The sequence below is a fragment of the Equus przewalskii genome, chromosome X, assembly GCF_037783145.1.
Source record: "Equus przewalskii isolate Varuska chromosome X, EquPr2, whole genome shotgun sequence".
Taxonomy (NCBI): Eukaryota; Metazoa; Chordata; class Mammalia; order Perissodactyla; family Equidae; genus Equus; species Equus przewalskii.
Window position 1 is genome coordinate 57165069 of NC_091863.1, and position 113992 is coordinate 57279060.

The following is a 113992-nucleotide window of genomic DNA, read 5'->3' on the forward strand; positions in this document are numbered from 1 at the left end:
CTTCTGATATTTTGTAATTGTCCCACAGTTCTTGGATATTGTGTTTGTCTTTTTCTTTGCATTTATGTTTTGGGAGTTTCTGTTGACATTTCTTCAAGTTCACTGATTCTTTGGCCATGTACATTGTATTGATGAACCTGTCAAAGGCATTCTTCATTTCTGTCACAGTGTTTTTGTTTTTGTTTTTTTTTTATAATATTTTTTCTTTTTTTAAAGATTTTATTTTTTCCTTTTTCTCCCCAAAGCCCCCCGGTACATAGTTGTATATTCTTCGTTGTGGGTCCTTCTAGTTGTGGCATGTGGGACGCTGCCTCAGCGTGGTCTGATGAGCAGTGCCATGTCCGCACCCAGGATTCGAACCGACGAAACACTGGGCCGCCTGCAGCAGAGCGCGCGAACTTAACCACTCGGCCACGGGGCCAGCCCCTCTGTCACAGTGTTTTTGATTAGTATTTCCTTTTGATTCTGATTTATGGTTTTAATCTCTTTGCTTACATTATCCATCTGTTATTACATGTTGTCCACTTTTTCTATTAGAGCCCTTAGCATATTAATTCTGGTTGTTTTAAATTCCCTACCTGATAATTCCAACATTCCTGCCATATCTGTGTCTGGTTCTGATGCTTGCTCTGTTTCTTCAAATTATGTTGTCTTTTAATATACCACGTAATTTTTTGTCAAAAGCCAGAAATGATGTACTCTGTAAAAGTAACTGAAGTAACCAGGCCTTTAGTGTGAGCTTTTATGTTTATCTGGCTGGGGTTAGGCTGTGTACTGTTTGCTATAGCTGTAGCTGTCAGAGGCTAAAATTTCTTTAGTGTAGTTGGTTTTGCTCCCCCTGTTGTACAAGAGCATTTTGGTATGGTGGTAAGGTGTGTGGTGGAGGGTGGGGGTAATGAAATGTCCTATAATCCTGTGATTAATTCTCAGGCTTTTAGTGAGCCTCTGCCCCTGGTCTGTGACCTTCACAAGTGCCTGTCAGGTTTTCCCTCCTTTGGTGGGACAGAAATGCTATGGGGGTCTGGAGTTTGTTATTTCCCTTACACCACATGGAAGGCTAGAGCAGGCTGGAGTTGGGTATTTCTCTTCCCCTGGACCACTTAGGCTTTTGTAAAACCCTAGTCAGTTATGCTCTGGTAAAATTTTCTTTTGAAGATCAGCCTTGTTAAGAACAGAATGCCCCGGGATTATTTAAAAATAGCTACTGTCCCCCTCTACCGACTGGAAGCAGGAGGGGACTTTTCTCTGATCTTCACTGTAAGAATCCTGGAGGTAAACTCACAAAAGTGTGGGTGTTTCCCTAAGACTACATCCCCTAGTGATTTTCACTCTCAAGCTAGTCCACATTGAGCTTCAACCCTTCTCCAATTACAGTTTCTCTTTTTACCCCAACACTGATTCCTGTGGGTTTTGCTCTTGGTCTTCTAATCTGATAATTGTGGTTCTTTGTATCTGCCAGTCTTTCTCATTTCAGGGGCAGTGATTTACTCTGTGACCTCAGTTCTCTGCTGGATCTAAGAAGAATTGTTGATTTTTAATTCAGTTTTTTTGTTTTTGTTAGGATAAGAGTCATGACTTGCAAGCTCCTTACATACTATACTGAAAACCAGAAGTCAAGCTTAGGACTTTATATCAGGCAAAACTTAATTTCAAGCATAAAGGATACATGGAAACTGTTATGAACTTGCAAGAAATCAGGGAATGTTTTTGCCTTGAACCACTCCTGAGGAATTGACTAGAGAATGAACTTCAGAAAAATAAAATGACTAGAGAAACATTGACATAATGACTGTGGTGATCAACATACCTGTAGCACTATGACTAAAGGAGGCCAGAAAGGCAGAGAGAATTGTATGTAATGGATATATGCCACTATGTAGATAAAGTGTAATTGAAATATGGGGGTTGGTTCAAGTTGTGGGCAAAATGAAGTAAATATACTCCACAATGTCTATTCCAGTGAATGCAGTTATAAAACTTAGATAGAATGCATTGAAAAGCTTTTTGAGGCCTTAAAAAAGTAAATAGCAGTTGAATTTGGAAAGAAGAACAGAATTTGAAGTAGCATGGACCTAGTTATGAGTTTACCAGTTACCACTCAGGTATCTCCTGCCTGGATTCAGTGCTGCCTGAAACCCGGAAATGAGCAACAGAATAGATAGAGAGAACTCCAAGAGAAGCCCTCTAATTCTGGCATGTGAAGAAAAGGGAATCTTCTAATTCTTAGAGAGAGTGAGAGGAAATTCCCTGTTTATTTTTTTTCTCTGTCATGTCCCAGGACCCAAGCAATGCCCTGATGGCAGAGCAAGTGGCAGCAACAGCTGTGGCAATGGGGGCTCTATAGAAGCCTTAAACTCTGAGAGAGAGGCCAGCCCAGTGGCACAGCGCTTAAGTGCGCATGTTCTGCTTCGGCTGCCCAGGATTTGCTGGTTTGCATCCCGGGTGCAGACACGGCACCACTTGGCAAGCCATGCTGTGGCAGGCATCCCACATATAAAGTAGAGGAAGATAGGTATGGATGTTAGCTCAGGGCCAGTCTTCCTCAGCAAAAAAGAGGAGGATTTGCAGTAGATGTTAGCTCAGGGCTAATCTTCCTCAAAAAAAATAAAATAAAATAAATAAAAAAACTCTGAGAGAGAGAAATCTGTGGAGCTGTGGTCCCAAGATGGTTGGTATATTAGATCTCTATTGCTATGTAACAAATTACTATAAACTTATCAGCTTAAAACAATACCCATTTATTATTTCATAGTTGGGTAGGTCAGAAGTCCAGGCAGACTAAATTTATTTCTCTGCTCAGGGTATCACAAGGTTGAAATTAAAATGTTGGCTGGGCTGGGCTCTTGTTTGGAAGTTCTGGGAAAGAATCTTCTTCTAGGGTCATACAGGCTGTTGGCAGAATTCAGTTCTTATAGCTGTAGGACTGAAGTCTCTGTTTCCTTGCTAGATGTTAGCTGGGGGTCACTCTCAGCTCCTTAGGGCCACTGGTATTCCTTTTCATGTAGACTTCTGAATCTTCAAAGCCAGCAATGGTGCATCAAGGTCTCATGCATAACATCTCTCTAATTTCCTATTCTGCTGCATTTCTCTGAATTCCTTTTCTGCCACCAATTGGAGAACAATCTATGCTTTTAAAGAATAATCTAATTACAATGGCCTCACCTGGATAACTTAGGATAATCTTACTATCTTAAGGTCAACTGTGCAATATAACAACATAATCATGAGAGTGATATCATATTTACAGACAAAGGAAATTAGGGTGAGACATGTTTGGGAGAACATGTTAGAAATTCTGCTTACCACAGTGAGGTAAGCACCCATTGTTTTTTCTCTCTGTCAACCTGTTGCTTGGTTCCATTCATGGGTACAGTCAAAGGATGTGTAGGACATGTTGGGGTAAATAAGGCCCCATTTTTTGACCATAGGACTGAAAAAAAAAAAAAGAGACACAAGAAACCAGAAAGTATTAGGAAGATTGCAAAGAGGAAGCAGGTCAGAAAAGTGATCCCCAAAAGTTCACCATGAATTCTTGGGTTCACCCCTGAGGTACCCATATGTGGATTTCACCTAAATACCATAGACTTTGATAGCCTATCTATGAAATAGAATAGTGTCCAGGTCCTAGACAAGCCACCATATAGCACACACGAATGACATATGTAAACAGCACAGCAAAGTCTCTGCTAACTGAACTGATATTGCCCAGAGAAGTTAGATTGTAACTTGAAGCCTGAATTTAACTATTTTGGACTATCTGCTTAAACAAAAGTGTATACATTTCACATGGAATTTTAAAAAAGAGCTAGTGTCCTATAAGTTACTATGTAAAATATCCATAATACACTACAAAATTACTCAGACTATGAAGAACTTGGAAGATCTCAACTTATATGGGAAAAGACAATCAAGTGATGCTAAAGCTGAGATTACATAGATGTTGGGATAATCTGAAAACTAATTCAAAGTAGCTATGTATACTTGAAATTTTCTAAGAGAATAGAACTTAAGTGTTGTCACCACACACACAAAAGAAAAAATGACATGATCTCAGCTAGAGAAGCTATCCCTAAGCTAGTGGGCTGGGAGGGATTCAGGTGGTTGGTGTCAGTGAATGCAAATACTTGTGGGTGAAAGCTGGTGAAATCTGCAGGGAGTCTGTGGTGGCTGTGCTTGTCATAGTTTCTTCAATGGCAAGAGCTGCTGGGTTTGTCTGCAGAGCAGGTCACTGGGAACCTCAATCACTCCCACTACACGGCTGCTATTGGTAGCCCCTACTTTTCTTCATGAATTCTAGCTATCTCTATACATCTCAGATTTGCTGGGTTCTGGGTGGGGTGAAACTGAAGCAGGCTTTTGTGTTTCCCCAAAAGGCTGGGAAAGGTGGTTGTTCACATCACTCTTCCTTTCCCTGTGAGAGGAACTCTTTCTAGCTGGGGAATTCCCTCTTGGCACTAAGCAATGCCAGCTTGGGGGATGATGCAGGCAAAATGAAGCTGACTTTTTTTTCCTTTTTTGGAGTTATTCTCTAGTTTTTTGTTCTGCTGTCTTGCTGGTTTCTTAAGTGGACTCCAGAACACTGCCAGGGCTGTTTGTTCATAGAGAGCTGTCTGTTGATCTTTGTGGGGAGAATGGAACCTACTCTGCCATCTTGATGATGTCACTCAAATTCTCTCAACATTTATTTATCTACAAAAGTCTTTATTTTGTCTTCATTTTTGAAAGACAATTTTGTTGGATACAAGAGTTTTGGTTGACAGTTTTATTCTTTCTGCACTTTGAATATGATGTCCCAGTGCCTTCTGGCCTTCATTGTTTCTGATGAGAAGTCAGTTGTTAATCTTATTTGAATTTCCTTGTAGGTGATGAGTCATTTGCTCTTGTTGCTTTCAATATTTTATCTTTGTCTTGGTTTTCAGCACATTTACTATGATGTATCTGTGTATAGATCCCTATCTTATTTGGAGTTTGTTGAGATTCTTGCATATGAACATTATTTTTTTCATCAAATTTGTGACATTTCATCTATGTCTTCAAATGTTTTTCTGCTCTTTTCTATTTTTTGTCTCCTTCTGGTATTTCTGTTAATGTGTGTTGATGTGATTAAAGTTTTGCCACATTTCTCTGAGGCTCTCTTGATTTTTTTAAATTCTATTTTCTCTTCGTCATTTAGATTGTATAAATTTTATTGATCTATCTTTGAGTTTGCTGACTCTTTGTTCTGCCACTTGAAATCTCTATTGATATTCTCTATTTGATGAGACATTGTCTTTATACCTTCCTTTATTTCTTTAAGCATAGTTTCCTGTAGTTTCTTAAATTTCTTTGAACTACTGGTTACTTTGAAGTCATTGTTAAATATGACATCTGGTCCCTCTCACAGGCAGTTTTGTTATGTACTTTGTTTCCTGTTTATGGGTCACATGTTCTTGTTTATTTGGATTTCTCAATTTTTTATTTCAGCAGATTTTATCAATGAATAAATCCAGAGGAACTGGGTGGCTACGAGAGGTGGGGTGGTTTATCACAGAGGCAATAAGTTCATCTTCTTAGAATGAAAATCAGAAGGACCATGGAACTTATTTCTTTTTATTTATTTATTTACTTATTTTTATTGTAGTAACATTGGTTTATATTATATAAATCTTAGGTGTACATCATTATATTTCAATTTCTGTGTAGATTACATCATGTTCACCATCCAAGGACTAATTACCATCATCACCACACACATGCTGTGTCACCCCTTTCACCCTTCTTCCTCGCACCTTCCCCTCTGGTAACCACCAGATTGGTAACCAATCTTGTCTCTATGTGTTTGTTTGTTGTCCTTATCTTCTACTTATGAGTGAGATCATACAGTATTTGACATTCTCCCTCTGACTTATTTTGCTAAGCATAATACACTCAAGGTCGATCCATGTTGTCACAAATGGCCAGATATCATCATTCCTTATGGCTGAGTAGTATTTCATTGTGTATATATACCACATCTTCTTTACCCATTCATCCCTTGATGGGCATCTAGGTTGCTTTCAAGTCTTGGCTATTGTGACTAATGCTGCAAGGAACATAGGGGTGCATAAGTCTCTTTGAATTGCTGATTTCAAGTTCTTTGGATAAATACCCAGTAGTAGGAAAGCTGAGTCATATCGTATTTCTATTTTATTTTGAGAAATCTCCATACTGTTTTCCATAGTGGCTGCACCAGTTTGTGCTCCCACCAGCAGTGTACGAGGGTTCCCTTTTTTCCACATCCTCTCCAACATTTGCTTCCTGTCTTGTTAATTATAGCCATTCTGATAGGAGTGAGGGGATACCTCATTGTAGTTTTTATTTGCATTTCCCTGATAGTTAATGATGTTGAACATCCTTTCATGTGCCTGTTGGCCATCTGCATGTCTTCCTTGGAGAAATGTCTGTTCAGATCTTTTGCCCATTTTTTAACTGGCTTGTTAAGTTTTTTGTTTTGAGATGTATGAGTTCTTTGCATATTTTGGATATTAACTCCTTATCAGACATATGGTTTGCAAATGTCTTCTCCCAATTGTTAGGTTGTCTTTCACTTTGTTGATAGTTTCCTTTGCTGTGCAGAAGCTTTTTAGTTTGATGTAGTCCCATTTGTTTATTTTTTCTATTGTTTCCCTTGCCTGGTCAGACATGATACTTGAAAATATGCTAAGACCAATGTTGAAGAGCATACTGCTTATGTTTTCTTCTGGAAGTTTCATGGTTTCAGGTCTTACATTCAAGTCTTTAATGCATTTTGAGTTAATTTTTGTGTATGGTGTAAGATAATGGTCTACTTTCCTTCTTTTACATGTGGCTGTCCAGTTTTCCCAACACCATTTATTGAAGAGACTTTCCTTTCTCCACTGTATGTTCTTGGCATCCTTGTCAAAAATTAGCTGTCCATTAATGTGTGGGTTTATCTCTGGGCTCTTGATTCTGTTCCAGTGATCTGTGTGTCTATTTTTATGCCAGTATCATGCTGTTTTGGTTACTATGGCTTTGTAGTATATTTTGAAATCAGTGAGTGTGATACCTCCAGCTTTGTTCTTTTTTCTCAGGATTCCTTTGGCTATTCAGGGGTCTTTTGTTGTTCCACATAAATTTTAGGATTCTTTGTTCTACTTCTTTGAAAAATGTTGTTGGAGCTTTGATAGGGATTCCACTGAATCTGTAGATAGCCTTAGGAAGTATGGACATTTTAACTGTTAATTTTTCCCGTCCAAGAGCATGAACTATCTTTCCATTTCTGTGTTTTATTCAATTTCTTTCAATGTCTTATAGGTTTCAGTGTACAGATCTTTCACCTCTTTGGTTAAGTTTATTCCTAGGTATTCTATTCTTTTTGTTGCAATTGTAAATGGGAGTGTATTCTTGATTTCTCTTTCTGCTACTTCATTGTTAGAGTATAGAAATGCAACTTATTTTTGTTTGTTGATTATTTATCAGAACAAACAGTAACAATAAACCAATATGGATATCTCATAATTTTTTGTTGAAAACTAGATATTTTAAGTAATATGTTGAACACTTGATTCTAACCCCAGTCCTCTCCAAGACTCGTTTTCATTGGTCTTTGCTGTTGTTATTGTTTGTTTTGTGGCTAGGCTGTTTTACTGAAGTCTGTTTCCTTATAACGGGAAGCTTTTGCTATTGTCCTTCAGAGGGCAAAGCCTTGAGCATGTGCATAGTCACCTTGGGATCACAGAGGTTTTAGCAATGCTCTCTTTGACTATCTCTTTCTCTGACCACTCTTTTAAGCTGTCTGTTTCACATATTACTATATTTCACCTTTTAGGCTCCACTAATTACCAGCTGACTGCTATGTTTTCAACAATGCTCTGAGGCATAAATTGCTCAGCAGTCTGGTCCAATTAAATTCATGAAGGGATGGTTTTTGAAGCCAGTCTTTGTAGTTTGTTCGACCTCCAGGAGGGCTTTTTAGCCGTATCTTTCCCTGGTTCTCTCTGGTGAACTAGCTGGCCTATGGTATAGCCTCTTTCTCTTAACTGAGAGGAACTAATGGTTTCAAGAGTCCCCTTAGACTTGAACTTGCCACACTGTTTCAAATAGTCATTTGCTTTGGGTAGAGCTTTGGAGCTCACTTTTTTAATGAACGGCCTCTGTCTCTGGGAAAAACTCTCAGAAAACCTATGGATACTGGGTGGAGTGACAGTCTCTTGACTTCTAGGTTTTTTTCTCTCCATGTGTGGAACCTTTGTCCTATGAGAAAGCTGGGGCAAGGAGAAGTCAGGGTCCCAGTAGTCTAAGTCTGGCACATCTGGAGTAGAATCTCCATCCTATCAATAGGGACTGGGTGAAGGAAAGGAGCCCTTGGACTCTAGGCTGCACTAACCAGGAATTTAGTCTTTTCAACTTGAAATTGGCAAGGACAAGAAATACCAGCAGACTGCCATTCCAGGTGAGATGTGATAAGCCTTGATTGGAAACTATACACAGACCTTATATGCTTTAAAAAATTTATTTAAAATAGATCATACACCTAAATGTAAAGTGCAAAACTATAAAACTTCTTGAACATAACATACAAGAAAATCTAAAAGACCTTGGGTTTGACAATGGCTCTTTAGATACAACACCAAAAGCATGATCCATGAAAGAAAGAAGAGACAAATGGGACTTCATTAAAATTAAATTTCTGCTCTGCAAAAGATGCTGTCAAGAGAATGAGAAGAGCCACAGACTGGGAGAAAATATTTGCAAGAGATATACCAATAAAGAACTTTTATCCAAAATATACAAGAACTCTTAAAACTCAATAAAAAAATGAACAATCTGATTTTAAAATGGGCAAAAATCTGAATAGACATCTCACCATAGAAGATATACATATGGAAAATAAGCATATGAAAAGATGCTCAATATCATATGTCATTAGGGAATTGCAAGTTAAAACAACAACGAGGTACCACTGCACATCTGTTAGTGTGGCTAAAAATTTAAATACTGACAACATCAGATGCCATCAAGAAGATGGAGCAGGAGAAACTCTCATTCATTGCTGGTGTGAATGCACAATGGTACACTTTGGAAAACAGTTTGGCAGTTTCTTAGAAAACTAAACATATTTACAGTATCATTCAGCAATTTCATTTCTAGGTATTTATCCAAATGAGTGAAAGCTTATGATCACAGAAAAACCTACACATGAATGTTTATAGCAGTTTTATTAATAATGGCCCATAATTGAAGGCAATAATTTTTTATTAGACACCCTTTATAAAGATGTCCTTTAATAGGTGAGTGGATAAATTGCGGTTCAACCATAAAATGGAACATTATTCCGGGATAAAAAGAAATGAGTTATCAAGCCATGAGAGACATGGATGAAATTTCACATTGCTAAGTGAGAGAAGCCAGTCTGTTTACTTTATGAATTAGGATACAGTTTATCTTGGCAAACATTCCATGTGCAATCACAAGGAGTATTAATTCTACTGCTGCTGTGTATAGTATTCTACAAATATGTTAACGACAAGTTGAATGTAGTGTTGTTTAGATTTATTATTAACGTTCTAGCTAATCATTCTATTAATTCTTAAAAGTATTGAAATCTCCAAATATAATACCGGACTTGCCTGTTTCTCCTTGTAGTTCTAGCTATTTTTGCTTCAAGTTTTGTTATATCTTCTTGGTAAATTGCCATCTTTAACCTGAGAATATTGCTTCTTCTGAAAGCTACTTTTTGATATTAATATAGCCATTCCACCTTTCTTTTGATTAGTGTTTGCATAATATAACATCTATGTATTTTTATTTAAAGTCAGTTTCTGGTAGAAAGCATATATAGTTGGGTCTTGAAGAAGATTTGAATGACTTAAATTAGCATAATATTTTATGTGACTATTCAAGCTTTCTATTTTTTTCTTGAGTTAGTTTTAAGTTACACTTTTCGAGGAATTTGTCTATTTCCTCTTAAATTTTCAATCCTTTTGGCATAAATTAATAATATTCCCTAATCTCTAGGGTTTTTGTTCCCTCCTTCTTTCATATTACTTCAATGTATCTTTTCTTTTTATCTTGAAGAAACTGTCAAATGTTTATTAGTTTTGTAAAAGAAACAAACATGGGATTTTATTGATCTTTCTTGTGTCTTTGTTTTCTATTTCATAAACTGATGCTTTTACCTTTAACACTTCCTTCCTTCTACTGTCTTTTGACTTTTCCTGTTGTTCCTACTATACTCTTAGCTTGGAGACTTAGCTCATTAATTTTCATCCCCTCTTCTTTTCTAAGATAACTATTTAAGGATATAAACTTTCCTCAAAGCATAATTTCACCATGTTTCACAGGTTTTTTATATGTAGTATTTTCATTATTATTAAATTTTAAGTATTTTAAGATGCCTCTCATTTCTTCTTTGATCCACAAGATATTTAGAAATGTGTTTTAAATTAGGAAATATATGTAGATGTTTTATTTACCTTCTTTATTAATATATAACTTAATTGCAGTGTGGTAAGACAACATGGATCCTATGATACCAATAATTTAAATTAGTAAATAATTTGTGATGGTCTAATGCAGAATCAATTCTCATAACTGTTCCAAGTGTGCTTTCAAATGAGTTATGCTTTTGGTAATTTTTTGAAGCAGAAGCATATATATTTCAATTTCTATTTGGTGAGGCTTATATGTTGTGTTGTTTAAATCTTCTGTATGCTGTTGACTTGTATATGTGATTTCTCAATAACTGAAAAGAACTGTTGAATTCTCTCACTCACTTGGTGGATTTTTCAACTTCTCCATAGACTTCTATCAATTAATGTTTTATCATCTTTGAGGCTATTTTTAAGTGTATATGTAATATTATGTACCATTTTCATGGAAATGATATCCCAACACCTTTGCCATTATCCTATTGGTTAGAAGCAAGACACAAATCCTGCCTACATTTAAGGGGAGAAGATTACACAGTATAAGGATCACAATGGATCTTTCTTTTAGATCTACCCCTAGAGTCATAATAAATATTTGTTATTATTAAATATCTCTGGGATAATATAAGTAGCTAAGAACATTTCAACTCCATTTATACCCATCCCAACTTATATTGTTATATATTTGAAAAAGCGGACTTCATCAAATTAAAAGACACTGTTAATAGAATGACAAGCCACAGACTGAGAGAACCCATTTCAAAAAAATCTGACAAAGGACTTGTATCAAGAATATGTAAGGAAATCTAAACACTCAACAATAAGAAAAGGAAGAACCCAATAAAAAAGAGGGCAAAAGATTTGAATAGATTACTCAACAAAGAAGATATTCAGATGGCAAATAAGCATAAGAAAAGATGCTCAAACTCATCTACCATTAGAGAATTGCAAACTAAAACCAGAATGAAATATCACTACACGCCTAGTTGAATGGCTAACATTTAAACAAAATTATGGTAACACCAAGTGCTGATGAAGATGTGGAGCAACTGGAACTCATTTATTTGTGGTGGGAATGCAAAGTGATAGAGAAACTTTGGAAAAGTTTGGCACTCATTCCCACTCCTAGGCATTGACCTTCTAGAAATGAACATTTAGGTTAACTCAAAACCAGTATCTGAAAGTTTATAGCAACTTTATTCATAATCACCAAAACTGGAAACATGTCACATGTTCATCAATTAGTGAATGGATAAAAAATTGTGCTACATCCATACAATGAAGTACAATAAAAAGGAATAAACTATTGACTGACATAACAAATGACATGGATGAATCTTAAATGCATATTACTAAGTGGAAGAAGCCAGACCAAAAGGTCTACATATTGCATGATTCCATTAATATGTTCCAGAAAAGGCAAAACCATAGGGATAAAGAACATATCAGTGGTTTCCAGGGGTTGGGAATGGGGAAAGGGGCTTACAACAAAAAGAGCAAACGAGAGGAATTATTAGTGATAAAACTGTTCTGTATGGTACTGGAGTGGCAGAATACATGACTCTATATTTGTCAAAACCCATAGAACTATACACCATAAGAGTGAATTTTACTGTATGTAAATTAGAAATAAAAATCTCTAAACCAACAAACGTATATTTCTCTCGAATGAGCAGATTTTTAAAAGGTCATGTTTTGATGAATGTGTGGAGAAATACGCACATGTATACACCACTGATGGGAATGTAATTTGTACAACTATATTGAAGACAATTCAACAACCTTCCAGGTACCCTAATAATGCTCTCATCATTCAAACTCAGTAATTCTAATTCTAGAAATTTACTCTAAAGAAATCATTAGAGATGCACATAAAGATTAACGTACATTGATGTTCATTACTTCAATTTTATAGGCAAAACTGGTAATATCCAAAATGTCCAGCAGCATGGGATCATCTAAATAAATTGTTAGATCCATATGAAATACTATGGGAGAGCTAATACTGTGTTTTCAAAGAATGCCAATGACATGGAAATATGCTTATTTATTTTCAAATGAACAAAGTTGAAGAACAACATGATATGATGCCAATTTTGTTTTTATATTGTGTTATATGCATTTTTTCTAAAAGTGAAAAAGGAAACACTCTAATTTTATGAGTTACTATTTCCTGGGTTATAAGATTATAGGTATTCTTTACTTTGTAATCTATACCTTTCACTATTTTTTTTTTTTAACAATCAGCAATTACTTTTATCATCAAGGAAAAAAACCTGTTCTTTATTTTGAAAAAACAAACAAGCCCAGCCCAATCCAGCCAAGCCCATGATCTTTTCAGTTGCTATCTTCACTCAGAAGGCTACTGTTGTCCCCTGGATGCTTGTTGTCCTCTTGCTCCTTCAGGTACTGGACTCATTGCAGATGAACACCTGTCAAAGTGAGAGAGATTGGGAGCATCTCTCCAAGAGCACAAAACCTCTAAGTTAAACTGGCCTAGTCAGCCACAGGCTGATACTGGTACCAATCTCCATGACCCATGTAGAGAACAGATGTCTTTGAAAACTATAATACCCATGTTACAAAGTTGAACATTTCCCCTCTTCTAAATCTCTTCTATGAAAGAATCCTTTATTATCCTTCTCCAAAGCAGCTCTTCCTTTTCTTTTAGATATTCCATCATGCTCTGAGGAATGACAACAGCTAGAATCATTGACCTTTCATTGTACTGTTTCCTTACGCCATATCTGGTGTTTGGGGTTGCCTGTAGCCATTCTGCTTACTGCCTCTGGCCCAGCCAGCCTATTAAAAACAAAAAAACTGAGCTGTTTGATACTACTTGTCCTACCTCCTCTGTCCTCACCCCCTTTAACACCCTGTCACTGAACCAGAGTTGTTCTAAGTTGCAAACCTTGTACTGGGATGTTTTTCAAGGGTCAACAAAAATCTCCACAAATGCAGCCCTACCTGAGAAGAGTGGTTGGCAGTGACTCTTACAAGTAGCAACACAAGCAGTGCAGTGCAACAACTTATCTTCCATCCACCTTAAAAAATTATAGGTTTATGAAGCGAGTCTCACTGACTCCTCCACTGAAGTAAAGGATTTTATGACCCCCCCCCCTCACTTTTCTCCCTCGTCCATTCCTAAGGGCAGTAAGGAGTTCACTCCTATTTTCACTCACAAACACCAGGGATCTCAGGTTTGCTTCCTTCATTCAGGTAGGCTTCTAGGTCCAATATCCACTAAAATGTCAAGCATTTGTTATTCCATTATGAGATTTCATAGCCTTCCTCTCTTTCCTCTCTGCCCTCCACTCCTTCTCTCTCCTTATATGGAGAGAGAAAGATAGGTGTCACTTGCAACACTCACTGAGGCTTCATTCACTCATTCACAATAAGGTTCCTCCCAGATGTGGGCTGTCACAGACATGGCCTGGGGTAAGGAAAGGAAAAAACACCTGATGAAACCTATCAGGGTGGGGCAGGAAATGAAAACTGGTTAGTGAGAGCAAGGAGTGCACTAGAAGGACTCTGAAGAAAGGAGACAAAGCTCAGGATAAGGCACCAGAAGGTGTGACGAAGGGTGTCATGAGGAATCACCTTAGGAATGTATTTGAAAGGCACAAGACTTCCCACTTCCCCCATGCCCTATTCTGCCCATCCTCAAGAGAGACAAAAAGTAACCAAGACTCCTGATACTGTTACTATTAACCCATAAGATTTCTGTCCTTAAGACAAATGGATAAAGAAGATGTGGTATAGATATACAATGGACTACTACTCAGCTGCAAAACAGAACAAAATCATTCCATTTGCAATAACATGGATGGACCTTGAGGGAATTATGTTAAGTGAAATAAGCCAGATAGACCTTGACTCCACTCATATGAGGAATTTAAAATTATGGACTAAGAACAGTTTAGTGGATACCAGGGGAAAGGTGGGGTGGGGGGTGGGCACAGAGGGTGAAGTGGTGCACCTACAACACGAATGACAAACATTAATGTACAACTGAAATTTCACAAGATTGTAACCTATCATTAACTCAATAAAAAAAAAAAAGATTTCTGTCCTTATATATCATAAATCCTAAGACAAGTCCTAACCTCTGATGACTAAGTCAGAAGGGGGGTTGGGTTGGGGCAGCACTCTTACTGGTTATTTCATAATCAGTTGAGACATCAGGGATAAATCCTGGGGCTAGAGTCCATAGGGTTGCTGGCCTTGGCTACAGCTTCTCCAGTGGCTGCCATTAGATCAGGTAAGAGTAGGTATCAGGCTAATTAACATGAGTATTGCCCAATTGCAGAGGTAACTACGACAAATTCAACCCCAACCTTAGCATTCATGGCTCTCTGGGTCTTAAGAGATGGGAAGAAGGAGGTTCTAATAAAAGAGAGTGACTTCCAATGACATATACATGGGCCAGAAAAGTACCAGTGGAAGGAGAAAGTCATGGCTTTTGCTTGCTTCCATCAGTGATATTCATGCGGCTGAAGGAAAAAGAAAGAATATGAGCACAGGGGGTTACTTTCAAGTCAATTCACTGCCTTCCTTCCATGAAGCTGGGTTCCTTTGTTGCTGAAACCTAAACTCATCTCTGGTAGCCTGTATTCCAGCATTGGAGACCCAGCAATTTTCGACTGTTGGACACCTAACAGGGCAAGAATTATGCCATATTTTAGGGATTTTTTTTTTTGCTGTGAACATGGAACACTTTATGGGAAGTAATAGTTCGTATACATACATACAGTACAACTTCTGAAAAAAGAAAGGAGCTGAGAGGGCTAAGCATGAGATTGAAAAGAGCAACCTGTGGTCTGGAGAGTCTCAAGAAAGTGATCCCTCTGTTGAGTCATGCTTTGTGATGCTGAGATGAAAAGAGGCTGCAGTCATCCTCTGCTTCTTTCCTTTTCTTCTCCCTCACATGAAGTCTTCTACCAGCTCCTCCTGAGGAATAAATATAAAGCAGCCCCCACAGGAGGGGTTGGGATGTCTGAGGGCCTGATCACTTAACACGGTGGCTCTAAACCTTTACTGGAATATTGACTCATTTGAAGACATAACAGAAGAAAAATGACTATATGCAATGTCAGAGGGCTCACAGAGACTCTCTTCTAAATTTTACCTTCCGAGTTCAAGGGCCATCTCTCCACATCAATTTCCAGCCCTCCTTCCCAACAGCACAGGAAGCATCTACAATATGGCCAGTAAATTGGATGTATCCTGACCCTAGAATGGCTGACCAGTCTGGTGCTCTTTCAAAGACTTGGAGATGGCCACAGGATTCCATCAGTGCTAAGGGCCAGCAGCTCCCCTAGCTGTCCTTGCCTGGCATTGCTGCTCATTCTCTCACACCTGAAATGTGACAGACCCAAAAGGGATAAATGGATAGCACATAGCAAGGTGCCAGGCTAGAGCAAACACTCAATAAAGGAGGGAATCATTTCAGCTGGGCTTTCTGCCAGCCAACACCTCAGTGCAATGTACAAACTATAGTTTTTGTATCTCCTAATAATCCCCACCACTACTCTGAGGCTCATACTATCCCACTACATCCTCTTCTCTTGCATCTGCACAGCTGCCATGACCAACCTCCAGATCATTCCTCACTGAAGCCTATCGTACCTGGCCCAGTGTTCATTACCAGCCCAGCATTTGCTGTAATCCTGGGTCACCTCAATATCCATGTAAATGACCATCTGACATCCCAGGTTCCCAGGCATCTTGACCATTCCAGTTTTGAAATCTTAACATTCCCAAATTCACTCTCTGATTACAGGTCTCATCCTGTTTTCCAACTACTCAACACCCATCTTGATCGCACTAAGGCCTCTTTTTATTCACAGACTCTGGGCTCACTTCCAACTTTCTTCCATATAATCTGGATTCTCAAATCCATTTCTGTGTAATTCCTCTCTTGTTAGCTGCCCACTCCTCAATCAAGCTAAGTTACAGGCGACCAAATGTTACTTGTGACAATGGCCCAAGATCACTTCATATTTTCCTGAGTTTCTAATCAAGTTTCAAACTAGATTCTCATGATAAGCTCTCCTGTTAATGGCCCCACTCCAGCCTTTTGGCCCGGATATTCCTGAGAGACTCTGGTTTGTCTTCATAATCCTGTCCCTGGTCAGCTTCCTCTCCATCATCTACCTCTACAATTACAAATCTTCAACACTCTTATCAAGTACTCTCTCTTAACTCCTATCCCTATCTCTATGCTCCAATGAAGAGGTAATTCCTTTCATCTAAGGCTAATCCTCCACTCACGTTCTAGAGCCACAGGTTTCACCTTCCCACCTCTACCTGCATCATCTTCCAGGATCTCATTTCATCTATCATCTCTCTCTCCCACATCTATAATGACTCCCTTCTCAGTTCTTCCTGCCCCACAGTCTGCAAGTATACTCAATTTTCTCTCATATTAAAAGGGAACTTATCTGATTCATTGTAGGGCCCTGATGGAATGGTTAACTTGTATTTTAGTTGTCACATCTTCTGATGGAAAGAAGCTTTCTCATGGAGCAATAATGATTAATCACACTAAATAAGAAAAAGGAAATATGAGCCTTTTGAGTGATAAACAGAAAGTGGAGGCCTACCTGTCAATGTAGTAAGGGAATATAGCTGAAGTAAAGTTGAAAGGGGAAAACTGTGAATACCAGCCACAGCAGCAAACCCGAGACAGTGAGGATGAAGTTTTGACCAATGATCACTCTGGTCCTACCCAAGGAGCAACTGGCAGCAATTGTAGCAGCAGCAGCAGCCATGCAACATCTACAAGTAGCCAAGACTAAACTGCAGGCGTAGAGACAGAGTATTTCATGGAAAACACAACATTAAATGACATATACGTAGCACTTGTGCTGCTACTCCCCCTTCTCCCACCCTCAGCAAACATCACTAATTAGTTATAACCCTCTTTCACACTGAGCTGAGACCTAGCTTCAGAATCCTTTTTATAAGACATAATCAAGGCAGGCACTATTAATCAATTGGAGATGGTGTTTGAGATGAAATATATTTGCTATCCTTGCACTACACAGAAAAGTCCTCAGCAAAAGAATTAGAAGATAGGAGTAAGCTTCAGGAGGGAGCATACTGAAGACAGCTTGTTCGTTGTAGGCAACTGGCGGGGACAAGCTGAGCTCATGGAGATCACAGAGCAGGCGCCCAATTAATGTCTGTTGATGATTCATTTTTTCATTCAACAAACATTTAATGAGGCCTACAATGTGCACTGGATTAGGTACTGTGAATACAAAGATGAATAAGGCACCATCCTTGCCCGTAAGGAATTTAGAGTCTGGTAGACGAGAGCCATAGACACGGACAATGATAATACAACCTGATAAGTGCTAGGACACTTAGCAGGTTGTATTATATCCATCCGAGTAGCATTTCTTCAGAAGAGCACAACTCCAGGTTGCTGTTGGATCCATGATGTCCTCCCAGCCACCAGGGCCTGCTGTTGTTTCTGTCATGCGGTGAGTGTCCCAAGAACTAACAATGATAGCTGTAATTTAGAGTGCTTCTAACATACACTTTACAAACATCCTCATGGAAACTCTGAAAATTAATTATCATATTAGATGAGGAAAGTGAGGTTCAATGAGGTTAAGTAACATGCCTTAGATCACACAGCTTAAGCAGTTGAGTCAGGTTTCAAATCCAGTTTTGACCAACTCAAAAGCATTTTTCTACGTTTTTAGGATAACCTTTATTCAGGTGTGACACAACTTTTCACAGCTTTCTATTTGGAAATAAGAGCAAAGGCAACAGATTAGTGACCAGGGCATGGACAAAATTCATCTGGTTTCCCAACCTATTTGGCAAAGAAAAAAAAGAAAGGCAGAGAAGTGAATTCACACTAGCATACCACTGAAAATCCTGAGATCAGTTAGTTTTTCTTTCTTTCTCAAGCTCCAACATCCTCATTGATGATGTAAAAGCACTTCTAGTTTACTATCTCCTTTTAATCCCTGTCATGGTCAATATCATTATCAGTAGCAACTATAGGTGATACAGCATTTAGCATAGTCCAGACCTGTTCTAAGCAATTTATGTAATCCCATTAAATCCTTACACGCCACGCCCCCCACTGCCCCTGCCAATCATTGCAAAAAGATACTATTCCTATTTTACATAAGAGGAAACAAAGTCCCAGAGAGGTGAAAAACCATGCTCAAGACCACACTGGCAAATGGGAGAGCAGATCTGAGCTCAGGGTATCTAGTCCCAAGGCCCAAACTCTCCCAATCTTTCTCCCTACTGCCCTCCAGGATGGCTAGTTACATAAGGTTCACAGAAAATACATAAGGTCAACTTAGAAATAATCTCCCATTAATCAGTCTAGTCAAAGAAAGCCATTTTCTGAATTCCCAGGGTCACTACTCTGAATCTTAAGTGAAGAATTTCCCAAAGAACATTGTGTTTATGTTGCTTTGAGAAAAGAGAAAATAAACAATGGATATGTTTAGATTTTTAATTACTGAATATATTTTTTACTTGGAGCCGTAACCATAGACATTTTTAAACCCCTAAGTAAAATAAAGCAGTTGAGACAATAACAACTAAGGCCATTTCTTCCCTGAGTGGGTTTCAGGTATAAAAGCCTCCACATTTGGAAAAAATACGTTGGGAGACATGACAGTGAGAGCAGGCCTGCTACTGAGGAAGACCAGGAATTTAGTAGTACTATAAGAGGTCTGCAGCTATTCAGACGTCTTCCTGAGAATCAACATTTCTTAAACAGCTGCCACCCAAAAATAAACTTGCAAAATCTGTGCAGCCAAGCCCTGGCCAAGAAGGAACCAACAGCAACACCCATTTAAAGAACAAAAGAGGATCTTTCATCAAGGCCAGGGTGGGGTACGGGGAGGCACATTTGCCGAAGTCTGAAAGCCTTGATTTTTCCCTCTCCACTACCTTAATTTTCACGTTCTATTATTTCTGTTTTTATAACCTCTTATTTAAGAGGTTATCTCCTCTTCTCTACTCCCACTCCTTCTGGCCTTTGATCATTGATCATCTTAACTACTACGGTATCCTTCTAACTGATCTCCCTGTCTAGATTTGAGAATCTTCCAGAACAGATTCCACACTAGTGCGAGAGACCATCAAAAGCATCCCCTTCTTAAAACACTCAAAATGAGATCCAAACTTCACGGCATAGTATATAAGGATCTATTCCCAGTCTACATTTCCAAGCTAATTTCATGAACTACTTGTAGCTCCAATTCAACATTCTGTCTCCAATGTCCATGCTTTTGCTTAGAAAGTCTTTCCCTTTGTTTTCTGCCTAGTCAAACTTTAAGATCAACATAAGTAAGTTCCTCCAACCTCTGGCATCTCCAGACTCAATCAAATGATTTTACTTCTGAACCCCATAGTGCCTGGTACATACCTCCATTGTAGCGCATACCATACTGTTGTAATTATCTGTGTACATGTCGAACTCTCTCACTAGACTGAGAACTCCTTGAGGGCAGGAACTGTGTCTAATTCGTCTCCATATTCCCATCACCCAGCACAGTGCCTGGCAGCTCAAAAGGCAGCACAGAGAAGAAGCTGAAGGTGCAGGAGAGAGAACAATAAAGCAATATTTTTGAGTCGGGGCACAACAAAAATATGCTGAATGAGTTGAAGCTGTAGAAAAACATATTTCAGCTCAATATTGCAGAGGTCTTGAAAGAAGAAACAAGCTGACGCTGGAAGGAGTTTCCCATCACTAAATGCAGCTACTCAGAGGCTAAAAGACCATTTGTTGGATATATTATAAAAGGACTTGAATTAGGGTCAACTTAAAATAAGCTGTTTTGGATATGAGACTGTTTTTTACTTTTCTGGTGAGGAAGACTGTCGCTTAGCGAACATCTGTGCCAATCTTCCTCTATTTTGTACGTGGGAGGCCACCTCAGCATGGCTTGATAAGCAGTGATAGGTCCACCCTGGGATCTGAACCTGAGAACCCTGGGTCAAGGAAACAGAGCGTGAACTTAACCACTACACCACTGGGCCAGCCCCAATATGAGACTTTTAAGGTCTTTCCATCTTTGAGGTTCTAAATCTACAACCTATGCTATAATGTGCTAAAAAGATAGCCATCACTCTGAGCCTGTCACACTCATGAGCAAATGGTGGCTCCCAGAGTTGTGGGCAAGAGCTGAGGTCCCATTGCCATCCATACTAGACTGATAACAAACTTATAATATAACCCATTCTCCAGAGGCCTGCTTCCCAGGCCTGAGCCTGGAGCAGGAAATACTTTAAACGCTTTCAAAGACTCCAAGGACCTCATTACCCACTATCTTCCACAGCCTGCTACCTGAAGCCTTAAATTTTACCTATAAAATAGACACACAGAATCTGTTCTTTCAATTTCACCAGATTTTCATAAGGATAAGAAATAAAACCATGTTTCTGAAAGCCTTCTAAATGATAAAGTGCTACACAAATTTAAGGAATTACTATTGCAAATTAAAGTACATGGGAGGAGAGAGATAAACTAAGTATGCTCTGCCATTAATTAGATGAGTTACTCTAGCAAACTTATTCTACCTCTCTAGGATGTCTCAGAGGGTTGTGGTGACGATTAAATGGGAACATGTGAAATACGCACACAACAAAAAGCAGTTTTATTTGACCTGATTGAGACAGAATCTCAAGAATAAATGTGACCTTTAGGGGCCGGCTCCGTGGCCGGGTGGTTAAGTTCGCGCGCTCCTCTGCGGCAGCCCAGGGTTCGGATCCTGGGCGTGGACATGGCACCGCTCGTCAGGCCACGTTGAGGCGGCATCCCCCATCCCACAACTAGAAGGACCTGCAACTAAGATATACAACTGTGTACAGGGGGGGTTGGGGAGATAAAGCAGAAAAAAAAAAAAAAAAGATTGGCAACAGTTGTTAGCCCAGGTGCCAATCTTTAAAAAAAAAAAAAGTGACCTTCAAGTACATGTAATCCAACCTCTCGTTCCATGCAGGGAGATCCTCAAATTCCATGCCAAAGTGGTCATACAAGCCACCAGGTATCACTTCTGAGTATTTTCATCTTCGGATAGTTCTTAAATCTGCTTCTTTATTAACTAGAACTGCCTTCAAAAGCAGCAAAAAACAACTATCTCCGACTTCATAAGAGATCTGAAAACAGAACATCAAACCTTCCATTTTGGAGGAGTTGTCTCCCACAATCTAAACAGCTCTAATTCCTATGATGCTTCTCATAGGATCTAAGTTCAAATCCCTCTCTGTATCCTGAACGTTCTCTTCTAGCTCTATCTCAGAGAGTTGCTCTTAAAATTGAAAAATCACCAAGTGGAACAGGATTCTTACCTCTCTGATTCTAAGCTTCTGTAGTAAGAACAAAAAGCTAGCTCTGTATTAGAGGGGTTGAAGGTCTTCAATGGGTACATATCCTGTGAACAATGAGCAATGAGTCCCCAGAAGCTTGCAGGATGGAGGAAGCACTTCTAAATGGGAAAGGGGAGGATCAAAGGGATGCTGACAGCACTAAAAATAAATGGCTTACTACGTAATTTCTCTAATATTAGCAATCACCTCTGTACTCACACTAAACAGGGATATGGAACATTATAAATAATGCAGGCTCCTAGGACCATCTGGAAGAAATGGTAATATCATATCCAAAAACTGGATTTTATATAACCTTCTATACTGAAGTCTAGTCCATGCAGATGACATCTTCTGTACTTTCCCCACCAGAATCTCAGTTCCTAAAACATTTGCCTATTTCTTTCAGAAACTATGAAAAAAATATTGAAGAAAATAAGTAGGATACAAACACACACACACATACACAAATACTGAAGACCTGAATAAAAGGAGAAACATACCACATTCATATGTATGAGAAGATTATAAAGATGACAGCTCTCCAAAAATTAATCTATACATTCAATGCCATTCCAATTGCAATTCCAATGGTATTTGTGGTGAGAACTTGACAAGTAGTTTCTAAAGGTCTCCTGGAAGAATAAGTACATGAAAATAAAGAAGTTTAAAAGAAAAAAAAAAGAATGACAGATTTATCTGACCAAAGTTGTTATTAAAAACTAGGCATGTAGGAAAGGACAGCACCCACATTGTCTAATTACAATGCAAAATCACATATATATATATATATATATATATATATATATATATGTAGTTCAAACCAAAAACCTCAATATGAAGCATCACAATAAATAACTACTGGGTCAAAAAAACAAATGTAAATTATAATCAACCATATTTAGCAAACAACAAGACAACAACACTACTTATGAGATTCAGCCAATACAATATATAGCCTTAAGTTCTCTTATAAGACAATGATAAAGAATAACTCTCAATAAACATAACAAACGTAATGAGTGTCAAACAGAGAAGAGAAGGAGACAGAAAGAATATGTGAATAAATAATGGCCCAAAACTTGCCAAATTCGATGAAAAAATATTAATCTATACATGCAAGAAGATCAATGTATGCCAAAAAGGATAAAATCAAAGACATTCAAATCTAGACTCATGATAATCAAACTGTCAAATTGACATCAGAATCTTGAATGCAGCAAGAGAAAAACAACTCATCATGTACAATGGATCATCAATAAGTCAAAGCTGACTTCTCATCATAAACCATAAAGACCAGAAAACAGTGAGATGGTATATTCAAACTACTAAAGGAAAAAGAACATCAACTGAGAATTCTGTATCCAGCAAAACTATCCTTGATAAATGGAGAAACGACATTCTCAGATAAACAAAAATTAAAAGAACTCAGTGCTAGCAGACACGCGCTACAAAAGATACAAAATGGAGCCCTTTAGGCAGAAATAAAAAGACACTAGACGATAACTTGTATACATGAAAAATAAAGAGCACCAGTAAAAGTAACTGCATAAATAAATATAAAGGACAGAAAAAATCTCTTTTTATTTGTAACACTTTTCTTCTCATTTCTTACTTTAAAACAGTAGCATAAAAGAATAACTAGAGAATTGTGTTGATGTGCTTACACTGTACACAGATGTAATTTATACAAGAAAAACAGTGGGAAGGAAACAAAGATATACTGGAGCAAATTTTGTACACAATTGATATTAAGTTCATATTAATTTGAAATCAATTATTTTAAGGTAAGGCGTTAATTGAAATACCAGAACCACCATGAAAAGAATAACTCAAAACAATATAGTAAAAGAAACAAGGAAATTAAAATGGTACTAGAAAATGTTTAACAAAAAAAAAGGTAGTAATAGAGGAAGAAAGGAATAAAAAGACATAAGACACATGGAAAACAAACGGCAAAACAACAGACATCAGTCCTACCTTACCAGTAATTACATTAAACATAAATAACAAATAATCCATCAAAAGGCAGAGTTTGGCAAAACAGATTTAAAAAATACAATCTACCTATATGCTATCTACAAGACATATATTCTAGATTCAAAGACACAAAAAGTTTGTAAGTAAAGGATGGAAAAAGACATACCAAGCAAACAGTAAACAAAAGGCAACTGGGGTAGCTATACAAATAAGAAATAGAATTAAGAAAAGATTGTTACTAGAGATAAATAAGGATATTTTATTATAATCAAAGGATCAATCCATCAAGAAAATATTAAGAGCTGTAAATATATATGCACCCAACAAGTCCACCAAAAATAAGAAAAAATGGCAGAAAGAGAAAAAAATAGATAATTCAGCAATAATACAGTGATGCACCACTTAGCGATGGGGCTATGTTCTGAGAAATGCGTTGTTAGGTGATTTCATCGATGTACAAACATCATAGAGTGTACTTACACAAAACCAGATGATATAGTCTCCTACAAACCTAAGCTATACAGAACTAATCTATTGGGACCACCATTGTATATGTGGTCCACCATAGACCAAAACCTCATTATGTGGTGCATGACTATAGTTGGAGACATTATGCTACACTTTCAATAACAGAACAACTAGGCACAAGATCAATAAGGAAATAGAAGATGAACAACTCTATAAAACCACTTGACCTATTAAACATCTATAGCAACTGCAGAAAAACAACTATAGAATACATATTCTCAAATGCACATGGAACATTTTCCAGGATAGATCATATGCTAAGACACAAAACAAGTTTCAATAAACATAAAGAATTGAAATCATAAAGTATGTTCTCCTATAATGAAATGAAATTAGAAATCAGTAATGATGAAATCTGGGAAATTCGCAAATATGTGGAAATTAAACAACAAACTCCTAAATAACCAACAGGTCAAAAAAGAAATCACAAAGAGAATTAGAAAATACTTTGAATGAAAATGTAAACAGAACATATAAAATTTAGGGGATGCAACAAAAATGGTGCTTAGAAGGAGAATTGTAGCTGCAACTGTCTACATTAAAAATGAAGATCTCAAATCAATAAGCAAAATATCTACCCTAAGAAATTTGAAAAAGAGCAAACTAAACCCAAATGAATCAGGAAGAAGGAAATAATACAAGCTAGGATGGAAATGAGTGAAAGAAAGAATAGAAAAAAATAGAGAAAATCAAGGAAACTAAACTAGTTGTTTTGAAACAATCAAAAAAGAATAGACAAACCTGTAGCTAGACTGACCCAAGAAAAAAAGAGAAAACTCAAAGAAATATGACCAGGAATAAGAGAGGGGACACTATTATTAACCCTACAGGAACAAAAGGAATTACAAGGGAATACTATCAAAAAATGTATGCCACTTAGATATCTTGGATGAAATGGATACTTTACTAGAAAGACACAAACAATCAAATCTGACTCAAGAAGAAAAATCTGAATAGACATATAAAAACAAATTTAATAATTAATCTACAAAATTCCCACCAAGAAAAAGCCCATGAACAGATGATTTCAATGGTGATTCTGTGAAATGTTTAAAGAAGAATTAACACCAATCCTTCACATAATGTTCCAAAAAATATTAGAGGAGGAAATGCTTTCCAACTCATTCTATGAGGACAGTATTAGCCTGATACCAAAACCAAAGATTGAAACAAGAAAACAACAGAGCAAGCTACATTATGAATATAGATGCAAAAATCTCCAATAAAACAATATAAACCAAATCCAGAAACAAATATAAAGAATTATACAACATAACCAAATGGGATTTATCTCAGCAAAGTTGGTTTAATATCTGAAAATCAATGAATTTAATACACCATATTTACAGAATAAAGATTAAACCTCATGATCATATCAACAAATGTAGAAAAATCATTTGACTAATTTCATGCCAACCATTCATGATAGAAAAACAAAAAGCCCTCAACAAATTAGGAACAGAGGGGAACTTTCCACACTTGAAATACAGCACCTATAAAAATTGTACAGCCAACATTGTAATTAATGGTCAAAAACTAAATGTATTTTCCTGAAGACCAGAAACAAGACAAAGAAAACTGCTCTTGCCAATACTGTAAAGGAGATTTTAGCCAGGCTACTTAGGCAGGAAAAAGAAATAAAAATCAATGAGTTTGGAAAGAAAGATGTACAATGATCTGTAATAATAGGGGATATAATCTTATACATAAAAATCCTAAGTAATCCACCAAAAAAACACCCAAATATTAAAACTACTGGAACAAAAAGAAGCAATCTAATGAGTTGTGAAAGGTTGGAAGATACAAGATCAACAGAAAAATAATTTTATTCCTATACACTAGCAATGAATCAAAAATGAAATTGAGAACAATTCTATTTTCAATATCATGAGAAACAGTAAAATACTTGAAATAAATTTTTTAGAAGAAGTACAAGACTTTTTACACTGAAAATTACAAAACAATGTTGAAGGAAATTAAAGAAGACTGAATGGGAAGACAGTCCATGTTAATGGACTGGGAAAATTAATAGTTAAGTGTCAATACTCCACAAAATGATCTACAGATTAAATGTGATCCCTACCAAAATTCCCGATCTTTTTCATGGCAATTAACAAAATGATCCTAAAATTCATATGGAAATTTAAGGGTCTCAGAATAGCCAAAACAATGATGAAAAATAACCAAGTTGGAGGATTCTAGATTTCAAAATTTACTACAATACACACACACTTATTACTACAAAACTTACACACAAAATTTACTACAATACTACCACACAGTCCAAACATAAGGTATAGAGATAAATGAAATAGAATTTAAAGTCTAAAAATAAAACTCCTGCATTTAGAATCAATGAATATTCAATACGAGTGTCAAGATAATTCAATAGGAAGTAATCTTTTCAACAAATGGTGTTGGGACAACTGAAAATCTACCTGAAAAGGATAAAGTTGATCCTTTTATCTCACACCACATACAAAAAGAAATGCCAAACGGATCAGACCTCAATGTAAAAGCAACAACTTAGGTTAGATAATGGTTTCTTTATTACACCAAAATCAAAAGTGACAAAAGGAAAAAAACAGATAAACTGGATTTCAGCAATATTAAAAATGTCTGTGCTGTAAACAATGCCATCAAAAAAGTGAAAAAGCACACAGAATGGAAGAAAGTATTTGCAAATCACATATCCAATAAAGGTCTATTATCCAGTTATATAAAAAACTCTCACAACAAAATGACAAAAAGACATATAAGCCCAATTCTAATGAACAAAGGATATGAATAGATATTTCTCCAAAGAAATACAAATGGCCAGTAAGCATATGAAAAGTTGCTTGACAGAAATACTAGTCAAAACCACAATGAGATACTTCACATCTACTAAAATGGCTAATATAAAAGACAAAAAATAACAAGTGAGAATGGGGTTAAATTGAAATCTTCATACGTTGTTGGTGAGGACATAAAATGGTGCAGCCACTTTCGTAAAGTTTGTCAATTACTCAAAACATTAAAGAGTTGTCATATTACAAAGCATTTCCAATGAGAAGCGTACACCCAAGGAAATGAAAATATGTCCACATGAAAACTTGTACACGAATGTTTATAGCACCACTCTTCATAATGGACAAAAGGTGGAAACCTAAATATCCTTCAACTGATGAATGGATAAACAAAATGAGATTAATCCATAAAGTAGAATATTATTCAGCCATAAAAGGAATGAAGTACTATATATTATAGTATGGATATACCACCCAAACATGCTAAGGGAAAGAAGCCAGACACAAAGGTCACATATTGTACCATTCATAAGAATGTCCAGAATAGACAAACACTGACTAGTGGTTTCCACGGTTGGCGTAAGGGGGAAATGAGGATTGATTGCTAGTGTGTGTGGGACTTCTTTCTGGGGTGATGAAAATGTTTTACAGTAAGACAGTAATTACAGTTGTACAACTCTGTGAATTATACTAAAAACCACTGAACTTTAAAAGTGAACTTGATAGTATATGAATTAAATCACAATTGTTAAATAACAGTTGTTATTTTTTAAAAGAGAACTAACTTACCTTATTTAGAGTCACACTGATTAGCAGGGTTGCTAAGATAGGTGTTCTTGCTATAAAGCATTTAATCTTATTATAGAATTGAGATAACACTTGTTAGCTATAAATCCATTGATAGGTTGCCCCCACATAATGGTTACCAGCATCTTGGCCATGAGTGAAGGTAAAATATTTGTACCAGCAAACTACCCATTATGTGTAGGTGTGACACATAAACATGTAAACAAAGGTAAGAGATAAAGGAATACCACAAGGAGATTAGCCCTACCACTGGCGTATGTTCATCTACTAGGAGATGGAAGTTTTCCAGTGACATCATTAAGTCCAAAGATGATCCTATAATACAGTTGGGCTAAATAAGGATCTAGCAGAGAAGCAGAAGAGGTAAGACTCTGCAATGAACAGCCATGAAAGAGCCTCAAAAACAGAAAGTAGGTACATTTGACCACAGGTAGTGAAAAATCTTAGAACCACATCTACACTACAGAGGGACTGCCTAGCCAACAACTAGACAAAATATAATTTTATTAACAGATAGGAAAATATGACAACTCATTACCAATACAAGGCAGTGAAAAGCCAAAATTTTCGTAATGGTAGAAAAAGTCTAAGATCTACAAAATACATTTGAATCACCTTGGTAACTATGGTGTAGACTAATACTATTCAACAACAGCAAGAGAGAAGCAATGACAACTCACCATGATAAAATTATGGGATACACTTTTTTTTGGTGAGGAAGATTGGCTCTGAGCTAACACCTGTGCCAATCTTCCTCTATTTTGCACGTGGGACACCACCAGAGCATCGCCTGATGAATGGTGTGTAGGTCTGTGCCCGGGATCAAAACCCACGAACCCCAGGCCACCAAAGTGGAGCACACAAACTCAACCACTACACCACTGGGCCGGCCAACCCCTGAGATACACTTTTTGATCAAGTGATTAAGTCAACATGGGCAGTATAACAAATCATGGACCTATGGTTTCATAATATGGCAAGCAACAGTACCTTCAGAACCACTCAACCCATGGTTGGCAGATCCTAATACCTAATGTTCTGCTAATAGATGAAATTCCACGGAGTCAACTAGAGGGGCGATAGAAGGTTTAAATGGTTAATACCATTAGAATATAATCAATCTAAACAGCAACACTGAACTAAAAGTAAACAACGAACAGTTACGCACGTAAAGCAATATAATGTGCTGAGCAACCCAGGTGACAACACTCAAGTGGACCACCTAAAAAAGTTTTGCCATGAAAAGAAAAAATTAAAACCAAAAGTGAGATGCAGCTCAAAGTACTGTTAAGCAAGCAATATGGTTGCTTGAGAATATCAGCAAAATTAAAACACCACTTGTCACCGCATCGTAAGTATGGACAGTAGATAATTTAAAAAAATTAGAAAATAGGGCACAACTATAGCAATAGTCTATTAACACATTCTACGCTTTTTAGTACCCAGGTCAGCTTATCTTAGGGCACGCGCTTACTGGAGCAATACTACATTTAACAAAAATCAGCTGAAGTTATTGCAACAAAAGTATATAAAATAACAATACTTAGAAATTTTGGAATAGTACGTTGAGCCTTTAACAATATACTCCCTCAGACATTTTTCATATATGAAGTAACACACTCCTGTGAGATTGACTGTTTTTAGGAGAAACACGATCTTTGGTACTTGATGTAAATAAGTCACCTGTACAGTTTTAATTTGGTAGTGAAATTTTTAAATTGCTAGTGATAAACCAGATTGATGAAGCTAATAGGCAGGGATATCAAATTGTACATCGGCACTACACTACACGCAAACATCAGTTTATGAGCCAGAACCCGTAACAGGACAATATCAAGACATTAAACAAGCACCCTTGAAATTTTTCAAATGTATTTTTTGGCTCACTAGCAGTCATCAGGTTACTGCAATAATATTCTATCAGAACCAAATTTGTGATGCAAGCAATGCAACATCATTCCAAAGGGGCAATGCGTTGTGGACTAATGCGGTACTACAGAATATCAGGAAGATTATTCTTTGTGTCCACAAGGCGGCAACAAACCTTAAAATACTTCCTCACAATGAAAGACAAAAAAAATCTCCAGAAATTTGGGGTCAGAAGCCTAAAATTACAGGACAGTAGCCACTATAATATACGTAATAACTAAACCGACCTCCTTTAAAAATGCCAGTCACCTCAGTGAATGTGGAGATAAAATTAACATTAGAAGCAAATAATCAGCTTTTATCAAAACAAACATTTTTGGTTCTTTAGTAAGATCAGATTGTAACCTTGCTGTTTCCTCTGACCAAATTTCTGGTAAGAGTGGTAACAGAGAGAAAAGGCATCATATTTAGAGTAAACTGAGTAATGCAAGGTGTCCACTGTTTGCTTTTTGTCCACTAAACTGCAATCTGGAGGAACTTTTCTTGGAGTTTTTAAGAGTGAAAACCCCACTCTTACGCTACTGAGGACCTACAGTAACTGGCAAGACTAGTTTACATATCACATAACCAAAGTGAGGTATAAACAAGGAAAGCATACTACCAACCACCTATACCTAAACCTACAACAGCTGAGAATCACAATGCCTTGAAGAACCTTATATTATTGTTGTCTTCCTACCACTGGAGCATCAAATTGGGAGTAATAATCCCTAAAGGGAAATATGCAACCCACACCACTAACCGAAAATTAAGTACTAGTGAATTTCCACAATCACTGCTTATTGTCCACAGGAATGCACAAAACTTAGAGGTACACTGTGAATGGATAAGACACTACACATACCAGTAAATAGCCTTATTAATACCTTTAACAACTGAAAAACACAAACTATTGGCCTTGAAAATCCTACCAGAGTACCATTAAAATTATTTAAATGTCTAGTAACAAAAGACGATCAAAAGTCCTACAATATATTAGTGACTCAGAATGGAGGGATCAGACGGTAATGCTACTGGAAAATTGGGGAGCAATTTCTATGTACTTATTTTGAAAGGGTGCTGCCATGTGGACAAATGAGGTACTACATAAAAGCTATTGTGATGGTTATCTTGTGTTCACAACTCAGTGTCAAATTCCTACCAATCTCAGTATTTCTGTTTATGTACCAGAAGAGTTAAAATGCACTGCAAGAGCCGGCCCAGTGGTGCAGTGGTTAAGTCCGTGCACTCTGCTTCAGGGGCCAGGGGTTCACAGGTTCAGATCCTGGGTGCGGACCTACACACTGCTCATCAAGCCATGCTGTGGCGGCATCCCACATACAAAATAGAGGAAGACTGGCACAGATGTTAGCTTAGGGACAATCTTCCTCAAGAAAAAAAATATAAATAAACAGGAAGATTGGCAACAGTTAGCTCAGAGCCAATCTTCCTCACCAAGAAAAAAGAAAATTGCACCACAGATGGCACTAATTTCCTAATTCATGTGAACTGCAAATCAATAAATTCCCAAAGGGCGATGATGCATGTACCGATTTGGTAACATACGATTTTGGATCAGCTCCAATTTGTCTGCAGTTCAGTAACAAATCTGAGAAGGCTCAATACATTCCAACCTATGAAAACTCCAGACTATTATACATAGAGCTAATAAGCAGTGGCACTAAAGATGAAACAATGGTCATAAGACAATATTGGAGCCAGGAGAATCAGGCATACATTTATGACTAAATTTACCTATATACTTTGACCCGTCAAAGGTCCTTCAAAACCAAACTTAGATTGCAAACTCTGCACTTGGTGAACAGCGACGCCATGTGGACAAACTTAGAACAAAATTACCAAATAATTACCTGAAACAGCGCCAAATCTAAAATTTAGAAATATGCCAGGATAAACACTACCAATACAGGGGAGGGAAGTGTTGTAAAACTACTTGCAAATGGCAGTGGTGATAAATACGTTCATGAAACATTCAGGATAAAAGCATATATATCCCTAAATTTAATGTAAAATTGTTACTCCATCAAATGCCTTTACTACTAAATTGCTGGTATCCAATGCTTCAAGTAGTGCATTATTAGGACTTTTCTACTAATTCATCTAATAAAGGATGACGCCATGGGAACAAATGAAATACTACACAAGATCCGTGGTAATGGATCTTTTTCTCCAACACAGCACCAAAGTTGGTTAAGACACGTGAAAGATATGATGGGCAGTGGGATCCTACTGAACGTTGCCAAAAGTGCACATGCAAATGACTCCCCCAAAATACTCCAGTCCCTAAGGATTTGCAAATAAATTACACCGAATTTTATTTTTAAAACCTTAAAAAAAGAATCAAGAATCAAGGGATCATAATGAAAATGCAATTGGAAAATATCAAGAAGTTGGCATGTAACGTCACCTCTAAAGGGGCAACGCAGAGTAGACAATTGGAAAATTCCATAAATCCGTAGTTATTTGTAAGCCACTAGGCAGCATCAATAAAAGGTAGGTGACCAAAATTCTAAGCATGACATTAGTAACAAGACAATGTGAAGACATAAATACGGACTAGTACAGCTATCGAGGTTTGCAGTATGTGTTCTATTGCCAGATCAAATTTCCCACAGAAAATTGGTATTTGATAGCAAATGGCTACTTTATCACACTACAGATTTGTCAGTGGCTCAGGATTTCAAAAATGGGTGCCAAATCTGTAATTTTATTGGGTAGCTGATTGTACTGCCTATTTGTACAGAATGGAAATAACTAGGAAATAGCTGGATTTCTACGTGAAATTAAACATTGCATCTAAAAACATAGTGCAACTAGTGTTATCACTGCGTATGTGTATATGTGAGCATGAATAGATAGTTCCTTCAAAGGCCCTTAAGATGTATTTTTTTTGTTGTTAGTAAAACTTTAATAGGTCCAAACTTTGGAACAGAGAGCTCTGCACCAGAGATTTCCAAAAGACAAAGCCATGCAATTACATACGAAAGATTTCCTTGCTTCTCATTTGTCCATAGAGAAACCAAAACTGGAAATTCATTACAACCATACGCATGGAAAAATCATCCATTTGCTGAGTTTAGCTGCCATTTGAGTGTCAAATCTTATCTGAAGAACGAACTAAGCTAGAAAAACAGAGTAGAGCCATGTCTAAGATGTTTATCCTCCCCATTTCAGGACAGCAGGTCTCCAGCAGTGCCTGTCAGCAACGCAACAACAAAGCAGTGTCTACAGGAGCGTACTTAAGAGGGGCAGATGGACAATCAGAAGGCATCAACACACTTTAAAGAAACCAAATACTCCAAAGGCATTTATTGAAAAACTGCTAAGAAGGCTTAGCTGCACTAATGTATGGTATTGTCTGTAACATTAACTCTATGAAAATTTAAGCAATATGTCCTAGGCAGCAGAATGCTTGAAAGGAATAGTAACAGCTACTAATAGTAATAGACATGAACCAGGAAAATACAACCCAGCCCATCAAGGGATAGTTGAGAACCACAGCATTTAGAAGAACCCGAGCTGGGTAAGACAAACAAGTGCTAGCGCTATACTAACACAGCTTCTTGTCCACTTGCAGGGAAACTATCCTTAAAACCAACGGGTGGAGATTATATTGTAAATATATGGTTCCCAAAGAGCAGGGGCACCACACGTGACAAAACTATATCAGAACATTTTCAAATAGCAAATACATTGACGACAGGCACTAATACTAATTAGGCATTAAAGAATTTCACTACCTAAAAGATTGTGGCGTATTTGTTGATAGTGATGGCAAGCTCCCATCTGAATTTTGCCTCCTAGTTCACTTTAGGGTACACTTTATCAATGTTGTCATTAGGCAATCGACTTCTTAGTATTGGGCTGCTTGATGGAAGGTACTCCACAATGTGCTGAGAGGTCCTCGAAAGGGCCTTTGTATGGATGGTGTCTAGGACAGACCACAGGGAGACATATGTGTCTCTAGTTCACGAGCTCTAGTGCAAGGTGGGGGGAGAGGGGGAGCAAGGAAAGTGAACTAACCTTAACTTCCAAGGATGAGAAATCTTCTGTGCCAAGAAATCTTCTGTACTGTAGCATGAGGCTCCTTCGAATCACTGTAACAGCCACGCAGGAAGTGTATTCATGAAATTCATGAATCCCACCCATACTCCAAGGACATGGTAAAAAGTATTTATTCCTCCCCTCTTGTGGAAAGTTTGCCAGTTTGTAGTTCCCCACATAAAACCAGATGCTTTTCACTTAAAAATGTCATTTTTTTGTGCTGGAGTCTGAAACTGACAATTCAGAAGATGGTTTTATTCCCACCTCTGCCAGTATGTCACTTTTACAGCTTAAAATAAACCAAATCTTTCCTTTCTTGGCCACTTTTAACATGTGATTGATGGTGAGATGTGAACCAGAAAGGGCAAAGGAAGTCTTCAGGGCCCTTTTAAAAACTAAGCACCTCATCCAAAGGACAGATAACTCAATATAGGGTACTGAATACAAGGTACAGTGGCCTTTCTGGCTGGCAGTGATCAAAGATTACCTTTATCAATGTTTGTGGGTATCACACAGCTCTTTGGGCTAAGTGTACCACAAACAAAAGGCATCAGGCTCATTCCTCCTCCCGATGAAAGCAAGGGGTAGTCTTTCTTTTCTTCATGGCAAACCTGTCCTGGGTTACCCTTGAGGTCAATGTCTACAATCATCCTTCTGGCTACAAACCATCTCACTACACCCTTTACCAGAAGCTCTAGTCCTAACATAAGGCATGGGATTTCTTCAGTCTTTTATTTTGGAGTCTCATCCAAGACCTCCTAACTCTAGAGCACATGCCGCACTGCTGCACTTAGTTAAAAGGCAACAGGGCAGTGAGTCCCCAAGATGAACACCAAGAGTTCAGCACAGCAGAATCTGTCTGGACAGCTTTCTGGTCCTGATAAGCAGAAGCCAGTGAAAAGTACAGCTAAGCCAGAGACATCCCATCCCAAAGGACAGCTGGTATTTCACCAACACATATGATAGGAGACCCTTCAGGGGACCCAGGATCTTGCCTATATGGCATACTATTCCGTGGGGAACAAATGTTCGGTGTTGGTTCCTATCGTCTTATAGAGGCATTCTCATCTTCAAAGAAATCTGGCTTCCTGTATTAGGTGAACATAGTTCCAATATTAACTAAAATTTCTCAAAAAATTAACTTCTCTTAACCTTATCCTCAAGTGTAAAACATGGAAACTAAGAAGCACTTAAAGTCAAGTTACTGAAACAGATGGACTACAATCTAATGTTTGTAGTTATATTTATTACTTAAATGTCCTGTACTTACCAGACAGTAAGATTCTTTGAGGCATGTGAAATCCACAAAAAATCTTTTAAGACCTTAACACACCCTAATCCCCACTGCAGTCCCTCCCCCGTCAACCCTCAAATTGAACACAGCGGTAGGTACTCAGGAAACACTGGTAAGACACAGGCTGGTCCATCAATCCCATAAGGTATGAGAAGCCAGGGAAAGGGTGGAGAGGTCACTTAGATATAATAATGGAGGCATCTCAAGTTAGGACTTCTATATAAATACGATGGTCCATGAACTCAATTTTCAACATACTGAGTAGTCTGGGAGTGAAACAGAGAAATGGCAAAGGACTATTTTTCAAAGTCATTGCTAATAACTACAGTGCCTGCTGACAGGGCTGGGTAATAGAGCTGCAGCCAGCCCCGAATTTGGGGGTACTTGTTAGATGACAAAAATCTGTGTCCCCTGATTCCTACAGGATAAGCACCCTTCCCTCCACGAGGTCCCAAACACCTTCTCTGTTGCTCTCCATCAGTCTGACACCACATCCCCATACCACAAGAAACTACCCTTCCCCACTGCTTTGGTGGCCTAAATGACAGCCAGGAGTGGTCCCTCTCCCAGTGCTTGAACTCATCCAGAGCACACACAATCGCCGACCCTCAAAATACACAGAATCAGAGGCAGCATTAAGGGGACACAGGTGGGGCTGCGCCTTGCCCAGGAGATGGGGTGATGTGAAGAAGGCTGCTGAGACGACATTTCTTCTTGGACTGAGGCTTGATTTCTTCGAAATACTATGCAGTCTTTTCTTCCTTGAAACAGATTCCAAATGGATCCTCCATCCCTTTCCCTCTTGTCCCAAGCCCTCAGGGCCCACATTCCCTACTCAGTAACTCTCAAACAGAATTCCTAATAGCATCAACCTGTATGACAGGAAATGTTGAGCAGCTATCCAAAATCCCACACCTACCCCCTATTTCCCTCTTGTTTTTTTAATACATGAGAAGCCAAGACTCTAAAACCCCTAAATTATCAAAAGCAAAAGTACTGGAAGGGCTCATGTGGTTTGCTTGGGATTTCAATCTAGCCCGAGGAAAGCTGGACAAGTTGCCCCACATCCAACTGCAGATCTCAGTGTTCACACGTAAAAACTGATGGGGCCTAAGGCAATTATCTATCCAATTCTAATACTCTATAGAATATGGACTTGTATTCCTTCTCTCAAACCACACACTCCTTACCTTCAGGCTAGGGAGGGGTACTGTCTAACCCAGAACAGCTCTGGTGGTAGCAGTGGCCTCAAAGGACTTGGATCAATTTCAACCATCTTCTGAGATGCACCAGTTCTTCTGAAGCTGCAGCAGGATATCGAATATGGGAAAGTCTAATTATGCCAAATGAGCCCTTGTCCTACCACCCTGCTCCTTGGAGCTGTAAGGCACCTCCCAGATTCCGCCAAAAGCTAACTTACAACCGGTTTGGTGTGAGGGGACATTGGGCATCCAGTGGCTGGGTAAATGTAAGTGATTATAGTTCCTGGTACTTGGCATTCCTCAGGGCCAGGGTGAGACAAGGTGACTTTCTGGACAGATTAACCTAATTCATAGGCACTGTGAAATGACAGATTACTGGAGATGTGGTGCGAGGCTAAAGACAAATGGAGGAAACCTACAAAGGGCTCCCTAAATCACTCTACTCACCTTCTCAGTAGGTCAGCTCAAAAATTCCTGCTGTTGTAAACAATTCACTTACTTAACAGCCAAGCTGCTATTAAACTACAGCTGAGTCACTTGGGGGTAAAGCCTCACAGGCAGAAGCAGGAAGGCAAGGCACAGAACACAAGCCAGCGTCTAAAAACAGAAGCCTTCAACAAGTAAGCCCACCACACTCAACCACCAGTTAAGAGATAAAAGAAGTCTTCAAATGAGACAGGTGAAAGGATGGACATAGACACCAAGGGACATATAAGTCATTCTTAAAAGACTCCATAAAACTCCTCAGTTGTCTAATTCCAGACATGGACCCCAAAAAGCCAGCACAAGAAGCACCTTGAGCCATCTACAAACTATAGCTCAGTCACTGACACTCCCAAGATCCCAGGAAACCATGGTCCCCACTCCCAACACACTTATATTCATTCCAAAGATAAATGACCCCACACACTCACTCCCATCAATTTGCTGAGAATTTTATGAGGATTTCTTTATTGTATAAGTCTACCAGCTTTTCTAGGCAGGTGGTTAAACTCTAAATATGAAGGATTTGAGAAGGAGGAGGTGAGAAGGAAGATTATTTAAAAAAAATAAAAACAAAAAGAGTATTAGACTCAAAGTAGATAGATGAAAGGGGGCAAGATGGGATAATAACTGCATGTGTCAGGCAAAGGAGAATAAAACAGGAATATATAAGGGGCCTTACATGTAAGGAAGGGGCTAAGAGTGTGGACCCTGCAGTACGATCACCTGGGTACAAATCCCTGCTCTGCAAATGACTTGCTGTGTGACTTTTGACAAGTCACGTAGACTGTCTAAGCTGCTTCAATCTTCCCACCTGTAAAATGTGGACAATAATACTCACAGCACCTAAAGGAAAGGGTTACTGTCAGCACTAACTGCTTTAACATATGAACAGGGCGTGACACACAGTAACTCTCCAATAAATGTTAGCTGCTTCTGAATCTGAGGTCCAGCAATCTGGGCCTATTGGTCACTGTGCTTTGTTGTTTCAGCCCTGATAGAGGGATGCTATTCTCATAGGGCCACGTTGCCAGGTAAGAAACTGGATTCAGTATTGTGCCAGGTATAAGGACTTATGCACACTACAACTGAAGTGACTCGCGCATACATGAATTAAGTGCATTTAACTTAAACCTGAAAAAACTTAAGGAGCTAGAAATTCAGAAACTTCAAGACCAAGTCAAGGCGGAGAGCCAATAAACAGCAAAAAAATGCTTCCCAATTCCAAAGGAGTCCCTAGAAAAGGAGCAAAGCCTGATTTTCAAAAAGGTTGCAGTCAACACTGGAGATGCAGGTGGGACACCCAAAGCCCACTCCCTCCGACCCTGTCAAAGCAGGTCTCTGTCAGGGCAGCGAGCGCTAACAGCCCCAACCACTGCTGCAGGAGTAGCTCTGAAGAACAGATGCTGCTCAGTTCTCCCTCTGTGCACAGCCATTTTCTTTCCTATTAAAAAAATACATATATTTAGAAAAAAACTGTCCTGTTAGGGGAGGCTAACTGCACTTCAGTTGAATCGAATGCTTAACTGCTGAGGAACCACACATATGCCCCAGAGAAATATATAAGTGATTACGGGTCATCTGCTGCCAGGCAAGTATTGGAAAATTTTCGTATGTGTGAAGGTCAGCCATGCTTTTCTTCCTTTGACATGTATGAGTTAAATGAATCCTAAACAATGCAAAGCTTTCCTTGGAATGTAAAATGCCATGAATTGAGCCTTCAAATTTAAACTGCAACTTAAAAGCATTCTGATTTTGTTAAAATTATTTTCTTCCCAATTCACACTTTGATTATCTGCACAATGTAGATGACATTAACACCAATTATAATTAACTCATTAGAGGATGCAGGGAAGAGAATATCTGTAAGGCTCATGGTAGATAATAATTAATAGGAACACAGATATAAGACAGTCAGTCGTGGCACAGTAAAGCTATGTTATTAATGAGTTTTCTTTAAAATCAACCAATTGGACAATGCATTACAGTTTAGAACTTATTCTATAGTTTATATGAATACAATTTTTCCCCTCTTACAGAGACAGTCCTCTTCCCAGCAACATTACGGCCTATGTGATGGAATGATTCCCCACCTGACTTAACTCTACAATCATCAGTGGATGAGATTGGAAGTCAAACAGAGGCTGAAGACCTGAAGGCAGCAGGGCCTTAATTTCCAAAGCTGAACCTGGAAAGAAACATCTGTGGCAAGAGTTGACTTGGTGGCAGGTTGGCTCCCAGGAATCTCTCTGCCCCGGAAGCCAGAGAAAGGTACCAAAAGGCAGTTCTCTACTTGGGAAGCCAATGCAGTACTTTGGAACAAGTCTCATTCTAAAGGGCTTCTTCCACGGAGTGTGGTTAAGTTGCAAAAACATGTGTATAACAAGGTTGTTAGGATGGAGACATCACAAGAGGAAATACCAGTGAGGTGAAGGGTAATTAGGAAAGTCCAAAGATGACACTATAGTATCCTGAGGCAATTAAGAGCTTAGGCTCGTGCATCATAACAGATGGGTTCAATAAGGGAGTCTACAATTTATTGGCTGGCCGTTCTTGGGTGAGTTCTGAACTTCTATTGGTTTGATAACCTGTCTTTGAAACAAAATAAAAACAATACTAACATCAGAGTTGGTGAGATTATTATATCAAGTATAAGCGATTAAAACAATTCTACGTTTAGCGATCTCTAAAACGAAACAACCTTGGGAGGAAATGGCCTTTATTAAAAGTCATTTCTGTACAGCTCGTTGTGTCTGCCATGTTTGAAAACCATGAAGACGAGGGTCCCATCCAGGTGTTCTACTGGAAAGGCATCCCCATTCATCCTGACACACCTATCCTATAAAGTCTTCTGACTGTTTCTACTTTGCTGGTCCAGCATTCAAATTTTTTTTAAAAAAAGCAATTCTTAAAAAGTTCCTGATCTTCCTAGGAACACAGTCACCACTGGACATTGAAAAGGACCTCATTTATACCTCCAACTACAGCATCATTTATAAAGATAATTAGAGCCTACAGAGCAGAGACCCTGGGGCTGAATTGCTTGACTCACTCTGTGACATTTGGGGGCAATGGTACTGAGTGTAACTGACCTCAAATACCCCATCTAAAAAAAATAGGGGATAATATTAGAATTTACTTCCTGAGCACTAAAACTGAGTTAATGCTCACGCAGAACAGTGTGTAACACTTACTATATGCTCAGTTAATGTGAACTATTGTTATCAAAAGTTATAAAAAAAGGAATATTGTATAAAACAGACTGCTGTCTGCAATAGAACAAACAGGTAAGGGATGATTAAGAGGTATTTAAATGAGGAGGAATAGTTGTATTTGGTAGAAAAGTGCTGGGAAAACAGATTTAACGGGTAAAATAATCTTGCAACCGTTGAAAGTATATCATTTGGTGACAGAGAAAGTAACAGAGCCATTTCATAACATAGGGCTGAAAGAGGAAGGCTAAGAATGGTGAGTAACAGCTGGGCACAGGAAGATCATGTTTGTCAGACGTGAGAATGAACTAAGTGTGAAGAGGTATAGGGATATATAAACAATACCTGCATCTTAAATGTGGGTCTAATTACTTTACACTTGACTTTGATCATCAATTAATCAAGAGATGCAAAACAGACAAAAAACAATAATTGGGTCTCTAACAAGTTTATAATAAATCATCAGGGAGATATACCTACAAAGATATTTCCATAAGTATATCTAATTTTATGTTCTAATTTTATTTTTTAAAACTTAAAATAATCCTAATGTTTAAAAAAGAGGTAAATGTTATACAAAATAATCATGGTCCAAATGAGAGATTTGTATGCATTCATATTTAATGATAGGAAAATGTTCCTGTTAACTTAAGAGCCATCTAAAAATATTACCAATATACATACACATACTAGAAAGAAATGTACCCAAAATCTGAGTGGTTTGTTCTTTTTTTAACTGTGCTATACTTTATTTCAAATTTTTTACAATGAATACCTATGCCTTTTATAATGTTTTTATACATTGTATAATGGGGGAAGAAAACAATTCTTTGAGTGATAGGTATCAATTTGAACTTATTCCTCCCTAGAGAAACTGACTAAAGGCCCTCAGAAAATACGAAGGGAATAGGAAGGAAAAAATGAAAAAGAACAGATGTTCAGGAAGCGGATAATAATTCTACACAACATCCTATGACCTACATTAAAAACAATAGCTAAAAGAGTATTTTTTAAATCACAGAGAACTATATACCCAATTAGTGTTATTGTTTAATTTTAACCTAGGAGAATAGACAGTGATGCCAAAGGTATTGCATCTAGAATAAGAAAACATTTTTGTTAATTTTTGGGTAGCTTTATGCTATTAATATGGATGCCTCATAATTCCAGTGACCAAAGTTTTATCTTAATACTCCAGAGCCAATTTAAAGATTTTTATTGCAAGAGGTAAATAATTCTCTATAGTACAGTTTACTCTGACCAACTCAATTAGCTTAATAAAAGAGGAAACAATTAACCAAAAACATTACATGCATGTTCTAGATCAGTGCTATCTATTAGATAGCGGATAAACAAAATGTGGTATATAAACAAATATATGTGGTATATAAACAAAATGTGGCATATACATACAATGGAACATCATTTGGTCACAAAAAAAAATAAAATGCAGTTCTGGCACATGCAACAACACTGATGAACCTTGAAGATAATGCTAAGCACAACAAGCCATACACAAAAGGACAAATAGTGTATTGCTCCAATTACATGAGGTACCTAGAATAGGCAAATTCACAGAGAAGAGACTGAAAGTAGATTAGACGTTACCAGGGCCTGGGGAGAGGGAGAATGTGACAAATGTACTAATCTAAGTACAATTATATTTTTATAATTATATAAGTACAATGTATTACTACAAATGTAGTAATATAAGATGTTAATAGGGGAACCTGAGTGTGGGGTATATGAGAACTCTGTAAATTTTATGTAAATCTAAAACTGTACTAAAAACAAAGTTTACTTAAAAAAATTAATGAACAGAATGGCATACACCCCCAAAAAACTTTACTCTAAAAATAGGTTACCACACATTTAGATGTTTCTATGTGCTGAAAATTAGATTTATTACAAATTCAATAAAGCAAATTGAATCAAGCTTATAATATCCTTGTGAAATGCCTGGTATGCAAGGAAAATTTTGGAAAACGTGTTTTGTGATATAGGGCTAAAATACAGGTTAAACAGTCCAGAATCTTGTATATTTCGAGGAAAAGTACTTAAGCAACCATAAAATGGTTAAATAATAACACTGTGGTATACATTAAAACATTTTTGGATGGGAAATTTGGGAAGAATGCTAATAAATAAAAACTTCATATTTTTTACCAACTTTGCAAGGATACCATATAGAAATACTCATACAACAACACATGGATCAAGTTTTCACTGCACCATTATTTTTGAAAGGGACAACCAAAAGCCTTATTAATAAGTAAACTGTGAAATAAATTATAGTATCCATGAATTTTTATTTCAAACTAAGTGCCAAGTATTCTGATGAATATAGTCCAGAGTCATGTGTTCAACGCTAAAACTGATGATTTTTAGAACATAAAATTGAATGACTTATATATGACAAAGGGCCCTACTATTTGAGCCATGCAAAGACATATGGCAAAGGCAGAGGATTCTCTATGAATATGACTGTCATGAAATATCCCATATAAGTTACTTATTGCTCAACCAAGAACACAGGTAATGTGCAGCAACAGGCATGCAAAAAAGCATAGATCATGAAACATTACCTAGTACTGTTCCTGATATAGCTCTTCTATGTTACATGCACTCTGTTTAAAATCACCCTGCATTATTAATTTTAAGATGTATATTTTTCTGTTATAAAGACCATATACGTATATATCATGTGACATCATTATGGGACACTTGGCAGAAAAAAATATAACAGCAGCTGGCAAAATCAAAACTATGGGTAAAATTGACATAAAATACAATAATGAAAAAATTCAATATGGAGACTACTCTAGTAAATTGTTAAAGCAGAGTAGTCAAGAGCCATAATGAATAGTCACTGATGCAAATATTATGCAGAACCAAGAAACGTAGAGTATACAAAATGGCATCACATAAATGAATCTAAATGTGGACAGGCAGCAAGTGGGCATAGCAAACAGTAACATTTATAATATTCACACAATCAAAATAATTCCATACTGTCACAGGAAAAGACAGTTAATGACACAAACCAGTGAGTCCAGAAGCAGACTCAAATAAATTATGAGAATTTAATATTTGACAGATGTAATTTTAAATGAGGGAGCAAAAGATGGATTTTCAAGAAATAGTACTAGACAACTGGCTAGCCCTTTAAAATCAAATGTGAGATCATTATATGACTATGACATCAAAATAAGATCCAAATGGATCAATGATTTTAATTGAATTATAAAAGTGCTATAAAGAAGTATGACTTGCAGAGTCGCTCATGAGGATGCGATGTGGTTTTTTTTTTGGGCCTAAAATGTGGTGAATTATATTCACAGATTCCCTAAAACTGAACCATCCTTGCAAGGTTGGCATGAACACCTCTTGCTTGTCTACTAATCATGAATTTGCTCCTAGATTCTTCTCACCAAGTTTATATTCAGGCTATTTGCTTATATATCACTATCAGAGATTGGTCTACAAATTTATTTTTCAGTTAGTCTATTGTTTCTACAATATGCCGACTTTATAACAAGACTATTGACTTATACATGCAGAGACTATCTCTGAAAGGTTACACATGAAATTAGTAATAGTACTTGTATCTGGGAAGAAGGAAGCCTGAGGACTAAGAAATTAGGGGTGGGAAGAAAACTTCACCTAGATCAACTTTAGTACAAATTGAATTTTGTACTATTTACCATTTGCATATATTATTGTTTTTGAGAAAACTATTATAATCTGTGAACGACAGTAGAACTGGAACATTTTCAAAGGGCAATCTAGCAACCTAATGAATCAAATTATTAAATGTACAAACTCTTTACTCATAAATCATAAAGAATTACTAGTGCAAGTACCCAAAAACAACTGTGCAAGATACATAAAAATATAAACGAATGTTGCTCAACATCACTGATCATCAGGGAAGTGCAAATCAAAACTACACTAAGATATCACCTTACACCCATTCGAATGGCTATAATCACCAAGACAAAAAATAACAAATGTTGGAGAGGTTGTGGAGAAAAGGGAACCCTCATACACTGCTGGTGGGAATCCAAACTGGTTCAGCCACTGTGGAAAACAGTATAGAGATTTCTCAAAAAACTAAAAATAGAAATACCATATGACCCAGCCATCCCACTACTGGCTATCTACCCAAAGAACTTGAAATCAGCAATTCAAAGAGACTTATGCATCCCTATGTTCAGTGCAGCATTATTCACAATAGTCAAGACACGGAAGCAACCTAAGTGCTCATCAACTGACTGGATAAAGAAGATACGGTGTGATACCATGGAATACTACTCAGCCATAAAAAATGACAAAACCGTCCCATTCACAACAACATGGATGGACCTTGAGGGTATGATGTTAACTGAAATAAGCCAGATAGAGAAAGCCAGATATGATTTCAGTCATATGTGGAATATAAACAAACACATGGACAAAGAGAACTATTTAGTGGTTACCAGGGGGAAGGGGAGTGGGGGGTGGGCACAAAGGGTGAAAGGGCACACCTATAAGGTGACTGGCAAATAATATGTACAACTGAAATTTCACAATGTTGTAAACTATCATAACCTCAATAAAAAAATATATAAATGAATGTGAAATACACTGTTTGCATTTAGGGGATGATACATATGTATCATATACATATTGGTATTACATTCATACCAATGTTTATTCAACGTTTAATGAGCATCTACTATGTGCCAGGCAGTTCTAAGATTTGGAAGCACAACATTCTAAAAGGACAAAAATCCTTTGTCTACAAAGACACAAATCCTTGTACATACCAGCAAGGAGCTTACATATCATCATCAGCAACCAAATTGCCACTAGGCTGCCAATCAATCAGGGTTATAGGAAAATATACTAACGCAAGACGGCAGGCCACTTTACATTATTCCAACATAAGCTGAGTCCCAAAAGTGTTAATGCTTAGTGGACTCCTACAAATTCTAAACCTCCACGAGTCTGGTAGAAATTCATTGGTTTTAAGAGGTACACATAATCTGTTCAAAGTGGCTATGTCTATATCCTACATTACATTACAGCAATGTAATTTCAGACCCAGGGTGCAATGCTTATATAATATGATACACTGATTGTATGATCCCAGGGACTAACAGACATATTGTGTAGTCTGAACTAGAAAATAATCGATCCAAAAGTATCAAATTACCAATTATAGATCAGTCACTAAAATTACTACAAGATATACTGACCCCTTGACTTCACTATATTTGGTTTAATGTCAGAGGGACCATTCTGAGAAAAACGAACCCCCAAGCAGAATTTAAGTCAGACACTTTATATTACTTCAACAGATTTTTAAGTTTCTACAAAATGAAAATAATCTGGAAATTACTCCAGGCTGCCTATCATGATTCCAAGAGAAAGGAATGGATGATGATCAACCTAAAATAAAAATGGACAAAATTTTATCTAGGGACATCATGAAAAAGGCTGCATTTATGACTGACATGATTAGCGACCTAAAAGTACAGTAATTTTAGCAGGAACACCTAATGGACAAAATTAGGTCCCTTGGAACCTCTAATAATTGGAATTTATATTATTTGGTGGTAATATATATATAGTGGTAAGTGCACTGTCACAATACCAACAGTCATTCAGAAAACAAGATCTCCCAATGTAAGCCCAGGTACCTGGCCTCAAAGTGGGGTTCTGCCTTAGTGTACAACTCAGGTGATAAAATTCCCTTGAGGTCCAATGTTGCAAAGTCCTCTTCTCCCTTCCTATCTTGGCTTCATATCACCTATACTGTTAGGTAACCATCCTATGTACCCTGTACTTAACTCTATTATACTTCTCCTAGCTTATTGATCTCCCTGAGAAAATCTAGAAACTACTGCATGCATAACTATATGTCCAGCGTCCATGGCACAGGAGGCATTTAAATTATATAAGTTGAATAAAAACCTAATCAAAAGGAATAAATGAGCGAGCATGGCTATGATTATTTAAAAAAAAAAAACTTATATTACAACAGAGTTTAAAGACCAGTGTGTAAAAGAAATCAACAGATAAGTGAACACAATATACCTTAGAAATATACAAAACATTACAGTAAAAATGAGGGACCGGCCCCGTGGTTAAGTTCGCACGCTCTGCTTCGGTGGCCCAGGGTTTTGCTGGTTCAGATTCCAGGCACGGACACGGCACTGCTCATCAGGCCATGTTGAGGCAGCATCCCACATAGCACAACCAGAGGCACTCACAACTAGGAGATACAACTATGTACTGGGGGGATTTGGGGAGAAAAAGCGATGAAAAAAAAAAAAAGATTGGCAACAGTTGTTAGCTCAGTTGCCAATCTTAAAAAAAAAAATTAAAGGTGTATCTTGTCACTGGAACCTTCCAAACATATCAATTCTGCTACCCCTCCAAAAGGAAATTATACATAGAAAATTCTTGCTCTCATCCCTGGATGCACCTGCCCCATTCCCCTAGCACCTACAGATAATCATTTTTATATAAATCTCAGTGTTACTTTTTTTACCATATGTGAACATGTATATTTCACTTTTTCACTTAACAATGTATCATCGCAGAGACTGCTTCCTCGTTCATTTTTACAGCAACCTAGTATCCCCTTATGTGAATGTACCAGTTTGTCCAGTCCCACACTAATGGGCTCCTGGATTGTTTCCAATCTTTTGCTATTATAAAACACTCTGCAACGTGACATATGCAATTTGTTTCACATATTTCTAGAAGAGGGATCACTAGATCAAAGAATAAAGGCAACTATAATTCTGATAAATATCTCCAAAGTGTCCTCCATAAGTATACTATTTTCCACTCTAACAAACATTCTGTAAATGCCAGTTTTTGCATAGTCTTTCCAACAAAGTTGCCAACTATTAACTTCCTATAGTTTTATTTTTCATTTCTCTTATAAATGAGCTTGAACTCATAAATTCTTTCATAGGTTTAAGTGTCATTTGTTTTTCTGTGAAGTGTCTGTTCATGCCCATTGCTCATTTTAAACTACAATCTTGATTTCATTTAGAAGCTTTTTATATATTAATGGAGATTAGCACTTACTAATATGTGTTGCAAATATTTTTTCCAAATTTCTCATTTTTGTTTTGACTTCTTTTTCTTTGGATTTACAGTGCTTTTTGACATGAAATATTTTATTTATGAAACTGCATTTATGAATCTTATTTTATGGCTTCTATATTTGAAGACACAGATAAAGGTGCATTTACAAATCAGTGGGCAAATGATTGATTAATTAAGAAATGGAATAATTAAACAATTGAGAGAAAAAAGTAAATCCTTTTCACTTAAAAAAACATTACGGATTAAAAGACTGGAAGAATAAGAAAAAATACATAAGCAAATATTTTGATTTGATCTCAGGATTTAGAATTTCTTTCTAAAAGTAAATCCAAAGTTAAACATTTATTTAAATACATTAAACTCAAATTTTATGTCATGACATTTATCAATCTTTTATATTAAGAATTTTGCTTTTGGTATTAGGAAAAGGACTGATATCCTTAACATTTTAAGCACTCAGAAATATTTTAATCTTGTTCTAGAAGCGCTTTCCATTGTAATAAGCCTGTCTTCCCTTTAGGCTTCTGAGCCTAAGACTACTACTCTCAATTTCCAACTGCCACCTGACTAGCCTGAGAAAGAGCCAGTAAGGATGACAGGCTGACACTTCATAAGCACTCAAGTTTTAAATATGCATAACCAAGTAAGAACTAGAACTGGATCTCTAAGAATTCATGAGGAAGCAGAAACTATGAGGAAGCAGAAGCTCTAGGGTAGAGAAGGACACAGAAAGTCAAAAGGAGGAAAGAGGAAAACAATCAGAGGCAAAGTGATGATAGAGCAGAAATGCAGAGCAAACAAGGCCAATAAAAGAAACAGTGTTTCTCCAGATGTCTCCAATTCCTGATGGCTTTCTAGTTTCCATCCCAGAGGCATAGTCACTCACCCACGTCCAGTATTTTCTCATTAAGCATCTTTGCTGCAGACATCTTTGCTGCAAACATTCTCACTGCATAACTAATTGGACGTAAGGCAATTTTGCCTTAAAAAGAAAAATAACAGAAAATAAAAGAAAGACATTAAAAAGGACACAATGAAGCATGTAGTACATATCTGGACTACATTTAAATGTTCCATCACATGCCCACTCCTTATATTTCACTAAATCATCTAAGCCAGATTTTGTGCCAAATACCAGAATTCTGTCCACATCATGTTTGATGAGGATTATTTTAGGCTGGTTAATTTTAAAAGTGCAGATGAGAAGCAGACTCCCAGGACTGGAATTTGCTTGCCCTTTGATGAGAGACATTTGCATTTGTAAAGGAAGGCAGGATGGCCTTATCTCTGGAAACTCTTAATGGAGAAGGCAAGAACTTAAGTTGGTTACTGTCTGGCAACCTCATGTAACTGATTTAGAGTGGTGGCTTCTGGCCTTTACTTAATCCGATTTGATTCTTATCTAAAAGTTATGGGATCACCCAATAGCCAGACCCCACCTGCACATTTTAACTTTTTTTTCATATTCTTTCCTTTGTCTTGTAAAGAGATAACTCACATACCTATGCCTTAAAATTAGCCCTACCCTCAGCTCATTTTTGCATCAGCAGCTCTGACTGCCCATGGGTCCTGCCCCCATGCTATTCCACACTATTCTCTAAATAAGAGCACTACCGCCAGATCTTGAGTCCAAGAAATCTTTCTTTTCACTCCTCGGCTCACTGACCCTGCATCAATGTTCTCCACTATCAAATAGCAAAAACTTTTTACCATTTTCAAGAAAAATACTCATCAAGAATCATGTAATCATTTTTGGCGGGAGGGGGATAGGAGGAGGAGCTTGATTCTTTTGCCTCCAACTTCTAATATTACATGATCAATTTGGTAAAGACAGTATTAGAGAACAAGCCGTTGTATCTAAATTTTAAGCTAAAGAATTGATAATTAATGCTTTTGAAGACTGCTGTGAATGACAAGCCACCTCTTTCATATTTGCCTTTTGGTTTTGATAGGTGGGGATGACAGTGCCCACTGAAAGATCTGCAAACTGCTATGTTATCATTTTCCAGTAGAATATGCAATCTGGCCTTACACTCTCTTATTTCACACCTCCAGTAAGTTTTATCACCATATTTTCTAGTTGAAACCAAACTGTCAACCAGTTATTTCATCTTCTACGGCAAAATTGCCTCACAGCCAATTAGTTATATGGTGAAAATGCTCGTGGCAAAGATGTCTGCAGCAAAGATGGTTACAGCAGAAGTACCTAGAACCCCACTCATCAGTTCCTTTGGTGGGTTTCCAATAAAATCCCTATGTCCCTTACTGCTCCTCATCTCTTGTAGCCTTGCAAATTACCACCTCCTCATTGGATCTATCATTTGCGCTCCTCATAACAAGAACCTTACAAAACCAGAGGCAAAATATTAAAATGTATAATATAATAAACCTGGTCTTTATCCCCTGTTGGAGCACAGAGCTCCAAAAAGCCTGAGTGAAGGGAGTGTTCTTTTGTTATTCATAAGAAGCCCCTTTTGACCACACCTGACTTTATGCTAACAAGATGACTCAAGGTGGGCTCTCAGGTACTTACCAGAAACAGGGGATGGCCATACCAGAAAGACCAAGCATATGATTAGAAGGTTGGAACTTTCATTCCCAGCCCCTAGACCTCCAGGGAGAGGAGAGGGGCTGTAGACTGAACTTAAACAAGTGGCCAGTGACATAATAAGACCCCAATAAAACTCTGGACACCCAGAGCCTGAGGAGCTTCCTGGGTGGTGAACACTTTGATGTGCCAGTAGAGTAATGTGTCCTGAGTCTAAGGGGAGACAGCATGGAAGCTCCTTTTTCAGGATCCTCCCAGAGCTTGTCCTATGCATCTCCTTCAGTTGGCTGTTCCTGAGTTGTACCCTTTACAATAAAACTGTAACTGTCAATACAGCGCTTTCGGGAAGTTCTGGAACTAGTTCTAGCAAATTAACAAACCTGAGATAGTCATGGGAATCCCTGAATTTAGCCAGTCAGTCAGAAGTATGGGTGGTCCTAAGACTTGCTGAAGGGAAGGCAGTCTTCAGGAAGACTTTGCCCGTAACTTGTGGGATCTAGCATTAACTCGAGGTGATCAGCATCAGAACTCAACAGAATTGCAGGACAGCCAGGTGACATCAGAGAACTGGTGTCAGAAAAGTATCAATCTCTCATTGTTAACCTACCAACTAACTAAATTATTAGCTTTTCTCCAACATAGTGTATTTTCATTATGAAAAAAAAATAATAAAAGAAACCAAAACATCCCAGAAGAAATAACAATTACTTATGCAAACCTTTCTCAAAAGATACTCAATGTGAACACTTTGGTGTACAGACTTTGATATTTTTAACTTTACCAGGCAAATGCATCAAAGAGGTACAGCAATTCCTTCAATTTCACATAAGGGGGGAAAAAAAAAGTATCACCTGAATCAAATTATGCCCAGATAGCACAATCAATCCGTTTTTAAATCTTGTCAAATGGAGGGGCCAGCACCGTGGCAGAGTGGTTAAGTTTGTGGGCTCCACTGCGGCGGGCCAGGTTTTCGCTGGTTCAAATCCTGGGCGCCGACAGGGCACCGCTCATCTAGGCCATGCTGAGGCAGCATCCCACATGCCACAACTAGAAGGACCCACAACTAAGGATATACAACTATGTACCGGGGGGCTTTGGGGAGAAAAAGGAAAAAAAATAAAATCTTTAAATCTTATCAAATGGAGAGGTCTGTTATTTTAAACTAACTTTCAGTTTTCTAGTTAAATTCAAGCAAAACCATAGAACAAAAATTTAATATTCGGGGGCTGGCCCAGTGGCACAGCAGTTAAGTGTGCACGTCCCGCTTCGGCGGCCCGGGGTCCGCCAGTTCAGATCCCAGGTGCAGACATGGCACCGCTTGGCAAGCCATGCTGAGTTAGGTGTCCCATATATAAAGTAGAGAAAGACGGGCACGCATGTTAGCTCAGAGCCAGTCTTCCTCAAAAAAATAAAAATTTAACATTCGCTTGGACTTCTTTCTTAAAGAATGGTTTAACGTCAATTTCTAAGTTAATGTGTAGGGAAGGAATGCCACCCAAATTTTAATATTAACACACTTCTCTCAGTTAACTATTTGCAACACTATGAGGAGAGAAAAGGAAGCAAAAGAAAAAATTAGTTAATATATCCAAGATTTAAAAAAATACCTTAGAAATAAGCTGTCACTCTTTGACATAACCTAAAAGGCTCCCCAAAGTTTTTTACATGCCCCCAAAAGAAATCATACATTTAAGGTTACTCTTATCAAAGTAGCCCACTTCCTCCCTTAGGCAGAGTCTGAATGTGATCAATTATAGAATGCTCTAATTTTGATCTATTATTATACATTCAACCCACATGCACAGAAAAGAGTTAACATGGCAGGCCTGAGACTATCCTCACAAAGGTCTGCTTGCAAGGTTGGCCTATGGCTGGCATCTGGGAACTTTATTCATAAAGAGTTCCCTACACTGATAGAAAACTTTCCCTAACTGATAAGAGTGGCTCACTGTGCCTGGCTTGGATGTACAAACAACGTGGACCATGCTGAACACCTACTTTCCTTCTGGAAGTCTGGAATTTTGGTACGTGCTAAGCAGAAGGTGCTTATGTGACCAGCCCACAATAAAAACCTTGGCTGTTGAGTCTCTAACAGGCTTCCCTGGCAGAAACATTGCACACATGTTGCGGCATTTTTATTGCTGGAGGATGCACTCAGTGTGACCGCTCATGGGAGGGAGAGAGCATAAGGAAGCCTGCAAAGGGATTTTTCCAGATTCCACCTGTATCTTTTCCCCTTATGCTAATTTTAGAAAGGCAGTGTACCTTTACTACATTGCTATGATAAATCTCAGCTGTGAGTCCAATTATACGCTGAGTCCTATATTCTAAGAACTCCCAACACATCATCTATTTTTTGATATTATGATGTCAGATCATATAGGCAACCTTTATTTTCCTCCAAGTTTCAAAATGCATTTCTACAACCACAATGAAATATAACACATATTGACATTATAACAATTAGATGATTTTGGTTCTAATTCTCCTCACCGTCACACTTTTTTTTTAATCACTGGATTAGAACTGTCAATAAATGAGGTTACATCTACAGAACATAAACTCACAGCTTAGTAACTACTTCCGACTTCAAACAAAATGTCAAGCTGGTTTCTAAGCAAAACAATGCATTTCCCTAGCTAGACAAGTCATTTTTTTTTCTGGAGAGGGTATCTTTCTCCAAAAAAAAAAAAAAAAAAAAGAGTATTTGTTTCCTAAACTTGTTCCTAGCAAGGTATTTTTCTTCTTTAGTGATACAGAAATTCTTTTTAGATATTAAGCTGTTTTGCTCAGTTAAAATATATCATATCCTTGCTTTCAGTTAATGACATTATTACCAAGTTCTGGGCTACTAAAAGCAGGTAGTCATACTTTTCAATTACAAATACTTCATGCAGTTCTCTCTACTTGAATGACTTCAAGGACTGTAAAAATCCTTTGGTGGCCCACTGTAGCTAATTTCCAGCAACCATGACTCGGGAGCAAGACAAAGCACATACACGCTGCTATCTCTAAACTGACTAAAGTAATTCTCTAGGTACAATTAGAAAATGAGGGCGTTTCTCCTAACAAGCTACAACTATTGATTTTATTATCTCTTTTATATTCTCTTCTCTAATACTTCCAAATGCATACTTAGGGCTCAAGCCTGCTGCCAGGAACATGTGGACATCAATCTTCAATAAGCTCTTTTTCATGGGAACAAACCATGCTTCAGGGCCCTGACAGAATTCACTGCAGCTTCTGTAACTAAAACATATGGTGGGTAAGGAAATGATGAGTCAACTGTGCAAAGATAAATTACAAGGGCATTCATCATACTGATACCGACCCTGATATCAGTTTCCCCACATTAAACACAGCATATATGGGGTTAAAACCAAAACACTCATTCCTTGCTTACTCTCTGGCTTCCTGGCTCCAGAATCTGCTATCCTCCATGGAGATAGACACCGTCAAGGACAAGCACCTGGACTACCTCCTGCCGCAAAGAGATACGGGCTGGTGGGAAAGCTGCTGACCAGCAAGGTCACAGGCTTCCTCCTCTCTGCAAGTAGTCTCAAGGCCGAAGACAGGCTGGTGGGAAAGCTCTGACCAGTAAGGCCATATGCTCCCCCTCCCCTACCTAAAACCCCAAATAAAAACCCTTCCTTTTAGCTTTTCGGGGAGTTTGGGATTTGAGCATTAGCTGCCCTCTCTCCTTGCTCAGCGCTGTGCAAAAATAAAATTCGTACTTTCTTCCACCACACCCATTGTCAGAGATTGGCTTGCTGCGCAACGGGTGAGCAAACTCTCTTCAGGTTTGGTAACAATACCTGACATATAATGAGAGATAAATAATCTATAACGTGCCAATTTCTTAATTTACTACAAGAAACATACCCATCAATGTAACCAGAATACTTGTTTCCACAGGAAGAGCATATTCTTTTCCTATTGCCAAATTATAATCATAAAATTGCTTAATCAGCACAGAATCTGAACAAGTGGTCTAATTAGATAAAATACTCAATAACAACAGACAAAGACAGCCCAACATTCAAGAAGTCTATACACCAAGTTTAACAGTGGTTTTAGTTGAATGATGGGATTACAGCTTATCTTGACTGTATTCTTGTGCTACCTGAATTATTCATAATGTAGGGGACCTGGAAATGGCCACCCCAAGATATGTCTCTTTGGCACCAGGATGATTTGAGGCTGATTGCTTTTGATAAACTGGGACAGGGAAGGAGGCTCTGAGGAATGGAACTTGCCCTTTGTTAGCACACATTTACAAAATATTTGTAAGGTAAATCTCTATCTGTAAAAGGTGCCTCCCTCTCTGTACCAGGAAGAAAGGAGATGACCTTCTCTCTAGAAACTCTTAATCAATACCAAAGGCAAGGACTTAAATCTGCATTTTATTGTGCTTGTCTGGTAACCTCCTGCAACTGACTTCCCTCCCCATCCCAATGTTGGCATTTCTTTAAGGATTAAGCATCTTTCCTTAAGCTGGGAACTGACTGCTGCGCTCACCTGTGACCACCCAGCTCAAGACAATAGACTTACCTCCTGCTACTCCCTCCGAGATAGCAGACCACTACCTGCTGTGTCCATCAAGCTCTGCAGAGAGGGCAATCTCGTGACTATTGTAAAAGGGACATTTCAATCACATGTGAAACACCCTGTTTGGGGGTATATAACCACTCTGTGCACCTCACTTCTTCGGTGCCCTTTCTTCCTTTGGGAAGAAAGGCCCTGGGCCATGGTTCCTCATAAAGCTTTGTTTAATTTTCTCTTGCTATTCTGTCTCATGTGAATTTAATTCGTTCTCCGGCCAGACGAACCCACATTTGGGAAGAGGAAATGTCTTCGTCCCCTACAGTTTGGTGCAGTCGGCAGGATAAAATTTCACTGGCTGGACACTGCTTGCTCCTGGACTGCTGCGGCCAAGAGATCCTGGACCCCTGATGAGAGCCGGCAAGAGGTGACAGTTCTTACCACATCAGTCTCCCAGATCTCTGCCAGCAGAGTCCAATGGAAGCAAGAGTGGTGAGTTCTTCTTGCTCTTTTAAATTTAGATTAGCAGGAGAAAATGTAGGTGAGGCTAGCTTTTTGTATTCAGAGACTCTAGGATTTGAGTACTCACTGGTTGTAGATCCTTTTCCTCCCAGAGATAGACTTTTCCTTGTCTCTGTCTTTCTGTTTGTCATAAGATACAGGCATCTCTAGAAGCCTGTTGTCTGGGCCTTTTGTCTTCTTCTATGTCTTGAGAGCTTAGTTTTGTGACCTTTCTGGTCTCCGCCATCGGAGGATGCATGTACTGGCATGCATCTTGGCAGCCAGTCGAGTGGACTGGGCTTCTGGGACACACTCTTTGTCTGGCTGTATAAGCTCTCAGGGAAGTTTGTCATAAGAGATCCCAACTGCTTTCATAAGGGGCCTTTGTCATCTCAACCTTTGTTGCTTGCTGTGCAATGAAGGCCTTTACTTTCTTGGGCTATTTTTGGGAGTGAATTTTCTGGATCTCTTTTGGGGACGCCTCTTTAAGTCCTTGGTTAAGCTTTGGTTGAGTCGCTGTTAAGGTCCTACTCGTTGGGGCTGGCCCCGTGGCCGAGTGGTTAAGTTTGCACACTCCGCTACAGGCGGCCCAGTGTTTCATTGGTTCGAATCCTGGGCACGGACATGGCACTGCTCATCAAATCACGCTGACGCAGTGTTCCACATGCCACAACCAGAAGGACCCACAATGAAGAATACACAACTATGTACTGGGGGGCTTTGGGGAGAAAAAGGAAAAAATAAAATCTTTAAAAAAAAAAAAAAAAAGATCCTACTCGTCAATTCGGCCAGATGATGGATCATTTAAATTCAGAAAACTTCTAAATTGGGGAAAAAATTGTGAGAGCTCTCATAATTTTTATTGGTATTTATGAAAAAAAGCCAAATTAAAAAGGAAACACAGAAAATGATGACTAGGTTTAAACCCTGACTCAGGTTATAATTGAAGTGGTGAAATATAAAGGTCTAAGTGTAGATAAGATTATAAAGGTTGGAATGCTTGAGCTGATTTTCTTTATGAAGAGGTTACATCAACTTTGCCTGAGTATGTTTTAAAATGTCTGGCTGGGAATACTTCCCTATCCAATAATAGAAGACTAAGACCTGTTGGGTCCTGGCCATGGGTCCTGTCGCCATGCTGCAGCTCTTCACTGCCCATGGGCCCTGTCCCCATGCTATTTGAATAGAGCAGCGCTACTTCCAGGCCTTGAGTCCAGGAAGTCTTCCTTTTGACGCCTTGGCTTGCTGAGCCCGCTTGCTTCACCTTATGAGCTAAAGTTCTAGTCTTCCTTGTGCCTTTCTCTTTTTCAAGGATGGACCTAAATTCACTGCTCCATCGGGAACCTTCTCGGACAGCTGTATGAATCCATGTTTGCTGCCCATGGCTACTCTATGGGGCAAATCGTGACATTCAGCCTGAAGAGAATCAGTACCTTAAGCCTGACGGTGATGGAGAATGAATGAATCCATTCCTTCCTGACTCTATCTCTAATAGACAAATTTCACATGGGGGGGGCGACCACTTAAGTCATTAGGATGGTCACCAATCTCCAAGACTCCCGTGACAGGTTTCTTTTCCTAAGGCTGGATTGCTATCCCTCCCTCTGGCACCTGACCACTCTCCGAACTGCGGGAAAGTCTCAAACTCTAACCTTTGGTTGAGTATGGGAACCCCTTCTTGGGAGAATGGCTCCAGGATGCAATTGGGTAGAATGTCCCCCAGACCGGCAGAAAATTCTTCACTGTTTTTGTCTGCTCTTTTATCTTTGGGACAATTCACCTGGCACTTATGACTGCCAGGCATAATAGAGAAGGTGTACAAGGGATGCAATGCACAGGGACGGCCCCATCGCCCCTTGCTATAGGAACCCCACAGGCAGAACCTAGGTTCAGGGGAGATTTTCAAGGTAATGGACCCCTTTCTTTCCTCTCTCTTAAAGTTACAGTGACTATTTTGGGCTCCTTTTGAGCTTTGCAATAGAGAAACAAGGAAATCTTTAAAGCCTCAAAGGCTCCACCCCCGGGAGCCCTCACTCTGGTTTCCGGGCCTGATCACCCCGGAAACCACGTGGGGAGCCCTCTCTTGGCGATCAACTCGTTAAGCATTTTAGGTGGCCTACTGAATTGGTTATGAGGATGGGAGACCTGTGATTTATTCTGTGAACTGTCCTGATGGTGTTGTGTGCCCCGGCACGGGAACTGCTGTGTGACCTCTATCTCAATAACCCTTGGGGGAAAGGCCATGAGGGTGAGGCCTGATCTCTTTTCCTTTCTGTTTGTCACCTCCTCTCATCACCAAGTCAAGGTTAAGTTCAGGCTGGACCTGAGTAGAACCTGGACCTTCTGTACTTAACTCTCAGCCCCAGACACAGGGAGCCCCAGCCCCCAATCAGCTCCAGGCCTTTGCCTCCTGCCTCCCTGCCTCGCCTTGTGCTGGCTCAGGGACTAAGTGCCCAGGCTAAGTGGGATTTGACAAGATCTTATAACTATGTTGATGCCTGCACTCAGGCGCCTTTGCACCCTTTCTCTGGCTGCTGTCAGTCAGACACCAGCTTTACCGCCATGGGGAATGCCTCAACCATCCCCAGAGACTCACCCCTGGGTGCATTTTAACTAGTTGGAAACGCTTTCAGTTGGATAGGTTATGCCCCAGAAACTCCAGCTTGGAGAAAACTTGAGGGGTTTCTCTGTGCCCTTGTGATGTAGTTAGACAGGTAGGTCAATCTAGAATGTCATTTACAACCCAGTAACTTCCAACTGTCCTTGGAAAAACCTTGCAAGACTGGAAATACAGCTCTAGAGGCAGTTCAGATTCCACCCAGTTCCTTTATCTCAAAAAGGATTATCATCTCTCCTCTCCAGGAACTACTATCTAGCCCATCACTAATTCCTAAGACTGAAGAAAAAAAAAAAAGAGGGGAAAGGTCATAAGCATGCCCTTGCCGAGAAAAAAATCTAGCATCTCGAGTGTCTTCTCCACAAATATTAGTAAAAAGGCTCAGAACAAAATTTGGATTCATAACTAGGGAGCTTTGTATTATACCTGATTCATGGCAGTGACTTTTTAAACAATAGCTGTGGAAACTCTGTCTGTGTGTCTATATGTGTATAGTTATATATGTGTGACTTTACTTCCAGATGGTATGGCCAAAACTAAGAGCTCTGTTTAACTGGATTAAAGTAAGCACTTACATAAATTCTAAATGCAATAGAAATTAACCCAATGTCCTTTAAGTTAAGATGATATGGATTAATCTTTGGTTAATGAAAATTTAAGTTTGTTGGTTTGATTAAAATGTTTGGATATGTCCTCGAGAATTAGCAGTGGAGATGCAAACATGCAGCCTGGGTTTATCAGTCAAAGAAGTTCATGTTGTCTGTTAGAAATTTCTCAGCATAATAGCTTTAAATGCTAGCTGTTTGTCTAATGTCTCAAAGTTTTTGTGGGTAATCTAAACATCATTATTGGGAACAAATGATTTAGATAGAAATGAAATAAGAGTTTATAGGTAACATTTTTTAGCAATAATTATAGTTTATAGTATGTGTATTTAAAATAACTTCCAAAATCTTTTTGGTAACTTGAAATTTTGAAGTTTTGCTAGGTTAATTTAAATGATAAAATTCGTTGAGTAACTAGATCATTTCCAAATAAGATATTAGACATTAATTATTAAATGTAAGGTTATCTACTTTTGGCTTCTTATTGCAAAGAGGCTAAAAGCATTTGGGTCTATTAGAAAGTGTGCCTTGTTTTACTGTAAAGTGGCATGTTTCTAGAAATTAGGAAAAGTGTTTAGAATGTTCATATAAAAGTCAGTTCATAATTGCTTAGGTTTTAGTTTTTTACTAGGGTCTGTAAGGGTTAAAAGTTCTAGTTAACATGTAATTAAAGCCACTGGAAATTAATAAGGAAAACGGCTCTGTATTCAAGCAGAGTAAAATGTATGTTTTCAGTAAAGAGGGTATAAAGAATGGAAATATTTTGTTTGATTGGTTAAGAAAGATAAATTTGTCCTAATATACTAGAAAGTAAGAAAGCAAGCATGGGACAAATTCTGAATGTAACAAGAAAGTTGTAGAAGGTTTGTGTAAGAGAAATTTTGAAGAGTTTTGTACCTGGTCAAGTTGGTTAAGATTGAAATGAATCTAACTAATTAAGTAAATGGGTTTTAATATGAAAAAGTAAACTGGTACAAAAATTAGAATTTGGTTTTCTCTCAAAGGATGATTATCCTGAACTTTTTGGCTGGCTCTAAGTCTACCTAAAAGACAGAATCTGTTTTGTTAAAATAATTTATTTTCAGGAAAAAAAAAAAAGGCCTCTCTATTAAGGTTTTTTTTGCTGTTGTCACTTTGGTTAACTATTATGAAGCATTATTTCATTGACCCTTGTTTTACAATGACAAGATCAGCAATCTCTTGATCTTGTTTACTTTAAGTAAGTGTTTTAAAACCTTTTGATATTTTTGACAAGCTTCTCCCTAAAAAAAACAACATTCAAATCCTGAATAAAAGCTTTCTTTTGACCTGGATGAAGGAGGAGGATTTCTCTGGGGATTTTCAGAGGGCCCCTGGGACTTCATAGAGAAATTTGCGCTCTCTTCCAGGTGGAAGATTCTAAACTAATTAGGCTTATTTGGCCTGTTAAATTACATTGGAAGCATTGTCAGATAAAGTGATGATAATCTTTCTTAGTTGGTATTATGTGGATAAATGTTACTGACATAAATGTTCTGAAATTATATAACATTCCTAAAATTCTGATCTGTCCTGGCTATCAGCCATAATTCTAAATATTATTTTAAGGTGTTGTGTATCACAGAAATAGCCAAGTTTCTCTCAATTGTCATTTTTAAGACTTTTGTTATTTACAGTTAGTTGTTTTACTCTGATGCTTTTTGCTTTTGCAAATATGTCTCATCTTCAGAGGGATTCATGGAAAGGACTCTGACACTCTGCAATACAGGTTTCTGATAAACTTTCAGATCGCAGAACTGAACTGGGTAAGAAATTACAGAAATCTAATGGAGAAACTGATGACCCCATAAAACTACTAACAGAAGATTAAGATCAAGAACCGGTTATACAGGACTGAATGAACTGAGGATGATTATAATTTTTGTGACTTTTATTGTTGATTTTTTGATGTTTTGTTTTGTTTTCTCAGATTCAAGAAAATCTTTTTCTCTTATGCTAACTATGACTTATAGCAATTTAGTGAAATTGAGTGAAATTATACCTTTGTGAGCAAAACTGAAACATTTATCTTTTTCTCCCTACCTGATCCCTCGAGAATTTGGAAACTCTTTGTGAGTATGGTTATTCTGTGGCAATATAGTTATTTGCATAAGTTCAGTAAGAATCTGTTCTCCTTATAACAGGATACAATTGGAAACATTGGTTATCTTGCCAAAGCTTTGACTGGAATGTCATATTTGAGAGAAACACACAGACTTGGATATGACAATACTGCCTCTGAGGAATAAGGTTGACTTTGTGGAAATAAGCCACTTGGAAATACAGGCCTGGTACCTTGTTTACAGAGATTCCAGCAATCTTACCTGGTAAGTAAGGAAGCTTGCTTATCTGGCAGGTGCAAGGAACCTCAAAATATTTTGGGGAATCTCAAGAAAGGAGAGAAATCCACCCAAACCTGTAGGTATTGCAGGCAAGGCCTGATGGCACAAATCCTTGGCTTGGCTTTCCTGGCCTTGAGAAGTCTTTAAGGTTCAATCTGAGATTCCTCATAAAAAATTCCAGCAAAGCAGATTTAAGAGCCTATATGATCAATTGCTATTCTTGCTGCACTTATGTAAATAATTGGGCCAAGTTTCTTGAAACTAAACTTATTTTGCAAACCAATTAGTCTTAATTTGGCTATCTTTGGCAAAAATGAGGGTGATTTTAGAGAGAAGAATTATGTTTCAGTGAAAAACTATTTGTGGATGTTGGATCCTAGTTCTGTTAATTGTCTTTGAGGTTTTTTTTTTCTACCTGTGAACTGGACTGGATCCTGAATTCTTCTACTGAAATACCTGGTTACAAATCTCCAAACTAATGTTTTCAATTTTTTTTACCTCATTTTCATTTGGAATCATTGAGAATTGAACATGCTCTTTTTCCTGAAGCCTTGCTAACTAAAGCTGAACAACTTGATAGAAACTTGAGAGATTCCTGTCCGTTGCTGTGTAAGCTGTAAGCCACTCCGAAAGATACCTGAATGCCTGATAACATCATCAGAGATGTTTCAAGCTACAAAAGATGCTTTGACTCTAACATCTAGAAGTCTTCTTGACTGGCTGCCTCCTGGACTCAGGAACTAGTTTATAATTTGCTCCAACCATTAACCTTGTTTTTCTTTTTATTTCCATAGAAATACTTGTTAAATACCTGATTGCTTGTTTCCAAATTATAGGCCTAACTTTGGGAGCCCACCTGCATCATTGCCTTCTAAAATGACTTTAACTGGACTGACCTATTACCAGGACTAAGAAATGTGTTCAGTGAGATGAAACAATCTACCACTCAGCTTCTGGACTGTGAAACTTCTTAAAGTTTCAAAGGCGGGACTGTAGGGGACCTGGAAATGGCCACCCCCAGATATGTCTCTTTGGCACCAGGATGATTTGAGGCTGATTGCTTTTGATAAACTGGGACAGGGAAGGAGGCTCTGAGGAATGGAACTTGCCCTTTGTTAGCACACATTTACATTTGTAAGGTAAATCTCTATCTGCAAAAGGTGCCTCCCTCTCTGTACCAGGAAGAAGAAAGGAGATGACCTTCTCTCTAGAAACTCTTAATCAATACCAAAGGCAAGGACTTAAATCTGCATTTATTGTGCTTGTCTGGTAACCTCCTGTAACTGACTTCCCTCCCCATCCCAATGTTGGCATTTCTTTAAGGATTAAGCATCTTTCCTTAGGCTAGGAACTGACTGCTGTGCTCACCTGTGACCACCCAGCTCAAGACAATAGACTTGCCTCCTGCTACTCCCTCCGAGATAGCAGACCACTACCTGCTGTGTCCATCAAGCTCTGTGCAGAGAGGGCAATCTCGTGACTATTGTAAAAGGGACATTTCAATCACATGTGAAACACCCTGTTTGGGGGTATATAACCACTCTGTGCACCTCACTTCTTCGGTGCCCTTTCTTCCTTTGGGAAGAAAGGCCCCGAGCCATGGTCCTCATAAAGCTTTGTTTAATTTTCTCTTGCTATTCTGTCTCATGTGAATTTAATTCGTTCTCCGGCCAGACGAACCCACATTTGGGAAGAGGAAATGTCTTCGTCCCCTACAATAACAAGCACCTTTTTACTTTATAACCAGGAAAAACAGCACTTCAATTTTGAAATAAGCTAGGAAAAATAACCAGTTACTAAAATTAACAGAAAAAAAATCTAATTAATTGTGGCTCCATATGGCATAAAACACCTAAGGAATAACATAAGAAATACTGGGGATCCACATGATGAAAATTATGATTAGGACATAAAAAGACTTGAATAAATGTCTCTAGAAGGGGAGAAGAAATGTTGCAAACATGTTAATTCTAGCCAAATTAATTTATAAATCAAATGCTATTACAACATCCCCACGTGAATTTTTTTAGATGAAGCAGAATTTTACAAAACAATTCTTAAATTGAAGTTAATGATGAATTGGAGAACAGTAGCTAAGAAAGTATTGAGAAAGAATTAACAAGAAGTTTTATTATTAACAAAGAGGGAATAGACCAGGGGTCAGCAAACTACAGTCAATGGGTCAAATCTGCCTGCAGACATTATGCATTCATTATCTATGGTTGATTCTCACAGTGAATAGTTGCAACAGAGCTATGTGGCCCACAAGCCTAAAGTATTTACCATGCAGACTTTCACAGAAAATGTTTACCAACCTTTGCAATAGACACTTCAATTATGCTGTCATGCCCACAGTGTCTTCTCTAAGGGAATTCATGAAGGCCAAGAGAAGGCAAATTTACAAGGTACTATAATCCATGAGTACAAGTAAGCAGAAGCTAGAAGGTAGAGAAATAAAGGTCTGGCAAGCCAGTTAATAACAAAAGAAGCATGAATAGTGGTCAGGAGCTTTAAAAATACTGATGCCTGGGGCCACTCCAGACCAATTAAATCACAATATCCAGCTCTGGTTTATTTTTAAGGCTTCCCAGTTGATTCTAACGTACAGCTCTGGCAGAGAACCACTGAACTAGCAGGAACACAAATGCAGAGTGGCTGAGTGATGTCAATGATGTAGTACGAGTAATGATCCAAAAATACCTGCCATTAAGGTGCCCAGAGCTGCTGGAATCCAGTTCCCATACTCAATATTGTTCTTATATTTAGATTCCCATTAAATCCCCATCTGCCACATTGCTTCACGTTTACGTATAATGAAACCCTACTAACAAGGTAGGCTGAGTGATTCATTTCTTGAGACCAAAAGAGGCAAGTACAGAAATCTGTATCAGATATGTAATTGCATGAAACAGACCCTCAGCAGAAATAGAAAACATGTGGAATTGTTAGGGTGTGACTGTAGAGTGAAAATTACACACAATCCCCTCCACATGCCAGGATGAAACAGTTTTTAGAAGTTATGTTGTGGTGTAGTCACTAATTATACAATTGCCTTTGTGACTCATACATGCATCTATTTAGGGTGAAGCTTTGAAGCAACTGGTAGTAGTTACAGCAACTTCAAAGAAATAAGCAAAGCAGGGTTTGACGGTTGTTTCTCTTCTGACAATGATGTGGGAATTCTAATATAACTGTGAGGCGCTAGCCCTGGAAAACATGATTTTGTCTCTGCTATAACTAGACATGGTCCTCAGTTACCATTCCAACAGGCATGGAATAACATGGATAAGACCGTAGGTTCCAAAGTTTGAGAACCAGTGGACTAAACACATCAGTTCAGGCTCCTACCAAACATATACCCACTTCCTTCTTCTAAAGACCACTACCCTGTCTACTGTCACAACTGTGGCACAGCCTTTGATGACCAGGTTTTGTTTCACATTATCCAGTATTACATCCTCTCCAATGAGAACAATTAATGGGACCAATCCATACATTGTCAGCAACCTATGACATGTCTAAGCATGAAAAAGTGCTGTACTAACAAAGATAAACTAGGCCAATTAGATTCTGTTTGGCATCTGAGTAGAAACAATGAGAATTAGGTAATCAGCAGTGAAAGCTGAAGCTGAAAGCCTCACTAAAGACAGGGTAATGGCAAAGCCAGTCATGAGGAAGAAAAGCGAGAAAAAACACAGATGATAAGGCAGAATAAAGAGCTAAATCAAGTCAACAGCACAGTGGAAAAGGTCCACCAACTCCACGCACTTAAGTCCCTAGAGCCGCCACAGATGCAGTTCCACGCCACGGTTCTTCCGATTCTTATGAAATCCCTATCTTCCTTACTGTATTTCACTATGTGCATCTATATGATAAATATCAATTTCTTGAGCTAAGCCTCTGTCTTATCTCTTGAAACTAGACATCCTTTATAATTTAGAAAGTAGTATAAGGTTAGGCTACATGAACAGAACTTCAGCAGGAATGTGAAACCCAGACCTGGTTATTACTTGGTGGTGGAGTAGAGAGCAGATGCATCCTACCACTAGCCAGGCTGGAATGTTAAGAGCTTACAGGAATCGTGGCAAAGTTATTGTTGCAGGACCACCCATCCAACGAAGGTAAGTTTTGTTTGCTTTTTTTGTTTTCTTTTAAGATTTTGTTTTTCCTTTTTCTCCCAAAGCCCCCTGGTACATAGTTGTGTATTTTTAGTTGTGGGTCCTTCTAGTTGTGACATGTGGGATGCTGCCCCAGCATGGCTTGATGAGCAGTGCCATGTCCGCTCCCAGGATGCGAACTGGCAAAACCCTGGGTCTCTGAAACGGACTGTGCAAGCTTAACCACTTGGCCACAGGGCCAGCCCCTCAACGAAGGTATGTTTTGGCACAATCAACAACAACGGAAAAAATTCAAGTGGCCAAGGAAGACCAAAGATAGATGGGTGCTTCTGAAATTGGCAGATAAATTTCTAATGGCCCCATGGCATTACTTCAGACTATAGCATCTGGCTGTGACTTGGTTACTCTCCAACATTTCTGCTTAAGTAAGAACTGGAAACATGTAGACAAAAGCATCTTTAGAAATGAATATATGAGATGAGGGGCATATGTGCTTAGTGGTCAAGATGTAGAAATGCAATATGAACACAGCTGAATCAAGTGCTGGCCACAGTACCATCTAAGGTAAATTGTCTCACCCATAGTTCTGGAGAAGAGGCAGTTCTAGATAGCAATGAATTTTAGAATATGACCTGTCCCGTCATCCAAAGCAGAAGGTACCTGGTGTGGGACACACCACTGAAGTGCTGTGTCATTACATGACTCAGAAAGTCAACACCCAAGCAGAGGTGAGTTAAGCCACTGAAATTCTTGCACTGAGGAATAAAGTTTGTGAAATGCAAAAGGAATGAGGCCCACAGCAGAGGGAGTTGAACCTTCAAGGACAGAACTGGGAAACATGAGATACAGCCAAGAACATTGGAGCAATAAGCAAGGTTTAGTGATGAGTAATAAAAAATGTATGAGGAAACAATACATACAAAGCTAGGAGGTAAACTAAAGCTTGAGAAGACAATGAGGAAAGCAAAAAAGCAGAGACAAGGAGGAAAGAAAACACGTGATAGACTACGTGATGTCTATAAGTTAATAATACTGTATTGAATAATGAAAATTTGCTAAGAGAGTAGATTTCTGGTGCTCTCATCACATACAAAAGAAATAACTAGTAAAGAAGTTCATTAGTTTGACATCTGACTATAGTAATTACTCCACTATATATATCAAATCATGTTGTATACCTTAAATATATACAATTTTTATTTAAAAAAATGTTAAAGGTGGCATACCGGATGAATGATACAAACCCCTGTTGCCAACATTCCCAGATCAGTCTTGGAATCATTTCCAATCCTCAAACCATTTTCCTCAGAGAGGAAACAGAACTTTATTTTCTTTATTTTTTTTGTCATTATTCAAATATAGAATTTTCTTTATTTAGACCCTTCCAAGATCCTTACTTACCTTAGAGGCTGGCTATGCATAGCCGTGGGTGGTCCAAATTGCCTGGTTGGCCCAAGAGAAGTCTGTTTCTTGAAAATAAAAGCCTACAATACCAGAAATTGCTAACAGGATTTCATCCACAACTGAAGCTCACCAAGAATGTGAGTTTTCTGAAACTCGTTAGGGTGTCACAGTAGGGAATAAGGAAGTGAGGATCCTGCTGCATATTAGAATAGAATGACAATAACCACTAGTAGTACAGGACAAAGCTGCTAATTAGGCATTTAAAGCCATCAAAGATGATGCTGTGAAGGATCTGGCAACTGTTACAATAGAGCGACTTCGAAGTTTTTCTGTTAATGGCCAGGTAGTGAATATTTTAGACTTTGCAGGCCATATGGTCTCTGTCACAACTACTCTACTTTGCCACTGCAGCATAAAAGCAGCTACAGACAATACAGAAATGAACGTGTGGCTGTGTTCCAATAAAACTGAAACCTGAATTTTGTATAATCTTCACATCATGAAATATTATTTTCCCTTTGACTTTTTTAACCATTAAAAAATGTAAACACCATTCTTCACCCATAGGCTGTAAAAAAAATACAAGCGGTGAGCCACATTTGGCCCATGGGCCACAGTTTTTTGATTTTTGATATATGGAAATAGAAGGTTGCATCAAAGATGGTCATGCAACTGTTTTTTAATTTGAAGATGTTATATTTAATATAACCAGGGATATTCTGATAGCTGTGTTAACTTTTCTGTTTAACAGACTACTCTTGTTCTATTTTTTTTAACCATCTTAACCATTTTTAAGCACAGTTCAGTAGTGTTAAGTATATTCACATTGTTGAGCAACCAATCTCCAGAACTTTTTCATCTTGCAAAACCGAAACTCTATACCCATTAAACAACTCCCCATTTTCCCCCTCCTCCCAGCCCCTGGCAACCACCAGATTTTTAAGAAACACTGCAGGGGCCAAAGAAGACCTGTCTACAGAAGGGATCTAGTCCAAAGGATGCCAGTTTGCTCACAATATTTCATTCAGTGTCTTGGAAAGTTGTTTAACCCACAGTAAGAATTACAATTACCTTGGACCGAAGGCATACTTACAAATAGCTAGAACAAAACCTTCACAAAGTACTTACCCTTTGCCAGATGGAGGCTAGTATTTTTCAATTTTATTTATATCCTATCTTAATCTGTTCTTTCCTAATCTATTCTATTCTAATCTATACAATTCCATTCAAAACTGTGACCTAGTTTTAAACACTACCCAAGGGAAACTGCCAACCTCCGGGCTGAGCTGAATGGGTAGTGCTGTATACCTATGTTTCGTACCGCATGGGAAAACGGTAACTACAAATAAGCAAAATTATGAAGAAGCAGAAGCTATGAGGTTATAAAAGCATGTATAAGCACACTGTGTTGGCCTGCGGCATTTAAAAAAAACATTTAAGCTAAGAGCTCAAAATCAGGCACCTTGTAGAGAGCTGGAAATCCTGTCGATATTGGGCCACATTTCCACTGGGCAACAATCAGCAAGAGCCAAGGGGTAACAGCCTTCTCTTTTGGATGAAAGATGCATGTTCCAGTAGACCAGAATCCCAAACACTCCCTATTATAGCCTCTTAGAAGCAGCAGCCGCTCTTTACCATCACGTTTGCATGCATTTTTATTTTTAGAGAAATCTCTTTTCCAATGACTGTATCCAAAGTAGATACACACACAAACCACCAAAGTAGTGTTTCAAGTAAAAGAAAGAAAAAATCAGAACCATCTGGACCCTGTAGACATTTGCAATTGCGATCCCTGAAATAAAGGATGGAGAAGCCACTTGTTAACAGATGCATTAGAAGCTAGAAGAGAGGAAGCAGAATAAAAGAAGTGTAATAATCATATTAATTGCAGAACATGATTGTGAAGACCCGCAAACTGCTGCTGTTGGTATATAAATACCTAATTAAACTGGGATAAGTCAGGCCTAGTAAATTTGTGTTCTTAGGAATTAGAATTGAACTATCAAAAGTAATCAGTTAGCAAAAGGACCTCACACTGGAAGAATACACAGCAAGCCAACACAATGAGAGGAGGCCATGAAGGCCACAAGCAAGCAAAACTTATGACAATGGTGAAGCCCTAAGTAAGCAGAACCTATGAATAAGCTAACAATATGAGGTGGAGAAGAAAAGATAAAGTGGATAGGTAAGCCAATAGATATTGGGAGAAATGAGACACAAAAGATCAGCAGAAAGACAGAGTAGTTCAGTTACATAAATGGCACAATCCGAACATGAAGATCCACAAACTCCTGCTGCTGAGTTTCCTGGACCTTCCTAGAACCAGGCCTCATCCCTAAGGGGCATACACCATATTAAGGTACCCCTCTATTTGGAATTTCATGTGATCCCGGTCACCATTATCTCCACACTAGCGGCCAGCCAATAATATGTCATCAGCTTACCAGAGAATTTGTTTCTAGCAATCAGAAGTGCCTAACCAATAGTAAGAAGCAGGACAGCCCCCCAGGAGGAATGCAATTCAGGGAATTGGCTACAATCTGTAGAGAATCCCCTTTGTTTTAAAGACGTTATGTGCAAACCAGCTTGCGATATCATGGAATTTAGATTTTATACTCACTAGAAGGTGAGACTTTGAGAGACTTGGTAGATGCTGCTTGATCGCAGCATTAGAGAGCTAAACCAGAGAGAATAAAGTAGACATGTCCTGGAGTTACCCATGCCCAGAATCTTTCTAAAGGGAACTATACTGCAAGCAAGCCTGGCTGAGAAAGCATTCTTGTGACCAACCATCCCTCCTCCGAATCCACGGCTGGTCAGATCAAGGGTAAGTAAGGATCAGACTCCGAGGATAGACAGACATCCACAAGCTGGTCAACAGCCTATGACTTATGGTAACATGAAAGCTGTCCCCAAACAAGGAGGAGGTGAGAAAACTAGATTCAATTTACAATTGGGGGAAACACGGAGGAACAGAAACTCAGCAGCTGAAATGAATAGATACACAATGAAAGAACATACCACAGCCTATGCAAGAATCATGAAGGATTTCAGTAAAATCAACGTAAGTAAAAGTAAGTAATCAAAGCAAGTAAAATCAATGAGTAAGCACAGGAATCAGAAGCTAAAAATAAGCAGAAACTATCCATCAGCAATAGGATAAAGAACAAAGGATGAAGAAGCCAGTTAGCAGCAGAAAGAGACTCAAAGATGTAAGGAAAGTAGGGATGTGTAGTTATTTGTGAGACTGTCACTTTCAATGATGGTCAGGTATATTTCTGGATGTCCCATGACTGGGTTGACTTCTAGTTTAGAGCAATTAAATGATTCTGGATATACTTGTGATAGCTGAGTTGTATTAGTCTAAAGCATTTTGGGATTATATAAAAAGAAAGGAAAACATTTGCACAGAGCAATCAATAGGAGAAAATGTCCTAGACCAGCCAAACAGCAAGTGCTAACCTCTACAGTCTCAGGAAACTTAACCCACAGGCAATCAGGTTCTCAAATGAATGACAACTGGGCAGCATGGAGGACAAGAGCTGAAGCAGACAGTCTGCAGAGAGAAAGATGAGATAGAATGAAGACCATGCCTATAGAGGTTACAAAGCTCAGTTATGAAAAAGAAAAATACATAAGTATTCACTAGCTAGGAGGCAGAGGAAGACAGAGTATGAAGAAACCAGTTGGTAGTAGAAGCAAGATGACATGCAGAAAACCAGAGAAATAAGCTGAATCTCATTAACAATAGTACAACAGAGCCGAGTTCCGCAAATTTCTTAAACTGATCCAAATGAGCCCACTTCTTACAATTAAATTTAGATTTCAAGGAACAGACTGTCAAAAGGAATGTAACTATTTGGGGGCTGGCCCCGGGGCCGAGTGGTTAAGTTCACGTGCTCCGCCGCAGGCGGCCCAGTGTTTCATTGGTTCGAATCCTGGACGCGGACATGACACTGCTCATCAAACCACGCTGGGGAGGCGTCCCACATGCCACAACTAGAAGGACCCACAACAAAGAATATACAACTATGTACCGGGGGGCTTTGGGGAGAAAAAGGAAAAAATAAAATCTTAAAAAAAAAAAAAAAGGAATGTAACTATTTGGAATTGGTTATATTGAAGCAACAAGGTAGACAGCCAGGCAAATCACTTTCGTGTCCCAGGACATACTAATGACATGTAAGGCATCCAGTCTGGGTACCACCTGTGCTCACGGAAACTTAAAATTGTGAAATATGAACAGAAACAGGTAATTAGTAGTAGAGACATGAAGTGAAAGAGTGCTCAAAGAGGTTATGAGGGGAGATGAGAGGCATTAACATGAGGAAGCTCACCATGACTAAGCAGAAACTATGAAAGCAGAAGTTGTAAGTGTTGATGAACTACAGTCTATGGGCCAAATCCAGCCACCATCTTTTTTTTTATAAATACAGTTTTGTTGGAAGACAGACATGCTCATTCATTTATGGATTGACTATGGCTGCCTTCATGCTACAATGGCAGAAACAATATATGGCCTACAAAGCATAAAATATTTATTATCAGGCCCTTTACAGAGAAGGCTTGCTAACCCCTGTTATAGAGGACAGCATAGGCCAGTGGTAGCAAAACTAAGACACACAGAGAAACAGAGGCAGAGAGAATATTTAGGTCTCATTAAAAACAGGGCACTGAAGGGGCCTGCCCCGTGGCGCAGCGGTTAAGGGTGCACATTCCACTTCGGCGGCCCGGGGTTCGCCGGTTCGGATCCCAGGTGCGGACATGGCACCACTTGGCAAGCCATGCTGTGGCAGGTGTCCTACATATAAAGCGGAGAAAGATGGGCACGGATGTTAGCTCAGGACTGGTCTTCCTCAGCAGAAAGAGGAGGATTGGCAGATGTTAGCTCAGGGCTAATCTTCCTCAAAAAAAAAAAAAAATTAGGACACTGGAGAAAAGACTCTGAAACTCTGCTGAGATCCTCACGAGTACCCTTACTATAACCCCCTAAACCCTGAATGCACTGGACACTTAGAAAAATTAGTTACATATAACATTCTGAAGAGATCCCCGCTGGAAAAGATTTGTATTTAAAAGTAAATAAATAAATTATGAACTGTAAGAAAATATATTTATCTTCACTATGAAATGCAAGTGAAGAATAAACCAGAAAACAAAGATATCTGAACTACATAAAAATTAACAATTTCTATGCCAAATTGAGAAAAATATCTGCAACATATGGTAGATTAAAAATCAGTGTAAAAAAGAAACTCAAAACTAAGACCCAAGCAAGATTTTTAACTTTTTTTTTAAAGGTTTTATTTTTTTCCTTTTCCTTCCCAAAGCCCCCCAGTACGTAGTTGTATATTCTTCGTTGTGGGTCCTTCCAGTTGTGGCATGCGGGATGCTGCCTCAGCATGGCTTGATGAGCAGTGCCATGTCCGCGCCCAGGATTCAAACCAACGAAACACTGGGCCGCCTGCAGCGGAGTACGCGAACTTAACCACTCGGCCACGGGGCCAGCCCCTTAACTGTCTTATCCCATTAGGAATCAAAGAAATAAAACTAAAACATCAAGGGAGACCATTTTTCACCCTTGCAATTGCCAGATTTTTTAAAAATCATAATATAGGGGCTGGCCCTGTGGCCAAGTGGTTAAGTTCGCGTGCTCTGCTGCAGGCGGCCCAGTGTTTCATTGGTTCGAATCCTGGGCACGGACACGGCACTGCTCATCAAGCCATGCTGAGGCAGCGTCCCACATGCCACAACTAGAAGGACCCACAATGAAGAATATACAACTATGTACTGGGGGGCTTTGGGGAGAAAAAGGAAAAACATAAAATCTTTAAAAAAAAAATCATAATATAGTGTACTGGTGAGGATATGAAAAAACGGGCATTCTCATACACTACTAAAGGGATTGTACATTTAATTCAACTTTAGGAAACAAACATGGAGACGTGCAAAGATTTATCTACAGGGATGTCCACGTTAGTATTATTTACACAAAATTAAAACGACAGTAATTGAACAAGGGCCTTGTGGGGACCTGGAATTGGCCACCCCAAGATATGTCTCTTTGGCATCAGGATTATTTGAGGCTGATGGCTTTTGATAAACTGGGACAGGGAAGGAGGCTCTGAGGAATGGAACTTGCCCTTTGTTAGCACACATTTACATTTGTAAGGTAAATCTCTATCTGTAAAAGGTGCCTCCCTCTCTGTACCAGGAAGAAGAAAGGAGATGACCTTCTCTCCAAAAACTCTTAATCAATACCAAAGGCAAGGACTTAAATCTGCATTTTATTGTGCTAGTCTGGTAACCTCCTGTAACTGACTTCCCTCTTCCTCCCAATGTTGGCATTCCTTAAGGATTAAGCATCTTTCCTTAGGCTAGGAACCTATTGCTGCTGTGCTCACCTGTGACCACCCAGCTCAAGACAATAGACTTGCCTCCTGCTACGCCCACTGAGATAGCAGACCATTACCTGCTGTGTCCATCAAGCGCTGTGCGGACAGGGCAATCTTGTGACTATTGTGGGAGGGACGTTTCAGTCACATGTGAAACACCCCGTTTAGGGGTATATAACCACTATGTGCACCCCACTTCTTCGGTGCCCTTTCTTCCTTTGGGAAGAAAGGCCCCGGGCCATGGTTCCTCATAAAGCTTTGTTTAATTTTCTCTTGCTATTCTGTCTCATGTGAATTTAATTCGTTCTCTGGCCAGACGAACCCACATTTGGGGAGAGGAAATGTCCTCCTCCCCTACAGCCTAAACATCAGATACAAATCAAATTTTTACATTCATGCAGTGGTATGTTATGTGCCAATTTAAAAGAGATGTTATTAAAGTATATTTAAGGGCATGGGACACACTTGAGATCTGCTTAATTTAAAAGAATCAGGCAAAAAGATTTCATTAATGACCCCAACGTCAACAACTGACAAAGACTGCTATCTCAACCAAAAACTCACTCTTGAACACAGAAACAAAACAGGAAAAAAAATCAAATAAAATAGAAAATAAAGTTTAAAATAGGAAATTTAGCAAACCTAATTCAAAATCATTGAAAAGTAAGAAATTTTCTTCTAGAAATGCAAGGTAGGTTCATTATAAGGGAAGCTATTAAATATAAACAAATACAACAAAAAGGCCAAAGAAAAATACTTCCATGTTCAACAATCACTCACTTGATGAGATACCTGTTCCTTTGTCCAGATCCCATTTTGAGGTATCAACGGAACAATTAATTCCTCCTAATCCTGAAAGCCAAATTTAAGATTTGACATAGCAAATTACCAAAACCAGCCCCCTACCTTGACTTAAGGTAGTGATTATATCCAAAGTAACTTCCGTATTAGATTCACTTATAGGCATGGGTGGTGTAGAAGACATATGCTGGTGTCGAAGGTAAACACTAGAACTGACAATGTAAGGATAAAAACAAATAACATAAATATAAAGACAAAGTCACTACTAAGTCATGCAAAGAAAGACCTATGGCAAAGAAGAGGATTCTTCTAAGGGATGGTAATAACATGGCCCATGAAGATTCTATCACTCTATCAAGCACCCAAGCCAACATCTAGATGACTATTAAGTCATGCACATGATGCACAGACCACAAGACACTTTCCGGTGCTGATTCAAGTATAGGTGTGTTATTGTATTACACACATTGTGAGTAAAAATCACCCTGAATGCTTGCTTTAAGTATCACCGCAAGTCTTTCTGTTCTAGTCTTCACGTATGTATACCGTAGAATGGGGATGGCATGCTACAGCCCATGGGCTGTACTGGGCTGCTATCTGTTTTTATAAATGAAGTTTTATTGGAAGACGGTCCTGCCCATTTGTTTCCATATTGTCTACGGCTGCTTTCATGCTACAGAGGGGGGAGATGTATTAAAATTAGGATAAAGTCATAATTAGGAAACATAAGTTGCAATTTTTTGGATACTTGAGAACGGCTACATTTAAAATACATTTTAAAATTTATCCCTGAAAAGGGAAGAAACTGAGGGAACCACATAGGATAAACGCAGAACTGCAACGAGGCACATAAAGCACAGTTCTTTCCGTATATATGACCCAATTTGTGAATGTGCTTTCTTTGCGAGCTTCATTTTACTGGGAAGAAATTCAGAGGCAAACTGACTACTGTGAGATTCCATACTTTCTAAGATCAGCTATAAATCCAAGTCCCACAGAAAACAAAATGGATTGGCGGGGGCGGGGGGGGGGCGCTGAGGATTTGTAGACATAATACATTTAATCTACGTCAGAAGTTGGCAAACTTTCTGCAAAGGGCCAGATGGTAATGCTTCAGGCTCTGTGGACCATATGGTCCCTGTCGCAACTACTCAACTCTATTATAGTGTCAAAGGCAGCCATGAACAATACTGAATGAGCAGGACTGTGTTCCAACAAAACTTTATTTACAACAACAGGCAGCTGGCACGTGGGCCATACTTTGCCAACCCCTAGTGTATGGTAACTGTCTGGACATTATTACATTACCAGCAACAAAATTTGTGAAAGTATTTATTGACAGGTATTCTTGTTGTTTTCCACTTGATACGAACAGAAAGTAACGTTATCAGTATTGTCTGCTAACGGAATTCCAGCGGGAGATGCTGATCTGTACAGCAGGCTGTTCCAGGCCCTGATGCACCTGGCACCTGAATTAACATCCTGCCAGTGATGGGATTTTCAATTGTGACTCTGACTCTTGCGATTCCTTTCAGTTTGGTGCAGAATAAAGGATAACCTCACAGAAATTGTCCAACATAGACATCATGCAGGTGGGTGGGCATAATAATAAAAGGCATGAAGAAAAAGATAAACAAATGGTAAGAGGCTGTGTGGGAGAGAAATAAATGCCAACCTATCCAGAGTAGTCATCTCTAAAAGTTAGAGGGACCTACACATCCTTCGCACCATCATTCTTGGGCATCTGAATCTTCCTTTGAGAATGAACCCCTCACATGTGCTCCTGTGTCTGGGCAGAAGACAGTAACGAGGACCCCACAAGGCAAGAAGTCCCAATGACTAAGAATGCGCTTGCCACATTCTAGTGCTTCAGGTATAGTGAGGTGGTTAAGATCTTTGGAGTGTGACACACACAGCTCCACTACTGGCTCCCTGTGTTACACTGGTGACATCACCTCTCTGATCCTCAGTTTTATTATCTGTAAAATAGGAACAAATCCTACTTCTCAGAGTTACTGTTAAGCTAAAATGAGATAATATGTGGAAAGCACTTGCCTAAAACATAAAAGGCAATTATAACTGATAAGTGCTACTATTAATATACATTACTTTAGAAAGGAAATTTTCAAAAGTTATGTGTATGATGACTAGCCTAAAGAGAAAGAAAAAGAAAAAACAGCAGACCTGCTGTCAAAAAAGGAAAAGAGGATGGATAATGGGGATAGGAAAGTCTTAGGGAAAGAACTGTGGTTCAGACAGCAAAAGCCGGATTTATACAACCTATTTTGGCCGATACAGAGAAAGAGATAGGAAGACTTTTTTTAACAGCATGTTAACATTCATATCCTTACATGTGAACAATATCATTTTGAAATAAGTTGTGGTGGCGAACACAGAATGCAGGAATTCCCTTTGTATCAGTGATTATTCCAGGCTTCTCCTCAGCGAAAAGCCAACTTTTCTATCACTCAGGTTCCCTGTGCAGGCTAATCTACCTAATTCTGCCAATAGAAACTACCCAAACACTCCAGAGCCTATACCAGGAACATTATGCTATGAAGACACCATCTCAAGACTATCCTCATGGGAAAAGGTGACCTTTATTACTTCCATGAAAAATGACGGATACCAAGGACTGATCTGGCCCTCAGGTATTAACTCTGGATGGAGGCACTATTAGCCTAAGATAGGGAAGGCCTCTGCAGAGATCTCCCAAGAAGAGCCATAGTATAGATGTTGCCTAGTTTAATATGAACCATTTCGTGGCTTCCTAAAGCCTATTAGGGGACTGACCCCTGAGGAGCCAAAAATGAATGCCAGTCCAATTGGTTTAAGAACAGTGCAATCTGGAAGACCATGCTGCCTCTGAAATTACTGATCCAAAATGCCATACACTTGGCTGCCACCGAAACAATGAGCCTCTGCTATTTGCTGGCTTTTGACAGGACGTATACAGCTCTACAGTCTGATTAAGAAAAAACTCTCAACAAGTCTTGTTTGAAGGAACAGACACTCCCGTTAAAAGGAGTGAATTATTGTCACATTGATGTTATTTGTGACACGCAGTTTACGCCACCTAGTTTACCTAGGAACCATTTCAGTTCTTCTGCAAGGGGTGATCATAGACTTGGTAAGCATATAATCCATCCCAACCGTTTTGAGAAAGATGTACTATAGAATAGACTGCAGGCTTTAAAAGTTTTGGCCCCTGGAAATGACATTTCTAAGAGCCTCCGTGACAGGAGTCAGGGCAGAGCCAGACTTTCCTACCCTACTTACCTTAATCACTGTGTTACCTTAATCGCTGAGAGGCACCCCTCTTCTGTTGCACATTCACTCACATGGCAGATCTGGTGGACTCTCTAAAATGCTTTTCAAACATATCTTTCATAATTCATCCTAGTGAGGGGTTACAAAAAGGAAAAAGATTGCTTTCATCATGTATGACCCTCCCATATTCAGCCTGGTCAGCCTCCACTGCACTGAGAGACAGTGGCAGGTATTAAAAGGGAGAATGGGAAGTGGGGGGAAAAACGGAAGGTGTTGCTTAGTCTAACCCAACCATTTTTAATGCGATTTTTCACACCATAATGGAAAAACTTTTGATGTAACATTTACGATACATTATGCATTTACTGGTAATTTATTCCTTTGTCTACTCTTACAAGAATGAAAGTTCCGTGATGGCAGAACTTTCTCAATATCTAAAATAGTCTCTGGCACTTAGCTATCTGTTGAAGGAAGGGGGAAAGTGCTGCATTCCGATCATCACTTCCATACCACCAACTGGGGACTCCCCTCCCCCAAACCACCACCAACTTACCAAGGCTTCCCGGCTGCCTCACAAGGATATCCATGGCAACAGTGATTCATTCTGGCTCACTGGTGAACCCACTGGGCAGGAAGCCTCAATATAAGTGACAGGTAGTCTTAGTGTTGCTCTTGACCAACGACAAGGTTTCTGGCTGCCCAAGAATCTGCATTTTTAACAAGCATCCCAGGTGATTTTATGCTTAATAAAATTTTACACCATGGAAATTTCCTTCCTCAGGGGAGCACAATCTCAGAGGCTATTATAAAAATCGTTCAGTATGGAATAAAAACATTTCTGTCTCATATGGCCTCCTTGGGCTTAGATGGAATCTAGAGGATGCAGTGGTAGAAGACACATTACTGGCTTGGATTCAAGTTCATTTTCTACACCAACTAGCTATAATCTTGGGCAAGAAATCCAATTCCCCCCACCTGCAAAAATGGGAGAATGGAGAAAGCAGAGGTTAGGCTCATTACTCTGTAGTGTAGTCTGAATATTTTAAGACCTTTTTCCATATAATGCAAAAATATCAATAATTGCCTAGTGCCTATTAAGACTATCTCCCCCGCTCCTTCCCACTAACTGGGCCACTGACCACCAAAGCCTCTGACCACTTACCGAGACTTCACAATGGTTTGATAACCATGTGTAGGATGCTGATTTGAGCCTCTCCCAATTCTCTAGTAGCCTCACTGGGCCAGGCAGCACTCAATATACCTCTTCACCACTGGCATGATTTCTGATCACATTTGGTGTCACCTGTAGGATAGAGAGAAGGAAGAAGAAACAAATTTAAGATAGAACTGTCAAGGTTTGAGATCTAGCTTTAATTTTACTTTTACCACCTTAGTCAAGTCATCCAGCCCACACCATGGACCTCAGATTTCATTCTTGCATCACAATTATGTTCTTTATCTGGTAAAGGCTGTTGCAATGCCTACAATTAAGGATTCTTGTCCCCATTTTAAATGAGATAACTTGGGTACAGACACCCTAAGCAATTATACCAAAATGTTACAACTCAGATATAAACTCTGATGCTGATCTCCCCAGCTGCCTGCAAGTCCTTCTTCCCCTCTTTAGATCTCAACATCCCTATCTTTGAATGGCGGTAAACCTGATCTCTCAGGGGCCCTTCTATGTCTGGCAGTTATGACCCTCCATTTCATACTCCTGACTAAAAGAGCCCCCTAAAAGTGAATGAAACCTCTATCTAGTCATCAGATGGCATTTGGTTCACACTGATGAGGAAAGGTAACAAAACCCTGGGCTCTGGACCAAGGTCTATCATTTACAATCTCAACTTCTACCAGGAATCACCTTACTCAAATGTGAAAAGGAAGTGAACATATCTCTTCCCTTACCAGCTGCCTGGGTTACCAAAAGGATCACAGGAGCTAGGCAGGCCCTTGGCTAGTCCCCTACCTCCAAGACTCAACCACTAGGAGAAATGGGGCTGAGACCTGAGACCCACGTAGGACAAGCCAAAGACCCCCAAAAGTCCTTTCTTTTTAAGGAAGCATCAGACTGCCTCTAAATTTCCCAATCCCTAGCTGCTTAGCATGAAAAGCAACCCAGAAATCTGGCAATTCAGAGATGGCACAAAGCCCGGGCTATTAATTATTATCATTAGATGCTGGCAGCACAAGCTAGTGTAACTAGGTTTCCTGTTATTCACTGAGATGCAGGCAATCTTCAAACCCTAGGAAGATCCAAGAAGCAGTTTCTCAGGGCTCATTTGTAACTGTTTCATCTACCACCAGCAAAAAAGTATGTCTTATAATCTACTAGTGATATGAGATCCAGGCAGAAAGCTCTCTCACCATATGTGGGCGATATTCATGCTGCCAAGTGTGTATGTGGGAGGAAGCAGGAGCCTTGATGGGTTTGGGCCATCTCTTTATTGGATAAAGTAAAGCAGCCATTATTAGAGCAAGATCTGCACATCCACAAGCAACTGCTGCCATTAGCAAGTATTTAGCTTATTAAAGCCTAGAGGGACAAGGGTGGGAAATGAATGTGTACAGGGCCTAACTGGGAAATGGTAATATAAACCCTAGTAAATAAATGGTATTTATAAACGGTAAAATAAATGGTAAGTATAAACCTTAATGTGTGAAATGTCTGCACTAAAGAGCCAAGAATAGAGTAGCTGGTAGTTAATGCCTTTCTCTGAAGACAGAGATCTATTTCTACCACTCCCTTCTTCCACCCCACTCAGCTCTTTTCCAAACTAAACTGCTCCAGGTTCCAGCCCCCTCACCACCCCACTAAAATTCCACTTCTGTTCAGGTCAACAAATTTCAAAATGGAAATAGTTTCAATGTTTGCCTAACTTTGAAAGTCACATGTACACTCTTGAAAAAAATTCCAGAAATACATTAAGGATAGAAAGTAAAAACCACAGAATCCCAGAAAGTTTCACATTCGGGGTATGTTCTTCCATCTACTTTCATGTATATTTAAGAACATGAATTTTTATTTTACAACAATTGGATGAAACTATACTACTCTTCTGTAGCCTTTTTTTCAACTAATATACTGGGTACATCTTTCCAAATCAAATATTCATCTACAAGACTATTTTTATTTTTAATGCCTATGTTGTACATGAATAGGCTAAAATTTATCCAAATTCCTATTTATGATAGGTAAGTTTTTCCATTTTTTACTGCTATGAACATTTTGATCCTTCCCATGCCTAAACCTTTTAGAAAATCCTTAAAATATTTTAGAATTTATTTAGAACATTTGGGGGTATATCCCTAGATATGAAATTGCTAGGTCAATGGACATGCAAGATTTATTCTGCCAACTAATATATTGCCACACTGTTGCTACAAAGGATCACACTCAAAGTGGACACATCCCACTAACACTAGTATGACATTTTTTAATCTTGGCCCATGTGATAGGTATTAAATGCAATAATGCATTTTTATAAATACAAGCATTTATTACTAAGAGAATTACAAAGATGAGTAACATACAGCCTCTGTCCTCAAGCTTGAATGAAGGGAGATAGATACAAAGAGGTAACATTTACCATGATCATATTCATGATAAAGATGAATTACATTTCAGTTGGTGGTGCTTCCTAATTGACTCTGTGGCTAGTGCTAACAGAAAAGATCCAATTGGGGCTGGCCCGGTGGTGCAGCGGTTAAGTTTGCACGTTCCGCTTTGGTGGCCCGGGGTTCGCCGGTTTGGATCCCAGGTGTGGACATGGCACTGCTTGACAAGCCATGCTATGGTAGGCATCCCACATATAAAGTAGAGGAAGATGGGCACGGATGTTAGCTCAGGGCCAGTATTCCTCAGCAAAAAGAGGAGGACTGGCAGCAGATGTTAGCTCAGGGCTAATCTTCCTCAAAAAAAAAAAAAAAAAAAAGAAGAGATCTGAGAGAATATTATTAGACAGTAGTCCAAATTAAAAATCCGTTTGCTAAAATTCCAAGGAGTTGTGCTAATGCTGAATATCATCAGTGGCATTTCAATGTGACTTTACTATTTCTCCTTCAAGTCTTAAAGGAAAGAACCAAGTGGAAGCCACTCAGAAAATCACCTGCACCGCAAGCCGGTTAAGTGAATGAAGTGGAGGACAGTCTATTATTAGAAGGATTCACACTGGACTTGGTCTTCCTTCTTTCCTTCTCCTACTACTTCCAGTAAACAACAGTGAGCTAAAGCCATTTTCTCCCAGAAACAAAATGGCTTCTCTCCCTGGGACTCTCATTCCCAGGCAGATCTGCTTATACACAGCTAGGCTGCAGTGGCATCCATGCCAACTTGGAAAATACAGATAAGGATCAAAAGAAACTATTTTTTGGCACCATGATGGGTCAGATACAGATGAGATCCAAATGAATGACAACATGAATATTTTAAAAACCTATCCAACAAAGACATATGAATGTGCAGTAAAGCAAATATAGCAAAATGTTAATTGCACCATCTAGGTGGTGGGTATATGGGTTTTCACTGTACAATTCTTTCAACTTTTCTGCATGTATGTTTGAAAATTTTCATAATAAAATGCTGGGAAAAATCCACCAAGCAGCTTGAACAACAACGCTGTAAGGCCTTTCCCTTCATTTTACTCCTAGAATGAGAATATCCAATATTCTCTCCAGTTTGTTTTCTCAGATCTAGCTTTCTTGCATTGGACTTGGAGCTCTGCAACTTTTTAATGAAGTGAAATGAACCACAATATACTCACAGGCAGGTTACCAAGACAATGTGGTAGATTAGGGATGGTAGAGGGGAGGACCCTAAAATCTTGGAAGTCCATGCTTGCTACCTGTAGAAGTCTGAGTAAGTCAAGATTTCAGAAACACCACTTCTTCGGACCTTCTAAACATTTGCCTCAGCCTACCTTTCTGCCTTATCTCAGATTAATTCCTTATTTTCCATATTTTCACTGCAAAGAGCTGTGTAGGAAAGAGGGAGGCAAGTAAGTAATAAGGCACTAAGGCATGGTATGTCCACGTGCTTCAAGTTAGGATATAACAAAAGGAATTTCGAGAGTTGAAGCTTGAAACTTGATGTTGAAGGACACAGTGTAACTGACTGACTGCAGGACCCTGGGGGAGGCCTTATAATCAATCTCCTAGTTTGAAGTGTGTCCTAGCTTGCCCATCTGTAAAATAAGAAAAAGACTTGTCATAATCAATAAAGAATGAGGTAAATAAATGAGTTTCTGAGATACTACAAGTATCTCTGGTGAGTGGAGAGGGGAATAGAACCATCACCGTTGAGTGATGATCCAAAACAAGGTAGGCAATCTTTTTCTGTAAAGGGCCAGGCTTTGTGGGCCACCATGTCTCTGATGTAGCTATAGCTACTCAACTCTGCCATTGCAAAAAGGCCACAGACAAAACAACAACAAATGAGCATGGCCGTGTTCCAGAAGAACTTTAATTGCAAATCCAGGCGGTCCATGGGCTGTACTTGTGCACCCCTGATCTAGAACGTGAACCCTACCTAGGAATACCATTTGGAGGATGACCTGAGGAGGAGTGAAAAGGGGATGAGTCTACATGTAGGAACCATTTATCAAACACTGGGCAGTGAGGATGAGGCTCCCGATCTGGCAGCTATCACCCAGGTCCCACCAAGGAAGAGACTGTCAGCAGTAGCAACATCTGTAAACACCAAGGACTGAAATCCAAACACAAAAATAGCATTATCTCAGCAGAAACACTTAAGAAGGTATATACAAAACTAGAAACAAATACCAAGTTTCTGACCACGTGCATTTTGAAGAAATAGTTGACAGTCCAGAGCCTGTGGAGATCACGTTAGCAGGCACACAATAAATGTTTGTTGATGAGTCATTCATTTATTCATCCAATAAACATTTACTGAGGCCTACTAATGTGCCAGGCTGGGCTCTGGAGGTGAAGACACTGTCCCTGCCCTCAAGGAGCTCACAGTCTAACTGAATACATAGGAAGGGAGACACGCATATACACAGACAATTACAATACAACCTGATAAGTGCTGTAACACTTATCAGGTTGTATTATAATGGCCGATGTAAAATTTCTTTCCAGGGGGTGCTGCTCCAGGCTGCTGCCGGCTGTAACATCAAAAGAGGGGAGGAAGAAATTGTAGAAATCCAAGGTTAAATGCTTTTAGGCTACTTCAAATATCCAGGCTCTCCCTAACTCCTGATCATAGGCGGTTTGGGGATCTCGACATTGGCATTATGTAAAATGGGTCTGTCACACTTAAGATGTAAGCACAGGCCTCCAGTAAAGGGCCATCTCAACCACCTCCTCTACAACACAAGCTTTGCTGTTGTTTGGCTTCATTTTGTTTTGCTTATTATACATCTGTCAACTTCCCCACCACACACATAAGCCTAGTTGAACATCTGCGACTAACTAGCAAATGCTGAAAAATGGGAGCTTACAACTAACTGGATTAACCCAGTGTTACTGGATGGCAAAAAACAGTAAGTAACAGCTTGCTTGCTGCCTCTAAAGCCAATAATCCCCATCCTTCACTGAAAAAATTAAAATTGGACTGTTGTTAAATATAAAAGAGATAGTATATAGCTCACGGAGTGGGAATAATAATTTAGAAAGGTTTACTTAATAAATATAATTAAACAGATTCTCTGAATCACAAATAACAGATCCAGTTTGAGGAAACCAGAATGAGATGGCCCATCCCTCCCAAGATCTTTGAGATCATCTACTCTAAATCACCCATATATTATAAGTAAGAAAAATGAAACAGAGAGGTAACACACTCTTCCCACCTCCTTTTCAAAATTCAGTGAGTGGTACAGTAAGAGATTCCTTGAGGAGATTACTAATGTCAACTAGACATTTGGTTCAAATGGTTTTGTACAAAGATAGCATGTCCCATACCCTTCTTAGTAAGGCCTAGGTTTTTAATGGCTCTTTTGTCCCTCCACCAGCAAATTGAGCTGATGACATCAATAAACTGTTGCCATTTACACCAGGATCTCTGTCTTAGGACCCAAAGTCTCTGAGGTCACTCTTTTATATGCTTAACATACTATTTTCCCCTAAAGTCATTTCAATGCTGTTACCTACACTGTTCTATTCCGCCAATTGTCAGCCCACACTCACAATGTCTTCTCAGTTATTACAGTTTGTTCCTGTTAGCATTTTACATCCCCAAAGAGCTTAGTGTTATCTATAAATGTGGACATTACACTTTGTCCACAGCGTCCCCCAGGTCACTCATATTCAAAATAAGATCAGCCCCTGAATGGATGAGGGAGAGGGGACTACTGTTTTGTGTTTTGCGAAGGTTGGTTTCTTATTAGGGACAAAACGTTGCCATGTCTTCTCCACACCCACAGCCAGGGAGCACCACTGCTGTGCAGCACTCAAGAGTGCTTTGCTTTTAAGATAAAAAGAAATGGCTATCTATTTAAAGGACAGACAACTGTTATCTCAAATAGGCTACCAAGAATCTGACATGTATTCTATGTAGCAGTTGTCTTTGGAATCACAAACATTTCTTCAGACTCAATGGCAACAAACATTAGCCAGGAGTGTATGTGCAACAAATGACATTTGTCATCTGCAACAAATAACAAGGGATAATAGATCCTTATACAGAACACAAAATACAGAGTTCTCACAGATTGATAACATTCAGACCCAAATTGAATAGTTCACAAAAGGAAATCAGAGCTAATAATTAACATCTGAGAGTCCAGTCTCACTAATAATCAGAGAAATGTCTCAGAAAGACGCCATTCTTTTACATATAAACTTAACAACAACAAAAAAATTTAACTATTTAAATGACTGGGTACAAAAACTGACAATTTTTTAGAACTCTATGATGGCAAGTCTTTATAATGTTCAAACTTTCTGATGAATAATTCTAATTCTGGAACTCTATTCTATAAAGAAAGAACTCAAAATAGGTAAACAATAAAAACTAAATGAAAAGACATTCATTACATAATTTAAAATCATGAAAATTTTAAAATACTTTCCACAACAAAATATCATGAAACCATTAAATGACAATTACAAAGAATGTTTAACACGGAAAAAATGCATGTTATAACGTTAACCACAAAACACGATATAAAATGGTACAAATATATATGATCAACTGTACAGAAATGCAGAGAGAATGAATAGAAGTGACACATTTATTAACACTGGTTATCTCTGGGTGGTGAAATTATGGATCTTTTTTCCCATAGCCGATGTTTATCCTCAGACAAAGCAACAATGAATATCTGCAAAAATTCTAGATTGATGGAACTATTCAAACTTAAACAATGGAAGAAAAATCACAAAACACAAGACAGATTTGACCACAATTTCAAACTTCTATTAATCAAAAATTTAAAAACAAGAATTAAAAGGCAAACAATAACCTGGAGTATATAACAATACAGAAATCTGAATAATACCTTTCATTTACAGAACACATTCAAACAAATAATAAACGTTAAACTAAAATTCCAACAGATAAATCAGTATGACATGAACTAACATCACATGAAAGAAAATAAAACTGCTAAGAAACATATGGAGGAAAAAAGAATCCAAACTCATCAATAACCAAAGAAATGCAAAATTAAAATAATACTGGTTTTTATCCACAAAATAATTTTTTAAACAAACACTACTCAGTGTGTGAGTAAAAATGGGTACAACCTTTTGGGGAAGAAATTTGGCAAAATACATAGTGTTAAAAATGTTCATACCCTTTGACGTAGTAATTCCACTTCGACGAATCTATCCTAACCAAATAATTTTAAAAATCCATGCATTTTCAGTCTTTTATCATAAGAAAAAAAGAAATAACCTTTCCTTTACCATTGGACATCTGTATTATTAACACACCAAAATATTAATAATAGGTAAGAAAAAAATCTCTACTGCTGCAAATGACCGGTTGTCTCAAATCAGGCAAAACAAGAAGGGTGTGTCCAGCGTGCCGCAGTCGGCCATTTTAAACCCTCTGCAGAACAAAAAGCACAGAAGACAAGAGTAAGAGTAGATAAGGATGGCCACCCTACTAGGCTCCATATTAATTCTTGACTTTCTGTCTCCACATACATAACCCTGTACAATGCACTAAATAAGAAACAGCAAACAGGTCTTTCCTAAACAACACAGGTAAGTTATAAACAAAATTTGCAATCATAAACAAGGGTCCTTTAAATCTGCCCCCTCATTTTAGGGGATAAAGCCTAATGTTTAAGAGCACAGGATTCTGGAGCCATACCACTTGGATAAAAATCCAGTCTCAGCCATTCAACTGGATGTAAGGCCTTGGACAAATTACTTGATCTGTATCCCTCAAATTTCTCATTTGTAAAAAGGATGAACAACGGTACTGCTATAAGACTGTCGAGAGTACTAAATGAGTTAAGGCATGTGTAAAAGCACGTAGACCAGTATCTGGCAGGTAGTTTAAGCGCTATAGACCGCTTAAGTATAATTATTATTATAGATAGGTAAACAGGCCCAGAGAATGAAAAAGACCAGCACGAGATAACAGCTAAGATTATTGGAAAAGACCTGTCTCCCCAGTTTTGGGTCCAGTGCCTTTTCTACATATCTAAGTGCTAAATTATTAGTTTCAGCGACTAACAATAGCTCCTCACTGACAGCCATGACAGTACGGCTATCCAAAAAAAATCTTCCCCCTAGACGAAACCGTGCTCAAAGTTTTACAGAAAAAATAATTTAGAGGACAGGGTATGGGCCCAGGTCACCTTCATACCACCACTGCCATTTGCCCAAATCCAAGGTTTAAAGCCAAGTGTAACAAGCATGCAGAAACAGCCAAATCCTCACCCCTATATTCTCAAGGGGAGAAAATCAAGGGCTTCTGACCAACATAACAGCAGATTCTTACAATACACCAACCACTGTGTTGCTCCTCTGATGGGATGAAAGAATGTGTCCAGAGCCACGTAGAGCGGCCCAAGATCTGCAAGTCCGACAGAGAGCCCTCCAAATGTGTACTGTCCGAATATGGCCTATCTCCAAGTACTCTAGATTTACGCATTTCCTACACACAGCCAGCTGCCGCAACCTTTTATAGAGTCACCATCGCCTCCGCATTTTTAAGCCCACATTACCGACAGGCTAGTGAGAGACTAAGATTCTGGGTTAATTTTTGGAGAACTTGGCCACAGCCTAGGACAACTTCAACTCGAGCTGATCCCTTCACCCAGCGAGAAAGGTAGATCTGCTTCTCTGCAGGCCCTCCTAGCCCAAAATGGCCAAGCAAGGACAACTTACCTCCCCCCTCGCCATTTTGCAATCTTAATTACACGTACACTGCGCGCCTCCCCTCTCCGTCATTCCGTCTGAAATACGCATGCGCCCCTCTTCCCTCCTGCCGTTTAAAGCCAACCGTCACAATGTTGTCGCAAATACGCATGCGCACCTTCACGCTCCCTCCCAACCGCTGACGCCAACTACTTACTAGCAACTTTGCTTTCTTGAATGCGCATTCGACCCCCTCTCCTCCCCGAGCCTTGCGCGCGCGCGTCCCTCCCGCTCTCCCCCACTGGAGGCCCCTCCCCCTCACGTCAGGCCTCCTCAGATATACCTGCGCGCCGCCGCGCCGCGCCGCGCCTCCCCAGCCATTCAAATGCACATGCGCGCTGCGCCTGTCCTCCCCCCTCCGTTTTTTATATACACATGCCTGATGACATCGGGACGTGTTTCTCGCTACAGTTGTGCCCCCATGCTCAAGGAGAGCCATTACCAGCCTTCCCTAATGGGGGTAGGTTTGATAAACTAGGGAAGTGCAGTACGGGAAAGACGGCTTTGCAGGTGATCCGAGCCGCTGCCATGTCTAGATGGAATCCACCCCGAGTACCCTCGGACTCCGTAATAAGACCCTCCACCCTGAACAAAGGCAAAGAAAGTTCTCATAATCGGATGAGCCTGGTCCTATGGCCCCGCCCTTTACACCTTCTGCTACATACGAAGAACTCCAAAATTGTTAAAACAGGGAACGTTTGGAGAAAGACCGACGCTCAGGTGCCTCAACCTTGGTTAGAGGAAAAGAGTCTGTATTCATTCCTTTCACAATGAGAAGTAAATGCTCAACATCCTCTGGAAGGTCTGAGGCCCGTTCTGTCCCCCATTTTTTCCTCTCGTGAACCGGGAGAACACACAAATTAAGGATCTCCCTGGCACGAGTTCCCTCCGCCACCCTCTATGTTCTTCCCCTACGTCGTTCCTTTACCTCCTGGCTGAATCGACTGTCGTAGCGAGAATTCTTAGCGCCGGCCGTCCCAAGACAGGGTGGAGGCACAGCGGCACAGAGTTCGCGTCGCCAGGGTGGCAGCAGCAGGCCAAGGTGGCAACGGACAGACGACCAGCCGCGCTTGCAACTGCACCGCTGAAGCCAGTAAAGGACTGCCTCTCCAGGATCGCCGCAGTGTGCTTCCAGCGCATGCGCTGAGCACGCCCTCTTCTCTCCACCACCACCCACCACCACCTTTCCGAGGCTAGCCCTCCGGCCTTATTCGCCTCTTCCGCAGTGACCAGGTCCCTTGCCTGTCCTGCTTCTTCCTTCTTTCCTCCCCTTGGTTACACCGGCTTCCACCACCATCCCTCCCTCATCCCATCCTTCCTTCGTCAATCCCTCTCCCATTCATCTTAGCCCAACATTTCATTACCATCTTCCTGTTGTCTGCCTTTATTCGCTGTTATCCTAGTGGACTACCCTTCCATTCTTGGCCTTCCCTGCCAGTCTGCAGCCCTACTGGGCCTCTTACTCCTCTCCTTGTGTGCCTGATGTTGCAAATTGTAAAAAATACTGCAAAAAAATGTAAAAAAGGTATTACATCCACACAATCTTCTCCAAAGCAGTTCTCAAGCTGGGCTCAACCAGCTCGTGTTGGGCAAACAGAACACTTGATTGATGATGAACCCGCTGAGAAGAACCAGAGACAGGGAACCAAAAGACCCCTTGCACAGAGCAGAAAGGGCAGGAGTGTTCAATCAGTTTGGAGGCAAGAAGCAGGATGCAATGCCTTTTTCTTTCTCTTCACAACCCTGGTATTGCCCAGACATTAAAAATACTGTTCAGTGTCCTTCACTGCTAAATACAAGGCTTGTTCCTATCTTCTGAGAGAAATTCACATATTAATTTTAAGAGCGTGGCATCATTTATTCAATGGGCTCTGAAATAGATTCCTCTTTGGATGTGAGGAGGAGAGAATACAAAATAATATTTTGTTTCTCTTTATAATATTTTACTTTGGTGGCTGGTTCTTCTTGCTTTCTAAGAAAGCCAGTTTGGAAATATCAAAAACTGAGACCCACAAATCCATAAATCCTGAGACCCATAAAATGTGTACATCATCATCCTCTCTAATTAACTTAAGAATGTCATACATTATTCAGAGAAACAATGGAAGTTTGTGTTTTTTACATAATATGCACAAAAAGATTATGCAACAATGTGCAATATGCAGAAAGAAAAAAAGAAATAGGGATGACTAAAGTTATAGTAGTACAAAGAACCTCTCCCCTAGATTAAAAGAATCATTTGTTATTGCACAAAAGTTAAAAGAAAATTTTCCCCAGAATTTTACAACATTACTATAACAAACTTTTTTATTTCTTTGTGTTCTCTTTTTTGTTGTGTTTTATTGAGATATAATTCCCGTGTCTTACAATTTACCAACTTAAAGTGTACAATGCAATGGATTTTAGTATATTCACAGAGTTGCACAGCCATGACCACAATTTTAGAATTTTTCGTCACCCCAAAAAGAAATCGCATGCTCATTAGCATACCTTTGTGTTCTTTCAATTTTTCTTTAAATATGTAATGTTTTAACATCAGCATTTTTATAGATGTGATAATGTGTTGTTTTAACTATTTTTCCAAGTTCCTAATTATCATCTTTATTATTTTTAATAAAGAGACAGCATACCATTTTTTTAAAGTATTGTAAAATTGAGGTCAGCACAGAGTAATTCTTGCAGATGGAGTTACTTGCTCTTTCCACTTCTCTTCCTTTTGACAAAACTTACCTAATCTGCTATGGTCCCATCTGAAGAGGAATTCAAGAAGGAGGCACAGCTTGCAAATCTTGAGCCTTAGAAAATGCTTGGCGCCCTGCGCCTGCCTATTTGTCTGAACTTCCCTGTTCACGAGCAGTTCGTCAGGAGGGGTCAAAGAGAACTTTGAGGAAGTCTACTGTATCCACTCATCTTAAGCTAACATTCTGAGGCTCTATTTCTCTTTTCCCCACCCTATACATTTTGTAGGAGAATGACCCACTTTTAGAGGATGTGATAGTTAATTTTATATGCCAACTGGCTAGGCCATGGTGCCCAGATATATGGTCAAATACCATTCCGGATGTTTCTGTGAGAATGTTTTTGGATGAGATTAGCATTTAAATTGTTGGACTTTCAGTAAACCAGATAGCCCTCCATAGTGTGGGTAGGCTTCATCCATCAGTCGAAGGCCTGAAAAGGACAAAAGACTTACCTCCCTTGAGCAAGAGAGAATTCTGCCGGCAGTCAGTCTTTGGACTTGGAGTGCAACATGAGTTTTTCCTTGGGTCCTCAGCCTGACAGCCTTTGGACTTGAACTGCAACATTGGCTCTTCCTTGGATCTCCAGCCTTCTAGCCTACCCTGCAGATTTTTCACTTCCCAGCCTCCATAATCATGTGAACAAATTCCTTAAAATAAATCCAGAAATCCATATATATATGTGAAAAACCACTGCTGTAGCTGTCACCGCCATAGCTGATTATTGGCATACAAAGCTGGTGAATGAACACCAAAATGTTATTTTATTTGTGTGGCAAGTCTGCACAACCCATTTTCCAACAAGAAGAGAAAAAATGTGGCTTGAAGATATCACATTTGCCTTCCAAATCTCGAGGAGTTGATCCTAATTGATGGACCTATTTTGCCTTCAGAACTATGGCTGCAAGGGAGTATAGAAAATGGACTTTTTGACTTTCCAACTTCTCAAACAAGAAGGAGAATTAAATGAAGATTGAATGGGCCAATCCAGAGTACCCAGCTCAGTGGTACCTACAGTAAAGGGAGTATTCAAACAGGAGTTGGGAAACCTGGGATGTGGTCCTAGCTCTGGTCACTGTCTTTATTTGATCTTGGTAAGATTACTTCTCTTGGGCCTAACAGAGTTTATCTAGTAGTTATTGGAGAGAAAGATTTCAAGCAAGGGAGTGATGTGGTTGACTTTGCATTTTAGAAAAATCACTTAGTCAAGAATTGATGTAGGCCTGCTTTAGAGTATTAGTGGAATGGAAAGAAATATGACACGTCTGAGAAATATTTAAAGGGTTGAAGCATTTTAGAATGATAAAAGGTTTGAGTCATTAAGACACCATAACAATTATAAACATATTATGCACCTAACAAAAGAGCCCAAAAATACATGGGAACAAACTGACAAAATTGAATGGATAAATGGATAATCTAACCATAATAGTTGGACACTTGAATACTCCACTCTCAATAATGGATACTACACATTGACAGAAAATCAGCAATGATATGGAAAACTGGAATAACACTATCAACCAATTGATCTAATTGATGTCTATAGAATGTTCGAACCAATAGCAACAGAATAAACATTCCTCTCAAGCACTCATGGAACATTCTCCAAGACAGACAATATGCTAGGCCATAAAATAAGTCTCAATAAATGTAAAATTATTGAAATTATATAAAGTATGTCCTCCAATCACAATGGAATGAAATTACAAATTAATAACAGAAGGAAATTTAGGAAATTCACACATATGTAGAAATTGAACATTACATTCCTGAATAACCAATACGTCAAAGAATTAATTACAAAGAAAATTAGGAAATACTTTGAGATAAATGAGAAAGAAAACACAGCATACCAAAATTTATAGGATGCAGCCTAAGGTGGTCCTCAGAGGTAAATTTATTGCTGTAAACACCTATATTATAAATAAAGATCTCAAATCAATAACCTAATCCACCACCTTAAGAAACTGAAAAAAGAAAAGCAGACTAGCTTAAAGCAAGTAGAAGGAAGTAATAAAGATTAGCATGAAAATAAATGAAATAGAGAATAGAAAAACAATAGAGAAAATCAACAAAACCAAAGCTTGGTTCCTTGAAAAGATCAGCAAAATTGAGAAAAATCTTTAGCTGGACTGACCAAGAAAAAGAGAAAAAAGACTCAAATTTCTAAAATTAGGAATGAAAGAGGGTGCATCACTACTGACTTTACAGAAATAAAAGGAATATAGGGAATACTATGAACAGCTGTATGCCAATAAACTAGATAACCTAGATGAAATTGACAAATTCTTAGAAAGACACAAACTACCAAAACTGCCTCAAGAAGAAATGGAAAATCTGAATAGACCTATAACAAGTAAAGAGACTAAATTAGTAATTTAAAAACTTCCCACAAGAAAAGCCCAGGCTGAGATGGCTTCACTACTGAAATCTTCCAAACATTTAAAGGAGAAATAGTATCAATTCTTTACAAACTATTCCAAACAAACAAAACAGAAAAGGTGGGAAGACCTCCAAAGTCATTCTTTGAGGTCAGTATTACCTTGAAATGACAACCAAACAGAGATATCGCAAAAATAAAAAAAACTACAGATTGATTGATATTCCTTATCAATATGGATGCAAAAATCCTCAATAAAATGGGGCTAGCCTGGTGGCATAGTGGTTAAATTTGCATGCTCTGCTTCAGCAGTAGGGGGTTCACAGGTTCAGATTCCGGGCACAGACCTAGCACCGCTCATCAAGCCACGCTGTGGGGGTGTCCCATATAAAATAGAGGAAGACTGGCACAGGTGTTAGCCACAATCTTCCTTAAACAAAAAGAGGAAGATTGGCAACAGATGTTAGCTCAGGGCCAATCTTCCTCTCTCACACACAAAAAATCCTCAACAAAATACTAGCAAACCAAGTCCAGCAGCATATAAACAGGATTATATCCCTTGAACACGTGGTTAGATGAACATGTAAAAATCCATGTTGTGCACCACATTAATAGAATAACGAAAAAGCCACATGGTCATCTCAATAGCCACAGAAGAATTTGACAAAATCCAATGCACTTTCATGATAAAAAATGCTTAATAAGCTAGGACTAGGAGGGAATTTCCTCAACCTGATACAGGGCATCTAACAAAAGCCCGAAGCTAACATAATACTTAATAGTGAGACTGAAAGCTTTCCCCTTAAGATCAGGAACAAAACAAGGATATCCACTCTCACAATTTCTGTTCAACAATATGTTGGTGGTTCTAGCAAATGCAAAAAGTCAAGGCAAACACAAGAGAGGAAGAAAAATCGTTTGACAAAATCCAACACCCTTTCATGATAAGAACATTCAACAAACTAGGAATAGAAAAGAACCTCATCATCTGATACAGAGTATCTATAAAAAACCGTAGCTAGCATCATAATTAATGGTCTTAAAGACTGAAATCTTTCCTCCTAAGATCAAGAACAAGACAAGGAAGTCCACTGTCACGACTTCTATTCAACATTGTACTGGAAGTTCTAGCCAGGGTAATTAAGCAAGAAAATGAAATAAAAGGCACCCAAATTGAAAAGGAAGAATTCAAACTATCCTCTACTTGCCAATGACGTAATCTCCATAATCTTATCTATAGAAAATCTTAAGAAAGCTATTAAAAAACTATTGGGACTATTAAGTCAATTCAGTTCAGCAAGGTTGCAGGGTAAAAGGTCAACATACAAAAATCACTGTATTTCTATACACCAGCAATGAACAACCCAAAAATGAAATTAGCAAAATATTTCAATTTACAATAGCATCAAAAATAATGAAATACTAAGAAAAAATTTAACAAAAGATGTGTGAGACTTATACACTGAAAACTACAAAACATTGTTGAATGAAAATAAAAACCTAAATAAATGAGACAGTATTCTGTGCTCATGTGTTAGATGATTTAATATTGTTAAGATAATACTTCCCAAGTTAGTCTGCAGATTCTACAATCCATATCAAAATCCTGGTTGCCTTTTTTGCAGAAATTACCAAGCTGACACTAAAATGCATATGGAAATGCAAGGGACTCAGAATAGTCACAACAATCTTAGAAAAGAAGAACAAAGTTGAAGGCCTCACTCTTCCCAATTTCAAAACAAAATGCAAAGCTACAGTAATGAAGACTGTACGGCACTGGTATAGAGATAGCCATATAGATCTATGAAGTAGAATTGAGATAAGTATATGAGAAACTAAGGAAATGAAGAATGACAGTAATTAACTCCAGGAGTCAAAAGGCTGGGCATGTAATGAAAAGTGATCAGAGGATTTATGGCTCAGGCACAAGTAGTATTTACATAGTTACAATTGTGTAATCCCTGGATATTGATCGAACCATATTAGAGAAAGGTAAAGGAGGGCGTGGGTGGAGTGGAGAATTCAAAGTGTGCAAGTGCATGAGGTGGACCAAAAGATGGTGTAGGTAAAAGAGGGCTAAATGTTCATTCTCTGAAATGAAAAATCACAGATGTCTAAAGTTGAAATATCAGGAGATCATAATATAAGCATTATTCATAGTTATGGCTCTTTAACTCGGTGTGCTTCAAACTGTGAATTACAATCATTTAGTGAATTGAGATCTCAGTTTAATGGGTCACCACCAGCATTTTTTACAACATGAATAGAAAACATCAAAAGTACATCGCACACTTAAGGGTAAATTTTTCTTCTTAAACTTATTTGAGTTATAGGACACATATATGCATATGTATATCCTCTATTGTGATCTAATATGTATTTCTTCCTCATGTCTCAATGTTGTTTGAAAATCAATGCTTTAAACTATGGGCATGTATTACTTTAATAAAAACATAAACCTAAAGAGGGATTTAAACATGATAATTAATAAGGTTAATTTAATAAACGTACGTCAAATTTTGGACCACAGAGAGAATTTTGGCATTTTGAAACCATTTATGCAGCACCATTTAATTGTTTAGGAACAAAACTCATTTCATTACTCTATATGTGGCAACTGCTCATGCTCTTTGGCTCTAAGCTTTTATTAGTTTTTGAAAACATTTTTCTTTGTGGTTGCATTTAAAGAAGCAGTTGCACATTCCAATCAAGTCATGTTAAAAATAAAGACCAAAAGGGGCCGGCCCGGTGGCGCAGCGGTCAAGTTCGCACGTTCCGCTTCTCGGCGGCCCGGGGTTCACTGGTTCGGATCCCGGTGCCGACATGGCACTGCTTGGCAGCCATGCTGTGGTAGGCGTCCCACGTATAAACTAGAGGAAGATGGGCACGGATGTTAGCTCAGAGCCAGGCTTCCTCAGCAAAAAGAGGAGGACTGGCAGTAGTTAGCTGAGGGCTAATCTTCCTCCAAAAAAAAAAAGCAAACAAAAAATAAAGACCAACTGCTACATTCACTGTTCTTATGTCTGTGTTTCACCAAATACTTTTGTACTGGCTGCCGAAAAAAAATTCACACACAAAACATACAGCTAACTAGTAACTTAAAGACAAGTTTTTATTGTGGATTTTTAAAATTACATAACCTAAAATCATTTCAAAAATTTTAAAGCACAGAGAAGGAAAATAAGGAGAAAAAAGTCATATTCAATCATATAACCCCAAAAAGGCTACTGTTGATATTTCAGTGTCTAGTTTTCCATACTTGTTTCTATATCTATATTAATGAACATGTCCATAAATCCTTATGAGGTTTATATAAGATATAAACAATCTGAAAAACAACAGAGAGGAAATCTGTCCAATATTTAAATTATGGCTTTGCAATTTATTTTCCAAATTATATCATCTTCTTCTTACTGAATGCTTCACTCGTGTTATGTTTTACAACTTAAATGGCAGTGATTATGCTGAAAACTCAGATTCCTACAATAAAATAGGCTAAATTGTAAGTAAATCTCACTGTGGCATTTCACAGACTTTTTTTCTGTCTTATGTATCTCATATCTTTACGGACATTTGTATTTTTTTAAACAAAAATAGTGAATTATTTTAATTTGTTATAATTTGTTTCTTTCATTTACTGGATTAGATACATCTCACACATACTTTTCCTAAGTCCATAGCGGATATATAAAAACTGGTCATCTACTAGACTGCAAAGAAGGCCTAAGTCTTTATACGAAATCCTACGGGGCCCGTAATCTGAACAGGGAGGGATTCGAACTGGATTTAACGACCCAAGTGTTTATTTTTTAACAAATGGAAAACACCACCTCTCAGCCGTGCTTTCACCTTTAAGGATAAGAGGAAAACCAGGCGAGAGAGGCAGCTGGACCGCCTGTGACATGTGAATGAGGCCGTGTGCAAACCTGTGTGACGTCGCTGAGGCCCCTAGAGAAAAACGGCCACTTCTTTCTCAGCCACCTATGGGAGTAGCGCCGGGGCCTCCGGGCAGCGGTAGACCCGCACACCTGAAGATCTCACCGCAGCCATGAGCAGTAAGGACTGCTTCAGGGGTGGACGCTCTGGCCACTGGGCCCGGGGATGCCCTAGAGGAGGAGCTCGAGGGCGCGGAGCTAGAGGCCGTGGCAGAGGTTCTCAGGGCACTTCCACCACCCTACCTGACATCTGTTACCGCTGCGGTGAGTCTGGTCATCATGCTAGGGACTGTCACCTTCTCGAGAACATCTGCTACAACTGTGGGAGAAGTGGCCACATTGCCAAAGACTGTACGGAGCCTAAGCGAGAGAGGGAGCAGTGCTGTTACACTTGTGGCAGACGAGGCCATCTGGCTCGCGATTGTGACCGTCAGGAACAGCAAAAGTGTTACTCTTGCGGCGAATTAGGCCACTTTCAGAAAGACTGTACCCAAGTCAAGTGCTACCGGTGTGGCGAGACCGGCCACGTGGCCATCAACTGTAGCAAGAAGAACAAGGTCAATTGCTACCGCTGTGGCAAGCCCGGACATCTAGCCCGGGAATGCCCCACTGAGGCTACCGCTTAGTTTTTTTCCTTTGTCCTCCCCTCCTTTTGCTGATTGATAATTATATTATTTTCTCTGAAACCTCTTCACTGACCAGAGGTTCACAGATAGAGGCTACTCCCAGGCTAGTGAGCATTAATTACCGTGTTAAAGGAGAAAACAGCTGGAAAAAAATCTCAAAAAAAGTTATTCACTTTTACATGTCTTATAATTAATGTGTTTCTGTGCCACTGGAGAATCTGGTTATTGAACAGTCATTCTGAACATTAGGCAGCTTCTAGGTCTTTGGACGTCTTTTGATTTCACATTTAACAGCTACTGTGTTCCAGCCACTATTGGAGGATTTGGGACTACGTCAGTGAACAAATCAGACCAAGTTTGAGAACACAGGCCTAGAATCTATTAACAAGTAAAACAGCGTGTCAGATGAAGATAAATTGCTATGGAGAAAAAGGACACCAGGGAAAAGCATAGTGAGTGTGTACGGAGGGGACAAATAGTTCTGTCTTAGATACAAAAGGCACCCTGAGGAGGTGGCATTTCCTCAGAGACTCATCACCCAAATAAAGCTGATTCTAGAAATGTCTATGACCTTGCCAAAGTGACTTTAATTTTATTATATGTCGATTGCTTTGAATTATCTGACCACATCAGCTTTTAAATAACACTGAAAGACATCACTATCTGGCCCTACATAAAGTGTATAGTTTAATGAAAATAAACCAGAAAAATATGTATAATGTGTGTAAGTAGCTTTGAGAGAGAGAGCAATGAGGAAAAATTGACCAAACAAAAAACCTTAGGAGCAAACTATGGACATAAAGATATCAGCGACAAAGTTTGGACTTACATATTTTTAACAATCTAAGAAAACAAGTATAACCACTAAGATTAAACATAGATTGGGGCTTTGGTAATTTCAATAATACACATTTTCACAGATACAAAAATCATATTTATATTTAGGAGTTTCTGAAAAATGTATTTTCACAGATATAAAAATTCAGTTTTATATGCTGGCATTTTAAAAAATCAGATCTGGAAAACAAGTGAAGTTCTATAAAATAGAAAAGGCACTTTTAAACTCTAAAACTTGGTATGGGGAGGTAGCTATTGTGGCAAGCAAAATTTGAAGTTGTAATGAAAAATGATTTAGAAAATGACAATACTACACATCAAACCTAGGATGTGATAGAATTTATAACAGAAAGGATAGTGTAGAGGGTACAATTTTTGGTCCATAAACTCAAATGGTCAAAGAAATGTAACTGATCTTATAACTGAAGCCACATTCTTTTATGAACCTCCATAAGAATTGATGTGTAATCCTTCATTCCCATCTGAACGATCCTTTCAATTTAGCTGAGTTTCAACTTCTGTGACCCTCTTGGGCTCCTAGAAATTGATTTGGTTACTTGCTGTGCTGTGTCAACAAGACACTCCCAGCCCCTAAACAAATTCTCGAGTCTTGTCAGAGTGCTGAACTCTATTTAGGAAAGGACAAACACAGGACTCTGCTTTTGAATCCTCCCAAACCATCTGGAGTTTCGTTTCCCATGCCCTCAAGAATTTGGCCCAGAATTGGAGGGGGAAATGAGGCTACATCTCTGTATTAAGGATACACCTAGCATTTAAGTTCTCCTTACATTCCCTCTAGGCAACCTTTTCTAGTCTCAGACAAAGCGAAGTCTTATTTTGATTCATCAGTATTCCTGTGCCAGAAGTTACAAAATGGTGTTGCTGCCCAAGGTGGGAGTCGTCTGCTCATGGCAAGACATGCCAATAGTGGAGAGGCAAGTTGGTAGCAGAGAATTTTATTACAGCTTGCCAGCAAGGGGGAAGATGGCCGACTAATGTCCAAAAGAAACATCTTCCAGAACAAAGACTACAGGCCAGTTGTTTTTTTTTTTATTATTGCAGTAACATTGGTTTATAACATTATATAAATTTTGGGTGTACATCATTATATTTTGATTTCTGTGTAGATTACATCAAGTTCACCACCCAAAGACTAATTACACTCCATCACCATACACATGTGGGTGATTACTCCTACAGGCCAGTTATATAGGGGGCTGGTCTTTGGGTGGGGGAGGTATCTGGTCTCCAAGTAGGGGCAGCCATCTGATCTCTGGGTGGGGCCAGACATCTGGTTTTAGTTCCTGATAGTCTGTTGTTTTACTGAATGTACATCAGAGACAAGAGCAACACCCTGTACCCAGATCTTTCAGTTGTCATTGATGATGGCTATCAGCATAGACTCTGCCTGGGGGTCATCACATTCCTAATGAACTCAAAAGAACAAAGTTATCAAAATTATCAACTTATTGCAGCTGGGAGAGGCCATAAAATCTACAGAGCATATATTTCTCCTGGAGGGTGCGTATCTAGCTGGGTTAGTTAATCAGAGGTCATTCAAAATTACAATATCAGTTTTTTTCTACAATATGGCTTCCATTATGTCAACCTTGTGTTGAGCCAGTATCAATGGTAGCCTTCTTACTGAATCAGGTCCACAATACATTAGTTTGACCCACACATTGTTTAACAATATTCATCAATTAGATGCCATTGGAACATTTCCCATAGAAATTCTTATTTTCAGTCTCTCTGTAACAAAAACAAAGATAGGGAAGCACTAGGCACCCATTTCTATGTGGATACTTTCAGCTGGAGGTGAGTAGTACTTTCTCCCTACAGACAAGTCACAAGTCCCCGCTTTGACCCCAGCACCCACTATTCCTCATAGTCTTGCAAAAGTCCCAGCCAGAATTTCTCTTACTTTACCTACCAGGCCCCTCTAGCTACTTGAGTCTATAACCTCTGCTATATGCTTGGGGACAGGGGTACATAACTATATAACATTCACCACACAATTTTAGTTAAAATTGATTCTATAATCCTCATATTAATAGATACAAACAGGAAAGCACATTATATCAATAGAGGCTAAAAAGGCATTTTATAAAATTCAAGCTTCTTCCTGATTTAAAAACAAAATAACAAAACATCTCTTAGAAAATAACTGAAAATCCAGCTAATGGGGCTTCTCCTTCCAAGAAGATGGCATAGATATGCGTTTACCTATTCTTTCCATTCAGTGCAACTAAAAACCCTAAACATTATATATAAAACAAGCATATAAAGACTCCAAAAGGTGGACAGAAAAAGATAGATGGGCAAAGGGCTCCTGGATCAAAGGAACTACATGATAGTGAGTTCCTTGGGTTTTCTTTTTGCCTCATATATCTGTGGACTAAAAAATAACTGTTGCCAAACCAGGTTCGTTTTGCCCACCACATGATTATGCCAATCACCAAGACAATGAGTTTTCAAAGAGAAAGGATTTAATCACAAGGCAGCCAAGCGAGGAGGCAGGAGAATCAATCTCAGATCTACCTCCCTGAAAATGGGGAGTCAGGGATATTTAAGGGGGAGGGGGCAGGGTGGTCTGAAGTGTGGGAATAGATGATTGGAGGTCAGGAGAAGTGAGATAATTGATAATCTGCACAAGCATAGTTAAGCTTCATACCTCTTCATAGGATACATGTTCATAAAATGGCAGCATTACCATTATCTGAGGGTGGAGTTTTTAGTTCCTTGACATCAAAAAAGTCTCTTGTCGAGCATTTGTGCAGGCCCAGTTGATGAGTTGGTGGTCTCAGCCGGCCTGAACTGGACAAGTGGTCTCAGTTCCTGGAAAAGCTACTCTTAATTACTCTGTTGATAAGATGAGGTCAGTTGAACTGGGTCAACTGGGTCAACCGTGGGTTCTGGAGGGCCCACAGTTACGTAACTAATAACTATTCTATAGATAAGAGAAGTAAGATGAGTTTTACTTGAGCCACAGTGAGGATCATAACCCAGGAAGGCCTTTTCCAGAAAGGAAGAAAGTGTTCTGGAGAAGCATGATTTTCAGTACAGTCTCATATCTTTTTATTACAAAGAACATACATTAAACATACCCAGGATATATTTTCATCAAAGTTTCAAAGAGATGTTTAGTTTCAAATTAGCAGGTCAACATGACCCTGATGTTGGGAAAGGGAACTTATTTTAGGAGTACTAATACGGGCATTACCAGTAGGGTGTTACCAGTAGGGCATAAGAGGGGAAATATGCATTCTTATCTTAAGAAAGTGCATTCTTTATTTTAATAGTTAAAGCAGATGTACAATGTATGTTTGATAGGCTGTAAGTCAGACTTTTTATTTTAAGCCAAATCAGTTTTGAATGTGAACAGTTACCCCATATACCTCAGTGTGTAAAAATCCCTTGTCATATTGTCACTCACCAGTTGCCCCAAGAAACTCAAGGGTGGGTTTGGAAGCATTTAACTGTTGTTCCAAATTATTTTTTCTTTTGTTATGTTAAGGAGATGCAATTGCCAACCACCCTGAACCAGACCAAGCCTCACCACAAAAGCTACACCTATGACCTTTGCTTTATTTTGAATGCTAAGATCTCTCCAGGAGGCTCTTAGGCCTTATTACCATAACCTACAGTGTATGTGGAAGCATGTTTTCCAGCTGAGCCTGTGCAAGCAAATACCCATCTCTCCCTTTTGAATATTCATTCCCCATCCAAAATAAAAGGTTCTTGCTTCCCTTTGTTTGGGGATGCCATGACTTTGGAAGTGATTCCTCATGGTCTCCTATTTGCTGGAAATATACTTTGTGAGACAGCTACTTCTGGCGGAGAGTCCGATTTAACTCACCAGGAGGGAACCCACTTTGATTTCGGTAACAATATCCCAGACTTGAAGCTGAAGAAGCCAGCAACCCAGAAATTTCAATAGGCATAGACATAAAAAGCCCTAACAAAAGCCTGCTCTCACTAGCCAAAGGGCCAGGAGAGAGGCAGCCTAGAAACATAGAAAACTTTTAGACAGTAGCCACTCTACTTCAGCCAAACATCACAAGTAAAACTATAGCCCCATCCCCAGCAGCAAATGCTTAGTGAGGAAGCTGAACTTAAACTCTCATAAAGCTGCAACAAGGTGCTCCAGCAGCCCAGTTGGAGTACTATCCAAAGAAGGCCCAGCAGTAACAAAGTGGCTTCCTGAAAAGATTTTAAAAATCGACAAATTTCCAGCAAGACTAACAAAGGGAAAAAAAGAGGAGGGGGGGGGCCAGCCAGGTGGTGTAGCAGTTAAGTTCACACACTCCACTTCAGCCGCCCAGGGATTGCCGGTTCAGATCTTGGGCGCAGACCTGTGCACCACTTAGCAAGCCATGCTGCGGTGGGCATCCCACATATAAAATAGCGGAAGATGGGCACAGACGTTAGCTCAGGGCTAATCTTCCTCAAAAAAATAGAGGAGAGATAAATTACCAATATCAGGAATAAAATAAAGGATACCTCTACAGACCTTGCAGACATCAAAGGAATAATAAAGGATTACAATGAATAACTCTACACACATAAATTGGACAACTTAAATGAAATGGACCAATTCTTTGAAAAACGTAAACTACCATAACTTACCCAATATAAAATGAACAATGTGAATAGCTCTATATTAAGGAAATTGAATTAGTAATTAAATATTCCTCCTCAAAAAATCTCCAGGTTCATATGGTTTCCCTGGAAAATTCTACCAAACTTTTAAGGAAGAATTCATGCCAATTCTATGCAATCTCTTCCAAAAAATAGAAGAGAAGGACCATTTCTCAATACATTTTATGAAGCTAGAATTACCTCGATAGCAAAATTAGACAAAGACAGTACAAAAGAAAACTACAGACTAATATCCCTTATGAATATAGATGAAAAAATCCTTGGCAAACTATTAGCAAGGAAAATTCAGCAACATAAAAGAATTAAACATCATAACCAAATGAGATTTTTTTCAAGGATGCAAAGATGGTTTGATATTCAAAAACCAGTAAGTGTAAGCTAATATATTAACATACTAAAAAAGAAAAATCATATGGTCATGTAAGTTGATGCAGAAAAAGCATTTGACAAAATCCAGCACATATTCATGATAAAAACTCTCAGAAAAATAGGAAGAAAAGGGGAACTTCCTCAACATGATAAAGAACATCTACAAAAAACCTACAGTTAACATTCTATTTAACAGTGAAAGACAGAATACTCTTCTCTGAAGATCAGGAAAAAGGCAATGATGTCAGCTCTCATCATTCTTGTTCATATAGTGAGGGAAATTCAAGTTAGTGCAATAAGGTAAAATGGGAAATGGAAATGAAAGGCATATAGATTGGAGAGGAAGAAATAAAACTGCTCCTATTTGCCGGTGACATGATTGTCTACATAGAAAATCCCAAGTAGGGGCCCACCTGGTAGCATAGCAGTTAACTTCGTGTGCTTGCTTCAGTGGCCTGGGGTTCACCAGTTTGGATCCCAGGTGTGACCTACACACTGCTCATCAAGCCATGCTGTGGTGGCATCCCACATAGAAGAACCAGAAGGACCTACAACCAGGATATACAACTATGTACTGGGGCTTTGGGGAGAAAAAATAAAGAAAGAAAGATTTAAGTCTGAAAATCCCAAATAATCACCAAAAAACCTCCTAGAACTAGGAAGTGATTTCAACAAGGTTGCAGGACACAAGAGAAACACACAGAAATCTATTGTATTTCCATATTCTAGCAATGAATACATTAACACTGAAGTTAAAAATGCAATACCAGTTATAATCACTCAAAAAAAAGAAATACCTACCTATAAATTTAGTGAAACGTGTACAGCAATTGTATGCCGAAAGGTACAAAATGCTGATGAAAGAAATCAAAGATCTAAATACATGGAGAGACATCATGTACATAGATTAGAATACTGAACATAGAAGTGATGTCAATTATTCCCAAATTGATACGTAAGTTTAACGCAATTCCCATCAAAATCTCAGCAAGATATTTTTGTATACATAGATTATTCGACAATCTATAGGCAAAGACAAAGGAAGTAGAATAGCTAAAGCAATTTTGAAAAACAAGAATAAAGTGGGAGGAATCAGTCTATCCAATTTCAAGACATTAATTAGCCATAGTAATCAAGACTGAGTGGTATAGGCAGAGATATAGACATGTAGATTAATGTAAAGAATAGAGAACACAGAAGTAAAGTCAGAGAAAATGCCCAACTTAATTGTGATAAAGATGTGAAATCAATTCAATAGAGGTAAGAAAGGTTTTTTGACAAATGATACTGGAGCAATTGGACTTCAATAAGCAAAACAAAAATGAACCTCAATCTAAGTCTCACATCTTACAAAAAAATTAACTCAAAATCAATCACATACTTAATTATAAGATGTAAATTATAAAACTTTTAGGAAAAAAATTGGAGAAAACCTTTGGGATCCATGGGCAGGTAGTGAGTTCTTAGATATGACAACAAAAACATGATCCACAAAAGGAAAAATTGATAAATTGGACCTCATCAAATTTCAAAACTTTTGCTCTGAAATACCCAAATAATAGGATGAAGAGACAAGATGCAGAATGGGAGAAAATATGTATAAACCACAGATCCAGCGAGGGCTAGTATCTAGAATATATTTTAAAAAAACTTTCAAAACTCAATGGTTACAAATTCAAACAACTCAATGAGAAAATGGGCAAAACACACAAAAAGACATTTCACTGAAGAAGATATACAGCTGTCAAATGAACAAAAAGCAAGATGTTCAACAGCAGTACCCACCAGGGAAATGCAAATTAAAATACAGTAAGATATCAGACACACATCAGAATTGCTAAAATAAAAAATAATGATAACACCAAACTTGGTAAGAAGGCAGAGAAATTGGATTATTTGTACATTGCTGGTAAGAACATAAAATGGTACAGCCACTCTTGAAAACAGTTTGGCAGTTTCATTAAAAAGTAAACACGCAACCACTATACAACCCAGAAATTGCACTCTTGGGTGTGTACTCAGAATAATGAATACTTATATTCACACAAAAGGTTTTAAACAAATTTTTATAGCAGCTTTATTTGCCAAAAACTGGAAACAATGCAGGCGTCCTTTAATGGGTGAATGGTTTGACTGTGGTAATATCCATACAATGGAATATTACTCAACAATAAAAATAATGAATTATCAATTCATACAAAAATGAAGGTGAATCTCCAGAGAATTATGTTGAGTGAAAAATGCCAATCCCCAAAGGTCACATACTGTATGATGCCATTTATACAACATTCTTGAAATAATAAAATTACAGAAATGGAGAACAGATTAGTGATCATCAGGGGTGAAAGAGTGAGTGAGAGTGACAGGGAAGTGAGTCTGGCTATAGAAGACTAACATGAGGGATGCTAATGGTGATGGAAATGTCTGCGTCTTGACTATATCAATGTCACTTTCTTGGTTGTGGTATTGTACTATTGTATTACAAGATGTTACCATTGGGGAAAACTGGCACATGTGATGTTTATGTATTACTTCTTACAATTGTATGTAAAGCTATGATTGTCTCAAAATAAAAAATTTCATTAAAAAAATAGGGCTTTACAGTGGAGAAACCTCACAAACATTGCCTAAGACAGGTGATCAAGGTCAACATCAGTAGTCACAAATAATGTGATAATGTAGGGGAGGAAGACAATTCCTCTACCCTCTAGGTCCTTCTGGCTAGTCTAAGAATTAAATTGACATGAGACAGAATAACAGGAGAAAATCAAACAAAGCTCTAGAACATGTATACATGGGAGAAACCCAGGAAAGTTGAGTAACTCGCAGAATGACCAAGGCCACCACTATTATACAATTTTCAGCTAAAGGCAAAGGAGGATGTTGGGGGTAGTGGTTTGGGACTTCAAGGGGGAAGAAGGAAATTTACACGGAGATGGAAATGCAAGTGGACCAACTATAGACAATGTGATCTGAGAGACACATTGTATATTACATTACAGTTATGGTATTAACTCCTTCTTGGAATAAGCCCTTCTATTTTAAATTCTTTTAGGCAGTTATGGAGAAAGTAAAAGTTTCCTTCAGAGTCTTTTGTTCTTAAAAATAATCAAGACAAAGAGACACATTTTGGAGTGGCCAGTTCTGATCCGCTAACAATAGCATGTACTCTTGATACAATGGGATTAAAATGACACTTTACCTTTGATTATTCTCCCCCAAATCTGTAACCCTAGTCTAATGATGAGAAAAACACTAGACAAATTCTGTGAGAGAAGAATCCTACAAGATACCTGACCAGTACTCCCAAAACTGTCAAGGTCATAAAAAATAAGGGAAGTATCAAAACTGTCACCACCAAGAGGAGCCTAAGGAGACATGACAACTAAATGTAATATACCATTCTGGATGAAATCCTAGAACAGAAAAAAGACACTAGTTTAAACCTAGGAAATCTGAGGGAACTATGGACATTTGCTAATAATTATGTATCAATATTGGTTCATTAAGTTAACAAATGTACCATAGTGATGTAAACTGTTAATAATAGGGGAAACTGGGTGCAAGTATATGGTAACTCCCCATACTATCTTATCAATTTTTCTGTAAATCTAAAACTGTCCTAAGAAATAAAGTGTAACAAAAATTAGGGCTATTGGGTGAAAGGATTCTGGGAAGATGGTGGAGTAGGAGGCATCAGGAATCTGTCTCCCCACCTAAGACAATTGCACTGGCAGAAACTGTCTTAAGCATTTTGGAACTCTGGAGTGTATTAAAGATTGAAACTTTCAGGGGAAGGCTTGGAAGGTAAATTGTAGTTAATTTTGGTCAATTTAATCTCTTAGCACAGTAGCAACTACCCATCCCCCATCCCCCATCCCCAGCCACGTGGCAGGCAGCTGTACATGTGTTCCTGGAGCAGCTTACATACAGCTGCAGGAGCCAGAGAGGGCAAAAAGAATCCTATCCTCCAAGTATCAGGGATTTGTCTTCTGATCACTGATTACTGCTTTTGATCAAAGAGGTGCAGGCAAAGAGGCAGTGGTCATTGTTGTTGTACCTCCTCACATTGTTGCAAACTTCCCCCACTTCAGCTAAAGTGACTTCCAGGGGATTTAAAGGGCTGATGCCCTTTATCTCCCTCACCGCCCCCCCCCCCCCCCCCCGATTTCCCTCTTTTTCCCCTTTTGAGAGCCAGACACTAGAGATTAGGACATTCAAAAACAACTGCATAGATGGGGAAAATTAGAAAGTGACTACACATGCCCAGAGAAAGTCTCAGAGAAGACCTGAAAAGATCTTAAGTATATACCAAAGGCTGATTCTCATCATAGAGACAGCCTACAGCAATCAAGAAAACAAAAAACAGCCAACCCTGAGGAAGGAGGAAAATATGATGTCCAGAGTTACCAGATTATTAGATTCAAATGTCCAATTCTCAAAAAAAATCACAAGGTACACAAAGAAACAGGAGTTATGGCCTATTCAAAGGAAAAATAAATAAATCAATATATACAGTCCCTGAAAAAGAATTAATGGCAGACCTACTAGACAAATATTTAAACAACTGTTTTAAAGATGTTCAATTAACTACAGGAATATGTGGAGACATTCAAGAAAACAATGTATGGACAAAATGGAAATATCAATAAAGAGATAGAAAATCTAAAAAGAATCCAAGAAGAAATTCTGGAGCTGAAATTAAATAACTAAAATGAAAACTTCACTAGAAAGGTTCAAAAGAAGATTTAAGCAGGCATAAGAAAGAATAAGTGAGAGACAGTGTCAAAATAGCAGTGTAGGTGGACTCTGAACTCACCTCCTCCCACAGACACAACAAATTTACAACTACTCTTGGAACAATTACTCCTGAGAGAGAACTGAAAACTGGATAAAAAGAACCCCCACAACAAGGGACAGTGCTGATTGAAGTGGAAGAGGCAGAAAAGAGAAAAAAAGCCACCTCGTAGCTGTGGTGCTTCACGGCTGGCCTGGAACTATCCTAAGGTATGCAGTCTTCCCTGGAGGAGTGGGGGATCTGACTGGGGTAGTGCTACCACTGTAAGCAGCTTTTGGACTCAGCACAACTGAGACAAGTGTCATAATATTTGGCTTTGCTGGCTATTAATGACAATGCGAAATACCCTCAGAAAATCTATCAGACATGAGGGAAAGAAAAGCCTGCTCTTAAAGGGCCCACACACAAATTCACCCATTTTGGAAAGGAACCTAAAATCACCATAAAGACAGGTGCACAGTCCTTTGGTGAAAAGAGACTCACTTGATAGGCTCTGGGTGCATCTCAGTGAGAGGTGAGACACCCCCCAGCGGACCACCTCCCCAGGGACTGAGACATTGGCAGCAGCCATTATTGTGACCTAGTTCAGGCATGCTAACACAGATGCTGGCAGACGCCATCAGAGTTCTTCTCCTAGCCTGTTAGCACAGGGGTCTGCCCCACCCACTAAAGCACCAATTTAATCCACTCAGCCACAGCCAGCAGCCTGCCCTGGGGACTGGCTCAACCCAACAGCAAGCCCTTGGGGAACTTGTGGGCCTGCATAGGTGGGGTACCTGGAACCTCTGCAGCTGGGCAAGAAGGTCCACCTCTATGGGGCAGGGCTTGCATGAGGGGTGGGCCTGCATTGGTGTAGTGTGTGGGGCTTCTGCAGTGGGGCAACTGAGTCAGCTTCAGGGGGTTGGGGAATGCACACTGGGCAGGACTATGTTGGTGGGGTGTGTGGCAATGTAGGTGGTGGGGCTAGTCAACTGCAGCAGATGTATGCCTCTCAAACAGTCACATAGGAGATCAGCCCCATCTTCCAAAGACTGACAAAATGGGGTGCTCCCATCCCTGGGGCCAGTCCCACTCAGCTATAATCCTGACATAGCTGATGACAGCCTTGCAGGCCAGAGGCCTACAGCAATTTTAAACCCCTGAGCCTAGCAACCAGCCATGCTGGGGACCTACTCAACAGAAAAACTGTAACAAGAATGTGCTATTAGACCTTGCAGCCATCTGTGTTGGGGCTCCACAAACCTGATAAAGTGACTGAAGGGACATGGCAACCACATGAAGCTGAACGTTACAACCAGCTAGCCAGGTGGACAGTCTAGCCTCCCCAGGCACCTACAGCAAAAGCAACCATCCCACAACAGAAGGACACATGTAGCCCAAACAAGGGACACTACTGGAACATTTGGAACTGGTGACAAGAAGAAGCACACTGTGGGGTGTTGTAAGGCATCTCTTACATAAGGCCACCTCTCAAGATCAGGAGACATAGCTGACTTACATAACACACAGATATAAGCACAGAGACAGAGGCAAAATGGGGAGACAAGCAATACGTTCCAAGTAAGGGAACAGGACAAAATCCCAGAAAAAGAACTAAATGAAACAGAGATAAACAGTTACCTGACAAAGAGTACAAATTGAGAGTCATAAGGGGGCTGGCCCTGTGGCTGAGTGATTAAGTTTGCACATTCCACTTTGGCGACCCAGGGTTTCACTGGTTTGGATCCTGGGCATGGACATGGCACCACTCATCAGGCCATGCTGAGGTGGTGTCCCACATAGCACAACCAGAGGCACTCACAACTAGAATATGCAACTATGTACTGGGGGGCTTTGGGGAGAAGAAGAAGAAGAAGAAAAAGAAGATTGGCAACAGGTGTTAGCTCAGGTGCCAATCTTTAAAAAAACAGTCATAAGGATGCTCACTCATCTTGGGAGAAGAGTGGATGAAGTCAGTGAGAATGTCAGTAAAGAATTGGAAAATATAAAAAACAACCAAGCAGAAAAGAAGAATACAATACTGGAAATGAAAAATTCACTAGAGGGACTCAGCAGAGTAGTTGATACAGAAGAAGGGATCAGCAAGCTCGACGAAAGACTAGAGGAAATCACCCAAGCTGAACAGATAAAAGAAAAAAGAACTAAAAAGAACCAGAATAGTCTAAGGGATAGCTGGGACAACATCAAGTGCACCAGCATTTGTATTATAGGTGTCCCAGAAGGAGAAGAGGGAGACAAAGCAGCAGAGAATCTATTTGAAGAAATAATAGCTGAAAACTTTCCTAACCCAAGGAAGGAAACAGACATCCAAGTATAGGAAGCACAGAGAGTACCAAACAAGATAAACCCAAAGAGGCCCACACCAAGACACGTTATAATTAAAATGCCAAGAATTAAAGAGAAAGAGAGAATCCTAAAAGTTGCAAGAGAAAGGCAACAAGTTAAATATGAAGGAAACTCCATAAGGCTGCTACCTGACTTCTCAGCAGAAACCTTACAGGCTAGAAGGGAGTGGTACAATATATTAAAACTGCTGAAAGGAAAAAACCTACAGCCAAGAATACTCTACCAGGCAAGGTTATTATTCAGAATGGAAGGAGAGATAAAGAGTTTCCCAGACAAGCAAAAACTAAAGGAGTTGATCACCAAGAACCCAGTCTTACAAAAATGCTAAACAAACTTATTTAAGTGGAAGAGAGAAGACTACAAATAGGAATAAGAAAATTATCCAAAAAAAACCCCCCAAACAATAAAATCACTGGTAAAGGCAAATATACAGTAAAGGTAGTAGATCAACCAGCTATGAAGCTAACATGAAGGTCAAAAGACAAAAGGACTGGGGCTGGCCTGGTGGAATAGTGCTTAAGATCACATGCCCTGCTTCAGTGGCCTGGGGGTTTGCTGGTTCGGATCCTGAGTGTGAACCTACACACCACTCATCAAGCCATATTGTGGCAGCATCCCATATACAAAATAGAGGAAGATTGCCGCAGATGTTAGCTCAGTGACAATCTTCCTCAAGCCAAAAGAGGAAGATTGGCAACAGATGTTAGCTCAGAGCCAATCTTCCTCACCAACAAAAAAAAGGCAAATGTACTAAAATGATCTAGTTCCATGAGAAGAGGGTAATGGATACACATACACAAAAAAAGAGGTCAGATATGATATCAAAAACATAAAATGTGGGAGGAGAGGAGTAAAAGAGTAGAGCTTTTAGCAAGGGGTCAAACTTAAGAGACCATCAACTTAATATAGATTGCTATATAAGCAGGTTATTATCTATGAACCTCATGGTAATCACAAACCAGAAACCTATAATGAATACACAAATAATTAAGAGAAAGGAACCCAAACATAATACTAATGAAAACCATCAAACCACAAGGGAAGAGAGCAAGAGAAGAAGAAAGGAACAGAGAAAAAGTACTAAAACACCTAGAAAAGGTAACAAAATGGTAATAAGTAAATTTTAATCAATAGCTACTTTAAATGTCAATGGGCTAAATGCTACAATTAAAGGGCATAAGATGGCCAATTGGATAAAAAAAAAAAGACCCGTATATATGCTGCATACAAGAGACACACTTCAGACCTAAAGACACTCACAAACTGAAAGTGAAGGGATAGAAAAGGATACTCCATGCAAATGGCCAAGAAAAGAAAGCTGAGTTAGCAACACCTATATTGGACAAAACAGACTTTAAAACAAAAACTGTAACAAGAGACAAAGAAGCGCACTACATAATGATAAAGGGTACAATCCAACAAGAGTATATAACACTTGAAAATATCTATGTACCCAACATAGGAACACCTAAATGTACAAAGCAATTATTAACAAGCATAAAAGGAGAAATAGTAACACAATAATAGTAGGGGATTTTGACCCTTCTATTACATCAATGGATAGATCATCCAAACAGAAGATCAATAAAGAAACATTGGCCTTAAACGAAACATTAGGCCAGAGTGACTTAGTAGATATATAGAGAAATTCCATTCAAAAACTGCAGAATATACATTCTTTTCAAATGCATATGGAGCATTCTCCAGGAGAGATCACATGTTAGGCCACAAAACAAGTCTCAATAAATTTAAGAAGATTGAAATAATACCAAGCATCTTTTCTGACCACATGGTATGAAACTAGAAATCAACTACAGGAAGAAAATTGGAAAAGCCACAAATATGTGGAGACTACAAAAAATGCTGAACAATGACTGAGTCGATGAAAAAATCAAAGGAGATATCAAAAAATACCTGGAGACAATTGAAAATGAAAATATGACATGACAAAATTAATGGGATAAGCAAAAGCAGTTCTAAGAGGGAAGTTTATAGCAATGCAGGCCTAGCTCAACAAACAAGAAAAATCTCAAATAAACAATCTAACAGTGAACCTAAAGGAACCGGAAAAAGAAGAACAAACACAGCCCCAAACCAGTAGAAGGAAGGAAATAATAAAAATCACAGCAGAAATAAGTGAAATAGAGACTAAAACAAAAATAGAAAAAAAATTGAAACTAAGACCTGGTTCTTTGAAAACATGAACAAATTAGACAAACCTTTAGCTAGACTCACCAAGAAAAAAGAGAGAAGGCTCAAATCAATAAAATAAGAAATGAAAGAGGAGAAATTACAAAGGACTGCTCAGAAATACAAAAGAATATAGGAGAATACTACAAAAAGCTATATGCAAACAAATTGGATAATCTAGAAGAAATGGATAAATTCTTAGAATCATAAAACCTTCCAAAACTGTATCAAGAAGAAATAGAGAATTTGAATAGACAAACCACCAGCAAGGAGATCAAAAAAGTAATCAAAAATCTCCCCCAAAATAAAAGTCCAGGACCAGATGGCTTCCCTGGTGAATTCTACCAAATATTCAAAAAAGACCTAATACCTATCCTTGTCAAACTCTTCCAAAAATTGAAGAGTAAGGGAAGCTTCCTAACTCATTCGGAAGCCAACATTACCCTGACACCAAAACCAGACAAGGACAACACAAAAAAAGAAAATTATGGGCTAATATCTCTGATGAACATCAATGCAAAAATCCTCAAAAAAATACTAGCAAATCGAATACAACAATACATTAAAAAGCTCATATATCATGATCAAGTGGGATTTATTCCAGGTATGCAGGAATGGTTCAACATCTGCAATTCAATCAGTGTGATACACCACATTAACAACATGAAGAATAATAATCACATGATCATCTCTATAGATGCAGAGAAAGCATTGGACAAGATACAGTATTCATTTTTGACAAAAACTCTGAATCAAATGAGTATAGAAGGAAAGTACCTCAACATAATAAATGCCATATATGACAAACCCACAGCTAATAGCATACTCAACGGAGAAAAACTGAAAGCTATCCTGCTAAGAACAGGAATCAGACAAGGATGTCCACTTTCGCCACTCTTATTTAACATAGTAGTGGAAGTTCTAGCAAGAGAAGTCAGGCAAGAAAAAGAAATAAAAGGAATCCAAACTGGAAAGGAAGAAGTGAAACTGTCATTATTTATAGATGACATGATTTTATATATAGAAAACCATAAAGAATGCACCAAATGACTTTTATAAATAACAAATGAATACAGTCAAATTGCAGGATACAAAATCAACATAGAAAAACCAGTTGCATTTCTATACACTAACAACAAAGGAGCAGAAAGAGAAATTAAAGAATACAATCTCATTTTCAATTGCAAAAAAAAGAATGAAATACCTAGGAATAAACTTAATCCAAGAAGTAAAAGACTTGTACACTGAAAACTATAAAACACGGTATAAAGAAATTGAAGAAGACACAAAGAAATGGAAATATATTCCATGCTATTGGACTGGAAGAATTACCATTGTTAAAATGTCTATACTTCCTAAAGCAATCTACAGATTGAGAGCAATACCTATGAAAGTTTCAACGACATTTTTCACAGAAATAGAACAAAGAATCCTAAAATTTATATGTAACAAAAGACCCTGAATAGCCAAAGCAATCCTGAGAAAAAAGAACAAAGCTGGAGGTATTACACTCCCTGATTTCAAAATATACTACAAAGCTATAGTAATTGAAACAGCATGCTATTGGCACAAAAACAGACACACAGATCAATGGAACAGAATTGAAAGCCCAGAAATAAAACTACCCATCTTTGGACAGGTAATCTTCAATAACTGAGCCAAGAACATACAATGGAAAAAGGAAAGTTTCTTCAGTAACCGGTGTTGGGAAAATTGGGCAGCCACATGCAAGAATGAAAGTAGACCATTATCTTACATCATACACAAAAATTAACTCAAAATGGATTAAAGACTTGAGTATAGGACCTGAAAATGTGAAACTTCTAGATGAAAACATAGGCAGTACGCTCCTCAACATCAGTCTTAGCAGCATATTTTCAAGCACCATGTGTGACAAGGTAAGAGAAACAAAAGAGAAAATAAAGAAATGGGACTGCATCACTCTAAAAATTCTGCACAGCAAAGGAAACCATCAACAAAATGAAAAGACAACCTAACAATTGGGAGAAGATATTTGCAAACCATATATCTGATAAGGGGTTAATATCCAAAATATACAAAGTACTTATACATCTCAACAACAAGAAAACTAACAACCCAATTAAAAAATGGGCAAAAGATCTGAATGGACATTTCTCCAAAGAAGATATACACATGTCCAACAGGCACATGAAAAGATGTTCAACATCACTAATTATCAGGAAAATGCAAATCAAAACTACAATGAGATATCACCTCATGCCCATCAGAATGGCTATAATTAACAAGATAAGAAATAAATGTTGGAGAGGATGTGGAGAAAAAAGAACTCTCATACACTACTGGTGGGAATGCAAACTGGTGCAGCCACTATGGAAAACAGTATGGAGATTCCTCAAAAAATTAAGAATAGAACTACCAAATGATCCAGCTATTCCACTGCTGGGCATTTATCCAAAGAACATGGAAACATGAGTGCATAAAGATACATGCA

General features: G+C 38.7%; 1 protein-coding gene and 1 non-coding gene across 51 annotated transcripts; one reads left to right on the top strand and one right to left on the bottom strand.

Moving 5' to 3' along the window:
* Nucleotides 1-2714: 2714 nt before the first annotated feature.
* Nucleotides 2715-87803, bottom strand: LOC103543947 (uncharacterized). Of its 50 annotated transcripts, none has more exons than XR_011536143.1 (11): nt 87564-87768; nt 77460-77600; nt 76851-77004; nt 76324-76426; nt 36323-36436; nt 33818-33891; nt 33535-33725; nt 22265-22396; nt 19819-19982; nt 15223-15359; nt 11588-12841 (listed from the first exon to the last, which is right to left on the bottom strand). It is a non-coding gene; the product is annotated as an uncharacterized protein (transcript). The 50 variants fall into 50 exon arrangements; XR_011536175.1 differs by lacking the exon at nt 87564-87768 and adding an exon at nt 86606-86708 and having other exon boundaries at nt 76851-77272; XR_011536154.1 differs by lacking the exon at nt 19819-19982.
* Nucleotides 87804-95642: 7839 nt separating this feature from the next.
* On the top strand, nt 95643-96882 carry ZCCHC13 (zinc finger CCHC-type containing 13). Its single transcript, XM_070603398.1, has one exon. The coding sequence runs from the start codon at nt 95805-95807 to the stop codon at nt 96315-96317; it is 513 nt and encodes a 170-aa protein (XP_070459499.1). The 5' UTR covers nt 95643-95804; the 3' UTR covers nt 96318-96882.
* Nucleotides 96883-113992: the final 17110 nt, after the last annotated feature.

Excerpts from the sequence above, each read along its gene's own strand:
- ZCCHC13 (XM_070603398.1), top strand. The coding sequence starts at position 95,805 with ATGAGCAGTAAGGACTGCTTCAGGGGTGGACGCTCTGGCCACTGGGCC.